Source organism: Lynx rufus, unplaced genomic scaffold, assembly GCF_022079265.1.
Source record: "Lynx rufus isolate CCGP_SWC_20201006 ecotype Redwood Valley unplaced genomic scaffold, mLynRuf1.p SCAF_54, whole genome shotgun sequence".
Lineage (NCBI taxonomy): Eukaryota > Metazoa > Chordata > Mammalia > Carnivora > Felidae > Lynx > Lynx rufus.
This window is the reverse complement of record NW_025814872.1, coordinates 516294-638213: the sequence shown is the minus strand read 5'-3', so window position 1 is coordinate 638213 and position 121920 is coordinate 516294. Positions and strand designations below refer to the sequence as shown.

Sequence of the window (121920 nt, the reverse complement as noted above, 5' to 3'; positions counted from 1 at the left end):
AACAAGTGACATCAAAATACGAAGATAGGGTGATATAGACAAATAGAATGAAGGGAATTTTGCAAGACGTGAGCATGGACATTTCCTCAGAGGAATAGGTCAACCGCTAACATGCAGACAAGGAGCTGCCACATGTGGGAATTTTGTGGGGGATAAATTCTAAGCAGAGTGAACAAGGAGTATGAAAGCTCAGGGCTGAGTGGAGCTCAGCAGGTTGGAGGCAAACAATACAGGTACACAATTGCTACAGCAGATGAGCACAGGATGAAACTCATAGCCTAGGGTCAGATCTCTGATCATGAAGGCAGTGGCATGGTAAATTGGGATTTTTATAATTTGATTCCAGGTACGGTCCAGCAGGGATGCCACACCATCTGTCCTATACTCAGAAGCACTTTGTCTTGTTGCATGGGTAGGATAGAGAGCCGTACCAAAGAGCTGGTAAGGGAAATGTATTCATGATGCTTGAAGATGGTAAGCAAGGCTTTACTGGAGAGAGGCAGCTACAGCCGGGGTTTGGAGGCAGAGGACAGAGATGGAGCTCAGCTCCAAACACAGCAAGGACAAGTGGGTGGATCCAAGGAGGTGGGGGTCGGTGGATGGACAGTCACCGAGAGGAAACATCAAGGCTACAGGCATTCTTGTTAGATCCATTCACCAAGATTCCTGCTGAGGGCAGACCAGGGTGAGCAGATGTCACCTGGTTGAGGAGGAATTTGATCAGATAGCAAGGGTGGGGGAATTTTTGCTAAGCTGACCCAGCAGGATTCTGGCTCAAGTTGGACTAAGTGGACCAAGGAGAGAGCCCAAGGACGAGGTCCAATGGAAAAGAGCACCTAGGATGCTGACTCCAGTTCAGTCAAGAAGACCATCTTTGTCAGTGCCTGGCTTAGGATTCTGAATTCATCCTGAGGGTGGAGGGGTCAGGTCACACGTTGGTAGTCCCTGCAAGGTGGCTGGCACTGCAATCCGCCCTTTAGACTTAGCTCATTTAATCCTTACGATATCACCAAGTGTTATATTCTCCCTATTTCAGGTATTGATACTGAGGCACCAGAGAGGTAAGATAGACCATTCAAGGTCACATGACCACATGGACTCTGAACTAGATATTATAAATAGCTCTGAAGCCCAGGTGTCAATCACCCTGATGGGATGGTTGTTTGACTTGGGTGTAGTTGTGGAGAACTGAATTACATCTTTTGAGAGAAATCAGTGGTTTCTGGGCAGTAAGGGAGGGAAATGAAGAGAAAATGAGGACCCAACAAACACCCAGGATAGGGCCACCCATCTCAACAGGGTTCCTTCCACTTCCAGCTGCTTGGATTTCCACATTCCCTTCCCAGTGAGGAAGGGGCTGGGTCTAGGGTTAGGGTCAAGAACAGCCCCTCCACTGTGTTCCTGAGGTGCACGCCCACTCTACCTGCTTCTTAATTTGTCACCAACTCCATTCATAAAACCACGTTTCGGCCAAGGGTGGTCATGGGACATTGCTGGCCCACGAAGTTAGCTTAAGCATTTTTGGTTGGGCTTCTGAGAATGTTATTTTTGTCTTGATATAAAGGTGGCACAAACAGCTGAGTATCCTTTGACCTTTGTCCCCCGACCCTGCCAGGCATGTGGAAAAGGTACATGTGGTCAGGAAGCCGCAGTCGACCTGAAAGAGGGAAGCTGGGCCCTCTAGGAGTTAGTCTGTGGCAGCTGTATTTGCTCCAGACTGTGGTGTGAGGGATAAGGTCATCTGAAGCATCCCCAAACCGCAAAGCCAGGAGACTCGTCCCAGCTTCCACATGCACCAAACCTGCTCCAACACACGCCTAGTAGTTCTGTTCATGTTGGGTTTCAAACAAATCCTGTTGACCAACATTTTTTTTCCTCATGTAAGCATGCATATATATATATTTCATTTTTCTTAAGGTAAAATTAATGTAACATAAAATTAACCATGAACCATTTTCAGGGAACAGTTCAGTGGCATCTGATACATTCAAGTGTGCAACCACCACCTCGGATTAGTTCCAGACATCTTCATCTCCCTAAAAGGAAACCCTACTCCCCAAACGCCCCTCCCTGCAGCCCTCTGGTGACCACCAGTCTGCTCCCTGTCCCCAAGGATTTGCCTGTTTGGAAGATTCCCACAAATAGTCACACATTATGTACAAAAACTAACTCAGAACAGACCAAAGACCTAAATGGAAGGGAAAAGCTACATAACATTTTAAGGTATTTATGAGTGCCTAAAGTTTTATGCCAGCTTAAGAAAAAGGACATTTTTTCTAGTGTTTCTTCTCATATTAATAGGCAGCTGTGATCCTGCCTCCCCATCTACCTTCCTCCCTCTGAAGGCAGAGAGCCACTGCTCACTCAAGATCTTCAACACCTTGATTCCCTCCCCCCTCCTCCCACCTTAGTTTGTAGAGTCCTTCTTGGCCCTACAATCTCCTCAAATTTGACTTCAGGTTATAGTTACCAGCAGATTTCACGTGTCTTTTTTTTTTTAAAGAGATGATGGCAATGTGCCCCACCAAGTGCCATTTATATGCTAGTCAGGTCAGGTGTTCAACATATAATTTAGTCCCTTTGAAAGAGTTGGACGGGGTCATTGTGTAAAATGATCCTTTAAAACGTGGAGAATGGAAATTTACAGAGGTTGGGTGATGGCCAGTTCTCACCCAGCTGTGAAGTGTTGAAACCAATATTCTACTCAAAGCAGTCTTATCCCAGAACTTGTGATCTCAATTCCTCTGCTAGTTGATTCAAGTTGATGCCACTCTAAAGTTACCAGTGATTACACAGAAAAAATGAGGACCAGCAGAAGAGTAAAGTCAACTGGTTAAATACAGAAGAAAGTATTCTCTTAAGCCAACAGATAGATTAAGCAAAGTGTGTCAACACCTGATGGGTTTTCAAGGCTGATGACTATTATACAATACTCACTGTATAATTACAGTGGAAAAGAGAAAAGTTAAACTTGCGATGTTGTTTACAATTACAGCAGTGAAGAGAATCTTATATGGAAATAGGATATATATACCTAAACACTCAGTGGTGGCATTTACATTGCAACGCAATGGGGGATTCCTGTTGAGCCTCTTGAACTCTCAGTCTCTAATTAGCATGCATTTTATTTGTAGGAGGACCTATTTAATAGAAAAATGATTCAGTGACATTTCAGGGACTTGTCAGAAAGGGACCAAAAAAAAAAATCCTTCGCGTTTAGCAGACAAGGTCTTAAGAAAATCAATTTCAGGAGAATAGTAAGATAAGCATCTAGAGTGTAATGAATAAAAACATGCATGATATTCTCAGGGATATGGTTGTAGAATGCTACTTGTAGAAACTCAACCCAGGAGAGAGAAACTTTTGCACAAAGAGGAGTTTCACTTGAAATCTCAATAACCCTTCAGAGGGGTGACATCCAAACATTCAAAGAAAGGGAGGAGGAATTTTTATTGTAGAGATGTAACAGTGGAATAAAGTAAGGAGGCAGGGGTGTTACTCACCTTTCCAACACCAGGAACTCCTCTCCCACGGTGAGTGCTGCAGGTACAGAAGGCCTCCTATTAAAAGAGTTTCTCCTTCTGCCCTGAGCTCTGTGATTGGACCTTGGGACCCAATCCCATTGCAGAGAACTTGCTGCATCCACCCCAGTTACTGAGAGGTGGCCATTTCCTCAGGGTGAGTGTCATTTTCTCCTAGACCAGAGTTCCTCGATCTCAACCGCATGCATAACCCACCTCCCTGGGCATCATTTCAAAGTATCAAGTTCCCAGAGATTCTGATTTATGAATCGGATCGGGGCTGCCCAAACTTCGGGCTTCTTGAAAGATCCCCAGATGATTGTAATTGCAGCCAATCTTGAGAAGATCTGCTTAGAGCCTTCAGCTGTGAATGGCCGCCCCTTTCTGTCACACCAGGTATTTTAAAACCTACCCACATTTCATGTTAAATACAAGTGGCACGTTAAATACAAGAGGTACATCAATAGCCAAGTTCAGCAGTTTTACACTGACAATGTTAATTTTTGTAGATATGTAATTATTTCAAAATTTTGGAGTTCAAAGTTTTTGTTTTCGAACAAATATGTATCTACATCTCACTTTCTCATCTATCTGCTCAAGCCTGAAGAGTCTCCAGACCAATATATGATATACTAAATAGAATACATTAAAATATTTTAATACAATAAATAATATAATACACATGCAACATAAGCCATGTGTATAATTTTAAATTTTCTAATAGACACATTAAAAAAGGAAAAAGAACCGGGGCACCTGGGTGGCTCAGTCAGTTAAGCGTCCGACTTCACCTCAGGTCATGATCTCAACGTTTGTGGGTTCGAGCCCCACATCAGGCTCTGTGTTGATAACTCAAAGCCTGGAGCCTGCTTTGATTCTGTTTCCATCTCTCCCTGCCCTTTGCCTGCTCACATTCTGTCTCTCTCTCTCTCTTAAATATAAATAAAACACGGGGCGCCTGGGTGGCGCAGTCGGTTAAGCGTCCGACTTCAGCCAGGTCACGATCTCGCGGTCCGGGAGTTCGAGCCCCGCGTCAGGCTCTGGGCTGATGGCTCAGAGCCTGGAGCCTGTTTCCGATTCTGTGTCTCCCTCTCTCTCTGCTCCTCTCCCGTTCATGCTCTGTCTCTCTCTGTCCCAAAAATAAATAAAAACATTGAAAAAAATTTTTTAAATATAAATAAAACATTAAAAAAGCTTTTTTAAATAAAACAAGGAAAAAAATGAGGTGAAATTAATTTTTACAATATTTACAATATTAATTTTCCAATATATCCAAAATATTATTTCAACATGTAGTCAATGTAATTGGCTACTGGGATATAATAATTGGGATATTTTACATTCAACATTTTGTTCTAAGGCTCTGAAATCTGGTCTGCACTTCACACTCGTAGCACATTTCAGTTTAGATCATGTACATTTCTGGTGTTCAATAGCCACAAGTGGCTAGTGGCCATCATATGGGTTAGGTCTAGACCCAAGGACAGGAAAGTGACCTCTGGTTTTAAAAAGGAGGAGGGTCAAGGGATCAAAAGGGTTGGTCTTCCAGCATTTGGTTACTTCTCTGAGCCTCTTGATATACATCTATCAAGAGTCCTTTAGTAAGAGGAGGTAAGCCATGAACCCTCAGATATAAGAATCAACCCAAGAGCTGACTTCCAGGTCACAGTACACAGAGGGCCATTCATCCCTTTGAACCCTTCTAGACTGCAAAGTCAGTTGAGTTACCTAATGTCTGTGTCTCAGTTTCCTTATTTGTAAGATGGTGATAACAATAGCACCTGCCTCATAGGACAAGAGTATTTTATTTATGTATTTATGTATTTATTTAAAGTTTATTTATTTACTTTGCAGGGGAGGAGCAGAGAGAAAGAGAGACAGAATCCCAAGCAGGCTCCATGCCATCAGCACAGAGCCTGATGCAGGGCTGGAACTCATGAACCGTGAGATCATGACCTAAGCTGAGATCAAGAGTCAGACACTTAACCGACTGTACCACCCAGGTGCCCCTTTTATTATTTACTTTTGAGAGAGAGCATGAGCCATGAGATAGAGGGACAGAGGATCCGAAGAGGGCTCTGCATTGACAGCAGTGAGCCCATGTAGGGCTCGAACTCACGAACCGAACCATGAAATCATGACCTGAACCGAAGTCAGATGCTCAACCAACTGAGCCGCCCAGGCGCCCCAGGAGAAGAGTATTTTAAGTGAGTTAGTACTTGTAATGGATTGAAACAGTATGTAGAAGAAAGGCACGCACGTTCCTGTTTAAAGATAAACATTTCCCCACATTCCTCAGATGAGATGAGATGTTGGCAAACATCCTCCTGACAGAAAACACAAGGGGGTAAATTTATTTTGCTTCACTCCTGTAGACTTCATTTGTACCCCGACCCTTCTCTCCCAGTCACCAAGATAGAGTAGGATGGGAAGAACCACAGACACGCGCCTACATCCCAGAGACCCCCTGGCCTCAGCAGTGCTGCTCTTATGAGGAACAGACTTTTCTCTGGCAAGTGACACAGACCCCAAGGAAGTTTGAGTGACCCCACTCCCAACAGGGAGAAAATACAATCCATATCCTATTTCTCTTCCCCCCTTGGTGGAGAGGAGACTTGCAGAATTGCCTGACATCACAAAGATGTTAATCATCTGAACTTCAAACTACACTCAGTCTAATCTGATTCCTATTTCCTATTCCCAAATCCCATATCAACATTTAAATATTTCTATATATTTCTATACAATTCAAGGGGTAAGAAAATCACAAGATAAAGAACAAGAAATAAATAATTTCTAGGCAAAGCCCTGCTTTGAGATCCCATGAACTCATGGCCCTTGCTTCTTAATTCTGCATTCCCTTCTTCATATACAAAGATATATATACAAAGATACAAAGGGGGAGCAATGAGTTCCTGAAGAGCTACAATCATGAGGTATGTAAATGGTCCCCAAAAGAACTTTCTAGATAGGCAGTAGCATAATCATTATTTCCCCTTCACACTCTGCTTCTGTCTCTTCCCAACACAATGTCAACACTGATCTATCCATGGGTGTTGATTTTGAACTTAAACAAGATACTTACATTAGGTTAAGTTACACCTTTGTTCTTGAGTGTTCTCGCTGACTGAACCTCCCTGACTAGCTAGGTCATCTTTTCTCCTAGACAAATATGTAGGGGTGATTTAGAATCTCCTCCATGAGGTGCCTGGGTGGCTCAGTTGGTTGGGCGTCCAACTTCAGCTCAGGTCATGATCTCATGACTCGTGGGTTCAAGCCCCATGTCGGGCTCTGTGCTGACAGCTCAGAGCCTAGAGCCTTCTCTGGATTCTGTGTCTCCCTCTCTCTCTGCCCCTCCTCCACTCATACTCTGTCTCTCTCTCTCTCAAAAGTGAATAAACATAAAAAAATTTTTTTAATCTTCTATTATACCTCCATGATGCTATCTTTGCAAAACACCTCAAATAATTTATAATCAACCTTTTAGGAGTTTTCATTTCATTCTAGACAGGTAGATTACATGAAGCAGGTCTGCATTTAGTCCTCACAAAAATGGTGGTAGCTTGGATTATTGCCCCCAATTTTGTAGTCATCCATGTGATCATACAGTAGATCTAAGCCTTTTCCAGTTAGGATTCCATCACAACACGAGGACTACCGAGAGAGATGTGGGACACAGGGCTTTATGGCAACAATTAGAACGTATGTAGTTGTGGTTGCAGATGCATCTGGTATCACTCTAATGCTACTGAAGGTCAGCCAGGATGGGTGTTGACAGGAAAAGCTGCATGTGGAGTGTGGCAGATCACGAGCACACTGGAACCCTCAAGAAAATCAGTGTCAATTTGTCTATCACCACCTCCCTCCTCAATGATATGCATGGTGCTCTTCACTATAGACCTTCAGTAGTGCTGGTGCAGGTGCCAGTGGGCGTGAAGGTGGGCTCACACCCATGGGTGAGCCAGCAGATCCCATAAAACATCTGTGAGCTGCACCGCGACAGACACTGCACTTCCCACACTCACCACCTGAGGCTCACTTCCACCTTCTATGTCTTGTGTCAATTTCTGTTGTCATCTCTGACCCAGAACCACAGAGGTAAGAAAATTCAAGGAAATTTCATTCGTGCTTAGCTAAATCGACCTAGTGCAGAGCCACCAGTCTGCTTCCCATCACGTTGGTTTCCAAATGCACACCTTTTAACCGTACCTCCTTTCCAAACACGACGATGACAAAATCATGGCTTCACTTGACATGATGCTAATACTCTTCAGACAACTAGACATGTACGATCTCTTCTCAGGTGGAGGGTACAAAGGTCTTTTATCCACCCATTGATGTCGAATCCTTTCATAGCTGAATAATCTCTTACTTTGGTAACCTGTCAGGGTAAATCGCTGAGATATGACATTAAATGCCTCATAAGCCTTGACTTCAGAGTCTACTGGAAATTTAGTCAAGTCTCTTTTTTAATAAAGAAGGGTAGTGGTCCGGGAGACAGAGACAAGGCAGGAGCAATGCAAAAGATACATGGAAGACACACACCCCTTCATGGTAATCTCCCACATCCCTGGTTTATTTATACTTACCAGCATCTAACACCAATTTCACATTCAGGCAAGTCCACTTTTGCATTCCTCCTGGGGTGTGGTGATGACTTTTTCCCCCATGGGAATGGAAAATGCTAGGTGGTCCTCCCCTAGCCTCCATCCCATGAAATTGACTGTTCTGGACATGAACAGATAAGCTGGCTTTGACATGGAGTACCCATGCCCCTTGTGGCTGCAGGGTGCTGATGCTGGCACTGCCGTGGGGAGTGATTGCAGTGAAACAAGGCTCCTGTTGTGGATATCACAGCAGCGAAAGCTGGAACACATTGTGGTCTGTCGTAGAAACAGCACTAACCCCATCTGACCTGGCCTGTGACGGGATTTAGGGAATAAGGCTTGAGCCTCATTCATCAGCCCTATGAATCTGAAACATCGCACTGTTATTGAATACTTGTTTTAAATGAATCAATAGTGATAGATTCCATGACACGAACAAATGGAAAGATATTCCATGCTCATGGGTTGGAAGAATTATTATTAAAATGTCCATACTACTCAAAGCAGTCTACAGATTCAATGAAATCCCTATCAAAATACCAACAGCAGTTTTCATAGAACTAGGATAAATAATCCAAAAATTTGTATGGAATGACAAAAAACCCCAAATAGTCAAAGCAATCTTGAAAAAGAACAACAAAACTGGAGGTATCATAAAAACAGTATGGTATTGGAACAGAAATAGGCACACAGATCATTGGAACAGGATAGAGAGCCCAGAGATAAACCCCTGCTTTCATGGTCAATTAATATATGACAGAGACAAGAATACCCAATGGGAAAAAGACAGTTTCTTAAACAAATGGCATTGGGAAAACTGGATAGCAACATGCAAAGGAATGAAATTGGACCATTTTCTTACACCACACACAAAAATAAATTCAAAATAGATGAAAGACCTAAATGTGAGACCTGAAACCATAAAAATTCTAGAAGGGGCGCCTGGGTGGCTCAGTCAGTTGAGCATCTGACTTCGGCTTAGGTCATGATCTTGCGGTCTGTGAGTTCGAGTCCCGCGTCGGGCTCTGTGCTGACAGCTTGGAGCCTGGAGCCTGCTTCGGATTCTGTGTCTCCCTCTCTCTGCCCCTCCCTCGCTCATGCTCTCTCGCTCTCTCTCTCTCTCGCTCTCTGTCAAAAATAAATAAACATTAAAAAAAATTCTAGAAGAAAACATAGGCAGTAATTTGTTTGACATTGGCTATAGCAACATCTTTCTAGATACGTCTCCAGAGGCAAGGGAAACAAAAACAAAATAAACTATTGGGACTTCATCAAGATAAAAAGCTTTCACACAGCAAAGAAAACAATCAATAAAACAAAAAGACAACCTACTGAATGGGAGAAGATATTTGCCAACAACATATATGATTAGGGGTTAGTATCCAACATCTTTAAAGAACTTAGTATATTCAACACTCAAAAACAAATAATCCAGTAAAAAAAATGGGCAGAAGACATGAACAGGCATTTTTCCAAAGAAGACATCCAGATGGTCGACAGACACATGAAATGATGCTCAACATCACTTATCATCAGGAAAATGCAAATCAAAAACACGATGAGATATCACCTCATATGTGTCATAATGGCTAAAATAAAAAACACAAGAAACAACAAGTGTTGGTGAGAATGCAGAGGAGAAGGAACACTCATGCATTGTTGGTGGGAATGTAAACTGCTATAGCCACTCTGGAAAACAGTGTGATGGTTCCACAAAAAATAAAAATAAAATTACCATGTGATACAGTAATTTCACTGCTGGGTATTTGCCCAAAGAAAACAAAAACACTAATTCAAAGAGATGTACTGAACTCTATGTTTATTGCAGCATTATTTACAATAGGCAAATTATGGAAACAGTCCAAGTGTCCACTGATAGACAAATGGATAAAGAAGATGTGGTATATATGTCCAACCGAAAATTACGCAGTCACAAAAAAGAATGAGATCTTGTCATTTGCAACAACATGGATGAAGCTAGACAGCATTATGGTGAGTGAAATGAGTTAGTCAGAGAAAGACAAATACTGTATGATCTCACTTATATGTGGAATAAAAAAAATGGGGGCACCTGGGTGGTGGCTCAGTCAGTTAAGCGTCCAATTTCGGTTCAGGTCATGATCTCATAGTTTGTGGGTTCGAACCCCACATCGGGCTCTGTGCTGACAGCTTGGAGCCTGGAGCCTGCTTTGGATTCTCTATCTCCCTCTCTGTCTCTCTCTGCCCCTCCCTTGCTCGTTCTTTCTCTCTCTCTCAGATATAAATAAACATTAAAAAAATGAACAACGTGGATGGAACTGGAGAGTGTGATGCTAAGTGAAATAAGCCATACAGAGAAAAACAGATACCATATGGTTTCACTCTTATGTGGATCCTGAGAAACTTAACAGGAACCCATGGGGGAGGGGAAGAAAAAAAAAAAAAAGACGTTAGAGTGGGAGAGAGCCAAAGCATAAGAGACTGTTAAAAACTGAGAACAAACTGAGGGTTGATGGGGGGTGGGAGGGAGGGGAGGGTGGGTGATGGGTATTGAGGAGGGCACCTTTTGGGATGAGCACTGGGTGTTGTATGGAAACCAATTTGTCAATAAATTTCATATATATATATATAAAAAAAAGAAAAAAAATGAACAAATAACGAAAAAATATTGAAAAAATAGATTCTTCAATACAGAGAACAATTTGGTGATTGCCGAGGGGAGGAGTGTAGTGGGATGTGTGAAATAGATAAAGGAGATTAAAAGCACACTTATCACGATGAGTACTGAGTAATGTATAGAATTGTTCAATAATTATATTGTACACCTGAAACTAATATAACACTGTAAATTAATTATACTTCAATAAACAAAAAAATAGTGATAGCTTTCGCTGATACCATCTAAAAACCACAGATTAAAAAATTTTTTTCTTAACGTTTATTTATTACTGATAGACAGAGAGACACAGAATATGAGCAGGGGAGGAGTAGAGAAAGGGGGAGACTCAGAATCTGAAGAAGGCTCCAGGCTCTGAGCTGTCAGCCCAGAGCCCCACACGGGGCTCGAACTCACAAACTGCGAGATCATGACCTGAGCAGAAGTTAGTCGCTTAACCAACTGAGCCACCCAGGCACCCCCACAGATTTTTTTTTAAGGTTTAATGTATTTGTTTTGAGAGAAAGATTGCATGTGCTGACATGAGTTGGGGAGGGGCAGAGAGAGAGAGAGAGACAAAGAGAGAGACAAAGAGGGAGAGGGAGTGAGGGAGAGGGAACCCCAAGCAGGCTCTTTGCTGTCAGCGCAGAGCCGGGCGCAGGACTCCATCTCATGAACCATGAGATCATGACCTGAGCTGAAATTAAGAGTCAGAGCTTAACCTCCTGAGCCACCCAGGCGCCCCTAAAAACAACACATTTTATGAATGGCTGGTTCTGGGGCTGATAAGACAGGGAGATAAGGATAGATGTCTCCCAGATTTTACTTGAGTTACTGAGTGGAGGCTGGTGTCATAAGCAAGGAGAGGCTGAGCTTGTGTGGGTGCGTACATGCATGCGTGTGTGCATGCGTGTCGTGTCAATGTGACTTTTCTATTCACTGTATTACCTCAAGGTTCTATGCCTTCAGAACAGAGGTGGGCCCTGGAGGGCCGGGGCTGCGATGTTTGATGTTATGGCACCAAACTCATGCTACCATTTATTTAGGGATCGCCTTTACCTATTTAAAATACCTCTGTGTTTATAATCAGCTGCATCACGCAGAGTCTTCTATTCCCTTTGACCTTGGCCATCTCTTGCTAAAGTCCCTAGGACGGATCCATACACCCCGTGTCAACAGCTCTTCATTTATTTGCTTCTGTGGCCTTTGTAGACAGCGGTAGAATCATACGCAGTTCTTCAATTTCAGAAACAGCTCTTACTTCCACTAGGATTTCCCTTTGGTTGTCATGTATCAGTAGCAGCATGCGGGCCTGGCCAATTAGGCCCAGACAATCAGTTTAAATCAATTAAAAAAAAATGGTGCATACATTGTAATTTTTGAGATGCCTGTGGCTGAAGAGGAGTTTCCCTAAGGACTGAGAAGATAATCGAATGTTCCAACCCAGAGGAGAAGGCAGACAGGTTTTGTTGGCAGTGTTTGTCTTTCTCTGCCTGACTTGCTTCTCTTAGCATGAGACCCTCAAGGCCCACCCATGTTGTGGCAAGTGGCAAGGTTTGGAGAGCCTACTTGGAATCAGGTGACTTACATGGTGGGTTCTATTTCTCCTTCTGAGGATCACAGTCCTGCCTTGTCCAGGAGATTCATCTGCCTGCCCGGTGGCAGGGACTTATGGCCTGGCTCGGACAGGTTCTAATGGCACTGGGCATTCTATTGAATTATTTTTTGATTGTGGCTTCTAATCAGTTCACCCACTGCTCTGGACACATAGTTCCTCTTTTATGTACTCAATCACCTTTGCAGTCTGTGTCTGCCCGTCCCAAAACTCACTTATTCCAACAGAAGTCTGCTTAGATCTATCTTTCTCCCCTGTTGCCCATCGACTTGGGGATGTTACTTATCAGTTCTGTCTCACTGTCTTCATTTATAATTGAGGATGTTAGAGTCCTAAGAATTATAGGGTGACTGAGTGAAAAAATGTAATGACCAACGCATGGTACCTATGATTCTAGGAATAGATACATATGAGATTATTTGCCTTTCTAGTTGTTTTTCTGAACTCAAAGGTGTGTGTGTGTGTGTGTGTGTATAAACAACTGTACACTTCATGCATTTGGTTAGTTAGCTAGCCAGCTGGTGTTCTTAGTTTTATAGTTCAAGGCACTGACAGTCATTATACACTATCTTTTGATTTGAATCCTGGATGAGCCAGTTATAATCCTGTAAGTAACATCAGTCAGACTGAAATGTTAATTGTACTTCCGTCAAAATTAATACACCTGAGATTGAATACAAAATAAATCAAATGAATTCACATTTAAATGTCAACACAAATCAATACCATCAACCATAGAACAAATGAGCTTGACTGTTATGATATATAAATTTTATTTAACATAGACTGTGGATGGATTTCAATATGCTAGGTATGACGGCAAGGGGTGGCTAATTGCAGCTACATCAGCGATTCTCAACCAGGGGTGACTGCACCCCTCAGGGGACATTTGGCAATGTTTGGAGACATTTCTGGTTGTCAAAATTGGAAGGCGCTATTGACATTGAGGGAGAGGAGGCCAAAACATCCTACAGCATACAGGACGGTTCCCTCGGTAAACAATTGTCCATCTCAAAGTGTTGACGGTGCGGAAGTCGAAAACCCCGATTCCAGATGGTCTAGAACAGAGACTGTGCATTAGAATTTCCTGGGGGAGATTTTGAAGGCTCCTGATTGCCTGAAGCCTACCCCAGACCAATTCAATTAGGATCCCTGAAATAGGGCCCAGGTAATTTCAGTGTGAGTCTCATTTTAAAGGTTGAGAACCAGCCTGGTAATCATAGTGGGAGTCATTCTACCCTGGGCAGGAAGACGTGCCCCCACCCAGGGTCCCGCCCGTTGGTCATGAAGCTTGAGTCAGCAGACTAATTCTTTTTGGAGATTTTGTTTGCAATGAATATCCACAGGCTGTAGGTAAGCCCTAGCCTAAGAGAAGTGAGTACCAGTTCCTTTGGTTTCGGTTTCTTCCCATTTACAGTATTGTGTTTCTTTTTTTGAGTGTAGTTGACACACGATGCTGCACTGTTTTCAGGGGTACACCACGGTGACTCCACAAGTCCGTACACTGTGCTGTGTTCGTCACAGTGTCATTGATATATTCCAATTCTCGTGCCTATTTAAGTCAACAGCAGTGCTTGGTTGAGTCTCTACCACAGAACTTTGCAAGCTTACATGGGCAGCCTGAGGCTTTTTGGAAGGGTTATTGAGGTCCTCGAGCTGAAATCTCTGTTAAGTACGAGAAAACAGATTGGGAGGAGACACCTGCCAGCGATTACATCTATAATGTTTTTCTTATGTTATTTTAAAGTGTTCTGCTGAGGTGAAAATTACCCTGTAAAACCCACATTTTAAGTGAGCAATTTTTGAGCAGACTTAGAGTTGTGCAACCATCCCCACAATCCATCGTCAGAGCATCTCCCTCCCCCCCAAATGTGCCGTCGTGCCCACATGCGGTGCCCTTGTGTTGTGGCAGGGCACCCCTGCCTGTGAGCCTCCGTATTCCATCTGTAATATGGGATGGTATCCTTGATCCCCAAAGATGGGTGTGGTGTCAGTCATGTAGACGGAAGGAGAGTCGTGTGCTCATGGAATTTACGGGCTTGTAATCCACCCCCCCCCAATACTTGTAATGACAGAGCATCAAGGAAAGGGCTACTGCTAATTATATGGGTTGCATCTAACAATTCTGTAGTTCTAGGCTGCAGGCTCTGCCTTGCTTGCTTGCCAAGGGCACCTTGCTTTTTACTTTGCAAGGACAGAGCCCCTCAGGCTATTCAGGCTCAGCTCCAAGTTTATCAATGCCTGGTCTTCCTCGGAAGTCATTGACCCCTGTTTAAAACAAATGCTTGCACTCCAGGCTGAGGATCCCTACCTGGAGACCTCTGGGATTCGGTTCCTCCACCAACCCTCTTGCTGTCCTTCTTCTAAGGCTGCCTCTCTCCGTCTGTGCACATACCCATTCCTTCTGGGTGGAAGCAACCATTGTCCACAGTGGCAACACCAGAAAGAAAGACGTAACCAAGGGTGCGTCTGCTGCCCTGATGAGAGGGCATATGACCCAGGAAAGGAGCCTCAGTGTTTCTGGCATCACAGGGCTCCACACAAAGCTGGAGCGTATCAATGGGAACTGGAATTAAATAACCTACTATCCACTGTTAGTTGAACAGGGGCAGTGTGGGAAGCAGAAGTCTTAAAATACTCCCCAGTCATGGGGTTCTTAAATGTGCATGTCTTAAATGTTCTTACGCATTCGTATGAAACCAGGAATTCCTCTCTTGCCTCCTTCTCTGACTTTGTCGCGGTTTGCATCCACTCTGTCCCTCGAGATGTTATGCACCATCGCCTGGGTGGTCCCTGGAGCTAACCTCGTCTGTGCACCATTCAGGCTTGGGTGTTCACCTTGCTTTCCACGCGGCTCTGATACAGTTTTGCTGTCCTGGGCTACCTTGTCTAGTGAGTGAGTAGTTCTCGGTGCTAACTGAAGAGCTAGCTGGTGGTCTTTCAGCTACGCGAGAGCTACGCTATTGATCTGTAAGCGGCACTCTGGATAGAACTGGATGCTGACTTCCTGCTTGTTTCATACTGTTTTTCTGTGTGTTTGGTCTTTAGGTACAAATCTTTTCCTCCCAACGCACTGTCTACATCTAAAATTCCATTGGACTTCATCTTCCCTCATGTTGGTATGCTTGTCAAGGAACCTCACCCCGCCCTTCACCTTGTGGGCACTTAGAGCTGGAACCGAGGGTCCCGTTCTCCCACTTGGGTCCCTATAAATACCCATACACATCCCCATGTCCTCTACACCTGTGTCTCTTGGGTCTGGCTTCTAATGTCCTAACCTCGCTACCTCCCTGAGGTGGCTTCCTTCAGATCTTGGCTGAAAAACGTAACCGATACAGCGTGTTCTCCTTTCCTGACTATGACCCAGTGACCCCCTTCTAAGACTTTTCCCTCAAAACCAAACACCTCCTGATGATGGGAGCAACACCTCACTGGGTGATGGATGGAAGTGTTGAATAACTATAGTGTATACCTGAAACTAATATTACATTGTATGTTAGCTGGAATGTATTTTTTAAAAATTTAAACTCAAGTTAGTTAAATAGAGTATAGTCTTGGCTTCAGGAGTAGAGCCCAGTGATTGGTCTCTCACATAGGACACCCAGTGCGCATCCCCAAAAGCGCTCTCCTTAATGCCCATCACCCATTTAACTGGAATTTAAATAAAAACTTAACAACCCTCCCCAACCCCAAAGGCATGATGATCAAAGACAGCATTGAAAAAAAGACCATAGGGGCACCTGGGTGGCGCAGTCGGTTAAGCGTCCGACTTCAGCCAGGTCACGATCTCGCGGTCCGGGAGTTCGAGCCCCGCATCGGGCTCTGGGCTGATGGCTCAGAGCCTGGAGCCTGTTTCCAATTCTGTGTCTCCCTCTCTCTCTGCCCCTCCCCCGTTCATGCTCTGTCTCTCTCTGTCCCAAAAATAAATAAACGTTGGAAAAAAAAAATTAAAAAAAAAAAAAGAAAAAAAGACCATAAAGATAAAATCATCTGTGACCTTGACATTCAAGCACAGTTGTTGGGGGCTTCTTTCCGACTTGGCATTTTAGTCTGAATATTTTTACATTAAATATTTCATACCAATCATGAGCCCTCATAATCCTTTGTGTTTTGGGACACAAAACACAACTTAGATTTGCCTAATCTAACGATTGGATGTGTTCTACCCTTTCTCCATGTACTTACTAAATGGCTTATCCCTAGTGTTGCCCATTTAATGCCTGAGGGTGTAGAGATGATTTGCTTTTTATTTAGTTAAGTGGTTCAGGCAGTGTATCAGTGACTGAGAACACCAGTTCTTGAGTTAAACTCCTTCTCATGATGATCTGGGTTTCACCTTCAGCAGGTGTGTTCTTGTGGACCTTGATCTGACTTCCCTTGGCTGGTGGTCCTGAAACTAGCATTTATCATAATCACCTGGACGCCCTTAAACTAGATTCCTGGGCCCATCTCCAGACTTCCTGATGGGTAGGTCTGGGATAGGGCCCCAGAATCTGCATTTTCCGTAAGTTCCCAGACAATGCTGCTGGTCTGAGCACCACACTTGGGGCACCACTGCCCTATGCCTCAGCTGCACCGTAAAAAGCACAGATAATAGAATTTACCTGATCAGATTGTTGCAAGGCTTAAATGTGATTTAAAAACGTTTAAGTTTATTTATTTTTGAGAGAGAGAGAGAGAGGGAGGAGAGGGAGTGAGGGAGAGAGAGAAGGAGAGAGAGAAAGAGAAAGAGAGAGAGAGAGAGAGAAAGAGAGAGAGAGAGAAAGAGAGAGAGAGAAAGAAAGAGAAAGAGAGAGAAAGAAAGAGAGAGAGAGAGAGAGAGAGAGAGAGAACCCCAAGTAGACCGTTGTCCAGGCGGAGCCCAATGCAGGGCTTGAACTCATAAACTGTGAGATCTTGACCTTGAGCTGAAATCAATAGTTGGATGCTTAACTGACTGAGCCACACAGGCACTCTTAAATGTGATTTTTTATTTTTTATTTATTTATTTTTTTTTTAATTTTTTTTTATTTATTTTTTTTGGGACAGAGAGAGACAGAGCATGAACGGGGGAGGGGCAGAGAGAGAGGGAGACACAGAATCGGAAACAGGCTCCAGGCTCTGAGCCATCAGCCCAGAGCCCGACGCGGGGCTCGAACTCACGGACCGCGAGATCGTGACCTGGCTGAAGTCGGACGCTTAACCAACTGCGCCACCCAGGCGCCCCTTAAATGTGATTTTTTAAATAGTCCCTAACAGATAGAAATACTAAGATGTTAATTATCATAATAACTCCTTCAAAAGACAGGGATCATAGAACCATGTAAAGGAAATTATCCAGATACAGGGTTTGCATTTATAGCGTGAACATTTAATGCAGTCCTAGTTTTCCCTTTGTTTCATTCTGTCACTTCTAAGGCAAAAAGCTATGCTAACTTCCTCTTAATGGTTATTTTTGAGACCGTGAGAGACTGTGGGTGGGGAGGGGGGCAGAGAGGGAGACACACACACAATCCGAAGCAGGCTCCAGGCTCTGAGCTGCCAACGCAGAGCCCCACATGGGTCTCAACCCAGGAACTGGGAGATCATGACCCGAGGCCAAGTCACACGCTCACCCAACTGAGCTACCCAGGCGCCCCAACGATTCTCTTTTTCTCAAACTAGAGCCGCCATACCATACATCACACCCTCAGGACTTCTGTCTGGAAGTTTGTACTTTTTGACCACTTTGACCCATTTTATCCACATCCTGCCTCTGGCAACCACCATTCTGTTCTATGAGTTCATGTTTGTTTCTTTTAGGTTCCATTTATAAGTGAGACCATTCAGTATTTGTCTTTCTGCCTTCCCAGGCTTACTTCACTTAGCGTAATGCTCCCGAGATCCATCCATGTTGTCACAAATGGCAAAATTTCCTTTTTTTTTTTGTGGCTGCGTAATATTCTGTCGCATGCACACACATTTTCTTTATCCATTCATCCATCAGTGGACACTTAGGTTGCTTCCCTATTTTGAGTATTGTAAATGATGGTGCCATGAACATGGGAGGGCAGATATCTTTTCCAGATAGTGATTTCATTCTCTCCGGCAAAATAGCCAGAAATAAGATTCCTGGATCATAGTGTAGTTCTGTTTTTAAGGTTTGGAGGAACCTCCAGACATTTTCCATGGTGGCTGTGCCAATTTACGTTCCCACCAACAGGGCGAGAGGATTCCCTTTTCTCCATATCCTCGCCAACACTTTTTTTTTCTTGTCTTTTGAGTCCAGCCATTCTGAGAGATGCGAGGTGCGTTTCCATGATGATGAGTGATGTTGAGCATCATTTCATGTGCCTGTTGGGCGTCTGAATGTCTTCTTTGGAAAAATGTCTTTTCAGATCCTCTACCCATTTTTTTTTAATAAATTTTTTTTAACGTTTTATTTACTTTTGAGATAGGGAGAGACAGAGCATGAACAGGGGAGGGTCAGAGAGGGAGACACAGAATCTGAAACAGGCTCCAGGCTCTGAGCTGTCAGCACAGAGCCCGACGTGGGGCTCGAACTCATGGAGCGGCAGATCATGACCTGAGCCGAAGTCGGCCGCTTAACCAACTGAGCCACCCAGGCGCCCCTCCTCTACCCATTTTTGTCTTTTGGGTTTTTTTTTTGACTTGTAGGTGTTCTTTACATGTTTTGGATATTAACCCCTTATCAGATGATAAGATTTGCCAATATTTCCTCCCATTCCATAGGCTGCCTTTTCATTTTGTTGGTGGTTTCCTTTGTGGTACAGCCTGCCAGTTCCTACTCTTCCCATAAATGCTTTTCTTTGTTTTTTCTTTTAAATATAATTTATTGTCAGATCGGCTTCCATACAACACCCAGTGCTCATTCCAACAGGTGCCTGCCTCAATGCCCATCACCCACTTTCCCCCCTCCCCCACTCCCATCAACCCTCAGTTTGTTCTCTGTATTTAAGTCTCTTACGGTTTGTCTCCCTCCCTCTCTGTTTGTAACTATTTTCCCCTTCCCTTCCCCCATGGTCTTACGTTTCTCAAGATCCACATGTGAGTGAAAACATATGCTGTCTGTATTTTTCTGACTTATTTCACTTAGCATAATGCCCTCCAGTTCCATCCACGTTGCTGCAAATGGCCAGATTTCATTCCTTCTCGTTGCCAGGTAGTATTCCGTTGTGTATATAAACCACATCTTCTGTATCCACTTGTCGGTTGACGGACAGTGTGGGCTCTTGCCATAATTTGGCTATTGTTGAAAGTGTTGCCGTATGTGCTTTTCAACAGACGCTCTTGTCCGTCCCTTCCTTCTAGGTCACAGTATGACCATCTCTCTCTCCAGCTCTGGGCGGATCTCTGCTTGGTGTTCAGTTCAAACAAGAGCCTGTGCTTCTCGGATGTGAGCCAAAGCTTCTTGAGTCCCTCCTCCGTGAGGATTCTTTGTGAGCGAATAACCCGTGTCACCTGTCATCTCCGGAAAGTGGTGTGAGTAGAAACTAATCCCCAGGCATTTTTAATGTGGCAGCAGTCTGGGTGCCTGACCAGGCTCTGACTAACCGGGTGCCCAGAATACAACGTATTGACATGGCTCCTAGTGAAAGAATTGTATGTTACCTTGAGTTATTTTCATGAAACTTGGCCAAGTGTTTGGAGGTTTCCATACATCTGCTATGGGCATGGTTGAAACTCTCCTATAGGAAATATAGGTACATGCATGTCAGAAGGAGACCCGGGTGGAAATTGGGGGAAACAGTTGTTTGGTTTTTTTTTAAATATGAAATTTATTGTCAAATTGGTTTCCATACAACACTCAGTGCTCATCCCAACAGGTACCCTCCTCAATACCTGTCACCTCCCCTCCCCTCCCTCCCACCCCCCATCAACCCTCAGTTTGTTCTCAGTTTTTAAGAGTCTCTTACGGTTTGGCTCCCTCCCTCTTGGGAGAAACAGTTTTAAATAATGTGAATAAGGAAGTGTTGATAGGGCAATGGTGAATTTATAACTGGTATGTGGGATGGGATTGAGAAAGGAGTCCAGGTAGTGAGGTAGGTTGGGGCACAAGTAAATCATGATGGGGCCGCCTGGGCAGGTGACTGTTAGGGTATCCTTTAAAACCAATACATGTGCAAGTGATAAACTTTAGAAGTTGTGTTCAAAATTACAGACCGCTACACTGCTGAAACTCCCTACCATCCCCTTCTCCAAACTAACATGCCTTAGAAAGTTTAATTAAGCCACCCGAAATGTGCTATATACTTGGAAGGAATAGCTCTGGCAAACATCAGTTGACCGTACCTGCCGATGTCAGGAGATCGGTAGCTTGCTTTTCTCAGAATGCCACGGGACTTGTGTGTTCAAAGTGATCTGACATAGGTTGGTGCCTGGAAAGATGTTAGTTTCTTCTGTATGGCCTTGAAAGTTTACATGGGTCTGGTTTTATAAGGCTTTACATGAGAAAAAAAGAATTAGATGGCACCCATAACCTGTTCCACTAAGAGTTTTGGACAATGTAAGCAGAGGTCCTGAACAGCCGGCATCCGCCTTACTCTGGCACTTGGTGCTGAAAATTTCATTTTGAAGTCTCTTTCGGATAAACCTATCGGAATGTTCGTTATCTAAACATGAAGGGTCATGCGTTATTAGACCAGTTGTGGGTTTAGGGAGTGTTTTACAACAGGGGGATGGAGTGCCAGGTTTGGAGGCACAAAAACGGGAGAAGAACCTCTAAAAATATAAGTGTAAATGAAGATCTGCAATTACAGGGTAGAAGAGGCAGTCGTGGCGGGTGTTGAGTCCATGTCAAATTAGGATTCATTAATCATGCCTCAGAAAGAGGTCCTGAAAGAAAAATTTCCCCCAGTTATTTCCTGCTGTGCACACAGGATAACTTAGGAGCTAGATTTCATGATGCATAACACCAGGTTGATTAATTCTTACTCTGAAGAAGGTGGCATAGAGTCCAGATGCCAGAAACAAAAAATCTTATTTTTTTTTTAGTGCTGAATTATTTCTTGAAGTCCACAGTTGGATTAGAGGAAATTCATGTTCTACTCCATTTAAGATTTCTTGTAATCCTATTTAACATTCCACAATCCATGATTTGGCTATTGTTGATAGCGCTGCTATAAACACGGGGGTGCAGGTGCCCCTTGGAATCAGCACGTTTGTATCCTTTGGATAAGTACCTAATAGTTCAATTGCTGGGTCGTAGGGTGGTTCTATTTTTAACTTCTTGAGGAACCTCCATACTGTTCTCCAGAGTGGCTGCATCGGTTTGCACTCCCACCAGCAGTGCACGAGGGTTCCCCTTTCTCGGCATCCTTGCCAATGTCTGCTGTCTCCCGACTTGTTAACTTTAGCCGATGTGGCAAGCATCGGGTGACTCTTCATGGCCCATACCCTCAGGGAGTCTGGTTTGTTTTCTAACTCATAAACCATAACGTGCTGTAGCCTTAGTGGAAACAGCTTTGCGGAAATGGAAACGGCTACCGGGAGTGGCAGTCAGAAATCCTTTATTCTTGCTAGGGAAGGTCAGTAGACATTGAGGGTGAGGGGAAGAAGGCTGTGAGCTGAAGGAGACACATGGCAGGACACAAAAACACAAGGAGAGCGCATTTCATCAGCATGAACTAAGACAACGGTGACTGACCCCTTCAGCCGTCCTTGCTTTTCTTCTTTCTAGCCATCACTCTATTGACTCGCTCTCCTCGTCCGTTTTCCTGACCATCTTCCCCCGTCCACCTTGACCCTGAGACTGCTCACCTCTCTGTGTCCACAGCACTCAAGATGGAACCCCTTTTTGTTTTTCCCTAGGATCAAAAAGGTCTCCCCTGCCGATGCTTATCGGAACTTGTGTCTAGCTGTCATTGGTAAGAAGACTCTGACCTACCTGGTCCTGGAAGGTGGTGGTCACAGTGACAAGCTGCTGCTGCTGTTGTGTGAGCCACTGAAACACTCCAGATGTAACCTGCAGTATCTGAGGTAGATCTCCCGGTCCTTGCTTTTCTCAGCAGTCATCTGATGCCGTGCGCTAGCTACCCCATGCCTCTGGGTGAACTGGAAAGGAGACAGACCTACTCGGATCGGATGCCACGTTAAACAGGGGACGTAGTCTCGGACAGAGGCAGAAACTCCATCCACATTCTTTTTTCTCCAGCTAGCTCATCTTGTGCGTTGAGTAACGAGCCCCGAGGGCAAAGAAACACCCAGAATTCTGCACTGTCCCCTGGCTCAGGGACATGGTATCTTAGACTCCAGGTTGTCTACATGGTAGGATTCAGAGCAACCATCAACCCTGACTGACCACTCAGCAATACCACAGAAGCATCAAGTATCCTGGCCGCTGGTATTTCACTGATTTGAGCAATTCCTCAGAGACCGCCCCCCCCCCCCATGAGCACTCCGATGATCATCACCCACCTAGGGAACCATTTTTCCTTCCTTTGGTTTAGTTGGGTGGCAGCCTGAGGTACAGGCTATCAGCACAGGTTTGTTTTGTTTTGTTTTGTTTTTGGATTTGAGCTCACTTCCAAATACCATTTTTTACCTCTAGGATTCTGAGCTGTTTCCTCATCCATAAAACTGAAGCAGGAATATGACCTGCTTTGCACAGGGGGCAGACACAAAGGGTAGCTCTTTCCCTATGGATGATTTTTGATGTTGTTCCTCATTTAATTAGAAAAAAAATGTTACTCTAAAGTTTTGATAAGTGATGTTTCTAAGTGGGTACACTAAACCTCGGCAAATGTCTGAATCAGAATCTCCCAGTTAGGCTCACAGGATTTGAGACCCTTCACATTCCACCCTGTCTGTATTCCAATGACTTAAGCAAATTTATAACCTCTTCGTTATAGGCTAATCTCTGAGGCCAGAAAGGTACTAATTTTAAGAACTCCCTATGGGGCGCCTGGGTGGCTCAGTTGGTTAAGCGTCTGACCTTGGCTCAGGTCATGATCTTGCGGTCTGTGAGTTGGAGCCCCGCCTCGGGCCCTGTGCTGACAGCTTGGAGCGTGGAGACTGCTTCCGATTCTGTGTCTCATCTCTCTCTGCCCATCCCCGCTCATGTTCTGTCTCTCAATAATAAATGTTAATTTTTTTTTTAAAGGCGGTTTCACCTTTTGGGATGAGCACTGGGTGTTGTATGGAAACCAATTTGACAATAAATTTCATATTTAAAAAAAAAAGGCAGAGTTTGAGCAGTAACAGGCCACGTTAGTGAAACTTCATGCCTAATTGTATTATAGATTTTTTTCTCTTACATGAGGTTGCATGTTGATCAAATGGCCATGGGGACATTTGAAGAAGCAAAGGAGATCAATTCTCAGTACTAATTCAGGTCAGGGTTGGGCACATATTGGAGAAGAATGAAATGGAAATCCAGTATATAGTCTTGAGGGAAGCATAGTAAGCTGATGTGGCCTCTCTGTCCTCCCAGAAGAATGGCTTTCCCCCATTTATCTCACAGGCTGGGATCCTGTTCTGACACCACTCAGCAGTGGGCTTATCTCTCCTCCTCCCTCGAGATCAACCAGTCCCTCACATGCCTGAACCTTACAGCAAATGAGCTCCTGGATGAGAGTGCCAGGTTGCTGTGCAAGACTCTGAGACACCCCAAGTGCTTCCTGCAGAGGCTGTCATAAGTGCCGCCTCTGTTCCCATGGAGCATCTCCACACTAGGTCTAGGGCCACATAGGGAACAGCACTGGTAACACCTGGATTTGCTGGGCGACCCATATGGGACTTCCCCCTGACATAGACCCCCTAGCTCCCAGTTTTGGTCCCAGGTGGATAATTCAAGCATCTTTCTTGCCCTTCTCCCATTCCTGGTCCTTCGGGCTTTGATCATGAGCACATGTTATAGGGGGTGCTGAATTAACAAGAAGGGATGTCAGCCAAGAAGGCTGGGCTTTGGAAATGTTCTCACGTTCTTGCTACTTGTGTGGTGCGCTTGCAGGTTAGAAAACTGTCATCTTACAGAAGCCTGTTGCGAGGAGCTCTCTTCTGCTTTGATCGTCAACCAGGCGCTGACACACCTGTGCTTGGCCGACAACCACCTTGGGGATGGTGGGGTGAAACTTTTATGTGGGGGTCTGAGTCACCCTGTCAACTACAGAACCTGGTTTAAGTCTGTGTGTGTGCGCACCTGCATTCAGGTAGGACAGATAGGAGAGCACTTGATGATTCTACGTGAATGAAATTGGCGAGACCCTGGTACACATTAGGGAAAGGACAGGCAGAAACAGATAGGAATATTCACATGCCTTTCAGAGCAGGGCTTACCTTCTGACCTCTTCCTATGTCGGAAATTTGGGATAGACAGTTGGTTCTCGGGTCTGATGTTCTGTGTATGTTTTCAAAGTCCACATGACCTACTTGTTCCTACAACTGTGAAGGGGTTGAGTTATGTGGTAGGGTTCAATACTTTCTTTCTTTCTTTCCTGCAAATGGCTAGATGGTAAAGATTTTAGACTTTATGGGCCATAGGGTCTCTCTTGCAAGTATTCAACTGTGCCATTGCCGAGTTGAACACGTAAGGAAATGAAGTGTGGTTGTGTTACACTAAAACCTTATTCACCAGAAACAGGTGGTGGGCTGGATTTGACCCATGGGCTGTAATTTGCTGACCCTTGTTATATGGGAATAATCCCAGCATGGGATACCTGTTCCCATTAGAAGCATAGTTAGGGTAACATTCAACAGACTGGGCAGAGTTAGAGGCTTATTTCTGTTCAGATTTTTTTTTCTTGGCTTTGATTTCCCTGAGCTGCTTATTCTCCTGGGGGCACTTCTGTCTGCCCATTAGCCTTATGGCTTCTAGCTGGATTAATCTAGGCTCTCCTTTAATCCAGATGTGCTCCAGTCATTTAAGACTAAAAAGAGAAAACAAGTTTTCGGCTTATAGTGGCTATAAAGAAAATGAAAAGATCTAATGAATACTGTTTAGGTAGGACATAGGAAGAACAGAAAATTCTACAAGGCTGTCTATGCAGTGACATCATGTCCTTATTTTTTTTAACTTTAAAAAAATTTGTTTAATCTTTATTTTTGAGAGACAGAGAGACAGAGCACAAGCAGGGGAGGGGCAGAGAGACAGGGAGACACAGAATCCGAAGCAGGCTCCAGGCACAGAGCCTGACGCGAGGCTCGAACTCACGGACTGTGAGATCATGACCTGAGCTGAAGTCGGACACTCAACCGACTGAGCCACCCAGGTGCCCCAGACATCATGTCTTTAGAGTTGGCTTAGGCATCTAAACAAAAATGTCCAGGGGCGCCTGGGTTGTTCAGTCAGTTAAGCATCCTACTTTGGCTCAGGTCATGATCTCGCAGTTCGTGAGTTTGAGCCCCATGTCGGGCTCTGTGCTGACAGCTCAGAGCCCGGAGCCTGCTTTGGATTCTGTGTGTGTGTGTGTGTGTCTCTTTCTCTGCCCCTCTCCTGCTTGTGCTCTGTCTCTCAAAAATAAATAAATGCCAAAGTTTAAATAAAAAATGTCCAGTGCTCGTTAAACACCCACTGTGTGCGAGGGACTTTACTAAATTTTACAAAGATTTTTAAAAAATTCTTACAACCCATGAGATAGTTACCTTTATTTCAGATTTACTAATTGTAATACCAACACTTAGCCACTTAGCTTGCCTGTGGTCACATCTATGTGGTAGGTAAAAAGCCCCCTCTAGAAACTGAAATGGCAAAGATCATTGCTTTAAATACGTAGAGTTGATGTTGGACCAAGCCTCCACTTAGCCTACAAAACTCAATCTTATATTTTGTTTGAGTTCCCCTGCCTAAACTTCTTGGGTTTACCAATGACTTTAGGATTTCACATACTACAAAGCATGGTGTCTTTTGGTCTAGTTATCATCCCTGAACTTCAGGGTCTGTGGCCGCGGTTGCAATTATGCCATGGTTGGGGCACAGGGCTGGGACAGTTGATTACAGACCCACCTGTATAAATGTACCATGTGGCCATCCTTCTGTGTGGTCTGGCCTCCTAGTCAGAGGGCTTTGTAGAAGCCTAAGCTTGTAGGAAAGTCTACAGAGTTTAAATGATAAACCCAGTCACTAGCTATCAGGAAACTCGAGCTTTTGGTACACCACAGTCCTGTTGGGATGATTTAAATACAAGCCATGAAATAAAATCTCTGTGTCTCTCTACAGCAAGAGTAGAATCCTGGTGGCCTAACCACACAGAAAATGAATGGGACCTCAGATTCAGTCTTGGGTCTCTCTGACCCTAGAGCCTAAGCTCTTGACCTATAGGACATGCTGCTGTTCTAGGAACATCTGTATCTTAAGCGTCTTCATAATAAAAGGTGGCAAAGGTCAGTTGAACCCTCTAACACTCAGGCAGGGTGGGCATGATGTAATGATTTCACGTGCACGTTTTCACGTACAGGTCTGCCTGAAAGTCTGTAGCTCACAGTGGAAGGTGTGTGCTGTTGGAAGGAACAACCACTCTGCAGGGCGTAAGTCAGAAGAATCCAACGGTCTTTGCAGGTTATCACGTTGCAACATAACCAGACGTGGCTGTAGACACCTCTCAAAGCTGCTCCAGGAAGACTCCAGCTTAACAAACTTGCGTCTGGGGTTCAGCCCCATAGCTACGGGATCGTGGTATCTCTGCGAGGCCTTGAAGAAGCCAAATTGTAACCTAAGATGTCTCGGGTAGGTACTTTGGCTCGTTTTTTAAGGTGCTGTGGAGATGCGTAATCTTCCCGAGGTGTTTGAGAGTGCAGACTGCAATAGTCTCTCTCCTCCAATTTAGGAGGCAAATCCCTGCAGAAATCCTAAGCACCCGGTTTACCTGTATTGACAGTCATTCAGAGGGCCTGGAGGAGTAGGCTAGAGGTGTGGACAGCCCCCACTAGAGTGGGCTTCAGGGGCACACAGCTTCTGTGTGAGCAGGACACAGTGGGCCTGCCTCAATTCAGTGATCAGGGGACCATGGATGGATACTGCCCCCAGGAAAGGCGGTGACTCCATCGACGGGACGGTAGGCTCCACACCACCTTCTCCCTCCCACGTCTTGGTCAATTGCATCTCACTGATGCAAAGTACTTTGCAACTAGAACACTATTGGAAAGAGAATCTGGGTCATGTAACAGCTTCTCTGCCCTTGCGGAGATGAGAAAGTACACTAGAACACAGGGTGATTCTGTTTAACATCTTGGCTGTACTGGAGAATTCTTAAAATTCCTGATGGTCAGGCTGCCTCCCAAAACTGATGAAATTTAGGGGAAGTGGAACCCGGCATCCAAGTCTTCAGAGGTATTCCAGACGATTCCAGTTTTCACGTAGTTTGAGCTCCCTTGAATTAGACGTTGGGGAAGACGCTGAACAAGCAAATCCAGTGTCCACAGGTTAGGGTTGATCTTTTTTTTTGATCATGGAACGAGGACCTGGCATCCTAGCCGAGGTATTGAACAGGGGCTCTGACCTCAAAATGGGGTTCAGATGCCATCTGATACTCATTGGCAGTGACATCCGATGTTCCAATTTCCCCTTTATGGAATGCATGATTCTATAGGATTCCTCCTCACGATTTCACACCTAACGCATTTATGGAGTTACTTTGTGGGCTCATCAACCTCGCGATAAAGTTTCACGCAGCAGGCGCGTGAATCCATATTTATTACAGAATCTCAGAGTGTTCCCTGTGACGAAGGCTCTTTCTGTCTACCTTCATCTCAGGCTTTTCTCCCCAGCTTGGGGCGCATCTTCAACTGACTTTTCAGTTTCCAGAACACACCCAGCTCCTTCCCACTGTGCAAAGTCTTTGTTCTTACTCTTTGGTTTCCTTTGTTCTGGGTCGAGCACTCAGACCCTTCAATTTGCAGAGATATCTGTTAACATTTCACTTCTTAGCTTGGCTATTATAGGGGGCAACAAACTAGTTTCGATCATTCCAGATCTCCTGATTATCCTACCATGGTACACTCTGTTCTCTATAAATTGTGGCATTTTCCTACCCAATCACTGGGTCTATAAGTCTTTTAAAAATGTGTATTTTTGATAGGCATGAAGTTTGTGCATATGTGTGAGCAGGGGAGGGGCAGAGAGAGAATCCCAAGCAGGCTTTGCGCTGTTAGCTCAGAGCCTGACATGGGGCTTGAACTCATGAACTGTGAGATCGTGGCCTGAGCCAAAATCAAGAATTGGATGCTTAACTGACTGAGCCACCCAGCTGCCCTTATAATTTGTTAAATTGAAAATTCACACAATATAAAATCCGCCATTTAAAAGTACATAACTTGGTGGCTTTTGCTATACTTATTATCTGTTTTATCACCCCAAATGGGGACTCCAGACCTCTTGGCCCCTGGTGACCACACATCTATTTTCTGTCTCCATTCTATACCTATCTTGCTATCCATATACAATTCGGCATATTCCGTATAAACAGAGTCCTACATACAGTAAGTAGCTTTTTGTGTTGGGCTTCTTTCAGTGAGTATGATATTTTCAAGCTTGATCTACACTGGAGCAGGTATAAATCCTTCATTCCTTTATATGGCGGAACAATATCCCATTGTAGGGATCTACCACAATTTGTTAATCCATTTATCCATTGTGAGTTTTATTTCCGAGGGGGATGGAATTCATTTCTTGTATCTGCAGTGCCTGTTACAGCAGCTGGGGTAGCAGAATGATGGTTAGTGATGTGGGGCATAGACGTGCAGAGGGTACAGAGCTCAAGGGTACACGGCTGAGGGGGCAGTCTGGCTTGAGTCAGCCCACTGGGCTCTTTATAAGCTAGCATGAACCGTATCAACCATAAAGGGTCCCACCCTCTGTTTCCCACTGGCAAACGTATCTTTTAGTCTAGGAAGAGCTCTAGAACAAGGAGGCGAGGAACGGAGGCGATGTTCACATACCATGCCTTACTGAGTATAACTGATTCACTGGAAAGTCTAGGAGAAAACAGTCCATCTCTTCACCAACTAGAAGGCTTCTGTCCTCTTCTTCCTGCTTTCCTTTCGCACCTCACGTTCATTTTGAGACCCCTCCTTCCAGACACCTAGCAGATGACCACTGACGCCTCCACTGCTTAACGTTCGCATTGAGGCCACCAACTCTCCCGTGAAGTGTGGCATGATCCCTGAGATGGTCCTTGATTTCCTGAAGTTTGTTCTCAACCCATCTCCCTGAAGTACCTGTCAAGCTTCAAGCCAGACCAGGGGCAGCTGTTTCAAAAGACCCAAAAGCTCCTTCCCTGTGCCACTGCAGGTCAAATCTGAAGGTTTTTCCAGGAGTCTACAAGACCCTCCCCCAGCTTGGCATTTCAGCTACAGTGAAATTGTATCAGTGGCTTAGGTCCCCCACTTACCATAATGGCCCCCTCTCCTCCTTTCACTTTATTTCTCCTATCATCTTCCCAATGAGGGATTCACCAACCACCATAAAGCTACCGAATGCTTCTCTGGCCTAGTTGACCCTAATTAGTTGACCCTAATTACTTGACCCTAATCCTGCTAACGTGGCTTCTCTACCACCATCCACTGTCTTCCACGTTCTGAGGGAAGTCTGATGTCACTAAAATAAGCTCCATGAGGACAATAATGTTTTTCTTTCCTATCTTCACTACTAGGTCCCCAGCCAGCAAAACGAGTGCAACGCGGTAGGTTCTAAGTGAGTACTGACTGGGTCTCTGTGCTTCTTCCCCACAGGCTCTGTGGCTGCTCCGTCACCCCCTCCTGTTGTCAGGGTCTTGCACTGGTGGTAGTCAGCGCCCAGAGGCTGGAAACTCCGGACCTGAGCTGGAATACCTTGGGGCAGAGCGGAATAATGATGCTCTTTGAGGCTTTAAAACAGAATAACGGCGCCTTAAAGATACTCAGGTTGGAGATGGATGAATCTAGCATGGAAGTCCAGAAGCTACTGAAGGATGTAAAAGACAGCAATCCAAATCTGACAATCGAAAGAAGTGATGCCGGAACCGCCAGATGTCCATGGTGTGACTTTGTCTTTAATACCCTGAGATCCTTCTTAATGACTACGTGTCTTAAAGGGGGTGATCTGAGAGCTCTAAGACCCACCATGAATGACCAGAGGGTCAAATGTTAATCACTGGGTCAAATAGGTACAATTTAGTGCTGGCTTTCCCTCTCTGGTTTCACAGTAAATTCTGCACAAGTCACATACCGACTTTATGTCACAATGTCTATCTCACAAGGACACAAGCATAATAAAAGGCAAAGAACTTTGAGGTTGTACTTGTATGCCCGAAACCTAACTTAGACTTAACTTTATACTTGGTATACTTTGTCTAGGAAGAAATATTACTAGTTCACCGATGGTTATGTTGGTTTCTTTCATTTTTCTGCCCTCGCTCAGGTATTTCTTGGCCAAATTAAAAATTTTTTAATGTTTATCTTGAGAGAGAGATAAAGCACAAGCAGGGGAGGGGCAGAGAGAGAGAGGGAGGGAGGGAGAGAGAGAATCCCAAGCAGGCTCTGTGCCAGCACACAGACTGATGCAGGGCTCGAACTCTTGAACCACGAGATCATGACCTGACCTGAAACCAAGAGTCAGACGCTTTTTTTTTTAATTGGAAGAATATTTTTATTAGAGTCAGATGCTTAACGAACTGAGCCACCCAGGCTCCTCTCTTGGCCAAATTTAATAGGTGCCTGATGGGTCTACATGATCAGTGTGGTGTGTACCCTCCTTAGTCAGTTTTAGGATATTCTAAGCCAGAACTTTTTCTGTAAAAAGCCAGATAGCTAAAATGTTAGGTCACTCTCACAACGATTCCACTTTGCTATTGTAGGGTGAAAACAGCCATAGACAATTCATAAATAAATGGGCATGGCTGTGTTCCAATAAAACTTTATTTATAAAAATAGGCAAGGGGCCAGATTTGGCCTATGGGCCATAGTTTGCCAACCCCTGTTCTAATCTATACTAATAGTTATGAAGTACAAATCTGACCGCATCATTGTTGTTTTTAACCTTTCAGTGATTGTGTGTGTCTGTGTGTAATCCATTGCATTAGAAACCACAGCTTTTCCTGTTACCACATCCCTATTGCTGATAACTCACAGAGAGGGTGCAAAGGCCACTTTCAAACTTTCTTGAAAAAAAAATGCAGAATCACCATTTAGCACTAATCCCCAGGCACTGACAAAAGTGGGTGATCTATATCCTCATTTGATTTTTCTACCAAACTTAAAGTAGTCCAATCACGTATCTCTGAGGAATGACAACACTGATATGGGGATGTTACAAAAACAGTGACCTACAGTTGGTGACTTAAGCGGAGAGCTTAAATAACACAGAACTGCTTCCTTTGGATTTAGGATAACATTTTGGTGAAGTTTTCTTCCCTGACATTTTCACGTGATGGATCTATTAAAAAATCCCAAATTTTTAGGGGAGACAAAAAGGTCTTTCTAAAGCCTCATTCTTGAAGAATGATTGCCTGCCATATAATTGAAAGCTAACAGGTGTTGTCCCTCAGCATTTTGGAGGTACCATTCAATGCTTTGTCCTTTATTGTGGGTGTTGGGATTTCTGCTAATTGCCGGTACTTTGTAGGTGATTATTCCTTTCATCCTGGCTGTTGTCGAGATGATCTCCTGTCTGCACACTGATTTCTTTTTAAAAAATATTTATTTATTCTTGAGACAAAGCACAAGCAGGAAGAGGAAGAAAGAGAGGGAGGGAGGGAGGGAGGGAGGGAGAGAGAGAGAGAGAGAGAGAGAGAGAGAAAATACCAAGCAGGCTCCATGATGACAGCACAGAGTCCGATGCAGGGTTCGCACCCACAAGCTGTGAGATCATGACCCGGGCTGAAGTCAGACGCTTCACCGATGGAGTCTCCCAGGCGCCCCATGCACACTGATGTTTTTGATAGGGATTTCATTTCCTACTTTTTATTTGTTTTATGCTGTAGGGATTCAGAATTTGGGGGGGGGGAAAACCTCAGCTCAGCCCCTTTATCTCTTTGTGTATTGTCCCCCTTCCAAGTTCTAGATCGTCTCCTCATTTCATCTTTTAATCTCTCTTGTGCATTTTTCTCTGGGCTGTGTTGTGGGTTAAGCATCACAGCAGTTCGTTGAAAGAGAACTAGTCAGCCAGAAGTTAAAGTCCACAAATTAACACAGGATTCTTCTTACTATCTCAAGGGTGGAAACAGTGTGGCTTAATTTAGCAACTCAGTGGTACCAGGAAGGACCTGTTTTTTTTTTTTTTTTGTTTCTGTTTTTGTTGTTTTAACTATTTGGCATGACCATCTTATCAAGATAAATCTGCTCCAGTGCTCAAGGTTGCTCTAGTATTGGGTTTTCCACCCAGCAGATACCAGTTTACTAGGCTTCTGCATAACTGTGTTTACTGGGGTGTGGACAGACAAGGATTTCAGGGAAAGAGGCCGTGGAGGATTAGCATCGGGCTCAGAAGTGATCAAGTTATTGGAGGCAGTGCTGAGTCAGAATCCAAGTTTCCACTTGGATACGGGGCCTTAAAAAAAAAAAAAAGATACAAACATTGTGGCGGCTGGTCCCGACTGAACACGTCTGGCTCAGACCCTGTGTTGGATATTGGGTATTTAAACTATGTTTTTGCTGAGACGTTGCTGCAGCCCTCCAAACGCCCCCCAAAAGGTCCTATTATCTTACCTATTTGTAAATAAATGTGGATTCAACGGTCCACTATGACATAGCATCTAAGAAGCAGACAGACTTGAAACCAATGTTCGCTACATCGTAAAGTTTAGCTTCCTTTGTGCAGAAATTTAAAAGTCTTAAGGATTTGGGGGTCAAACAGCATAAAATTTTAGTGGTTCTCAGGAGTGACTTTGCCACCCATGGGTCATTGGGCAACGTTTGCAGATATTTTTATTGTCACAACTAGAGGGTGCTCCTGGCATCTAGTGGGCAGAGCCCAGGCATGCTGCTGGACATTTACAAGGCACGGGACAGCCCCTGCAACAAAGAATGAGCCGGCTCAAAATTTCAGTTGTGCTAAAATTGAGACCTTCTACAGGCTCTGCATTCATTACTACAGACTAAGGGTCCTCAACCAGGAGATACTTCGCAATGTCTGTAGACTTTTGGTGATAAAATACACATATCAAATTTACCACTGTCATCGCTTAAAAGTGTGCAATTTAGGGGCACCTGGGTGGCTCAGCTTATGCGTCCAACTTCGGCTCAGGTCATGGTCTCAGAGTTCATGGGATCGAGCCCCACATCGGGCTCTGTGCAGCTCAGAGCCTGGAGTCTGCTTTGGATTCTGTGCTTCCTTCTCCTTCTCTCTCTCTCCTCTGCTTGTGCTCTCTCTCAAAAATAAACATTAAAAAACAAAAAAACCAAAAGTGTACAATTTAGCAGCAGAGTATTGCTAACCATCCTACGACACACACAAGAGCCCCATAAAACAAAACCAAAAAAACAAAAAACCAGAAACACCCATAAACACAGAGAATAAACGGGTGGTTGCCAGAGGAGAGATGGGGGAGGGGGGATGATCAGCACAGGTGAAGGGGTTTAAGAGGTACAAACTTAGAGTCACAAAATAAGTCACAGGGATGAAAAGTCCAGCAGAGGGAATATGATCAACAATATTGCAGTAACAGAAATTGACAGATGGTAGCTACACTCGCAGTGGGCATCGAAGCGCATAGAATTGAAGCCCAGTGTTGCACACCTGAAGCTAATCAAACGTCGTCAATGATTCTTCAATAATAACGATAGAAAAACTCACTCCATCTTTCTGAGGTTGAAACCCCCGCAGCAGCGGACAGCCCGCCAGGCCTCCTGGCTGATCTGAGGTCCTCAGGGCACTGCACCACGCTGGGTAAAAACACCAAGGAGGACTCTACTCTTCCTTCTCTATCTTCCAGACAGCAGGTGTGGGGGGGGGGGCACTGCCCACACCTGTGCCTCCAGCAGACCCCCGCCCCCAGCCTCAGCCCCTCACTAGCTCAGCTCTGCAGGCGCCAGCGGGCCTCTGGGCTGAGCCTTGCACCTCCTACCCTCCAAGCCTGCAGAGCCTGGGGAATCCAGACAGAAAGTGCAGGACCATCCTGTGCCCGGGAAAGGACAGACACCCTGCAGGTGTGGGGTGATCTCACCTGGGCTTCTCTTCCAGCGCTGAGTCCCAGTGGAGGATCCCGGCGTCGGAGGGTCAGTCCCGTCCCCAACCGCACGCTTTGTTGACCCTCTTCTTGCTTAGCACGGAGTAGCTGGGAAAGACAGATGGGGGTTAGAAGCTCACTTCTCCTATAAAAAGACTCAGTGCAGAATTTGGCGTGGAAAGCTGAATCCTCAGGAAGATTCAGGGTTTGATCCTCCTTCCCAGACACTTGCTAGACCTTCTCTTTCAGCTCATCCTAATTTCATGATTGCAAACAGGTTGTCTGAGAATGCCACGTGTCTGGGTCAATCCATGATAGACCCTGGGAGGGGGGCAGAGGTGGAACATTCCATCATGCATCAAGGGGGGGGCAGAAGTGGAACATTCCATCACAGACCCAGCCAGGGGACAGCAAGAGGTGGAACATTCCATCACAGACCCAGGGGACAGCAAGAGGTGGAACATTCAACCATACACCCACGGGCAGCTAGAGCTGGAACATTCCATCATAGACCCAGGGGAGCAAGAAGTGGAACATTCCTTCATGAGCTAAGGGGGGGGGGAGCCAGAAGTGGAACATTCCATAATGGGCCAAGGGGAGGAGCTAAAAGTGGGACAATCCATCACAGACTGGGGGGGGAGGGTAGCCAGAAGTGGAACATTCCATCATGAGCTAAGGGGGGAGAAATCCAGAAGTGGAACAATCCATCATAGACACAAGGGGTAGGGGAGAACCCGAAGTGGAATATTCCATCACAAACCCAGGAGGGAGCCAGAGGTGGAACATTCCACCATGGGCAAAGGGGGTGAGCCAGAAGTGGATCATTCCATCATAGACCCAGCGGGGAGCCAGAGGTGGAACATTTCATCACAGACCCAGGGGGGAGCCAGAGGTGGCACATTCCATCATAGACCCAAGGGGGAGCCAGAAGTGGCACATTCCATCACAGACCCAGGGGGGAGCCAGAAATGGAACATTCCACCATAGACAGGGTGGGGAGAGACATTCAGAAGTGGAACAGTCTATCTTTGGACAAGGGAAGAGCCAGTGGAACATTCCATTATGGGCCAAGGGGAGGAGCTAAAAGTGGGACATTCCATCACAGACCTGGGGAGGGGTTGTCAGAAGTGGAACATTCCATCACAGACCTGGGGGGGTAGCCAGAAGTGGAATATTCCATCACATACCCATGGGGGAGCTAGAAATGGAACATTCCACCATAGACAGGGTGGGGAGGGAGAGCCAGAAGTGGAACAGTCTATCTTAGGACAGCCAGTGGAACATTCCATGATAGATGGGGAGGGGGTGCTGGTGGAGCCAGAAGTGGAATGTTACACAACAGACAAGGGGGATAACCAGAAGTAGAATGTTCTATGACAGACCAGGGTGGAGCCAAAAGTGGAACAACCCATCATAGACCTGGGCAGGGGGAGACAGAAGTGGAACAATCCATCATAGACCGGGGGGGGGGGAGAGAGAGAGAGAGAGAGAGAGAGAGAGAGAGAGAGAGAGAGACCCAAAGTGGAACATTCCATCACTAGCTAAGGGGGGGAGCCAGAAGTGGACTATTTCATCATGGGCCAAGGGGAGGAGCTAAAAGTGGAACATTCCATCACAGACCTAGGCGGCAGCTAGAGGTGGAACATTCCATCATAGACCAAGGGGGGGCCAGAAGTGGAACATTCCACCATAGGTTAAGTGGGGAGCTAGAAGTGGAACATTCCATCATGGACAGAGGAAGGAGGCAGAAATGGAACCTTCCACCATAGACAGAATGGGGAAGGAGAGCCAGAAGTGGAACAGTCTATCTTAGGACAAGGGGGGAAGCCAGAAATGGAATGTTCCACGACATACAGGGGGGGAGCCAGAAGTGGAACATTCCACAACAGACCGGGCGGGGGGGGGGAGAGAGCCAGTAGTGGAATGTTCCACAATGGACAAGGGGGGAAGCCAGAAGTGGAATGTTCCACGACAGACAAGGCAGGGGGAGCCAGAAGTGGAATGTTCCACAACAGACCAGGGCGGGGAGCCAGAAGTAGAACGTTCGAATAAGGCGGGGAGCCAGAAGTGGATCATCCCATCATAGATGAAGGCGGGAACCAAAAGTGGAACGTTCCATCACAGACCCAGGAGGGAGCCAGAGGTGGAACATTCCACCATGGGCCAAGGGTGTGAGCCAGAAGTAGATCATTCCATCATAGACCCAAGGGGGAGCCAGAGTTGGAGCATTCCATCACAGACCCGGGGAGGAGCCAGAGGTGGAACATTGCAAATTAAACGAAAGTTGTAGCCCTCACACTTGGGTAGGGAGAAACCCGCAGTATGCAGAGCACAGGTACAATGCACCCCTTCAGGATGGATGCAGACAGACTAGGGAAATGCCCTTCTTCCTGAAGAGGCAGAGGCCCCTGTACATAGCTCAGGACCCCAGGAGCAGACAGCTATGGTGATGGGTGAGTGGAACTCACTGGGACAGAGCTGGGCTGGGCTCTCTCCATCAGATCCACTGCCCAATATCCCTTCCTACATCTCTGCCCACTGGGGTTCTCACTCAGACTCTCTCAGAGCTTGCCAAAGTCCTGCTCTGACGCCCAGGCTAACCTCCCGGATCTCTCTCTAGCCCCCGTGGTTCTCACCTTGGGGTGATTCTTCTCCCACCCCATCAATGTCCAGAGACACTTTCTGGCTGTCACCCTTGGGGAAGAGGGTTCTACTGGTGTCTGGCGAGTAGAGGCTAAGATGCTGTTAAACATTCTGTCGTGCACAGGGTCAGTACTCCCTACCCCTATAACAAAGAATGATCTGGCCCCAAATATCAGTAGTGTTGAGGTTGAGAAACACTGGCTTAGATGATTCTCTGCCAGAAAGTAAGAACCACCTTGGACCATTCAATCTGGAACAGATGCAGGGTTGCACTCCAAGGCAATTCTCCAGACTCAGCTGAGTCAGACATCTCTGTATTGTAGAGGACTAGCCATAGGTCTCATATCAATGAGAAGAGATAAATCAAAGCTGGAAACGATGCATAGACTGAGATATTTTACAAAGAAGGAAGTTTAAAAGTCCTCTATCTGGCCCTGCTGACTTCATCACCCCCTTTCCCGAGCTCACTTCCTGCAGCCATGCTGGGCGCCCACTATTTTCCCAAGCATGCTTTCTTCATTCCGCATGCACTGTTTCCTCTGCCTGGAGGTGGGGGGCGGTCACCAGCTGTCCCCTGGCCGGAGCTCATGCAGCTCCCCCCCCCAGCTCCTCCCACCACCCTGTTTATATCCTTCTGGGCCTGAGTTTCTTAACTAGGGGTAGTTTTGTCCCCAAAGGGACATTGGCATTATCCAGAGTCGCGGGTAGGGGGGTGCCCCTGGCATCTAGTGGATAGAGGCCATGGATCCAGCTAAACCTAATGCTCAGGACAGTCACTGCTATGGACTGAACTGTGCCCCCTCTCCCCCAGAGGTATAAGTTGAAGCCCTAATCCCCATGGGACTGCACTTGGGGCTAGGGTTTTTAGGAGATCATGAAGGTGAAATGAGACCATAATGATGGGCTTCTAACCTGACAGGAGTGCCGGTCTTATCAGAACGGGAAGGGAGAGATCTCTGTCTCCCTGTGCCCACACCAAGAAAAGGCCATCTCCCCAGCAGGAAGAGGCCCTTATGTTGGCCAGCACCTCAATCTGGGACTTCCTAGTCTCAGGACTACAAGGAAATAAGTTTCTGTTCTTAAATCACCCAATCTGTGGTATTTTGTTATGGCAGCTGAGCTGATTTAGGGAATCCCCCCGCAGTACAGGATCATCTGGCCCCGGATTAAAGGGGTGCAGAGGTTGAGAGGTGCCCCTAACATACAGCATTTGGGGGTCTCAGACGTGCATGTGCAAGCCGAGATGTCCTGGTGGGTGTCTGACTTGCAGGCAGGTGACCGTCCTGGTGTTTCACACTATCCACAATGTTAGGTAGCAATTTATATAACAGTTACATTGTTACCTTAAACAACTACCACCGTGTGAACATATGATTTAGATGCAGGTATGGTATGTGCATATGTAGGGAAATAGCTAATCTAAACATAAAGGTGCTTGACAGAAATATTGAGGACATTGTGTGTTGGAGTTTCCAAGGGCTTTAAATGGGTTATAGGAATATAGAGGTCAAAAGCATTTAGCAAAAAACCCAAAAAACAAAACACAAAAAGGCATTTACCGACTATGACTCATAAATCAAAGTGCGAGTTGCAGTATAACATATATCAGAAAAACACCGTGACTTGAATACAACTAAAGAAATTATACATATAACATATATAATATGGGCATGGAATACTCTTAAAATCTATAAGGCAATCTTTTAAAAATATTTATGTGTAAGAGCTCTTTACCTGATCAGAATTCCAAAAGGCAAACTGACTGTCAGAAAGGACAGTTGTTAGGAGAAATAATAAAAGTCTATTATATCTCCACCAATAAACTCATGAATCATAAATGTATCATTACCTGCTGATTTGTGTAGCACTTCTTTCGGCAGCAAGCAGGGCACAAGCATAGGTATAGAAAAGAGACTGTGAACTGGGGCACCTGGGTGGCTCAGTCGGTTGACCGTCTGACTTCAGCTCAGGTCAGGAGCTCGCGGTCCGCGGGTTTGAGCCCCGCCTCGGGCTCTGTGCTGACAGCTCAGAGCCTCCAGCCTGCTTCTGATTCTGTGTCTCCCTCTCTCTCTGCTGCTCCCCCGCTCATGCTCTCTTTATCAAAATAAATAAAAATTTTTTAAAAAAAGAAAGAAAAGCGACTGTGAACAGAGCTGGGATTTTTCCAAATTAGAACAACTTTGGTGGTAGGAAAATGATGAGTCCAGGTTGGTTAGAAAATGCCGATAGGGGCGCCTGGGTGGCACAGTCGGTTAAGCGTCCGACTTCAGCCAGGTCACGATCTCACGGTCCATGAGTTCGAGCCCCGCGTCGGGCTCTGGGCTGATGGCTCAGAGCCTGGAGCCTGTTTCCGATTCTGTGTCTTCCTCTCTCTCTGCCCCTCCCCTGTTCATGCTCTGTCTCTCTCTGTCCCAAAAATAAATAAACGTTGAAAAAAAAAATTAAAAAAAATAAAAAAAAAAGAAAATGCCGATAAAATAACCCAAAGTTTCCCCCCCCCCCCGCCAAAAAAAAATGGGGTTCAGAGAGACGGATTCGATTTGGGCATCTGTCTTAGAGAAACTAAAATCGTGGCATTAAGTGACATCCACCCATACTTGTGTCCAGAGAAAGGCGGGTCTACCGTGGAACCCACAAGCCCTGGGGGTGGAGATCCTGTAAACACGATGGTGTCGGACGGTCAGAAAAATGAGCAGAAGAGGTCAGTGAAGTGACTGTTTCAAGGAGGAAGTGGTCATACAACTGGCAGAGGAGCAAAGGTGAGCTGAGAGGCATCCACCGCAAGTTCCAGAAGGCCCAAGAGCGTTTTTGGTTTTTTCTTCACAACAACAGCTTCAGCGGAAGTGTGGGGGTGAAGAAACCAGATCTCAGAGGGTTGACACCTGAGTGCGAGAGGCTAAGCAGAGCGCCGGTCTTTAGAGCCACGGGCCAGTAAGAGTAGAGGGGGTGGACGCTTCCCCACGTAACCGTCTGTGTTCTGAAGCTTGAGCTCTCGTTCCTAACTCAGGGTTGGAATAGTTGGGCCCTGGGGGGACTGACGTATCCCTGGGGTGGCACCACGTCCTGATGACATTGCTAACAAGGAGATACTGTTTTTCCTTTTGGCAAATGGAAGGTGGAAACAGGACATAGCTTGGCTTAGGAACACAGGCTTTATTAATTTATTTTTTTTCATCATTCCCCATCTTTTAAAATATAATTTATTGTCATATTGGTTTCCATACAACACCCAGTGCTCATGCCAACAGGTGACCTCCTCAATGCCCATCACCCACTTTTCCCTCTCCCCCACCCCCCATCAACCCTCATCTCGTTCTCAGTATTTAAGGGTCTCTTATGGTTTGCCTCCTTCCCTCTCTGTAACTGTTTCTTCCCTCCTTCCCCTCCCCCATGGTCTTCTGTTAAAGTTTCTCAGGATCCACAAAAGAGAGAAAACATATGGTATCTGTATTTCTCTGTATGACTTATTTCACTTAGCATAACACTCTCCAGTTCCATCCACGTTGCTGCAAATGGCCAGATTTCATTCTTCTCATTGCCAAGTAGTATCCCATTGTATATATAAACCACATCTTTATTCATTTGTCAGTGGATGGACATTTAGGCTCTTTCCATAATTTGGCTATTGTTCAAAGTGCTGCTGTAAACATTGGGGTACAAGTGCCCCTACGCATCAGCACTCATGTATCCCTTGGGTAAATTCCTAGCAGTGCTATTGCTATTTATTTATTTATTTAAGCTTTTAACACATTTACTCATCATATCATCCTTTAAATATGTTTTCTTCCAGATATTAAAGATAGCAACACTAAAACATTCTATAGTAAAATATGATACATATGAAAGACAAGAAAAAGGAAGAAACACCTGTGTTTTCATGAAATATTATAGTACCAGCAGCAATGTTGGCAAGATTAAAAGATTATTTAAAGAATTACACCGCTTACAAAATAAAAGTCACGTAACTAGGGGATCTGGAGGTGATATAGCCAAGGACATAATCTGATGGATATCTAACAAAAGATGTGCACATTCTGTACCTAGAGGACTACACGATATTATTCAGAGATATCAGGGAACCTGTAAGTACAGGGAAAAATATAACACATTTAGGGTTCGGGCTTGCACGGATTGGAAGACTGAAGAGATGATAATTCTCCCTAAATTGATCGGTAGCTTTAGTACAATCTCACGCACACCCCTGGGCTGGTCTTTTGTGAAAGCTGGCATCCTAAAGTTAATATTGGAACCTAAAGGGCCCAGAATGACCTAGGCCATCCCAAGAAATACCAAAAGTGCCGAATATTAACCATCTTAGGACCAGTACCCATCACCCATCGCTGGGCCTCCCTCTGGGTTACCAGGATTTGTTTTAGTCATCTTCCTGGTTGTCAAGCCCAGAAAGAGGTGATATTCTCAACCTTTCTGTTGTCTGTTTCTCCGTGGTTTTGTTTTCTCCTGCATAATCCTTTCCTCATCTATACACCTTGTTCTTTTTTTTTTAATTTTTTTTCAGCGTTTTTAATTTATTTTTGGGACAGAGAGAGACAGAGCATGAACGGGGGAGGGGCAGAGAGAGAGGGAGACACAGAATCGGAAACAGGCTCCAGGCTCCGAGCCATCAGCCCAGAGCCCGACGCGGGGCTCGAACTCACGGACCGCGAGATCACGACCTGGCTGAAGTCGGACGCTTAACCGACTGCGCCACCCAGGCGCCCCTATACACCTTGTTCAATGTCTCTATGTCATTGAATTTATTTACTTATTGATTGATGGATTGATTGATTGAAAGTGCGACTGGCTGAGGGCCAGAAACAAAGGGAGAGAGAGAGAGAGAGAGAGAGAGAGAGAGAGAGAATCCCAAGCAGGCTCTACACTGCCAGCATGGAGCCTGATACGGGGCTTGAATCCATGAACCGTGAGATCATGACCTGAGCTGAAGTCAGATGCTTAACCATCTGAGTCACCCAGAGACCCCTCTAGGTCTTGGAATTCTGCACAGAAAGAGGCGCCATTGGCATCCCGTATTTCTTCATATCCCCTTTCACTGCATTTACTCACTTTCTTTAAGATCTAGCACGTGTGGACAATCAATTCTCTTCTCACAGGGATGTTTGCTTTGATGTGTGGTCCCTTCATCGGTGCCCGGCACACAGTAGGGTCTTGTAACAGAGACTGTAGGTGCCTGTCACAGCTCTGTCACATGCCTCCTCACTCCACAGAAATACCAGCATTCATCTTGTCACAGAGACACCTGGAATAAAGGTTATCTTTCCCAACCTCCCTTGCACCCAAGTGGATGCAAGCTATTAGGCTCTAACCATTGAGAAATAAATGGAAATGTTTTTGAGTGTTTCCAATAAACCTCATAACACAATTCACCAGTACTACATCCCCTTTCCCTCTGTCCCTTCCTCCTTGTGCTTCATTTTTCTGTCTGGAGCACAAACCAGGTTTAACATTTCAAAAAGAGTAATGCTCTACTTAGCCATTTGGCTTTGTGCTGTTCACCAGTTTTGGAAGATTTCGCCTTGGAGCAGTGGGGAGAACAGCCTTGTGTGGAAGAGAGCCCTCCATTCCTCTAAGGAGGCTCTCAAGCCCCTGCATTTATATCTGGAGACCCAAAATTCTTCCACCTGACACATGACACCCCCCCCCTTGAAATTGTAGGTTTCCTGCCATCAGAATATGAAATATTCGGACTATCACAAACATATTCCACTCAAATCCATCACGTCTTGGGATGAAGTCTATGATTCAGCATCAACAGAAATTCTTGGACCTTCACACCCAGCAGATGAGGAACAACAACAAAAATAAAGAACGTTCAATATTTGTCCACTGGTAGTGAGATAGCAGTTGGTGCTATTTTCAACTCCTGTAGTTGGGAATGATAAGGGTTACCACATGTTGAGTTAACTTACATGTTTCAGAGCCTATGCTGGGTTTCTTGATATTCTTTATCTCATTAAATATGCATGTTACCCTTTTGAGGTTGGAAATAAAGTTCTCTGATATATAACAGAAAACTCAAGATTTAGAGAATGGATTTGACCCATGTGAGGTGTCAGAATCTTGAGGGGGGACAGGGACCCATAAAATGTTTATATTAATGGGTTGGTCAAGTAGAAATTCTCAAGGAACAAAGGGTCTGGACAGCATTTCAAGGACCGTAATCAGGAATCTCAAGTTCTGAGCTTGTGCCATAGCCTCACTTATATATCCATTGATCTGATGCGTATTTCCTGAGAACTCTCTTTGTGCGGGAGCTGTGAGCACAGCTATCATACCTGACACGGACTTAATTCACGCAAGTTGAGTGTAGAGACAGGAAAATGGATACGTATGCAGTGTGACAGTCTCAGTGCTGTTCTAGATAAAAATAGGTGCTTTGGGGGCATGGGAGAGATATCTTAAGTCAAACTGGAGGGTTTGGGGGACTTTTCTGGAGGAGCCCTGAGGAACAAGGCAAAGTATGGATAAAGAAGTGAAGAAGACAGAACCTTGTGGTGGCGTAGGGGCAGAGGAGTTGGGGCAAGGCTGACACCCAGCCAGGATACACACTCAGATGGCTGGACCATTTGTTCACAGCCCACATCTCTGTCGGCCAGCAGTTGCCTCTCTGCCTCCTGGCCCAGCTCATAAATGCTTATTCTGTACTGGTTGTTAAATGTCTTCAACGACATGTTGCAGCAAAGGAAGGAAGAAATATGGATAAAGACCAAAGTAGGAAAGAAACACTCCGTGGCCATGCTGTTAATGAAGGAGATATTTTTGGGGAAGGCCAGCGAGGTTAAAACTTGGCTTTGCATTACGCAGGCACAAAAATGCTTACAGCCCAGAAGAGACAGTGCAATCTGTCGGCGGGAGAAATTTGACATCTGCCTCCCGCCTCCCCCAGGAAGTTTCTCCGAACCCAACGCAGCTGTCTTGCGGTGAACCCCCCTCCGCGGGCACAACACAGAGCTCACACAGCCCGGGGTCAAGGTCAGCTTTCAGCTCTACCTGTGGCCAGCCCATCCCTTGGTCATTTGCCCAGGAGTCACTGTGTTCTGAACCTTCTCCTGTGTTCCTGACTTGACGCCCTGTTCCTTGAAGTTCCTGTTGTATTCTCTTCCTGCAAAGCCAGCCTTCAGTCAGGAGGTACCCAAGAACCACCAGGACCAGGAAAGCCAGACCCATCCGAAGGAGATTCTGGGCAGTGTGATTCCAGAGGGCAGGGTCTGGGGGCAGAAAAACAGAGTGGACACTGTCAAACACCGCCTCACCTCATCTCTGTCCCTCATGTCCTTCCAGATCACACTCTCTCACAGCCTGAAGCCCCCCTCTGCTTGCCTACCTTGCTGGACTGCTGGGTTCGTGGTTAGCAGGTGGGGGTCCCAAGAGTCTGCGGATGACAAGAAGGGTGAAGAAGGGGGGCAAGAGAGAGATGGTACTGACCCCTTCAGTCCCAGCCTCTCCTGCCCTCAGACGGACCCCATGGCCCTCTACAGCCTTTCTAGGTCCCCGCCCCATGCTTCTGGTCCTCGTGGATTCATCTGGCAGGTAGAGAGGAAGAGCCAAGGGGCAGGTGAACCCTGAGGGGGGAATTCAGCCCCAGGACTTTGAGCGAGGCATGTCTTATGTCTGAGCCTCAGTTCCCTCATTAAGTCGATCAACATGGCTTCTCGTTCCTCATCCCACTGGCCATCTCACTGTCTTGGGGCAAACACAGTGGCTGATCCCTCTCTCTGGAATGTTCTTTCTCTCATAGCCACAGCACCAATGCCCTCAGCTCTCTCAGATATTTGCTCTGTGAGTCTGATTCAGACAACTCTATTCAATATTGCCATCTGCCCACGCCCCCCCAAGTCACTATAACCCCATTTGTTCTTTGTCTGTCGTCCACACCACTGTTTGCTCCTCATGTGCTATGTGATTGGCTTCTTTATCTGACTTTGACTTATGGTCTGTCTCCCACTGGGATGAAAGCAAGGATGCTTGTCTGCTCGACCGCTGGTGCTGCAGGTCACGGCAAGTGCTATGCAGTCAATGGATATTTTGGGTGAACACCATGTTTGTGCTGTCACTGGGAGGCTTTGATCCCTCCTCCAAGTTTACATTTTTTTTAATGTTCGTTCATTTTTTGAGAGACAGAGAGAGACAAAGCATGAATGGGAGAGGGGCAGAGAGAGGGAGACACAGAATCTGAAGCAGGCTCCAGACTCCGAGCTGTCAGCACAGAGCCTGACTCGGGGCTCCAACTCACGGACCGTGAGATCATGACCTGAGCTGAAGTCAGACGCTCAACCGACTGAGCCACTCAGGCGCCCCCCTCCTCCAAGTTTACAAGTACTTGTTACTTACCAGAAAAAGAGGTGTGTTCTGTGGGTGCAAGGCTGGTGTCCCCAGCATCTTCTGGTAACGGAAATGAAGAAAGCAAGTAAGGGTTGGGGGTTTCCTCTGGCCTTCCCACCTGGTCTCTGTACCCTCCCCCCATCCCTCTGGCCTTCTTCCTCAGGAACAGTCAACAGAGCCTCCGGAAAATGCATGTGGATGAGGGCATTGGTGGGAGGACACTCTAAATCTTCCCACCTGTCCCTTAGCTGCCTTCCTCGTCTCTGGTTGGGGTTCACTCGGGGTTCCAAAGAGCACGTGGGGGAAATTTGAGAGCTTCCTCACCTGTGACCAGGAGCTTCACAGGCTCACTGGGGAAAGACCAGGCGTGGTTGTTATAAGAGCCAAAGCATCTGTATGTCCCTCTGTGGGCTGTGCTCACAGGGCCCACGGGGAACCCCACCTGGGTGTTCCCGTATCTGGGCTGTGGGCGGCTGGATCTTCCCTCCTTGAGCAGAAAGAACGTGTTTGTTGCAGTCTCTAGACGGCAATAGAAGGTCACATTGTCTCCTGAGCTCACCTCAGGCCTGGGATGAACAGAGAGGGTGGGTGTGTCATACATTTCTGTGGGAGAAGGAGACAGGTAGGTTAAAAGTCATTATCCCGCTTCCCATAGCTCCCATCCCCCCTTCGCCTTAAGACTGGGACGTCACTCGCCGCAATCTCTCTCTCTTCTGTTTTGGTCATGGACACACCCTCCCCGATGTCTCCCTTCAAGACTGAGACACTCCCTCCTCCAGCTTTCAGGAGCATTAATATGAACCTCTCTCTGGGAATTGCCCCACGTCAGTGGTTCTGAGTTAGAGATCCTTGGGTCCAGTGACATCAGCATCGCCTGGAAGCTTTTTTTTTTTTTTTTTTTTAGAAATGCAGATCACCAGGCTGCACCCCAGACCCGCTGCATCAGAAACTCAGGGGTAGGGCAGCCATCTTTGTTTTTAAAAACTATTATTGTTTTCAATTGTTATAAAATACACATAACATAGCATTTACCACCTTAACCATTAAAAAAATTTTTTTTGATATTTATTTTTGAGACAGAGAGAGACAGAGCACAAACAGGGGAGGGTCAGAGAGAGAGGGAGACACAGAATCCGAAACAGGCTCCAGGCTCTGAGCTGTCAGCACAGAGCTCCGTGCAGGGCTTAGAACCCACGAACCATGAGATCATGACCTGAGTCGAAGTCGGACGCTTAACCGATTGAGCCACCTAGGCGCCCCTCCCCACATCTTAACCATTTTTAAGGGTACAGTTCAGTGGCACTAAGCACATTCACATTGCTTTGTGTAGGCATCCTCACCATCGGTCTTCAGAAATCTTTTCATCTGGCAAATCTGAAACTCTGTCCCCGTTATTAAACACCATCTCCCCATCCCCGTCCCCCAGCCTCTGACAGCCACCATTCTGCTTTCTGTCTCTATGTATTTGACCATCCTGGGTCCTATACGGAAGTGGAACCAGACAGTATTTGTCCATGTGTGACTGTCTTATCTCACCGAGCGTAATATCCTCAAGGTTCATCCATATTGTAGCAGGTGTCAGAATTTCCTTCCTTTTTAAGGCCAAACAATATTCCGTTGTGTGTATAGACCACATTTTGTTTATCTGTTCCTTGGTCAATAGACACTGGGGTTGTTGCTACCTTTTGGCCACTGTGAATAGGGCTTTGGTGCACATGGGTGCACTAAAGCCATCTGTGTTATCACGGACCCTCCAAGTGATTCTGATACCTGCTTAAGTGGGAGAATGGCATCCCTCACCTTCCTTAACTGAGACAGCCTTCCCTCCCAACTCTGTTCTATCTGGTCTTTTTCCATACCGTTATTTCCTCCTCATGTGCTTATAATTGATAGATTTACCCTAAACTTGACTCATGGTCTGTCTTCTCCCGCTAGAAATCAAGTGCCACAAAAGCAGATGTTTGCATGGAACCCCCATAGGAGGGGTTCTCATCCACTCCCTGGTTGACTCTGGTGGGTACAGAGCCCCTAGCCTCAGTTCGAGACTGCTAGGAAGGGCCATCCCGGGTCCGGAGTTCCACATTGGTTTGGCTGAGATGTCGGGTGAAACCACCCCAGGGTCCACCTTCGCCTCCTGTCCAGCCTGTTTCCCTCACTTTTCATCACAGGGGTCACTTTTGAGGATACTCCCCAGATACATGCAAACATCCATCTCAGAACATCTCACCTGGAGAGACTGACCTATGACAAATCCGCTCCTAGACCACAGATAACCAAGGAGTGAGGTTTGGATGACACTAAAGGAGATTAATAAATGATGACCCTCCCCGGGATTCAGGCTTGGGGGATGACCACAGATAGAGGATGGGACATTTACCTGTTACCACCAGGTCCAGAGGGTCACTAGGATTTGACCAGAGCTCCCCGCTTCGGTAAATGCACCTGTATTGCCCTGCAGTGAGCAGGGTCATGGCTGAGATGGGGAATGAGACTATGTTCCTTATTCCAGGCTGTCTTGGGCTCTGCCGGGCAGAGAGGCGTCCCTCGAAATACAGCTGGTACTCAGTGGCCTCAGGAATCCCCTGGCATAAGATCTTTACTGGCCTTCCCTTTGGAATCATGAAATTGGGCTTGGCCCAGATGATGGGTTTTGAGAGAATCTCTGTAAGGGAATCAGAGGCAGGAGTTCTACATAAAGCCCCTTCCCACCCACATTTCCACCCGGTTGCTGGCCTCAAGCCTTCCTAGCAAACCAGAGCCCCTGTCCCCTCCTCCGGTTGCTTGTAGGTGGATACTTAGCCTGAGCCCAGAAAAGAGACCCTGGGGCTCTGACAGAGGGACTCACGTGTCTGGGCGCCGATGGTCTGGCTCAGATACAGCCCTGGAAGACAGGAACAGTGAGCCATGCCACCCCACCCATGTCCAGACCCAGGATTGTGTCTCCCTCTCAGGAGAGAACTCACCAAGGCAGAGCAGGGCAGTGAATGTGGAGGTCATAGCCTAGATTCTTCCAGACGAATGTGGAGATGGAGGCCAGCAGGCCAGCAGGCCAGGAAGATGCCACAGGATGTGGTGGGTAAAGCCTAGCACTAATTGCCATGGGGCTTTCACCTGACTTTTTTTTTTTTTAAACAAGAGAAGGTTCACGGTTTTCCCTCTACCTCTGACCATGAGGTATAAAGACACATCTGATCATATCTGTGGTCTAACCAGATCCTCTGACAGTTGTGTGCCCCACCTGAAACTCATTCGTTTCAGGGCCCACTTCTAAAATCTGAAATGTGGACATTACACCCAGGGAAGGCAGAAGACGATGTACAGAGAAGAAACCTTAGAATCATTTAAAAAATATGTGTTTAGGGGCACCTGGGTGGCTCAGTCGGTTGAGTGTCCAACTTTGGCTGAGGTCATGATGTCACAGTCCGTGGGTTCTAGCCCCGCGTCGGGCTCTGTGCTGACAGCTCAGAGCCTGGAGCCTACTTCAGATTCTGTGTCTCCCTCTCTCTCTGCTCTGCCCCCGCTCATGCTCTGTCTGTCTGTCTGTCTCTCTCTCAAAAATAAATCAACATTAAAAGAAAGTTTTTTTAAATATGTGCTTAGCCTTGGCTCCCCTCTGTTTGTTGTGCTTGGGAAAGTTCATTGGTGTCATCAGAATGGAATGATAACACTATCTTCTCCAAAGTTTCATTACGATGTTTCAATAAAATGCTGTTTTTTAAATGAAAATGTCCTGTTTTTTACATGAGTATATTCCTTTAGTCTGTTATAAAGCAGAAATTAAATATTAAAATATTTAACATTTTCACATATTTTGAAATTCAAAATGTGTTCATATTTTTCCCTCCAAAGGTCTAAACGATGTTTGAAAATGAAATGTTATGCCAATTTATGGCGTGCCTTATGTTCTATGAGGAGATCTCTCTCAATCTGGGATCTTTTGTTCTTATTTCTTGATTTTGTGGTTGAACATATTCCATTCACTTTCTTATTTATATATAGTAAAATCCACTCTTTTCCTGTTCAGTTCTGTATGAGTTGTGATAAACGTATATGGTCGTGTAACCGACACCTAAGTCAAAATGTAGGACAGTTTCGCCCTCATATAAGTGGTGTCAGTAGTGTTTGTCCTTGTGTGTCTGACTTATCTCACTTAGCATGGTGTCCTCTGGGTTCATTCCTGTGGTTGCAAATGACAGGATTTCTATTCCATTCTTTTCTGTGGCCTCCAGTCCTCAGCTCCAAATTCCAGGACCCCTCTTCTCTAGCCAGCCAACGTTCACCCATGCTCCCCTGTCTAGATGGTCTCCACCAAAATATCCTTATGACGTTTGGAGGAAAGGCACTGTCCTCATGTGCCTATAACATCTTTCTCTTGGGTAAAGAAAAGATCAAGCGAGATGATCACTGTTGATTGAGATGGTAGCTCCCACATCCATTCTTGGGCAGATTCTGACCTACAATCGGTAGCTCTCCTCTCCCTGTGAAAAGGTCATGTACTGGATTGCCACTGTCTTGTCTTCCCATAGAGGATTCGCCAAGGACACAGTTGGGGGCTTCTTCCAGCTGACTTCCTGTGTTGCATCATTTAGGGAACTTAGCCTCGATAGACTTACAGGAAGAATGAGTGCAGAAGAAGCAGTGGGTGGGGACCAAGGGCCACCTACCGGAATGTTTACATTGGCCACATTTCTAGAGAGAGGACACAGCCTATGCATGTGAGAAACCTGGCTATGTGCTATGGGTTTTTTGTTTTTAAGTCACTCTTGGCTTGTGGAAACGTTTAGATACCAAAGCATGGGAGAGGGAGGGCAGTGGTTGCTAGCCCACAGGAGACAATGAGGCAGGCTCATCTGTAGATGACAAAGATGTCTCTAGGCCAAGAGGGCATCTTGTCTCACCTCTCTTCCACGATACATCTTAATTTGCTCATCATTGTCAGCCTAAAGTCCATCCATAGCATGAAGGTAAGGCTCCTGATGAATGGGTCCCTGCGTCAGGAAAGAGGTGGTCATCCTTTGGGGACAAAGTGACCAGGGGTAGACAAGTAGTTCTTTTGGAATTGTGAAAGTTCTGCTACCCCTTGCTTCAGAGATTTCTAGATTCTCTTCAAGAGGCTGGTTGCCTGATAACATGTTCCTTTGAAATTATTTTCAAAGTTGGCGGGAACTCCCTGGGATTGAAGTCAACCTGCTGGCACCAGAGAGGATCAGGCTAACATCTCCATGGCATGGCCCTAGTTGGGGTGGGATCTGGACTTTAGAGAATGGGTCTAGCCTCAGTTTCCCGATGGGTTTCCTCTCTACTTACTATTTTAGTAATTTACACATGCATAATGACAGTTCTATATCTCAAGTGTTTTGGCGTGCTAGTTCTCCCCTTATATGTTGAGGGTTCTTTGTTTCTTCACGAAGTTTGCAATATTTTATTGCTGGTCATTTATGGGTCAACTTTTTGCAAATTGTGGTAAAATATACATAACCAAATTTTTTTTTTCAACGTTTATTTATTTTTGGGACAGAGAGAGACAGAGCATGAACGGGGGAGGGGCAGAGAGAGAGGGAGACACAGAATCGGAAACAGGCTCCAGGCTCTGAGCCATCAGCCCAGAGCCCGACGCGGGGCTTGAACTCACGGACCGCGAGATCGTGACCTGGCTGAAGTCGGACGCTTAACCGACTGCGCCACCCAGGCGCCCCTACATAACCAAATTTTACCATTTTAACTACTTTTTTATTGTAGCAAAAAAATACATAACATGAAATTCACCATCTTAACCAAGTCTAAGTATACAGTTCAGTAGTGTGCAGTACGTTTCATTTTTAAGTAATCTCTACACCCAATATGGGGCTCAAACTCACAACCCTGAGATCGAGTGTTGCACACTCCACTGCTGAGCCGGCCAGGCGCCCTTCAAATCATATCATTTCTAAGCCTCTGTTTGTTCATGTGACACATGGATTGATTAAAATAAAATTCACAGGGCTGTAGTAAGCTTTTGTAAATGAAATGACTAACATAAAGCCCAACATAGAGGTGAAGGTCATGAAATGTAAGTCCTCATACTCTTTTCCCCAAGCCATGCCTTCCATTTAACCTAAATCAGCCCAATATATGAACTATCAAAGGTAAATGCACTCACCATTCAGTGCCTGGAATAAAAAAGGCAAAGCAGAATTTATTTTTACCCTGTTAAGGGAGTTACGCTGGCTAGACATGATGCCTCTGAGTCTCTGAGCAGAGCCTACAGGGTTTTTGGGAAATATGGATTCTCAGGGCCTCTTGTGGATTGGCATCATCTGCAAAAGATGTTTATTGAAGGGGGACTTTATTTTATTTTATTTTTTATTTTTTAAAATTTACATCCAAATTAGTTAGCATGTAGTGAAACAATGATTTCAGGAGTAGATTCCTTAATGCCCCTTACTTATTTAGCCCATCCCTGCTCCCACAATCCCTCCAGTAACTCTTCGTTCTCTGTATTTAAGAGTCTCTTATGTTTTGTCCCCCTCCCTGTTTTTATATTATTTTTGTTTCCCTTCTGAAGGGTTGGCTGTCACTCACAGGTGCAGTTACTGAAGTAAATCCGTTTCTGATTGGCTGACATTTAGAAGCAAGGAGCTGATTGGTTGAATCACCAGGGCGTTTTTCATTGAAGGGAGTGGTCATTGCTGATGGGTGAAAAACTGGTTCTGGCGGCTTTTTGTCATCATGGCTACCAGACAACGTAGTCTTTTTCTAGGAGGGGAGGGTCTTTTTATTCCCAGGTTTACAGTATGCTTTTCCACACAAGGCCCTGGTGTGGACACAACCAAGTGTGTGAGGTTGATCCTATCTCTCTGTGGAATCAAATCTCATTGCTTCTCTCAGGTCCAAATCCTGGCTCTGATGTAAAGTCTCTGATTAGCCTTCCTCTGAAACTGTGGCACTTCCTCGTGGTTTTATCTGGCCCAATATCTAACATGTCCTTCATCAACTTATTTGTTCATAATCTGAATAAATATTTCCAGTATTTTATGTTTTGCATACCTCACGATAGATACTACAAAGAGATGATTCGATAGACTAAGCAGCTCAAAGGACTGAGATAACCCAGAGGAGATGCTTGTTGGGGCTGTTTTCACAAGTCTATCAACTTTGCATTGGAGGCATGAGACATCTTGAAATGTTAATTTCATAAGAACAGGAAAGTCTTTTTAACAACAGGGAAAGCATGTGTTAATATGCAAATGTCATCGTAGGGAAAACTAGAAGCACTCATGTCATGGGAAATATGGTATGTTGAATGGATAGTATTAATAATTAATTGGTGGTATTAATAATTAATGGCATTCTGAATGTTAAGGTCTTACCTAGGAGGATGTAAGGGTACCTGGTTTGGCTGATAAATTCAAGACAGATTAAAGTCTTGAGCCAGACCTTCTGTAGAGGCTGGAAAAAAAGTCAGGATTGAGAACTAGGAATACTTTGAATAATTTTTATCACAGACAAGACTGTACCGAGGATTTTATCACCAAATCTAGAAAAGTGGTGTACAACTGTATTAGATACATATAAGAAAATACGATTGGATTGGTTTGAAAATGGATCCAAAATTGTCAGTGCCTCTTTCTCCCTTATGTTCTCCCAGTAGTTCTGTAGGGCTCCACAAGTGCTGACTCATTTCTCTTTCAGTGACAGGTGGCTACCTGGTGTCTCTTAAGGCTTTGTCCAAAGGTCCAGTCTGACATTTGTGTTTACTCCGGCTCAGTTCAGGAAAATCTGGCCAGTCTTCCTTGTTTGGAACCTTATGGCTGTGCCAATTTCCAATGACTATGGCCAAGAGAGCCACAAGGACTAGTCCTGCCACGCCCATTTGGATCAAATTCTCCATTGTGTAATCTTGGTTCATTATATCTGTGGACATAATTCAAAGGAGATGAGCAATCATTGGTCATGTTCCGTTTCATCCCAACACAGAGCCCTGAAAAGGAGCTCATTTCCCTGTTTGTGCTTCCACTAAACCCCCACCCTCAATAAGCTCATGCATTCACGAGTGCCATACTTAGTCTGTGAGCCTGGATCCAAGGGGCATCTTGTGAACAGGAAAGGAGGTGATTATGGGGATGTTGTGTTGGCTCTTGAATCCCTCTTCATGTAGTAATTTCCCTCAAAGTCTAGTCAAAGCCTTGCAGTCAAATGTTCTGCTCCTGAGCTATATCCCCTACATGCACCCCAATGTTTATAGAAGCACAATCAATAATAGCCAAAGTATGGAAAGAGCCCAAATGCCCATTGACTGGTGAATGGATACAAAGATGTGGTATATATATATATATATATATATATATATATATATATATACAATAGAATATTACTCAGTGATAAAAAAGAATGAAATCTTGCCATTTGCAACAACATAGATCCAACCAAAGTGTATTATGCTAAGTGAAATGAGTCCATCAGAGAAAGACAAATATCATATGATTTCATTCATATATGGAATTTAAGAAACACAAAAGATGAACATATAGGAAGGAAAGGAAAAATAAGATAAAAACAGAGAGGAGGCAAACTATAAGAGACTCTTAGATACAGAGAACAACCTGAGTGTTGCTGGAGAGGAGGTTGTGGGGCGGGGTGGTGAGCCAAATGGGTGATAGACATTAAGGAGAACGCTTGTTGGGATGAGTATTGGGTATCATATGTAAGTGATGAATCATTGGGTTCTACTCCTGAAGCCAAGACTACAATGTATGTTAACTACCTTGAATTTAAATAAATAAATTAAATTTAAAAACCCACAGCCTTGCAACACATTCATGTATTCAGAATAGTACATTTTCTCTACACTTTCCTCACCCCACATAACAATTTGTGTTCCTCTTCCATGCGTGACAAAGGATATGGTATGGTTGGTATCTGGGAAGTAGCTAGGAGAAAGTCTTCAGATAATCTTTGGTAAAATTTATCTCCACTCTTGTGTGACTGTTCACTAGACATTGCTGTTCTCTGAAACTTTAAAAAAATTTTCTTCATTTGTTATATGGGCTTCATAGGCCTATGTGCCAGGAATTAATAAAGTACTGTGAGATTACAATGCTCATAAATTGTAGTAACTCTCTCTGGTTAAAATACAGAAATTAGGGGCACCTGGGTGGCTCAGTCGGTTAAGTCCGACTTTAGCTCAGGTCATGATTTCATGGTTCGTGAGTTCAAGCCCCGCTGTCAGAGCAGGGTCTGCTTCAAATCCTCTGTCCCCTTCTCTCTCTGCCCCTCCCCCTCTCATGCTCTCCCTCTCCCTCTCTCAAAAATAAATAGACATTAATAAATACAGAAATTAATTTCAAACGGATTTGGATTTTCAGATTAGAAGATAATACAAGATAGTATCATCCCGACACTGGGACAGATGATTTTTAAAACAAGACAAGGTGACTATCTACTCTAAAGAAAAAGACTAATAGATTCGCTCCTCCCCCATCGATGCCCAACTATCCATGCACTGTTAAATGAAAAGAGCACTCTAGCCTGTATGATCTTACAGAGCCATGACTACTGTATCTGCTCAGCTTGTGGAGTGATCGGTCAAAGTGGCCACAGGAGATGAATGCGGTTGCCCCACTCAGCGGTCAGCAGTTCCTTTCTTTTGCTCGAACTTGTCTTCTCTCGCTGAGCTGAGTGATGCAAACAGTATAATAATTGGGCTTATGCTAGAGTTTCTAGCCAATCACTCAGAGTGGAGTCTAGTACTGAAGGTCAGTTTAAGGGTTCCCAGATGCAGCTAAGCATATGAAAAAAGAGAAGTGGGTCAGTCTAAGGTGGTGTCTGGGATCTATGTCTCAACCACACCCCCTAACATGATTCTAAACGTTGGACTCTCCATTCTCAACAGACCACATGTTTTTTTTTTAATTGTTCTTTAATGTTTATTTATTTTTGAGAGAGAGAGAGAGAGAGAGAGAGAGAGAGAGAGCATGAGCGGGAGAGGGGCAGAAAGAGAGAGAGGGAGACACAGAATCCTTAGCAGGCTCCAGGCTCTGAGATGTCAGCACAGAGCCAGACTCGGAGCTCAAACTCATGAACTGTGAGATCATGACCTGAGCCGAAGTCAGACGCTCAACTGACTGAGCCACCCAAGTGCCCCCAGACCACGTTTTTAAAGGGCACTGTTTACAGAACTCTCAGAGAGGATGTGAATGTTGAATGGGGTGTGGATGAAAGTCTTTTTTGTCTTCACAGTCCTCTGCTTAATGGCCCTCTACTACCCCACTGTTTTTTCTGTGTACCTTCCATATTCCTGCCTAATGCCAAGGCCCCAAGAGGAGGATTCAGGGCTGGACTGGGGTGCACCTACCTGTGACCACAAGCCCCAGGGCATCACTGGGGGCTGACCACACATAAGGGCTGCCACTGTACCAACCATAGCACCTGTAGTTCCCTGAGAAGTTGTGGTTCACAGGGCCTAGAATAAAGTTGCCTTGGTGTACCCCATTTTGGTGCTGTGACAGGGTGGCTCCTCCTTCTTTGGTCAGTGAAAATCTATCAAATGGGATGTCTGTTGAGCTGCACTGCAGGGAAATATTCTCTCCCAGCATCACCACCATGCTCTGCACTGCTGAGAGGGAGGGTTTGTCATACAAGCCTTAAAGAAAAGAGAATGAGCTATTAGCAAGATTTTTCATCCTTTTCCCTTTATCCTCAACACTCATGTTGGGTCCATCCTAAGGGAAGGCAAGATGCTGATATTCCTTGATTCAAAGGAATGGGAGCTGGGAACTTCTCATTTTCCTACCCCAGGACATATACTCTGTCCCAAATTATTGCAGACGGGGCTGAGCAAACAAGCAGCCTGTGAGACTTGGGTGAGATACCATTTTCAAGAGATAGAGATCTTGTTTCTAAAGCCACAAGACCCACGTGATTCTGTTCCCAATTACAACCTGTGGGGCTTTCCCCCACACCACCAGGAAATTCTGAGACACCCGCTGGGCATCCCATAATTCAACTTAATTCTGACATTATCTCCCTGGAGATAACGTCAGATCCCATAGGTTAGGAGCTCAGTCCTATGAGACCACCCCCACTTCAGATGCCAATCACAAGCCCTTGCTGTCACCTGTGCTTCTGATGGAATGGTTATAAATCAGAAGTTCCCAGAACTCCTTCCTTGGGTTCGCTTAATCTGCTAGAATGGCTTATAGGACTCAGGAAATCAGTTTACCCACTAGATCACTGGTTTATTCTAAAGGATGAAATCAGGGACAGCCAAATGGTAGAGATAAATAAGGCCCAGGTGCCATATCCTTGTGCCCTGCTCTACCAGTACCTCCTTGTGCTTACCAACCTGGATTCTCTCCTTTTGGGTTCTTATGGAGGCTTCATTACATAGGCATGATTGATTGAACCTTTGGCCATTGGTGATTGATTCAATCTCCAGCCCCTCTCCTCTCCTTGGAGGTAGTCCAAAAGTTATCTCTTTGACATAACCTCAGGAGTGGTCAAAAGGGGGTTGTTAGGAATAGCAAAACATCTTTGCCATTCATATAACTCAGGAAATTCCAAGGGATTTAGGAGCTCTGTGCCAGGAACAGGAATGAAGACCTGTTCATATATATAGTTCTTACTATAAATCACAATATCACAAGCCACATGTTAAGGAAAAGGGCGGATAGTATCCAAAGAGTTTGAGGAGCTATGTCAGGGACAGAGAGAGTCGACATTATGTAAAAAGAATGTCAGCAGGTAGAAATTCAGGGTGGACTCTTCTAGAAAAAATATGCTTCTAGAAGCACAGGGTCAAGCCACCTTGAAGAGAGAGAGGGCTTAAAACCAAGGGCTGGATTCATGCAGGGAGCATAGGGAGCATAACTATCTCACCTGCCTCAGGTACAGGCTGCATATAGTGATTTCCTTCCATATGGAAAGGGTTGGGAGAGAAACCTGCCTATGCCACCTCAGCCAGGTGCTCAATCTCAGCATCAACAGCCATATTCATTTGCATGGTATGTACCCTCAGTGTGATGTGGTGAAAATGTCACTGTGTTTCTGTGGTCTCCCTCACAGTGATCCAATGACCCCAGCAACTTCCAGACAACTTCCAATATTGGGACATTCTACAAAATACCTGACCGGCACTTCTTAAAACTTCCACATCCAAGGGGAACCTAAGCAGACATGATAACTCTATGCAGCGTGGGATAGGATCCTGGGACAGATGGACTCTGGATAAAAGCTAAGGAAATCTAAATAAACTGTGGACTTCAGTGCATGATAAGTTATCCATATTGGTTCATTAATAGGAAGAAAAGTCCGTACTAATGGAAGATGTTAACAGCAGGGGAGAGTGGGTGACAGGTCTATGGGAATGCCTTTGTCTTATCTTCTCAACTTTTCTGTAAACCCAAACTGTTCTAAAAGTAAAGCCTTTGAAAGAATAAGAAAGAAACAACACCCAAGGGCTGGAGACACTGGATGTGTCCTCACCTGTCACCACCAGCTCCAGGGTTTTGCTGTGCTCCGATAATTTGTACTCTTTCCTATATTGGCACTGATAACGCCCTGCAGTGTTGGTATTCATGTGGCTAATGAGGAATTCAGCCTTCTCCTGAAATCCCAATTTCTTCTCTACCACCTCAAATGTGGGGTTTCTCAGGATTTCCAGTTGGTACAAGTAAGACTCAGGAGTCCCCCAACACAGGATCTTCACAGACTCATTCCAGGGAATCACAGAACCAGGTGTGGCAGATATAATAGGAATGGGAAAATACCCTGGAAGAAAATAGAGCCCAGATTTAGGTGCCGGCCATGGAGAAACTATAGTGCTTTTCTTCTCTGTGGGGGAAATGCAAATAAGTTAAGGTCTGAAAGACCCAGGATTCCTTCCTTTTTAAAATCTTTTCTTTTCTTTTTTTTTTGGTATATTTCAATTGTAGTAAAATATATATAACATAAAATTCACCATTTCAATAATTAATTTTTTTTTATTTTAGAGAAAGTGAGAGCACGAGTGGGGCAGAGGGGCAGAAGGAGAGAGAAAGAGAATCCCAAGGAGGCTTCATGCTCATCATGGAGCCCAACCCGGGGCTCAATCCCATGACCCTGGGATCATGACCTGAGCTGAAATCGAGTCAGCTGCTCAATGCACGGGGCCACCCAGGTGCCCCTCGACCATTTTTTAAGTGTACAGTTCAATGGAATTAATTACATTCATCATATTGCGCAACCATGACCTCTATTTTCAGAATTTTTTCATGACTCCAAACAGAAACTCTGTAACTATTAGGCAATAACTCCCCATTCCTCTTTCCACATCTGATCTACTTCCTGTCTATGCATTTGCCCATTTAAGGTACCCCGTATCAAATACAGTATTTGCTTTTCCATGTCTGGTGTATTGCACTTATCATAATATCTTCGAGGTTCATGCATGTGTACCACGTGTCAGAATACCCTTCTTTTTGATGGCTAAGTCATATTCCCTTGTATGTGTAGACCACATTTTGATTATCCACTCATGCCAATGAATATTTGGATTGTTTCTATCTTTTGCTATTGTGAATAATGCTGCTGTGACCATTGGTGTACAAATCTCTGTTCAAGTTCCTGTTTTCAATTCCTTTGGTTGTATATGTAGGAGTGGAATTGCTAGATCACATGATAATTCTGTTTAGCCTTTTGAGGAACTGAACCCTTTCCTTTTCACATGTTCATTTTCTTTTTGAGGTGAAGTTCACATAACATACAATTAACCATTTTTAAAGTGTATGATTCTGTGGCATTTGGCGCATTCACAATGTTGTCCAATCATCACCTCTATCTTCTTGCATTTTTATCACCCCAAAGGAGACCCTGTATACACCAAGAGGTCACTCCCCACTCTACCTTCCCACAGCCCTTAGCAACCACTAGTCTGCCACAAAGTCTGTTTGGTGTTCCGTTGCCATGGCAACCCTCATGAACAACTCAAACCCTGCTGGTTCCTTTATCAAGATGTATCATCTCTTTTAGACCTGATAGTGGTGTGCTCAACTGCAGCTCTGTGAGGAGGGGTGGGGTTGGGGGGGTAGAAAGGGAATTTGCCATTCTCATGAGGATTGCTGTGAAGGAAGACCAACTTGCTACAGGTGGCTGTGGAAGGTGTTGACTGTATTTACCAAAAATTGCAGGACTTCCTTTTATTTAATAGTATTCACTCACCAATACCTCCATGCTTTTGTTCTTCCAAAACAGATGAAGAGATCATGGATATCTCCATTAATGCAGATACAATGTTTATTTAATATAATGACCTAAACCAGTGGTTCTCAACAGGAGGCAATTTTGCCTCCCAGGGGACAATTCGGTAATGCCTAGGGACATTTTTGGTTGTCACATGGGGGCAGAAGGCACTGGTGGCATCTTCTGGGTAAAGGCCAGGGATCTTACAATGCACAGGACTTCCCTCCAAACAACACCTGCTCCCAACTGTCCAATAGGACTGAGGTTGGGAAACCCTGACCTAAACAACCTGGTTAAGACCTTTAGGGGAATGATAATATGGGAAGTGTCAGGTACTACTTTTAAAAATAGACAAGTGTAGGGGCACCTGGGTGGTTCAGTTGGTTGAGCGTCCGACTTCAGCTCAGGTCACAATCTCGCAGTCTGTGAGTTCAAGCCCTGCGTCGGGCTCTGTGCTGACAGCCCAGAGCCTGGAGGCTTCGGATTCTGTGTCTCCCTGTCTCTCTGCTCCTCTCCCATTGTGCTCTGTTTCTCTCTCAAAAATAAACATTAAAAAAATAGGCAAGTATATAATCACAGGTCATGACACACAGTCTGCAGTACAGAGACACAGATCTTGGAAATCTGATAACAGATGTGAGGGTTCAGCTGATACATGAGGATGAGTAGCCTAGGTGATGTGGACAGACAGGTTAGGAGCATTGTGGATCACAGGAACAACAGGAGAAGGTCCTGGATAATAAAGTACAAATAAGTATGGGACACATGAAAACAAGGTCAGAGTGACTGAGGAGCAGAGACTCGGTGGGAGAATGGAAAATGGGCTTGGGGGAACAGAAGCAGCCCAGCACAGCTAGGGAGCCACGGCCATGGCCATGTCAGTAGGTTTATCTGAAGTTAGACCCCTGATGGGTTCTATGAAGGTGATAAACATACTTGTGTTTTAAACACACAAGTAATTCAGACTACAGTCTTTAGAAGGAACTGGAAGAGAAAAGACATGGATAGACATGGGATTCCATCCAAGGCAGTAACAGAGGTGACTGAATATACAGTTGTAATTGAGAGCTACTTCATACTAGTACACAGACTGCATAGGAGGGAAGGACTAAGGCAACATCTTGCTGAGTGAAGCAAAGTGGAGAGAGTGGAGAGAATCAGGTTGTGAAAACAAGTAGGTCTGACATAGGGACAGATACTGGGCAATCACTGATGGCTCCCAACTTCCTCACCCTTGCAGTTGTGAACATTCAGTGAAATACATGTCTTAGATATGGAACAGACAGCCTCATGGAAGCAATCACTAAACCCAGGGCTGAGTATGATGCTTTTGAGGGGTCTGGAGAGGGGGGCACAGCAGAGATGGCTTAAATGGGGAATAAAATTGGAATTCATTTGGGCTTTTGACTGTCTTTTCAACCCTTCTGTTCCAAAGTAGAAGGTGTCTGGGAAAGATTTAGGGGAACACTTACCTTCCTGTGCACAAAGCTTCTGGCTCAGACAGAGCACTGGAAGAGAGAGATTCACAAAAGATCAGTTTTCCAGTTTCAACAGTAGTCCTTGTTCCAATTCATGCTGACTAATGACATGCAGGGTATCAATTTTTTTCCCCCAGAGAAAGGATAGTTTTCAGGTTCATCTTTTAGTTTTACCTCCTAGATTCCAGGCCACAAGGCTCTCATCTATAGGAACTCTGGACCCACCATGGATCTCTAGACAGCATGATGTGGGTTGAACAGGCCCCACAAGCCACTTGGACTTGAGCAGACACAGTTACAGACATCTGAACAAGGCCCAACTCTCTACTAAGGAGGCCAGAATCTCCTTGGCAGCCACTAAAGTCACTGAGTCCTCATAGTAAGAGGACATGGACAATTTTGGGACATCTTCCCCCCCTGACCCAGTTGCATTACAGGACTCACCGAGACAGAGATGGATGGTGTCTCTGGGGGCCATGATTCTGTCAGAACCTCAGCCCAGTTAGTCTCTTGTTGGGGCACATTAGAAGAATGACAGATCCTCATAAAACAGTAAGATAAATCAGCAGGAAGTATGAGGTAAGAGTTCCTTGTCAGACAATTTCTACATCTATTGCCTCACAAGTAATGGCTCCTTCCTAAAGAACTTAGCTCTGGATAGCTCTTGGGTGGGGTCTGAAGGAGACCAAACATCCTGTTTAAGTTTCCCATGAGAAGTGAGTGTTTTCCTTGACCAATGTCTAATGGGCTCAAATCCTTATTCAAACCAGATCCCACAACCAAGTGGAAGGCTCTGGGGCAGAATGTAAGATGGTGCCATAGAGACAGAGGTTCTTCTCCATTGGACCATTAGTGAACAGCCATGTGGCCTTGCCTGTTATGGACCCATGTACCTTCTCTGGAATTCAGGGACTGAGTATATCCACTTGGGCTTGACTAGCAAGAGAGTATACTCTTGCACTGGTATTTTCTCAATGCCAGCATGTAGAGGAATCTTTTCAGGAGCTATTCATCATCTGTAAAGAAAGAAACTCCTATGCCTATACTTATCTGTATATCCATATCTCCATCTATCTATATATCTAGATACAGATCATGGGGTATATAGATAGTTAGATGTAGACTAGCTGTAGTTAGCTGTAGACTCCTGGCATCACTAATTCTTCAAGGATGGGAAGCCAAATATTCCAAATCAAATTCTCTACCATGTACACTTCATTTTAACTGTAATACATCACTCTTGCCTTTCAATACACCAAGTGTCCTGGGCCTCTCCCATCTTTTGGAAGACACCACTGACAGATTTTAAAAATAGTGAAAATGAGTCTTTAAGAGAAGTGACTTTGCCAAAGACACTGCACTTAAGAAAGCACAAAGCAAAATCTAAATGCTAAACCTCCAAAAAATATCCATCTCTGAAGCATATTTTGGACCCTTCAGGGGAGATGCTAGGGTTACTTGGTCACTTCATCCTGGGACAAAATGAACATGACAAACACGTTATATTCCAGTGATAGGCAGATGGTGAATTTGCTTATTTGTCTGTAGTAACATAGCGACAGAAGTCAGAACTTACTCTTTTTTAAAAAATTATTTTATTTTTTAATATGAAATTTATTGTCAAATTGGTTTCCATACAACACCCAGCGTTCATCCCAACAGGTGCCCTCCGCAATAGAACTTACTCTTGAGGGAAATGCGGAACTGAAAAGAGATGAGGGATATGTTTTGAGAAATGGCAAAACCTACTTTTCTTAGTATATTCTGATATGTGAAATATTTGATATTGTATATCAGAGGGTACATGGAAATGTTAGTATACACACACACACACACACACACACACAGTCACTGTCTAATAAAACATGGCTTTGTTGCTGTAAAAAATGAGTTTATCTCAGGGTATAACACATTTTCCAGAGGCTCATGGCACATTTTTCAGCTAGTTTTTGGAAATGGTGGCCAGCATTGCATCCTAGACAAGATTTTTTTTTTCAACTTTAACATTATTGACAGGGTTAGATAGTGATTCTCTGCTGTGTGGGGGTGGGGGGCAGGGAGCACCATCCTGGGCATTGCAGGATGTTGACAAGCATCCCTGGCTTCTGTCCACTAGATGCCAGTAGAACCCCCTCCACAGTCGTGACAACTAAAAATGTCTCCAGACACTATTATAACGGTCCATGTGTGGACACAGCCACGTTGCCCCAGCTGAGAACCAGTGTCCTGTGTTGTCTGCTGGCATGTATGGGCTGAGGAACCAGAACTTGCTTTGGGACATTACTGAACTTCATGCATTCCACAGCATCCTTTCCTTGAGGAATTCAGGTTCTACAGAATGTAGACCCCACTTAGGGTCACAGAACCTAGATCATTCCAGTGGGAAGGCCTCTAGAACATCTTTCTAGGCACAAATCCCCAAAACCTTTCTTTAATCTTCTCTTCCCTGGGATCTCAACAGCCAACTTGTTCTCAGAATCAAACTTATCCCTAAACACTTTTTTTTTTTTTTTTTTGCCTCCCAGGTGCCCTGGAAGGAGCTTCTTACTTCTCTACTGAGAAAGAGGACATTGTGGTCTGGGAGAAGGATTTGCCTTCTCATATTCATTCATAACACTGTAAGAGAAGTCACATGGAGACTTAAACTCTTTTCCAAATTCTTGCCTTAACCCTAGCATCCAAGCTGAAACCTTGTGTTCAAACTGAGGTTGTGGAAAACCTCAGTTGTCCATGTGATTGCTATGGGTCCATGCCCCAGTCTCTGGGGAGTTCCAGGTAACTCCCCCATGCCTCCCCTTGTAGATCTCAGTAGGACCTAATACACTTACTTTCCTTCCTTGGCTATTGTACACCTCTGTTGTGCAGAAACCAGGAGCCCCACAGAACTGACCCATGCACGGGTGCTGTCTGTTTGTTAGGTCCTCTCATCCTTGTTCAGGTCCCTCTACAAACTGTTGATGATAGAGAAAGCTGAACAACTTCCTTTCTCAATAATAGCTTTGGTTTCCCTGCAACATGTGCTGAACAAAAATATCTGACTTCCTGGAAATATTTTTGAGCCAAGCCCAAGGTCTCCCCTGGTTCCAAAACCCAAGTGTGTCTTAAAGTCCATACCTGGACCAATCCCCTAAATCTAAGGTATGATATATGTTTACAGGAGGTGGTTTCACCAGACAGTGGTTGGGTTCAGAGGTCTTCTTTTTGGGGCCCCATCATGGTCAACAAACATGCCATGTTGTGTGACCTTTGACAAGGTACTTAATCTCTTTGAATTTCCCTACTTAGGAAAGTGCAGATAACATGGAGCCCTGATAAATTTTACAGAAAGATTCATTGAAGAAATATATGTGAAACAGATTTTGTTGAAGAGGTGCTCAAAAATGTGAATTCCTGTCATTGCTGCACAGAAACCTGTCATTTTCACTGTTGTTCTCTAACAAGGTTAACTTTGATGCTAGTTCTGCATCCAAAATATTGCTGAGTCTCCCAAACTCTGATGTCTTAATTTCTTGCACTGTTTTGTTTTTTCCAGAATTATCCTGATAGATCCACATCCTGCTACTGGATTTCCTTGATTGAGCCTTGGGGGCAATCGTCTATACTAAATTGAGACATGGGGTGCGTGGGGACTCCCTAATGTGCCCTGAAGGAGTTAGCTGCAAAGGTGATGGGTGAGAGCCAGACTCCATGCTGGGGACACCAGCCAGGTGCTCTCTGGCCACCAGAGCTTCCAGTATCTCTCACTTGAGGATGCCTGGGCCTGCCCCAGCATGGCTTCCCAGATTCCAGTAAGATTGGGTAGATCTATCTGGATGGTTCTAGAAGGACATAAGAGTGTGAGAAATTAAGGCATCAGAGTTTGGGACACTCACCACAACTAGATACATAATTGTGACATAGTCACACAATGGATTCTTACACAGGATGGAAAATAATTTTTCACATGCAAAGATGTGATGAAATATCAAACATATAATGTTGAACGAAAGGTGCCAGTCACAAAAATACATAGTATATGGTTCCATGTAGGTGAAATTCAGTAATAGCCAGGAAGAAAGATGATTAATAGTAGATAGGTGGTAGCTTTGTTTATTTGTTTATAGTAGCATAGTAACGGAAGTCAGAACTTACCCACAAAAAGAGCCAAGAAAGTTTTCTGGGGTGTTAAGAATATTCTACATTTTGGCACAGGTGGTGGTTGCAAAGGTGCAAATGTGTAAAATTCTGTCGAACCACACACATGAGTACTTTAAGCCAAAATTAAAGCAACAAGTGTTTAAAATGATTATCTGATGATAAATTTATTGGTGATTTTTTCTTTTTTCTGTATCTATTTTCCAACTTTTATACAAAGAGTGAATGTCTTTTCTGTAATGAGAAAAGACCATCAACATTAAAAAAAACAACAACACATCTCTGACCCCCTAGTGTGTTTCACATTTTAGCCTGTGAGAGCAATACAGTTGTTTACCCTGTAAACAATGAAGAACAAAATTATTTACAGTCTTAGCCTGGGGACACATTACTTCACACTATACATCGTGTCTTAATTCATGGGTAAGATATTTGGTCCTGTCACAGGCAAATGGTCTTGGAGAATTCTTAATATCATAATTCTTGATTTTGGCAGTATGTAGATAATTCACTTTAAGGTGGAGTTATATAAATGGTAGCAGTTAAAGATAGCACTAAGTAAGAAATTGACTCGGCATAATTACAGGGAGGTCTCTATTGACAGGGTCCAATGGAGCCAGACAGCAAGGAAGCCAAAGTCAAAATCAATAGGGATCAGCTCCTACCCTTTACCATAGCACAACCATAGCACAGAGCAGGGCAGAGAACTTAGGGAATAGATGGCAGAGATGAGAATAACAAGGACAACAATCCTACGAATGTTTTCTAGGGGGTCCTGAGGTTTTTATCTCATCTTAGGGTGAGATGAATCTGAAGACATAATTTGTTGTTAGGACGGAGTTGTCAAGCGAGGTTTCAGAAAGAGCTATGGCGTCCATGGGTCTAAAGCCTCCTCAGGGTCTTTCTGGGTGTGCTCAGGCATAGCATTCAAGCCTTGATTGGCCTTACAAATTCCATGTATACACTGGCATCACTCGAGTGTTCCTTGGGCCCCTGGGAAGTGGGGGTGGTTTTTTGCTGTGTGAAAATGCAATGACCCAACTCTGTGTATGTCACCTCCTGTGCGTCTTCTGCTGGAGGATCCTGCATAATGGGAAATGGGAAGGATGGTGTGCACACATTTGTGGGCAGTAGGAGGAAATGAGACTGCACTGAAGAGGGTGAGCTGAGGAGGACCTACCTCCCTACTCACCATTCTGTCCACCTCAGGCTCTCTGTTCATTATAGCAGCATCTGTAGGGAATAGAAGTCATCAAAAACACGTGGAAGGGCATTTCTGGGTCCTCATTTAATAGATACAGATACCCATGCACAGAGGTGCAGTATTTTTTTTAATATAATTTATTGTCAAATTGGCTTACAAAAAATACCCAGTGTTCATCCCAACAAGTGCTGTCCTCAATGCCCATCACCCATTTTCTCCTCTCCTCCACTCCCCCATCCACCCTCAGTTTGTTCTCTGTATTTAAGAGTCTCTTGTGGTTTGCCTCCCTCTCTCTCTGTTTGTAACTATTTTTTCCCCTTCCCTTCCCCCATGGACTTCTGTTAAGTTTCTCAAGATCCACATATGAGTGAAAACATATGATATCTGTCCTTCTCTGACTGACTTATTTCACTCAGCATACACAATGGAATACTACCTGGCAATGAGAAAGAATGAAATCATGCCATTTGCAGCAACATGGATGGAACCAGAGAGGTGCAGTATTGCCTGGAATTACTACCAAAAAGTAGAGTCAGAAATTCTACCTCTCTAGGGGCGCCTGGGTGGCTCAGTCAGTTGAGCGTCCAACTTCAGCTCAGGTCATGGTCTCACATTTCGTGACTTTGAACCCAGCATCGGGCTCTGTGCTGACAGCTCAGAGCCTGGAGCCTGCTTCAGATTCTATGTCTCCCTCTGTCTCTGCCCCTCCCCCGCTCATGCTCGCTCTCTCTCTCTCTCTCTCTCTCTGTCTCTCAAAGATCAATAAACATTAAAAAAAAATTCTACCTCTTGAAAGGTTCACAGACCCATCCCATTAATATCTCCCTATTTCCATTCCATTGATAAGGATGGAGGGCACTGGTGTTCTCTCTAGAAAACCTGGCCTCTGTGGCTCCTGCCTTGAACCAGACATCAGCCTGCAAACAGAGAACTCACACCTGAGCACTCTCATCCTAGCTCCCTGCTCTGCTTAGATGGAAACTGGCCTCTTCTTCCCAAGACTCACTCTTTGTGGCATGGCACCAGCGATGAGTGAGGAAAAAAAGAAGGATGGTGAGGAAGACGATGGCCACTAAAGGGCCCAGCCAGAACATGCAAGTGTCTGGGGTTACCTGCAGGAAGATGTGAATCTAAGGAGAAAATCACAGTAGCTCTCCTTTATTGATTGCCTCCCATTTATTGATTGTTGGATAAATACCTACAGTATCTCTACCTCAACCCTGAATCGAACAACGTTCTTTAACAAAAGAAAGACTAAATTCTTTAACAAAAGAAAAAGTTGAAACCAAAGTCAAAGTAAGTAATTTTATGTTGTACAGGCAGGAAATGATAACAAAATGGGTGAGCAAGGGCTGCACAGTGCGATGTGTTTGCGTGGTCTCATGAGTCATATATTAGGTTACTGCTCATCTGATCCTCTCTACCAGCTATTACTGAACATATTTTGTTGTTGTCCATTCACTGTCCCAACAAAACCAGTCCTTTTGGGAATTAAGAGGAAAGTTGACTCTTAATTAAGCACTCTTAATTAAATAGTGCTTGTTCCTGTCTCTAAGATTTGAACTGACTCAAAAGGGTATTGGTATTCACCTCCAGGGGATCTATCATATGTTCACAGATGACTGGACGCAGGGGTGAGGTAGAGGTTTGAGGTGAGCGGAATGGAGTGGGGCAATTTACATCATGTATACAGCACTTTCTCTGTTGCAGAAGCATGTGAAATGCTTTCACATTTTTGTCCTGACCTCATCCACACAGAGAACCTAAAACGGGGAGATTTAACCTCATTTTATTGTGGATAAGATAGAAGATAAATGAGCTTATCATACAGAAGTGGAAAAATGACTATTTGAAGCCAAGTGCCTTTGTCTTTCTGGTATACTATACTGTTACACTAAGCATCCTCATTTGTACACACTTCCCTCCGCATGATTCCTCTCTCCTGACAAGTATAGGTTTAGTTGCAGTGAAAATTAATTGCACAAAGGAATGAATGAGTCCAAAAGCAAGCAACTAGGAAAAACCAGATCCAACAGAACCTCCTCCAAATGGTTCTACCTCAAGAACATGTCTTGTATTTATCTACTTCATTCATTTGGTGTCTAACTTGGCACCACATTTCACCAGGAGGGTGGCAATTGCATTTTCTGTGGTCTCTTGGCTCCCAGTTATACGCCTTACAACCCATTTTCATATAAGTTACTATTAATCATATATGGATTCCCAGTAGATGCTTAGACGATTTGCAATGGGACTGAACATGTAGCACACATTCCTTGTTCTTACTCAGCTCCTTTATACAATCTGGTTCCTCTCTGTCTCCTTCCATTGATCTTGTCATTCTCTCCACCTCCCCTGCAGCATTTAGACTCTTCCTTGAGCATAAGATTATTCTCACCTTAGTGTCTTCTTGGGTGATAGCTCTGGGATATCTTTCCAACAATCTTCAAAGAATTAAACACTTCTTGTCATTAAGGTCATGACCTAATACTGCCCAAAATTGAGAGAGTCTCTGCCACTCACTCTAAACCATCCACAAAGCACTATCTATCACTTTATTTAAATTTTCATGTATAGTTTCCTCACAACTGATCATTCATCCATTCATGCTCTCATTTTCTGCCCTTCCACTTAAGCTGCAATACCAGCTTCCCAAGATGCATTCCCAAGGTATCCTGTTTACTATTGGTAGTAGGCAGAAGAATGCATCCCTCAAAAGTTCCATGTGCTAATTCCCATAACTTGCAATTATGTCATGTTACATGACAAGGAGGAACTATGGTTGCAGATGTAATTAAGGTTGCTAATCCACTGGCTTTAAAATTGAGAGGTTATCCCAGATTATCTGGATGGCCCCAATGTAGTCACAAGAGTCCTTAATAGAGAAGGAGATGTGATGAAGGAAGGGGGGGGTCTAAGTGGTTCAATGTGAGTTAGACTTGACCAATCATTGTTGGCTTTGAAGATGGAGGAAAGGAACCATGAGCAGAGGAACATGGGCAGGCTCTAAAAGCTGGAAAGGCAAGGAAATGGATTGTCCCCCAGAGCCTCCAGAAGGCACACAGCCTGCTGCCATCTTGGTTTCAGCCTCATGAGACCCATTTCAGAACTATGAACTATAGAACTATGAGATCATTTTATCAACTGTGTTGTTTTGGGGCGCCTGGGTGGCTCAGTTGGTTAAGCGACCAACTCTTGATTTGGGCTCAGGTCATGATCTCACGGTTTGTGAGTTCAAGCCCCACATTGGTCTCTCTGCTTTCAGTGCAGAGCCCACTTTGGTCCCTCTGTGTCCCTCTCTCTGCCCCTCCCCTGTTTGTGCTCACTCACTCTCTCTCTCTCCCTCTCTCTCTCTCTCTCTTTCTAAAAAAAAAAAAAACAACTGTGTTGTTTTAATGTACTGAGCTTGTGGAAATTTGTTATAGCACCAATAGGAAATGACTACCTATGGCATATCCAGCACATGGACATACATGTGCACTGGAACAGTGCATGAACAAATAAATGAAGGAATCACATGTATGGGTGAGAGACTGGGTTCTAAGTTCTCCCTCACTCTACTAAGCATATCCGTGTTGCATCCTGACAGGAGCTCATTTCTTGGCAAATGGAACTTCTCTAAGCACTACCTACCCCCACCAGCTGTTCTCTTCCTTTCTCTCCTCCAAGATCCCATGATTCTTGTGGGGGGCCGGGCCCCAGTGCCAGGCTGAGACCGGGTCGAGCAAAGGCTCCCTGTCGACTCAGCCAACCTGGTGGTTCCCCCTGCCATTCATGTGGGAGGCCAGGCCCCAGTGCCAGGCTGAGACCGGATCGAGCAACGGTTCCCTGTTGACTCAGCCAACCCGGTGGTTCCCCCTCCCATTCCCCCACTTTCAAGGGCATACGAAAGCCTTGTCAAGGCTGAGAAAGTTAATTCCTGAAGCCTGTGGTCTGCAGGTGTTGGCAGTAATGCTACCTCCCTTTTTCTACCCCGAGTCAGATAGAAACAAACATGGGAATTGTGTTTTGCTAGCAATCTTATCAACAAGGTCTTGTTGTGACCCGTCTAGAAAATTCACAAGAAACACAGAACTAAATGTTTTGGTTGGCAGCGATTACGTGAAACCTGATTATTCTTAGAGTGACCTGATCCATAAGAGTCTTATATTATAAAAGATTATGTATAGCAGCAATAAAGCCGTCACTTGGGCCATCAGCCCAGGGGACCCTCCTGTTCCCAAACTTTCTCTTCTCTCTTTTTTTCTTACATTCCTCTACCCTCAGGACCCTGATCTTGGTGTTTGTTGCGCCGGTCGCAAAAGATTCTCATCTCTACTTAGGAATGGGGAAAGAGCAGGTATGGCGTTATTCCTGGCAAGCGGATCAGGTTTATTTTCACTCTCTTCTTTTGGAGGAGGTCTCTGCTGCAGAAAATTAGAGTTTAAGAGTCCTCACTGGCTTCATGCTGACCCCAACCCCTTCTGCCATTGTAGAGTCTGGGGATCAGAAAGGCATGGTAATGAGCCCAAGATCACAGAGCTGGAAGGTGGCTGAGCCAACACTCAAACCCAAGGCTTCTCTTTGTCTACAAACAAGGATAAAAGAGATCCTTCACTTACCAGTTTTGGAGTTTGGTTCTCTGTATGGAAGGCAACTACTTGACAGGTTTCCTAGAAGACAAGTCAGGAGAGAGGTGGGGATGTGGAGTTGCCCATATTCTACCCACTGAAGCTCATTGTCATCTAACGCTGAGTTCCTGGGAGCTCCTGGGACCCCTCCCCATAATCCCTGGGGACTGAATCCCTGAGACTTCAAGATGCAGAGAGAAAACAGGAGAGGTTGGGGATGAAAGGGGCCCCTACTTAAGAGGAGGTTTCTTGATCTTTCCCCAAAGGCACCTGTACCACCTTGGAGATCTCTCTGTGGGTGGGAGGTCAGGAGGGGCTCCTGGGAAATGAGTAGTGGTGAGGGGCCAATGCAAGCTATGATATCCCCAAACTGAGCCCCTTTTCTTCCCCTCCTGGGCCTGCCTTGACCCCTTTCCATCTTCCTCTGTACACAGACCCCCCAGTGTGGGTCTCTGTGCAAGATGCACAGGAGGAGGCTGGAGGTGAGTCCTCAGTCTCTCCTTCCCTGTTTCTTTATCTATGTTTCTCTCTCTCCAGAACTCGTAAGCATCCTCCCATTATCAGTAGGACACCCTTCACATATAGCCTTCAGATATATCCTGAATCACTGGGCACAGAGCAGGTTGTGTGCTTCCTCACCTGTGACAGAAAGGTACAGTGGGTCACTTGGGCCTGACCATTCACAGGGAGAGGAGTTGAAAGAGCCATGGCATTTGTAGGTCCCACCCAGGGCTGGTTTTGCGGGACCCAGAAGGAAGTGGGCCCAGGATGCACCATCGTGCCTCTGCCCCTCAGCCAGCTGGTGCCCACGGAGCTGCCCGTCCCTGGGTAGATGGTACACGTCAAAGTTGCTCTCTGAGCAGCAGGACAGGGTCATGTTCTCTCCTGAACTCAGCACAGCACCCAGCTGGGCCCAGAGAGAAAGTTTCTTATGTAGACGTGGAGGAAACGGAGGCAGTTCAGTTGGAGAGGCTTTTCCTTGCTCACAGTGTACTTCACACCTGGACTGTGAATTCTCTTTCCCTGTTCCCAGAGCCTAATGTCCACTTTGTCCCCTCGTGTCCACCTCTCTATTTCCTGTTCTTGCCTTCCTCCATCTTTCCCCTTTTTGTGTTGGTTTACTCTCTCTGTCTCTGTGGGATCTGTCGGTTTGATCTGTCTTTTTCTTTCATGAGTCTCTTATTTCATCTTGTCTCTTTCTGCATTATCTATCTATCTATCTATCTATCTTCTATCTACCATCTGTTTATTATCTATTATCTATCTATCTATCTATCTATCTATCTATCATCTATCTACCTGTCTCTATTACCACCATCTTGGTGACTTTCTCTGCTTCTATATCCCTAGTTCTCTTTTGGGATCTCTGTTATCTACCCCACATTATCGTCTTTCTCTATCTTTGTGCTCCCGCTCAGGTCTCTGTCTTTTAGGGCTTTTATCTGTCCCCTCCATCTTTATGTATACTTCTCTATCCCTTTTTCTTTCTTCTGTTTTATGTGTCACTGAACCAGTGTCTGTCTATCAATCTGTCTGTCTGTCTCTCTCTGTCTCCCCTCCATTCTGTGTGTGTGTGTGTGTGCACATGTACACATTGCATTTCTGTGTCTCTTTACATGAAAGACTTTATATGGCCATTGATGTACATTGACTCTGCTTTCTCTCTGATTGCATCTTTCTGTGGGCTTTGACCTCAGTAATCCTGTAGCATCTCGAGCAACCTTGAACATTGGCCCAAGAAACAGCTTTGGGAACCCATAAACCATACCACATATAGGAGCTAGTGACTGTCTCCTCCACCTGGGACCATAGTATCCAGGGTCACATTGTGGTTCAACTACATGGGATGAAGTCATGTAGGAGGGAATACCACACCTGTGGGTGCCACATGAGGAGAGGACCCAGGGCCCATGGGGAATCAGCCTGAGAAAGGCCAACCTGGCCTCAAAACTTGGTCATATACGTGGTGTGTCTTTAGGTTCTCCTGGTAGAGAAGAGGGTGTGGAGATTAACTGGAAACCACGTTCTAAACTGTCCCAGGTTTCTGAACAAAGTCAGAGTGGAAGGGCACCTGTCTCTGATGTGAATGTACCCATCTGTGTTGCTTCCTTCACTCTTTGTCTCCACTACTGACTCCCTATTTCTGCCCCTTATCTGTCCTTTATGTTATAACTAATGGTTTGTACTGTCACCCTTCTGTCATTGTCTCTCTAGGTGTAGCTCTTGCCAAGGCCATCTCTCTGCATAAAAACCCACGTGCATGTCCCTCATCACCACCCGGGGCTTCCAAGTCTTAGAACACCCTGTCTGTATCCCAAAGAGGATGGGAGCAGGACATTCTCACCTGTGATCATGATGTCCAGGAGGTCGCTGGGGGTAGACCACTCATAGAAGGAGTGATTCAGAAAACCGAAGCACCTGTAGGTCCCTGCATGGGCAGCTGTCACAGGACCCATGATGAAGTTAGCATGGGAACCCTCACGATGGGGCTGCCCAGGAAGGTGCCAAGGGGCCTTGGATAGCTCCTCACTGTGAAGAACGAAGCTTTCAAACTGGATCTCTGAGCGACAATGCAAGGTCATGTTCCCTTCTGATTTCACCAGGGGACCTGGCTGAGCTGAGAGGGAAGGTTTTCTGTAGACTCCTAAGAACATGGACATTGTAAGTTTACAAAGAGCGACCCTGCCTCACCCCATTCCCTGGGACCCTAAATGAGTGAGGGTGCCCCTGTGTCTGTCTTTCGCCTCCTTCTTTGTGTCTCTGTGTCTTTTTCTGTCTGCATGTCCCCCTCTGTCTCTGCCCCTCCTTTGCTCTGTTTCCCCATCAGAAGAAACAGCACCAGATTCCATTACCACTGTTCTCATCCTTGACACATTAACTGTTGCCCCTGTTTCCCACAGACCCCTTTTCTGCTTTGTATGGTGGGGGTGGGAGAATGACACTGCAGGCCGCATTTCCAGGCTCTTTTATCAGACAAGTTCCTGCTCTGTTTGACGAGTTGGAATCCCTGGTAGGAGACAGGAATTAAGCAGTGAAGCAGGTACCACAGTAACTCCCAGTGCCTACCAAGCCTGTGCCTAGTGGGGATGGGCACATCTTCTGCCATGTCTGTGACTTCTCCAAGACCCCAGCTTCCACAGGGCACCCCTGAGTCTGGCTTTGGGAACACTCCCCCCATTATGTCACTGCAGTCTAGTGGTGGCATCAACATCCTGCCCTTACCTATCGCTGGGAGTAGCTTCACTTTCCCTGTTTGGCTTCCTAATTTGTTCCTCACCTAGGTATCTTTATTGGTTACCTGTTGTTGCTGTAATAAATTGCTACAAACATAATGGCTCAAAAGAGCACCAATCTGTTGTCTTATAGTTCTGGATGTCAGAAGTCCAACATGGGTCTTATGGGCTGGGATCAAGGACAGCGTGGACAGGACTGTTTCCTTCTGAAGGCTCAAGGGGAGAATCTGCTCCTGTGTCTTTTCCAGCTCCTAGGAGCTGCCTGTATTCCTTGTCTTATGACCCCTTCCTCCAACGTCAGAGCTAGCAATGGCTGGTGGGGTCTTTTTCATGCTGCATGACTCTGAAGCTCATTCTCCTGCTTCCTTCTACCCTTATAATTACAGTAAGTCTGCCTGGATAATCCAGGATAATCTCTCCATCTCCAGGTCATCTGCTTAATGACCTTCATTCCATATTCAACCTTAATTGGCCTTGGACTATTCATAGATTTGGAATATTATGGTGTAGACATCATTGGGGGCCATTATTCTGCCCACATACATTAAATGCCCTTGGAGCAGCTCCTATTGTTATAATTGGACCTGACTGACACTCCCACCAGGAAACTCTGAGATTAGGAAGATCAGGTCAGGAAATAGTTCCTCTAGAGAAGCACTCTCTGACCTGTGACCACAATCAACAGGGGGTCACTGAGTGGTGACCCACAGAGGAGGAGCCAAGGTAGGATCCACAACATCTGTAAGTTCCTGCATGTGCTGGGGTTACAGGGCCAGCGAGGAAGCTGTCCTGCAACATTATGCTGTGGAGTTCAGCAATGAGGGCACCAGTGACCTTGTACAGTCTGAACATGCCAAACCTGCAATGAGAGTGACACTGAAGAGTCACACATTGTCCTTGAGGAACCACTGGGCTTGGCCAGGCAGACAGGGAGGAGCACAGCACAGGAGGACCACCTGGGGGAGAAGGAAGCACAACATTGGTCTCCTCTCCCTAAGCTCAGAGGCTCCCCCTCCTTCCATGTCTCTAAGGCTCCTTTCCAATCCAAGGGTGCCCATGCCACACAAAGACCCCACACCACAGAGACACGGCATCTCTTACAAGTAACCTGTTGACCGAGAATTCTGAGTGAGCACTGAATAGTGGGCTCTTAGTAGGTGTTGATAGTGTGAAGTTTGTTACATAAAAGAAGACAAAGTAGACACTGAAGAGGAGAGTAATGACCTATGTGAATGCCACGTCAGCGAACACATGAGGCATGTTACACGACAGAGCCATGTCAGAACATGCTGGAATTCCAGGGGTTCTGGCATGTGGATTTTGAAATTTTTTTTTTCAACGTTTATTTATTTTTGGGACAGAGAGAGACAGAGCATGAACGGGGGAGGGGCAAAGAGAGAGGGAGACACAGAATCGGAAGCAGGCTCCAGGCTCTGGGCCATCATCAGCCCAGAGCCCGACGCGGGGCTCGAACTCACGGACCGCGAGATCGTGACCTGGCTGAAGTCGGACGCTTAACCGACTGCGCCACCCAGGCGCCCCTCTGGCATGTGGATTTTGTACCTCTGCCATGGAACAATGTCAGCAGCAGCATGGGGCTCCTACTCTCACGGGCATGCTGAGGAGCTTTAGTGGCTGTCTTGTCCTCAGACATTCTGTTGTTCCTGTCACCTTTTGCATCCCCTGCTCTACAGATGGCTTCTCCCAGACATCTCAGCTCTGAGCAGCAGTGTCTTCCAGATGGCTTTAGAGCATGGCTCAGCCAAGGAGAAGAGAGTCTAGGAAGGGTCTCTGGACCAGAACTAAGACTAAGGTTTCCCTGGGCCCCCACTTTCTATTTCACAAGAGATTCTCCCATAAGGCCTCCTGCAGTCAACCCATCACCCAGCCTCCTGTGCCATCTGCCCTCCTGTTATAGGGATACTCTTATCCTGAGTATCCCTTGCCTGAGTGCAAGTATCACTTGCCTGAGTGCACGGCAACCCAAGTTTTGGAGGAAAAGACTCACCCACTTGTGCCCAGATCCTTTGGATGAAGAACTCTGGAAAGAAAGACTCATGATAGGTGGTCCATCTCCATAGAAGACTTGGCCTCCCACTCTTTCCCCTGCCTGGCCCGAGCCTTACCGTCAAGGTCCACCTTGCCTCCAAGGGAGCAGTCTGCTGTGGGGATGCCCAGCCTCCGAGGCCAATATTTCCACCATAGCATCCCCCCCTTCCTCCCCTTCCAGGACTCACCAAGACATGCCAGGCTGATGACTATGGGTGGTATGGCGCTGCTTCTGCTGAGCGGTGACCCAGAAAAGTTGAGAAGTACACAGGATGCCATGAAATGGGGCCCAGCTCATGTTTATAAGTTGACTGCAATAAGGAAAGGTGATGCATACAGGCTCTTTTTGCTTTGCCTATGGGTGGTGCAGGGCGGGGGGGGGGGTGGGATGGGGTGGGGTGGTTCAGCTTAGGGTAAAGCCAGGCTTCCTGGAAATTGTTCAGAGCTGTTGTGTCGCATCATTTACTGTGGTCAGACTTGAAACACAGACACAATCCCTCATACTCAGAATGACGAAATGATAGTTTTTTTTAAAAAAGTCTAAGCTGCAAAACCTTCATATGTAATGTGCAACATTTGTAGTAGATACTATCATAAAAAGAATTAGGGCCCCTGGGTGGCTCAGTTGGTTAAGTGTCCGACTTTGGCTCAGGTCATGATCTCACGGTTCGTGAGTTCTAGCTCCGCGTTGGGCTCTGTGCTGACAGCTCAGAGCCTGGAACCTGCTTCAGATTCTGTGTCTCCCTCTGTCTGTCCCTCCCCTGCTTGCACTCTGCCTCTCACTCTGTCTCAAAAATAAATAAACATTAAAATAAAAAAAATTAAAAAAAGAATTACACTGTATAAATCAAAATGATGTTCTAAGCTGATATTTTTAGTATTGAGCTAATACTTGTCAAAAATTATTTAATTTCCCTGTAGAAGGAATATGCAGTTATTTATTTATTTATTTAAAAAAATTTTATTTTTATTTTTTTTATTTTTTTAATATATGAAATTTATTGTCAAATTGCTTTCCATACAACACCCAGTGCTCATCCCAAAAGGTGCCCTCCTCAATACCCATCACCCACCCTCCCCTCCCTCCCACCCCCCATCAACCCTCAGTTTGTTCTCAGTTTTTAACAGTCTCTTATGCTTTGGCTCTCTCCCACTCTAACCTCTTTTTTTTTTTTCTTCCCCTCCCCCATGGGTTTCTGTTAAGTTTCTCAGGATCCACATAAGAGTGAAACCAAATGGTATCTGTCTTTCTCTGTATGGCTTATATCACTTAGCATCACACTCTCCAGTTCCATCCACGTTGCTACAAAAGGCCATATTTCATTTTTTTCTAACGTTTATTTATTTTTGAGACAGAGAGAGACAGAGCATGAATGGGGGAGGGTCAGAGAGAGAGGGAGACACAGAATCCAAAACAGGCTCCAGGCTCTGAGCCATCAGCACAGAGCCCGACGCAGGGCTTGAACTCATGGACCGTGAGATCATGACCTGAGCCGAAGTCGGACGCTTAACCGACTGAGCCACCCAGGCGCCCCTGCAGTTATTTAGAGTCATAGAGTTTCACTTTATTAGCAAAGAATAATGCATGTAAATTCTGGATCTTATGGTTTTATCTGAAATTCATCTTATGACCCAGAAATCCAAACTCAGAGATTCATCTATCTGTATCTCTCTGTAAATTTTATATAAATATATAAATATCCATTAACATGATGCTATAGGAAATTCACTTTCTAATAGCCAATTAAGAATGTCAAAAAACTCACCCTAAAACATTTTATGATCAAAAACCCAAAACAGCAACACTCTCCAACTTAAAACAAGAAGGTTGCAATGACCACATAACCTAATCCATCTACATATTTTCCCTTATCCCCTATCCTCCTTTAACTTCATATCTTGATATTTGTTGGAAATACAGTTTTAAGGCACTTACCTCTCCTTGTAAAATATGTAATTTTGAATATGGTTTTAAGGCACTTATCTCTCTTTGTAAAATATGTAATTGTAATAAATGTAAACATATATATTTTCACACACATACATACATATATGCACCCAAATACATAATTCTTTCAAATTTTTTAAATTACCAGCTTCGCATCTATCTTTTTTGTACTTCAGTTTATATTGCTATGATACACACATAATGATTTTTTTTAGCTCTATTTCATTGGATTGCAATATAAGATTTCTTGCATAAATATATCAACATGTATTTATCCATTCTCATTATTATAGACATCTGGCTAACATGGACATCTGGGTAATATGGGTGATATATAGGTATCTGAACAATAATATTCTTCCAGTCCATGAACATGGGATATCTTTCCATGTGTTTTCATCTTCATTTTTTTCCATCAAAGTCTCACAGTTTCCAGAGTGCAGCTCTTTCACCTTTTGGGTTAAATTTATTCCCAACTATTTTATTATTTTTATGTCATTGTAAATGAAATTATTTTCTTTTTTTCCTCTCATCAGTACAGCTTTTATTGAATCTTTAAAATATCACAAAAAAAGTCTGAAAAATAATCTGGTATCTTGCTGTTTCTGTAGCTGGACAACTTAGATATTGTTCATCAGCCTGCTGAACTCTTCCTTTTTCAGAAACATAGATATCATCCCAAAATTTTCTGATAATCCTTGTTTCCAACTATTGTGGCTCACTGAATCAAAGCAACTAAATTTGATGACGATATTGTCCTTCCTTTCTTATAAGACTATTCTCAGTCTTTCTGTCCTGCTGTGTCACTAAAACTTCCTAAGTGGACTCTACAGTCTCCCAGAGCTGTTTTGTTCACGGCATTTACAATGCCCACAGTTATTGATTGGGGTCTACTGTCTTGTTCTGGGACCTCAGAGAACCTGGTTATTCATGGAGCTCAGAGCATCCCTCTTTCCATAGGTGTGGAGAGTCACATGATCACTGCCATAGAAAGGGACCAGCACATCTGGGACCCTGCTGCAAGGAAAGCCCAGGAAGGAATGGGAGCCTCTCTTCAAGGGGCCCTAATTTTTTTCTCTTCTCCACAAGGAAGGTCAATAAAGGAAGGACTACTGTCTGTGGAGCACAAATTATTTCAAAAGCCTGTCATCGGAGATTTCCTTGTGTCAGAAACTCTCCACCACCAAAATATCATTTCCACTTTTCATGACAACACTAAGGCTGAGGGAATCTGCCTCTGTTTTCAAGGTCAAGCCTCCAGTAAGTTTCTGCTGGGAATGGAGTGCAGAGACCCTGTCCCCATACGCCAGCATCCCTGAACACAGCTGCCTGCCCTAAAATTACTGAGACTGAGGGAAAGACAGTCCACAAATGAGCTGGGAGTGATGGTTCAGCTGAGCCAGCTGCTCAGGAAAGTGCTTGGATAGGTCAGAGGGGGAGGTAGTGAGGTGGAACAGGCAGACTCTTAAGGACAGACCTATATGAAGCTCAGGCATTTATATGGTTACCACCATAATGGATTGCATAGGAAGCTTTTCCTTCCATTCTTTATAGGGCTGAAGTTAGTCATGCCTGCTTAAATAATAACTGTGGTCTCTTCTTGACATTAAGTATGTGATGGAATAATGCTACATACAGGCTTCTTGATGTTTTCTTTCATTTATTTAATGTGGTGTTTGAAACTGTTGATTTGTTTGTATGGTTTTATCTACACTAAATGACACCCTTGTCAATATTCTCATGCATATATCAGCATGCATATGCACACGGTTTCCTCTAGGGCATAGAGTTGTGGGACAGAGCTGTGTCTCTTCCTTTGACCAGGTGAATCTGATCTACTCCCCAAATTGAATGGAACAATTTATACTCCTACCAGTAATGTATTGGAATTCTAAGTACACGGTATTTTCTCCAACAATCGATTTTGCAATTGTGTTCTCTTGCCTCTCATGTGAATGTACTAGGAATGGAGATTACAATTCACTGAAACTGTGGCATTACACTGAGGTAGTAAATCCAAGGATCTTACAAATAGAAGGAAGCATACGTACATGCTGGGGTTACCAGTGAGGCGTCCCACACTCACCTGTGAAAGATGACTGTGTCCATGCTGGGCACACAGTGCATTCACATGACATCTTGATGTTGGCCATGAAGGGCGTGTTTACACCGAAGAAATGGGCAAACGCCATGGGAAGCAGCTTTCTAAAAAATGATTATTTCGTGAACCAGTGTAGCGGCACAACACCAGGCTGTCACTTCAGACAACCCTGTGCTCAGTCCAACTACGGGTATTTCTGGAAAATACCCCAGGAATCATTGGATGAGGAGCAAAGAGCTTTATGAGTCCAGAGGGAGTTAAGGCATTGGTTTTGGTTTTCTCTGTCACAAAGTGGATCTGATTTTCACCCACTTACTCACTTATTAAAACAAATGTTTTGTTTGGTGCTGAAGGAATGGAAGTAGACAGCACACATTAGGGAATGTGAAAATTGAAAATAAAGGAAAATGTATCCCAGTAAAGTGGACCAGAACATGACACTGTAGGAAGGTATGAACCTAAACCAGTGTGAGATGTACCCTCCTGTCACAGGGATGAAAAAAGACAGGGTGGCAGTGAAGGGAATCCATCAATGGCAGGAGGGAAAGTACCACAGTTCATGGACGAAGAGTCCTGGCCAGGCAACAGCCCAGGCAGTTTCTCAGCAGACAGTTCTGCCGGCAAAGCTGCAGATTTTCTTCCAGAACCCCCTGGACCATTAGGTTCATTCCCAGAGCTCTGCCACACAGAATGGTGGGTTGCCTCCATTTTCTCATTGTGTTTGTCTCCTGGTTGCATCTGGGGTTCTTCTGTGGCTGTGTCGAGGCTGAAATAGCAGAATCCCGAGGACCACCAGGACCAAGCCTGCCACACCCATGCGGATGAGATTCTCCAGCGTGTAATCTTTGGGGTTGGAGGCTAGGAATGAGGACCAAAAGGTTACAGAGGTCAGGGGAGAGCCAAATCACCCCAGATTCTGGATGCCCACCAAAGTCACCCACCTCCCCTTGATAGGACTTTACCCTCCATGCCAGTCCCAAAACTGAGATTTTCTTCTACTCACCAATGTGGGGGTCTGACTTGTTTTGGGGTGGGCTGATGGTGTCAGCTGCTACTGTGGGGAAAATAGAAGCAGATTCTCAGGAGCCTGAGACCACTGTCCAGCCTGTCTTCTGACTCTGTGTTCTATATCCCTCATTTCCTCATTACATAGTTTTTATACAGTTCCTGAACAACCCCTTCTCTGCAGTAATGGGGTTTCCTTTGGCATACTCATTGGATTTCTTCCATCTCCATGTCTTCTTTGAATTCAGACTTTGCTTATGAGTCACTCTGGAGTAGATGCTACCTGTGCCCTAGGAGCTCAGGGTTGGGGAGAAAAATATCCTCCCAACACAGAAATAATTGTGTCCTTATATGTCCCCTGTTCAGTCTGGGATACAAAACCCCATGTGCTCATGTCCCCACAGCTGAGAGTTCCCATTTATTCAACAGCCAAGGATCCAGCATCCATGGATGAGGGGTTGGTATCAGGGGCTCCTGAAGGTTAGGAGCACAGAGGGACCGGATATTCCGGGGCAGGGTCTCCTTCCCTCCATCTCAGCCAGCTCCCATCTTTCTGGGACTGCATTTTAATCTGTACCTGGAACTTTACATCCTCGTGTGCTTCCATTAATTCATTTTTCATATAATTAGAAATGCCCACACTGGTTGATAGATATACACATAGATAGGTGCACACATCTATACAAAACACATTAGTATGTATTTCCTAAAGGTGATGTTCATTTACTGGGTCACATAAACACCATTATTCCTTGCTTGTGTGTGGGTCTAGGCAGGGAGATCCTATTGTGAAAAGCTATTGAATGAAGAGCATGGCCATGAAGATGAATATCTGTATGTGTGTATGTATGTATATATATATATATATATATATATATATATGTGTGTGTGTGTGTGTTATATTCATAGATCATTTGTATATACATATATAACCATATATATTTATATTAACAGAAATATTATAGATAAATGAATACATAATCACGTGTATTTGTATGGATATGTAGATCTTCCTGTCTAGAGAAAGGGAGAGACAGACAGGTGTGGTCTGTCTGTTCCTCAACAGAACTTCAGTCATGACTGTGGCCTGGGGGCAGGAAGACGACAGGAACACCTGGTCTCAGGCTTGGTGAATGGAGACAATTCAGGGAGGCATGCCCATAATGGGAGGCTCCATCATCATCTTGGTGTTTTGGGACAAACTCTAGAAATCTGGTGATGTTTCCAGTAAGGATAGCTAATCATTTTATTTACATTGTCAAAGACAAACTTTGCTCCCACTATCTCACAGGGTCAAACTGAGGAAGTCCCTATGTATGGTTTTCAACTTCAAGGAACAGAGAAGTTCAGTGGAATTATAATATCGAGTGAACACAAAGACAAGGAATCATGAAAAGCTATTACCTCATTTTAATATGAAAATCAAAATAGAAAAAAAAAAAGAGAGAGACAAAAATTACAGACCGCAAAGACTGAAAGTAATGTTGAAAAAGAAACCAAAGCAGGAGGCATCACAATTCTGGACTTCTAGCTGTACTACAAAGCTATAATCAACAAGACAGTATGGTACCGGCACAGAAACAGACACATAGATCAGTTGAACCCAGTAATGGACTGACACATTTATGGCCAACTAATCTTCAACAATATAGGAAAGAGTATCCAATGCAAAAGAGATGCTCTTTTCAGCAAATGGTGCTGGGAAAACTGGACAGCTACATGCAGAAGAATGAAACTGGACCACTTTCTTACACCATACAGATAAATAAATTCAAAATGAATAAAAGACCTAAAGATAAGACAGGAAACCATCAAAATCCCAGAGGAAAACACAGGAAGTAGCCTCTTTGACCTTCGCCGCAGCAACTTCTTACTAGACATGTCTGGAGGCAAGGGAAATGAAAACAAAAATGAGCTGTAAGGACCTCATCAAGATGAAAAGCTTCTGTACAATGAAGGAAACAGTCAACAAAACTAAAAGGCAACCAATGGACTGGGAGAAGTATTTTCAAATGATATATCAGATAAAGAATAATATCTAAAATCTATAAAGAACGCATCGCACTCAATCCCACGAAACCAAATAATCCAGTGAAGAAATAGGCAGAAACCATGAATAGGCAATTTTCCAAAGAAGACATCCAGATGGCTAACAGACACATGAAAAGATCCTCAACATCTCTCATTTCAGAGAAATATAAATCAAAACCAGAATGATAACCACCTCACACCTGTCAGAATTGCTAATGTTAACACCTCAGGAAACAACCGATGTTGGCCAGGATGGGGAGAAGGGGGAACCCTTTACACTGCTGGTGGGAATGCAAACTGTTGTACCCACTCTGGAAAACAGTATGGAGGGTCCTCAAAAAACTAAAAATAGAAGTATGTTAGACCCAGAAATTGTAATTGTAGGTGTTATCCAAAGAATAGAAAAATGTTGATTCAAAGGGGCACATGCACTCCAAGGTTTATAGCAGCACTATCAACAATAGCCAAATTATGCAAAAAGCCCAATGTCCATTTTCTGATGAATGGATAAAGAAGATGTGGTGTGTATGTGTGTGTGTAGGATACATACACACACACACACACACACACACACACACACACGGAATACTACTCTGTGATGGAAAAGAATAAAATGTTGCCATTTGCAACAATGTGGATGGAGCTAGAGTTATTATGCTAAGGCTAAATAAGTCAGTCAGAGAAAAACAAATATCATATAATTTCACTCACATGTGAAACTTAAGACAGACAACAGATGAACATAGGGGAAGGGAAGGAAAATAAGATAAAAACAGAGAATGATTTTAAGTGATACATCACTGGGTTCTGCTACTGAAGCCAATACTACATAGTGTGTTAACTAACTTGAATTAAAAAATATTTTTAATGTTTATTTATTTTTGAGAGAGAAGGAGAGACAGAGTGCAAGCAGGGGAGGGGCAGAGAGAGGGGGAGAGACAGAATCCAGAGCACGTTCCAGGCTCTGAGCCATCAGCACAGAGCCCAATGTGGGGCTCGAACTCACGGACCGCGAGATCATGACCTGTGCTGAATTTGGACACTCAACTGAATGAGCCACCCAGGTGCCCCAATAAATAAATTAATTAGGAAAAAAAAAAAACAGCAATGGGAAGTCAGAGAGTGCATAGTGAGTTAACGGCACATAAAAATATGCCCAAACCAATAGCTCCCTTAGGCATACTTAACTATTATTCAGACAACTTACTTTGTGGTATTAAAGTAGTTAACCAATTCTTAAAACAAGCTATGAATTGACACCTTTTTACGAATAAGGTTGAAAAGCTTTGAACCTGGTATCAGGTGTGCACCCAGTGGCAGTGAGGCCCCCAGGTAAGCATAGCGGGCAGCAGAGCAGAGCCCACAGGTATAGAGACTTCCCTCTAGGGGAGAGTCCATGGGGCCTGACACCACAGTTCAGATTCTGATATGGAGGCATCAGGAAGAGAGTAGGAGGCCTCTGTCTACTCACGATCCTTCACCCACCCCTCACCCACACCCTACCTCTCATCTCTGCTGAGACTGAAGGATGGGGGAGCCTGGGTGGAGATCCCTGCTCTTTCCAACCTCTCCTGGGCTGGACCCTACTCTACGGAGTCCCCTGAACCCTTTATTTGTCACTGTCAGGTTTTCCTGAGGGTTGGGCCCTGAGCTGATGGAGTCAGTAAGGACAGGGTTGGGGACCCCTCACCTGAGACCTGGAGCTCCAGGGTCACTGGGTGTGACAACAGGTAGGGGGAGGTGCTGTATGAGCCATAGCACCTGTAGGTCCCCCCCCCCCGGGCTGAAGTCACAGGATTCATGGAGAATTTGGCCTGGTAATGCCCATCTCGGTACTTTGATCTAAGACGCAGGGGGGGATCGGGTGCCTCCTCCTTGGACAGAAGGAAAGTGTCCACAGAGCTCCAGGACTGACACAGCAGGGTCACATTCTCCCCTGAGGCCACCATGGGTCCTGGCTGCACTGAGAGGGAGGGTGTGGAGGGGAGCTGTCCTGGAGAGAGGAAGGCAGGTGAGGGGCTGTCCATCCTTGCTCTGAACTGAGTCTGTCTGTCTGTCCTCTGAGTCTCTCCCCTTCCCCATCCCCTGTCTGTCTGTCTCTCTCCCTCCCTGGGGACCCCACACCCCTGACCCCAGCCACCACCACCTGGGACACCCCCAGCAGGGCCTGTGCAGAGTCGGGGGCCCTGACTGAACCCGTGTCCCCTCACCTGTGACCAGGATGTCCAGGGGGTCACTGGGGGCCGACCACTCGGAGGAGAGGTTGTGTCCACCATAGCACGTGTACCGGCCCCCGTGGGAGCTGCTCACTGGGCCCAGGGCGAAGTCGGCCCCCGAGAGCCCAGCCTGGGGCTGCAGGCTAAGGTGCTGGGGAAGGTCACGTGCCGCCTCCTTGTACAGAGCGAATCTGTCATAGCTGACGTCAGAGCGACACTGGAGGGTCAGCCTCTGTCCAGGGGTCAAGAAAGGGCTCTGGTGGGTCAGGAGGGAGGGCTTCCTGGACACACTTGGGAGACAACCAGTTGTGGATTGAGGAGCAGATTCTCCCCAAACGTCTCTTCTCCTATCCTGGCCCCCAGGTCTCAGTGTCTCTCACATTCTGTCTCTCTGACCTGTGAGATCCCCGTGTCTCCTCCCCCCACCCTCTGATCTGGGGCTCCCCTGGGAGCAGAGCCTCCATAACCTGTCTGGTGGTCAAAACACGGATGCAACAAAAATCAGACTCCCTCACCTGAGACCAGGAGCTCCAGGGTGTCACTGGGGTGTGACAACAGGTAGGGGAAGTTGCTATATGAGCCATAGCACCTGTAGGTCCCCCCCTGGGCTGAGGTCACAGGATTCATGGAGAATTTGGCCTGGTAATGTCCAGCTCGGTACTTTGATCTAAGACGCAGGGGAGGGTCGGCTGCCCCCTCCTTGGACAGAAAGAAAGTGTTCACAGAGCTCCAGGACTGACACAGCAGGGTCACGTTCTCTCCTGAGGCCACCATGGGTCCTGGCTGCACTGAGAGGGAGGGTGTGTAGGAGAGCTGTCCTGGAGAGAGGAAGGCAGGTGAGGGGCTGTCCATCCTTGCTCTGAACTGAGTCTGTCTGTCTATCCTCTGAGTCTCTCCCCTTCCCCATCCCCTGTCTGTCTGTCTCTCTCCCTCCCTGGGGACCCCACACCCCTGACCCCAGCCACCACCACCTGGGACACCCCCAGCAGGGCCTGTGCAGAGTCGGGGGCCCTGACTGAACCCGTGTCCCCTCACCTGTGACCAGGATGTCCAGGGGGTCACTGGGGGCCGACCACTCGGAGGAGAGGTTGTGTCCACCATAGCATGTGTACCGGCCCCCGTGGGAGCCGCTCACTGGGCCCAGGAGGAAGTCGGCCCCCGAGAGCCCAGCCTGGGGCTGCAGGCTAAGGTGCTGGGGAAGGTCACGTGCTCCCTCCTTGTACAGAGCGAATCTGTCATAGCCGACATCAGAGCGACACTGGAGGGTCAGCCTCTGTCCAGGGGTCACGACGGGGCTCTGCTGGGTCAGGAGGGAGGGCTTCCTGGACATACCTGGGAGACAACCAGTCGTGGATTGAGGAGCAGATTCTCCCCAAACCTCTCTTCTCCTGTCCTGACCCCCAGGTCTCAGTGTCTCTCACATTCTGTGTCTCTGACCTGTGAGATCCCTGTGATCCCCTCACCCCACCCTCTGATCTGGGGCTCCCCTGGGAGCAGAGCCTCCATAACCTGTCTGGTGGTCAAAACACGGATGCAACAAAAATCAGACTCCCTCACCTGAGACCAGCAGTTCTAGGGGGTCACTGGGCTGTGACCATAACTGGGGAGTGCTGTTGAAATAGCCATGGCATCTGAACGTCCACCTGGCACTGGGGGTCACAGGGCCCACAGGAAACAGGGCCTGGAACTGTCCACTGGTGGGTTGCTGGGAGTCCAGGGTCCAGGCGGGTCTGGGTTCTCCTTCCTTCATCAGGACGAACCTATGGAATCCCATCCATGAGGTGCACTGGAGGGTCACCTTCCCTCCTGAGGTCACGATGGGGCTGGGCAGGGCTGAGAGACGGGGTTTGCCATGGAATCCTAGGAGAGGAGGAGGGGGCGTGTTAAATGGGGCTCAGATTCCACCCCCCACAACACCCCCAGGGCTGGACTGTGAGGGGAGACACGCTGGGAGGAGACCCCCTCCCTGAGGGCAGAGCCTGGGGCGGGGACCCTGAGGGGGCTCACACCTGTCACCACCAGCTCCAGGGGGTCACTGCGCTCTGACAAGCCAGCGGGGCTTCGATAGGAACAGTGATACCGTCCTGCATGTCTATCTGTCATGTGTGTGATGGAGAACTTGGCCGTGTTCCCAGGCTTCTTTGGGAAATGAACATCCCGAAGCCCTAATCTTCCCTCTTCATCCAGAAGGAACACTTGGGACTCCTGAGTCCCCTGACAGCAGATGGTCACAGGTGTCCCCCAGGGGACCACAAGGCCTGGCTCAGCCCAGATGGTGGGTTTGGGGAGGGTCCCTGGAAGGAAACAGGGCAAAATCACAAGACCTTCCCCACCCCCAGTTCTCAGCTCAGACCCAATCCCCCAGACGTCCCCTCTCCATCCACCCAGAACTGCTGTTCTCCATTTGCAGCTGCCTGGTGGGTGACCCCTGTCTCCAGTGAGGAGGGGACACGCTCCTAGGGACCCCTAGGGACACACTTACCTGCCTGCCCTCGGGTTCTGGGGCCCACACTCAGCCCTGGAAGAGAGTTCCTGTGAGAGGATGGCCCCGAATCCTGAGCAGAACCCCTCCTCCCCATGAGCCTCCTGTGCCTGGGGTCTCTGAAACCCCAAGGCCTGGCTGTGACTGCGGGTCCCTCCCAGACTAGGGCGTCCCCTCCCCTCCTGAGATCTCACCGAGGAGAAGCAGGGCTGTGAGGGTGGGGGTCATGGTGTCTCCTGCCTCTGTCCCTGGTTGTGCAGATGGAGGGATCTCAGTGCCCGCAGGACAGACAGAAGCACAGGGTGTGGCCACTTGGGGGCTGGTCCGCCTGGTCATGGGGTTGTCACGTCAGCAGCCCCACAGGAAGGAGAACAGCCTGTCCCCAGGAGGTGGCTCTGGTGTCCATGAAGGTGCAGTAAGTGGACCCCGAGTTTTCCTGAGATGCCCTGTCTAGGTGAGGAGACCAGGGCACGTCCTTCCCTCCCAGAGACTCCCCTATGGGTTCTCCATCATTCTCACCACATCCTAGGGGTGCCACCACACATGGGGTTCCCAGGCTCTGGAGATGCTGTAGGTGACGAGGGTTCTAGATCTTCTGTGGCCTCATGTCAGTGCAGACATACCTGTGGCATTTCTGCATGATTCAGGTCAAGGTCACCATGGCAATGAACACAGAGGAGAAATACAGGGAAATAGGGAAGGAAACACAGCCCTCTCCTGGCCTTAGAGTGTGGGCTTTCTTTCTGTCACAGCCTTCATGGACTTCTCTATTTTTCTGTGTCATCATCCACCTCCACTTCCTGGGAACATGCCCATGAGTCCCTCCTGTCTCTCAGTGCCCCTTGTGTCTGGGGCAGAGTCCTCCTTCCCATTCTGGGGCCCTGCATGCAAGATGTAGGGGACAATGCATGGGTGAGTGCCCTGATCTGGGGGACAAAGCTAATTCTAATGTAAATATTACTCCATCATCTGCTGCCCATGTGACCTTAGCAGAGGGACCTGGTCTGTAGCACTTTGTCCTGAACCCCACTCCTCATAATGGGTGTGGGGTCAGGGGTACCCGGAACATGGCAGAATCAATCATTGTTAGTTTCCCAACCTGAATAAGAGGGGTGTGGTTGGGACAGGAGAGGACCAGGTGTTGGGCCCCACAGTCAGGCTGGACCAGGGATACACCCTCTCTAGAGAACCCATCTGCTTCTAACGTGGAGAAATGCTATTTATGATGTTTCTGACGTAGCTGGCATCCGTCAACTGCAAGAAAGGGGAAACAAACGTTTCTAGAATTGACAGGACCACAAGAGAAAAAGAGGCCAAAGCCAAGTGACCACCAGTCCCTGGGATCCAGCTGGGGGTCATCCAATTTGATTTCTGCCTCTGTGTGGCCAGGAGGGGCAGCCAGGTGTTCACAGGCAGGAAGGGCATGTGCTTTCTGGGTGACTGTGGAAGCTTCATGACCTTCCACCATGTGTGGAGTGGGACCTGACATGTCTCTGCCCACTGATCCAGCCCAAGGTCAGCACTGAGCCATGTTCCCTCTGTCTGTGTGTAAAGTGCTTCCTTCCGTTGGAGCCCCACATGGGTGTCAGTGCATGTGTGAATGTGTGGCTCCCATGGGAGCCATCACTGCCCAAATTTCCCTCATCAGATGCTATGTTGGGAGAGTGGAGGCCACAGGACAAGGTTTCCATGACTATCCACCCCTTACAGCTTCAAGACAGCCCTGGGAGCAACTGTCTCTGGAAATAGGTGTGTGGAGGTGAGTGTACAATATGAATGGACGTCAGACTCTCTATAAGTCATTTATCATAGCTGAGATTATAGAACAGTAAGAATATAGGAAACTCATTATGTTATCCATGTTACACATCTGAAAGAGTAGAGAAGAAAACTGAAGTTTTGAAGCCATAACAGAGATTATATTATAGAAGATACATAAATTTAGAAATGCATTAGTGAATACGTTGGAGGTAAAAACCTATAGATCAGCTCTAGCTGTTTTTGGTGGAGAGTTTCAGGTTTTCCATGAAGACTATCATGTCATCTGCAAAGTGCAGGATATAAAATCAATCTACAGAAATCAGCTGCATTTCTTTACACCAATAATGAAGCAGCAAAAAGAGATATCAAGGAATTGATCCCATTTAGAAATTGCACCAAAACCCTTAAGATATCTAGAAATGAACCTAAGCAAAGAGATAAAAAGATCTGTTTGCTTAACTATAGAAAGCTTATGAAAAAATTGAAGAGGAAACAAAGAAATAGAAAATTATTCCATGTTCATGGATTGGAAGAACAAATATTGTTAAAATGGTCATACTGCCCAAAGCAATCTACTCATTTAATGCAACCCTATCAAAATAATACCAGCATTCTTCACAGAGCTAGAATAAAGAGTTCTAAAATTTGTGTGGAAACAGAAAAAACTCTGAATGGCCAAAGGAATGTTGAAAAAGAAAACCAAACCTGGAGGCATCACAATTCTGGACTTCAAGATGTATTACAAAGCTGTAATCATCAAGACAGTATGGTACTGGCACAAAAAAACAGACACATAGATCAATGGAATGTAATGGAGAGCTCAGAAATGGACCCACAAGTATATGGCCAACTAATTTTGACAAAGCAGGAAAGAATATCCAATGGAAAAAGACAGTTTCTTCAGCAAATGGTGTTAGGACAACTGGACAGCGACGTACAGAAGAATGAACCTGGACCCTTTCTTACCCCATACACAAAAATAGATTGAAAATGGATGAAAGACCTAAATGTGAGACAGGAAACCATCAAAATTCTACAGGAGAAAATAGACAGCAACTTATTTGACCTAGGATGCAGCCACTTCTTATTGAACATTTCTCCAGAGGCAAGGGAAATAAAAGCAAAAATGAACTATTGGGACCTCATCAAGATAAAAAGCTTCTGCACAGCAAAGCAAACAATCAACAAAACTAAAAGGCAACCGACAGAATGGAAGAAGAAATTCTCAAATGACATATTGGATAAATGGCTCATATCCAAAATCTGTAAAGAACTTCTCAAACTCAACACCCAAAAAACAAATACTCCAGTGAAGAAATGGGCAGAAGACATGAATAGACACTTCTCCAAAGAAGACATCCAGATGGCCAACAGACACATGAAAAGATGCTCAACATCACTCATCATCAAGAAAATACAAATCAAAACTACAATGAAATACCATCTCACACCTGTCTGAATGCCTAAAATTAACAACTCAGGAAATAACAAATGTTGTAGAGGATGTGGAGAAAAGGGAACCCTGGTGCACTGCTGGTGGGAATGCAAACCAGTGTGGCCACTCTGGAGAACAGTGTAGAGGTTCCTCAAAAAATTAAAAATAGAACTACCCTACAACCCAGCAATTGCATTAATAGGTATTTAATCAAAGGATACAAAAATGCTGATTCAAAGGGGCACATGTACCCCAATGTTTCTAGCAGTACTATCAACAATAGCCAAAGTATGGAAAGAGTCCAAATATCCACTGACAGAAGAATGGATAAAGATGTACTCAATGGAATACTACTCAGGGAACAAAAAAAATTAAATCTTGCCATTTGCCACAATGTGGATGGAACTAGAGAGCATTACGCGAAGTGAATTATGTCAGTCCGAGAAAGACAGATATCAAATAATTTCACTCATGTGTGAAATTTTAAAAAGACAACAGATGAACATGGCAAAAGGGAAGGAAAAACAAGATAAAAACAGAGGGAGGCAAACCATGAGACTGTTAAAAACCAAGAACAAACTGAAGGTTGCTGGAGGGGAGGTGGGTGGGGTAATGGGCTGAGTGGGTGATGGGTATTAAGAAGGGCACTTTTCGGATGAGCACTGGGTGTCATATGTAAGAGATGAACCACTGGGTTCCTCTCCTGAAACCAAAACGGCACTGTATGTTAATTAACTTGAATTTAACTTAAAAAAAAAAAAGACTAGATGGAACAGTCTCAAACTATTTTTACCATCATTGAGAAGACACAGATGAAGAGCAGAATATAAAATTGGAAAACAATGTTGAGGACACTTTGTCAGATGCAATGCACAGACTGAAGTACTTGGGGAAGAGGGAGTCTGGTGGATATGGTGAGTTCTGGAAGGAGAGCAGTGGGGAGGATATTGGGCAGCCATCCAAGGGGACACTGGCTGGGAATTTTGCAGAGATGGAGACAGGAGACTGCTGGTGTGCACAGTATATCCATGACATCTGTGTCTTGATATTTCGTGGTGGAGTTCATAGTGGGAAATTTCTCAGTTTTTCCTCATTGAGGATGATATTAGTTGCGTGTCTTTTGCATATGGCCTTTATGATCTGGAGGTATGTTCCTTCTACCCCTACTTTCTTTTTTATATATTAAATATAATTTATTGTCAAATTGGTTTCCATACAACACCCAGTGCTCATCCCAACAGGTGCCCTCCTCAATGCCCATCACCCATTTTCCCCTCTCCCCCACCCTCCATCAACTCTCGCTTTGTTCTCAGTATTTAAGAGTCTCTTACGGTTTGCCTCCTTCCCTCTCTGTAACATTTTCCCCCCCTCCCCCTCCCTCCATGGTCTTCTGTTAAGTTTCTCAGGATCCACATATGAGTGAAAACATACGTTATCTATCTTTCTCTGCCTGACTTATTTCACTTAGCGTAATACCCCCCAGTTCCATCCACATTGCCGCAAATGGCCGGATTTCATTCTTTCTCATTGCCAAGTAGTATTCCATTGTATACATAAACCACATCTTCTTTATCCATTTGTCAGTTGATGGGCATTTGGGCTCTTCCCATAATTTGGCTATTGTTGAAAGTGCTGCTATAAACATTGGGGTACAAGTGCCCCTATGCATCAGCACTCCTGTATCCCTTGGGTAAATTCCTAGCAGTGCTATTGCTGGGTCATAGGGTAGATCTATTTTTAATTTTTTGAGGAACCTCCACACTGTTTTCCAGAGCAGCTGCACCAGTTTGCATTCCCACCAACTGTGGAAGAGGGTTCCTGTTTCTCCACATCCTCACCAACATCTATGGTCTCCTGATTTGTTCATTTTAGCCACTCTGACCAGCGTAAGGTGTTATCTCAGTGTGGTTTTGATTTGTATTTCCCTGATGAGGAGTGACATTGAGCTTCTTTTCATGTGTCTGTTGGCCATCTGGATGTCTTCTTTAGAAAAGTGTCTATTCATGCCTTCTGTCCATTTCTTCACTGGATTTTTTGTTTTTAAGGTGTGGAGTTTGGTGAGTTCCTTATAGATTTTGGATACTAACCCTTTATCCGATATGCCATTTGCAAATATCTTTTCCCATTCTGTTGGTTGCCTTCTGGTTTTGTTGATTATTTCCTCTGCAGTACAGAAGCTTTTTATCTTGATGAGGTCCCAATAGTTCATTTTTGCTTTTAATTCCCTTGCCTTTGGAGATGTGTCGAGTAAGAAACTGCTGCGGCTGAGGTCAAAGAGGTTTTTTCCTGCTTTCTCATCTACGGTTTTAATGGTTTCCTGTTTCACATTCAGGTCTTTCATCCATTTTGAGTTTATTTTTGTGAATGGTGTAAGAAAGTGGTCTAGTTTCATTCTTCTGCATGTTGCTGTCCAGTTCTCCCAGCACCATTTGTTAGAGAGACTGTCTTTTTTCCATTGGATACTCTTTCCTGCTTTGTCAAAGATTAGTTGGCCATATATTTGTGGGTCCAATTCTGGGGTCTCTATTCTATTCCATTGGTCTATGTGTCTGTTTTTGTGCCAACACCATACTGTCTTGATGATTACAGCTTTGTAGTAGAGGCTAAAGTCTGGGATTGTGATTTCTCCCACTTTGGTTTTCTTCTTCAATATTACTTTGGTGGGGCACCTATGTGGCTCAGTTGGTTGAGGATCTGACTTCGGCTCAGGTCATGATCTCGCTGTCTGTGAGTTCGAGCATCAGGCTCTGTGCTGACAGCTCAGAGCCTGGGGCCTGTTTCAGATTCTGTGTCTCCCTCTCTCTCTGTCCCTCCCCCACTCACGCTCTGTCTGTCTCTCTCTCTGCAAAAATAAATAAACATTAAAAACTTTTTAAATTTAATAATACTTTAGCTATTCGGGGTCTTTTGTAATTCCATACAAATTTTAGGATCGCTTGTTCTAGCTTTGAGAAGAATGCTGGTGCAGTTTTGATTGCTATTGCATTGAATGCCACACACTTCCAAAACTCAAAGGGAAGAAATAGAAAATTTGAACAGATGCATAACCAGTGAAGAAATGGAATCAGTTATCAAAAATCTCCCAACAAATAAGTCCTGGACCAGATGGCTTCCCTGGGGAATTCTACAAAGCAGAGATAATACCTATCCTTCTCAGGCTGTTCCAAAAAATAGGAAGGGAAGGAAAGCTTCCAGACTCATACTATGAGGCCAGCATTACTTTGATCCCCAAACCAGACAGAGATCCAGCAAAGAAAGAGAACTACAGGCCAATATCCCTGATGAATACGGATGCAAAAATTCTCAACAAGATACTAGCAAATCGAATTCAACACCATATAAAAGGAATTATTCACCATGATCAAGCGGGATTCATTTCTGGGCTGCAGGGTTGCTTCAATATTCTCACATCAATCAATGTGATACATCACATTAATAAAAGAAAAGATAAGAACCATATGATCCTGTCAATCGATGCAGAAAAAGCATTTGACAAAATACAGCATCCTTTCTTAATAAAAACCCTCGAGAAAGTCGAGATAGAAGGAACATAGAAGGAACATCATAAAAGCCATTTATGAAAAGCTCACAGCTAATATCATCCTCAATGGGGAAAAACTGAGAGCTTTCCCCCTGAGATCAGGAACACGACAGGGATGTCCACTGTCACTGCTGTTGCTTAACATACTGTTGGAAGTGCTAGCATCAGCAAACAGAGAAGAAAAGGAAATCAAAGGCATCAAAATTGGCAAAGATGAAGTCAAACTTTCACTTTTTGCAGACGACATGATACTGCACATGGGAAACCTGACAGACTCCATCAAAAGTCTGCTAGAACTGATACATGAATTCAGCAAAGTCGCAGGGTAGAAAATTAATGTAAAGAAATCAGTTGCATTTTTATACACCAATAATAAAGCAACGGAAAGAGAAATAAAGAAACCGATCCCATTCACAATTGCATTAAGAACCATAAAATACCTAGGAATAAACCTAAACAAAGATGTAAAAGATCTGTATGCTGAAAACTATAGAAAGCTTATGAAGGAAATTGAAGAAAATACAAAGAAATGGAAAAACACTCCATGATCATGGATTAGAAGAATAAATATTGTTAAAATGTCAATAAAATATTTTTAAAGGCAGAAGAGGAAAAATAGAAGAACAAACAAAAGAGGGGACAAACAAAAATAAAATGGGAAATCTAATAACAATCTTATCAGGAATTACACTATAAGTAAATGATCTAAATACAACACTTAAAAGACAAAGATTTTAAGATGGGCTTAAGAAAAACAACTATATTAGTTTTGCTTCCCAATATAAACACTGGGAGAGGGACAAAACATAAGAGACTCTTAGATATGGAGAACAAAAGGAGGGTTACTGGAGGGGTTGTGGGATGGGGGGATGGGCTAAATGAGTAAGAGGCATTAAGGAATCTACTCCTGAAATCATTGTTGCACTATATGCTAACTAACTTGGATGTAAATTTAAAAAAAATTAATTAAAGATGAAAAAAAGAAAAACAACTATAAGCAAAACTCTATTTGCAGTCTATAAGAAATTCACTTCAAATATAATGGTGTAAATGGGTGAAAAGCAAAAGAATGAACAATGTGGATGAATCTTGAAAACATTGTGCTAAGTAAAAAATCCAGACACAAAAAGTCGCATATTGTATGATTCCACTTTGATGTACTAAGTAGACAAAGTCACAGACATAGGAATTGGAACAGAGATTGACAAGGGCTGGTGGCAAAGGGACATGGGAGTAATTATTTAATGTGTAGGGAGTTTCCATTTGGTATAATAACAGTTTTCTGGAAATGGATAGTGGTGATGATTGTCTAAGATGGTAAATATACTTCATGCCACTGAATTATATGCTTTAGTGATGGTTAAAATGGTGAATTTTATGTAATGTAACCACATGAAAAGGTAGAAGAGGGGTGCCTGGGTGGCTCAATTAGTTGAGCATCTAACTTCAGCTCAGGTCATGATTTCACAGTTTGTGAGTTCAAGTCCCACATCGTGGTCTGTGCTGACAGTGCAGAGCCTGGAGCCTGCTTCAGATTCTGTGTTTCCTTCTCTCTCTCTGTCCCTCCCCCACTCACATTCTATTTCTCTCTCTCAAAAAATAAATAAAAACATAAAAAAGTAGAAGAATGAAAAATGTACTATGCAAACATTAATCAAAAGAAAATTTAAGTGGTTGTATTAGTTTCTAATTGCTGTTGTCATAAATGACCACAAACTTGGTATCTTAAGATAACATAAATTTATTATAATTCTGGAGGTCAGAAGTAAATAATCAGTCTCACCGGTATAAAGAAATAGGGGGGCATCCACCTACTCTATCTTCATCCAGAACTGGAACTCTGAATGCAACTGATTTCTAAATATTGACCATGTATCCAGTAAATCTGGAATTAAAAAAAATTTTTTTAGTTAACATACAGTGCAATCTTGTTTTCAGGAGTAGAATTTAGTGATTCATCACCTACGTACAACACCCAGTGGTCATCCCAACAAGTGTCCTCCTTAATACCCATCACCCATCTAGCCCATCCCCCACCCACCTCCATCAACCCTGTTTGTTCTCTAGAGTCTTTATGGTTTGTTTCCCTCTCTTCTTTCTCCCCCCTCTATTTCTATATGTTCATCTGTTTTCTTTCTTAAATTTCACATATGAGGGAAATCATATGATATTTGTCTTCTCTGATTGCCTTATTTCACTTAGCATAATGCATTCTAACTCCATCCACGTCACTGCAAATGGCAAGGAAACTTTTTAATTTGGATAATACATCTTTATATTATTTTTAATCTTCTGTGCACACACCTGTGTAATCTTGAAGCAATACAATTATTATTCTTATCCATTTCAGTGCTTATCACTTTGTTTTGCTTCATTTAATTGGTTAGTACCTCCAATTAAATAAATGCAATGCCATGCTGAATACAAATGGTCATAGGAAACATACTTGCATCATTTCCAATCAGAGAGAGGACTTCAAGTTCTCACCTTTAAAAATGATTGGCTAAGTGGTGATTGCTAAATATGCCTCTGTAAGTTCTAAGAAACAACCTTTTATATCTGATGAGTTTTTATTTTCATGATGAATTGTTGGTGTATTTTATCAAAAGCTTTGTCTGCACCTGTTGAGATTTCTTCATTTTTTTAATTTTTAACTAAAGTACAATCATCTACATTGACATATTAGGTTCAGGTGAACAGTATAGTGATTCAACAATTACATGCATTATGAAATGCTCACTATATGAAGTGTAGTTATTTAGTGTCAGAAACAAAATTATTACAATATTATTGACTATATTCCCTATGCTGTATTTTTCATCCCTGTGGTTCGTTTATTTTCTAGCTCAAAGTTTATGCCTTTTAAGCTCTTTCATTTGCTTCACCCATCCCCACCCTCTTCCCCTCTGGCAACCACTAGTTTGTGAGATGGTCATTTTTTTTTAACTTATTCTGTTAATGTATTGGATTATATTGATTGATTTTTAATACTTTAAGCTACTCTGTTCTTCCTCTCCCCTGCAAAATCCAGTATGGTCATGATGTATTGTCCTTTTTATATACTGCTGAATCTTATTTGTGAATGTTTCGTTTAGAGATTTACATCTAAGTTTATGTGAGACATCGTTCCGTACCTTTCCCATTCTATAAATTCCTTTGCAGGCTTTGGTGTCAATATTTTCCTAGCCTGATAAAATATTACTTCCTTTTTTTTTTTTTTTCTCAAGAAAGGCTTGTGTAATTCTGGTGTGTGTGTGTTTTGTAAGTGTTTGGAGGAAATTGCCAATGAAGCCTCCTCAACGGACACATGTATATATTACAAGATGATTATCACTATGGCATTAGCTAACACTTCCATCCCATGACATAGCTGCCTTTTTTATATGATGAGAACATCTTAGATCTACTCTCTTTGCCACATTCAAGATGATACAGTATAGCTATGGTCACCATGCTGTACATTAGATCCCCAGAATGTATAATCTTAGAACTAACTATATATCTCTTAATCTTATACCTATAATCTTGACCAACACTTCACCATTTCTGCACCCCCAGACCTGACAGCCACCATTCTGCTCTCCATTTCTGTCAGTTTCCTCACACTTCAGTTGGGGGGTGATTTTTGATCTCAGAGTCAATGCATTTAATGTATACATAAGGTGATACATATTTTCTACTTATCCTTCATCATTTTGGAAACTTGTATTTTTGGGGATTGTGTTCATTTCATCTACATTTTCTAATATATTGGCATACAATCGATCATCATGTTCTATTACTGATTTAAAGTCTGTAGGATGTGATGCCCTCCTGAAAATGATAATGGGTGCAGCCCACTCTTGGCCATTTTGACTAGGATTTATAAATGTGATTAATGTTTTAAAAAATGAACATTTTGGGCTTTATTGATTCTTCTTTATTTTTTGTTCGTCCTCATTAGTAGCTACTCTTATCACTGTAATTTCCTTCCTTCTACCTTCATTTGGAATAATTTGCTTCTTTCCTCCTCTAAATTCTTGGTATGATAACTTGGATCATTGACTTTTTAGGCTTTTTTCTTTTCCTTTCTTCTTCTTCTTAAAAAATTACATCCAAGTTAGTTAACATATCGTGTAAAAATGATTTCAGGAATAGAATTTAGTGATTCATCACTTACATATAACACCCAGTGCTCATCCCAACAAGTGTCCTTCTTAATGTCCCTTGCCCATTTAGCCCCCCACCTCCTCCCCTCCAGCAACCCTCAGTATTTAAGAGTCACTTATGGTTTGTCTCCCTCCCTGTTTATTATTATTTTTGCTTCCCTTCCTTTATGTTCATCTGTTTTGTATCTTAAAATTCCACATCAGTGAAATAATATATTTGTCTTTCTCTGACTGACTTAGGTTGCTTAGCATAATACCCTCCAGTTCCATCCACATAGTTGCAAATGGCAAGATTTCATTCTTTTTTGATTTCCGAGTAATACTCCATTTTATACACACACACACACACACACACCCCACATCTTCTTTATCCATTCATCTATCAATGGACGTTTGGGCTCTTTACATACTTTGGCTATTGTTGATAGTGCTGCTGTAAACATTGGGGTGCATGTGTCCCTTTGAAACAGCATACCTCTGTCCCTTGGCTAAATACCTAACTAGTACAATTGCTGGGTCGTAGGTTAGTTCTATTTTTAGTTTTTTAAGGAACCTCCATACTGTTTTCCAGAGTGGCTGCACCAGTTTGCATTCCCACCAGCAGTGCAAAAGAGATCCACTTTCTCTGCATCCTCGCCAACATCTCTTGTTGCCTGAGTTGTTAATTTTAGGCTTTTTCTTTTCTAATACGTTCGTTCCTGGTTGCTAATTTTCCTGCGCCATAGGTCTGATGTGTAACATTTGCATTATCATTCAGCGTAAGCATTCTCCCATTTCCATTTTGGGTTTCTCATTTCGCTCACGGATTATTGAGAAGTCTGTCGCTTTATTTCCAAAATGTAGGGGCTCTAGCTATCTTTGATGGCAGAATCCGGTCACTCCCAGAGGGTCCCAGGAGTTCTTACTGGTCTAGGTTAGGAGTCCAAGCTGGCTGGGGCCATTGGGCGGCCTCTGTGGGCAGCTCCTGCGCCTCCTGGGGTCCCCGCGGTCCCCTCCCCGGAGTGTGGGCTGTGGGGCCTTCCTGGGCTAGCGGATGGCCAGAGCAGCATACACGCTGGGCTCTGCTGGAGGCTCCCGGGCTTGGGAGGAATGGGGTGCACTCGTCTCCCGTCTGAGCGTCAGGCGGTTCAGCTGGGCGTAGGTCACATCTGGGGGGGCGTCAGATGCGGCAGCCTGCAGTGGGCGGAGGGAGAGGGGAGGTGTGTGGTTGGGGTGGGGCGAGCCTGGGAGCCTGGAGAAGAGAGGACCCACCTGACTGTCCATCTGCCTGTCTTCCTCTGCTTGTTTGTCTTCTGTGTCCGGCAATCCCCCCCACAGCGGGGAAGGAGAAGTGGCCGGTCCCCGACTGAGTCTTGATCTTGAGTGGCTCACCTGGGCATACGTCGTTCCTTGGGGGTCTCCATCCTCCGCGTCCTGCTGGGGACAGACAGTGAGGGGGAGATTCGTCTCCTTGATTCCACTCGACAGCCTCGGTGAGTTTTCCACACTGGTGCCAGAGTGATGCTTTCGAACTTTTAGGCAGCTTAGGTCAATCTCCTGGTGGACTCCTCAGGGACTTCCTGAGCCTTGGGGCATCTGGGTGCTTCCTACGGCTCTGAATCTGTTCCTGACACCGTTTCCTGCTCATTTGGCTCCAACCACATGGCCGTCACCCCCACCTTCCTGAAAACGCATGTTGCTGCCCAAGGACCTTTGCGCCTGCTACCCCCACCTCCTGCCTTATTTTCCCCAGCCACACTTTGCACTCCAGGACGCTGCCCACTTCCTCGCATACGGTCTGTCGCCCACGAGGTGAGCTCGCCGAGCGTGGGTCAGGTTTGCTCACTGTCGTGCCTGCAGCACTAGGTGGGGCCTGGTAAACGGTGGGCTCTCCGTGCACATTTGCCGGGCAAATGAACGAATGGGGCCTAGAGACCTGCGGGTGATTCCTTTCTTCACGCACCCTCTTGAGACCTGGGTGAGCACCCCAACAACCGGAAGTCCGACGGCGGGTGAGGACCAGTCGAGGGGGGCATGTGGGAGGTCCCGCGAGGTCACGGCAAGAGGCCCCGGGGTGCCCAAGGAGGGAGAGGGCACCCGTGGGACACCGCCACGACCGGGTGGTGTGAGGACACAGGAGTGTCCGTTGGTTTACGTTTGGCACCAGGAGGGCCCTCGGGTTCTGCACGGGAGCAGGGGTCTCACCCGCTGGTCCAGCTCCACCCCCTCCTCGGGCTGTGCGTCTTGCACGGCGGCATCTGCTGGGGCAGAAAGGGGTGCGTATCTCTTGGCAAGGTCCCCTGGGCTCACACCCCACCCCGCGGTCCAGGGGCTCCAGTGGCGGGTGAGGGGCCGAGGCCACACGTGCAGGAACGCCGTCCGCACTCCCAGCCACCAGCCCCTCCCAGCCCCCACCCCCCGGGGCGGCCCCACTCCTCTCACAGAGGGACTCCTCCTGGGTGGCGGCAGCTGGCCCGGAGCTGGGGAGGAGATGGGGTGTTAGGGGGCATAGACGGGCAGGCGGGTGGGGGCCCGGGGGTCTGCGGGCACGAGTTACCTGTCCTGCAGGCCTCTGTCCTGGGGCTCTGGGTCTGCGGCCCCTGCAGGAAGTTGGGAATCAGCCTCCCCCTGGGCTGGGAGGTTACGACCCCCGCCACGTGATCCCAGAGGAAAGGAACCCTTCACACATATTGCCCGTGTTTCAACATCTCCCGAGACGGAAGAGAAGAAAACACCTTCAATTGGCACATGGGCGCCGACCTTAGGTGTTTTCTTTCTAGCCTCTCCGACGTGAGACTCTGCAGAAGTGTCTTTCCACGCTGGCCTTTCCCGCGTCTGGTTTCCCTCTGGCTGGCGCCCTGAGCCACTCTCCATCCACCCGCGGGAGAGCCACCACCCCCTGGGGCTGGTCACCCCCGTCCCTTCTCACCCGGCTTCCTGCCTTTGCCCTGACGCCGGCGACGGACGAGGAGGACGACGAGGAGGCAGAGCAGCAGGACGAAGGCCCCCGCGGCCCCGATGAGGACGTACAGGTACCGGTTGGGACCTTGGGCAGAGCCACACCGTGAAGGAGCCAGTGATGCCATTTAACTGGGCGCCGGCTGTGTGCCAGGCACGTGCTGGGCTCTGGGCATTCACCTCTGACCCTGTCAAGGGTCACGCAGCAGGGGACTGCCGCCCCGCCCCCCCCCCCCCCCCCCACTCCACAGACAGGAAAGTGAGGCACAGGGAGGCTGATCACGTGTCCCAGGTGGCCCAGCGTGGAGGCGGCAGGGCTCGGACTGGAACCCGGGCTGTGGGTTCCCTGCGCTCTCCGCATGCTGCCCCCCCAGGCCGACACCAACTTGGGGCTCTGGGCTCCTCATCTGCAGGCGGGTCTGTCCCAGCGTCTTCGTCTGGGGCCGAGGGTCCTTCCAGATTCCCCTCACTACCTGAAGGCCCCCAGCCATTGTCCTCCCGCCCCTCCCCCTCCAGGGTCATCCCACCGCTGCAGGGGGTCAGGTCCCCATAGAATCCCGACCCGGAGGAGCTTCCCCGTGAGCCCTCCTCTCCCCCCGGAGGGGGCCAGAGCCACGGCCAGAACTGAGGGGAAATCTAATCTGGGCCACGACTCTCTCCTTTACACCTGGGGAAACTGAGGCCCAGGCAGGGGAGGGGCGTGTCCAAGCCAGTGTCTCCAGAGGTGCCTGAACTGATGGTGTAACCACCCCCTGCTCCCATGGACCCACCCGCCTCCTCCTGACAGAGACCTTCACTTGCCCGCAGAGGCTCCTGGGGTCGGGGAGGGTGGGGGGTGGGCAGAGGGGGCTGCCTCTTCCCCAGCTGGGCCCCCACCCTCTCCCTCTGCCATGACCACCCCAGCCCTCCTCCCCCGGCCTCAGAGCCCCTGGAGCCTGGTGGCCGCCCTGGCATCTCTGAAACATGGGAAGGAAAGCCCTGGACAGAAGCCACCGTGACTCACCAGCTGTTGAGCTGGGATCTGTGGCTGGGGGGCCGGGCTCTCCAGAGGATCCTGGGGGGAAAGGCGGTAGTAGAGGAGGGGGCTGGAGTTTCCCTTCAAGACCCTGTCTCTGCTTACAGTCTTCTCCCTCATGTGCCCTGTGGCCCCCAGGGCCCTCCTCCTCCACCTGGAGCATTGTGGTGACGGGGACAAGGAAAGGGGCAGGGAGGGAGGGGCGTGTTTCCCTCCTGTGCTCTGAGGGGCGGACCCCTCGGGTGACACTTCCCCTGAGCCCCTTCCATTATGTCTCAGCCCAGGGCTCTCTTGGGCACAGGGCCCTGAAGACAACATTGGGACACAGAGGGGGCAGGGCTGGGGCCCCTCACCTGAGACCTGGAGCTCCAGGGGGTCACTGGGGTGTGACAACAGGTGGGGGGAGGTGCTATATGAGCCGTAGCACCTGTAGGTCCCCCCCTGGGCTGAGGTCACAGGATTCATGGAGAATTTGGCCTGGTAATGTCCAGCTCGGTACTTTGATCTAAGACGCAGGGGAGGGTCGGCTGCCCCCTCCTTGGACAGAAGGAAAGTGTCCACAAAGCTCCAGGACTGACACAGCAGGGTCACGTTCTCTCCTGAGGCCACCATGGGTCCTGGCTGCACTGAGAGGGAGGGTGTGTAGGAGAGCTGTCCTGGAGAGAGGAAGGCAGGTGAGGGGCTGTCCATCCTTGCTCTGAACTGAGTCTGTCTGTCTATCCTCTGAGTCTCTCCCCTTCCCCATCCCCTGTCTGTCTGTCTCTCTCCCTCCCTGGGGACCCCACACCCCTGACCCCAGCCACCACCACCTGGGACACCCCCAGCAGGGCCTGTGCAGAGTCGGGGGCCCTGACTGAACCCGTGTCCCCTCACCTGTGACCAGGATGTCCAGGGGGTCACTGGGGGCCGACCACTCGGAGGAGAGGTTGTGTCCACCATAGCATGTGTACCGGCCCCCGTGGGAGCCGCTCACTGGGCCCAGGGGGAAGTCGGCCCCCGAGAGCCCAGCCTGGGGCTGCAGGCTAAGGTGCTGGGGAAGGTCACGTGCTCCCTCCTTGTACAGAGCGAATCTGTCATAGCCGACGTCAGAGCGACACTGGAGGGTCAGCCTCTGTCCAGGGGTCACGACAGGGCTCTGATGGGTCAGGAGGGAGGGCTTCCTGGACATACCTGGGAGACAACCAGTCGTGGATTGAGGAGCAGATTCTCCCCAAACCTCTCTTCTCCTGTCCTGACCCCCAGGTCTCAGTGTCTCTCACATTCTGAGATCCCGTGTCCCCCTCACCCCACCCTCTGATCTGGGGCTCCCCTGGGAGCAGAGCCTCCATAACCTGTCTGGTGGTCAAAACACGGATGCAACAAAAATCAGACTCCCTCACCTGAGACCAGCAGTTCTAGGGGGTCACTGGGCTGTGACCACAACTGGGGAGTGTTGTTGAAACAGCCATGGCATCTGAACGTCCACCTGGCGCTGGGGGTCACAGGGCCCACAAGAAACAGGGCCTGGAACTGTCCACTGGTGGGTTTCTGAGAGTCCAGGGTCCAGACGGGTCTGGGTTCTCCTTCCTTCATCAGGACGAACCTATGGAATGCCGTCCATGAGGTGCACTGGAGGGTCACCTTCCCTCCTGAGGTCACCATGGGGTTGGGCAGGGCTGAGAGAGTGGTTTCGGCCTGGAAACCTAGGAGAGGAGGAAGGGACACATTAAATAGGACCCAGATCCCCCCACAGTATCCCCAGGGCTGGACTGTGAGAGGGAGATGCTCTGGGAGCAGACCCCCTCCCCGAGGGCAGAGCCTGGGGCGGGGACCCTGAGGGGGCTCGCACCTGTCACCACCAGCTCCAGGGGGTCACTGCGCTCTGACAAGCCAGCGGGGCTTCGATAGGAACAGTGATACCGTCCTGCATGTCTATCTGTCATGTGTGTGATGGAGAACTTGGCCTTGTTCCCAGGCTCTAGTGGCTTCTGTCTGTCCCAGGGCACTGGGTGTCCGTCTTTATCCAGATGGAACTCGTGGGCCTCCAGGATTCCCTGACACCAGATGGTCACAGTGCTACCCCAAGGGACCACAGAGCCTGGCTCAGCCCAGAGGGAGGGTGCGGGGAGGGTCCCTGGAAGGAAACAGAGGCTGGGTCACAAGACCTTCCCCATCCCCAGTTCCCAGCTCAGCCCCAAACCCCCAGACGTCCCCTCTCCATCCGCCCAGAACTGCTGTTCTCCATTCCCTGCTGCCTGGTGGGTGACCCCTGTCCCCAGTGAGGAGGTGGGATGGAACACCTGGGGACACACTCACCTGCCTGCGCTCGGGTCCTGGGTCCCACACTCAGCCCTGGAAAAGAGTTCCTGTGAGAGGGTTGCCCCAAATCCTGAGCAGAACCCCTCCTTCCCACGAGCTTCCTGTGCTTGGGGTCTCTAACAGCCCAGGGCCTGGCTGTGACGCAGGTTCCTCCCAGACTAGGGCGTCCTCTCCCCTCCTGAGATCTCACCGAGGAGAAGCAGGGTCGTGAGGGTGGGAGTCATGATGTCTCCTGCCTCTGTCCCTGTTGTGCAGATGGAGGGACCTTGGTGCTTGGAGGACAGACAGAAGCACAGGGTGTGGCCACTCGGAGGCTGGACTGCCTGGTCATGGGGTTGTCACATCAGCAGCCAGGCAGGAAGGGGAACAGCCTGGCTGTCATTTCCCCAGGGCTGAGGCTGGAGACGGCAGCCGGCTTTGCAGATATTTTGACCACATCCGAGGCCTCACCTGATCCATAAACTGTTGTCTTCCTGGCCTGCTACCCCCTTGTGACCCAAGCTTCAACACGTATTTATTAAGTATTTGCAATGTATCTGGCCCAGAAATACATCCCTGGACAGGACTGATTCAAACTAGTTTGCAGAGCTCAGACTACCAAAACAAAACCCCCAGACTAAAAAAGAAACATAATTTAAAACGGAGTATCTGGTGTATTATTTTCCTGTTGTATGTGTTACCATAACCAGTCACCACAAGCTAGTGGGTAAACTGTGAAGATTTACAATGGTACAGTTTTGGAGGGTTGAAGTCCAAAATGGACACACCTGAGCTAAAATCTGGGGGTCCTCAGGCTGTGCTCCTAATTTTTTTAATGTATATTTTTGAGAGAGAGAGAGAGAGAGAGAGCAGAGGAGGGGCAGAGAAAGAGACACAGAATTGGAAGCAGGCTCCAGGCTCTGAGCTGTCAGCACAGAACCCGACGCTGGGCTCGAACCCACGGACTGCAAGATCATGACCTGACGCCCAACCGACTGTGTTCCTTCTAGAGGCCCCAGGAGTGAATCCATTCACATCTTCCCTGCCATCTTCAGGACATCACATCACTCCACCTGCTCTGGGGTCGCTTCTTTGGCTCTGACCCCCTGCCTCCTTCTTTCACTCATTAGGACCTTTATGACGACCCATGTCCAGACATTCTGTGTCTACTGGAGTCCAGGAGCACCCCAGAAGGTCTTTCACAAAGGAGACTAGTTCTCTACAGAAATGGCATAGTGTGGTTCCAAAATCTCTAATATCTATGCCCTCCTTCATCCATATAGTTCTCTGCTGAAGGATGTTGACCTCATCTGCCACAGGTGCTCCAAACCCCACTGCATGTCTTGAGTCATGCAACTCAGGCCAGGGCCCACTGCAAGGGTTTCTCTTGTTTCTCACCACTCAAAGCCAACAGCCTCTCAAGACACTCAGTAAGTGGGTGGAGGTCGCAAGCCCAGGGAGCTGTATGTTGTCTCCACGTTCCCAAGTTGGCCCACTAGGGAGTGAATTTTTGTCTCCTTAGCAGGAGGGTGAGACAGAGCAATGAGTCTTCACCTTGGGTGGGGTATCTCAACATGCCTCAGGCAGCTGTGCTCCTAGAGATTTCACCGAGGCAGCAGGAACCTGAGATTTGGGGAGATTTCTTTCCCACACTCTTACAAAGCACCTAGAAGAGTTGCTACTCCCTGTTTCACAGATCCAATCAGCATGGCGCGTTCCTGTGTGATGTCTTGTGTAATGGAGGGGCAGTCACGGTCCCCACAGCCTTGATAACACAGGGCTGGAGACATAACGTGGCCCCGAATGTGGACAGTGACAGCGTATAACTGGCCCTGACAGCTAACCACATACTGAACCTGATGGCTTTTACAGAAAGAGCCAAGAAAATAAACCCACCAATCAGGAGCTGCACAGCAGGTGCCAAGGGGATTGGTGGGTTTTTTCTATGGGTCTTCAAATGGAGTAGAAGTGGAAACTGGAATGACCTGACACACAAGAGCCTGCTTCTCCAAGGCCCGTCTATGCCTTCCGTGAAAACCAAGTAGGCAAGTTGAGTGGGGATGTCTGAGACACCTACCTCTGTATCTTTTTGAGTCCTCAACAGTGGTGCAAATCTGTGCAATCTCTTCAAGAGTGCAGAATTACTGGGGTCCCTGCGTGGCTCAGGTGGTTGAGCGTCTGATTTCAGCTCAGGTCACGATCTCGCAGTTCATGAGTTCGAGCCCCACGTTGGGCTCACTGCTGTCAGCCTGTCAGCACAGAGCCCGCTTCAGATCCTCTGCCCCTCCCCCGCTTGTGCTCTCCCCCCCCAAAATAAATAAATATTTTTTGTAAAAGAGTGCAGAATTACCTTCGTTCCACTATTTCGGTAGGGAGACGTGTTTCCAGAGCCTTCCACATGGCCTTTCCTTTGCCAAATCTCTTACTCCACGTGTCAGAAAACCACTGCCCGTTGTTGAGGATATCTGTGCCGCCTAAAGATTCCAGAACTAGAAAACTAACTACAAGGGTGGGTTCAGGGACCCACTAATCACACCTCCTCTTTATGCCTTTACTCTCACTGGCCCACTCAGACATCAGTAGTTTGGGGGTCTCCAGAAGTAATTGAATATTTATAACCAAATGGTAAGGTCAACAATGCATTTTTAGGAAAAAAAAAAATCCGCAGGAGACTAGAGGTTACTATTTTACTAGTAAAGAAGGCAATGGCATTGTTCTTAAGTGAGGGGAGACAAAATGCTCAGAAACTGAAAAGCCTGCACACAGGGCATGGCGATACCGTCCGCTCTCAACTTCCAACACGTGTTCCAAAATGTGAATGTGCATGAGGCGTGGGTCCTAACTTCCTCCTCTCTGGAGAAACAGATTCTCCTGGAAAGAGCTCTTCATCCCCATTTCTCCTACGCAGAAATTCTTACTCTGTTACTTCCCATTTCAGGGTAGATACCAGATCTGAATCTGCCTCTCTTGGTGAGTCTCCACTCTTATCTCGGCCTAACCGTCTCCTGAATCCCTCCCCGCTAGGCTCCCCTTCACCTACAGATCCAATATAATCTCACCTGGTGTCTAGGACTTTCATGGACGTGACTAATTTTGCACTTCAAACCGGTTTTATGCTATTCACACATAGATTGTCTCTCCCTGCCTCGTAAATAATTGTCCCTGACAGGGTAGGGGGTGCATTTCAGAATTTGTTATAATGACTCTGTAGACAAACAAAAGGAATTCAGCAACAAATTGCCCCATGGAAATCTTGGTTTTTAAATTTTTAGTAATCTTTATTTATTTTTGAGAGAGAGAGACAGAGCACGAGTAGAGGAGAGTCAAAGAGAGGGAGTCACAGAATCCGAAGCAGGGTCCAGGCTCCGAGCTGTCAGCACAGAGCCTGATGCAAGGCTCAAACCCACAGACTGTGGACTGTGAGATCGTGACCTGAGCCGAAGCGGATGCTTAACCGACTGAGCCACGAAGGCGCCCAACCCCACCCCCGCCACGGAATTCTAAGCCACATCTTCTCAGTGCTGAATCATCAGCAGACCTCACACTGTGCTCCAGCACGTGAAAGATAATAAGTGAACATTTATATAGCAAACAAACACATTATTAATGCTTGGATAATATTTGCTTAGTTGATCGCCAGTGCTTAGTTTAAGACTATTTGTGAATGAATAGTAAATTGATAACACACCACCAAGAAGATAAATTTGAGGGGAATTTTAAAGTAGAATTCAAGGGGGCGCCTGGGTGGCTCAGTCAGTTAAGCGTCTGACTTCGGCTCAGGTCATGATCTCACGGTTTGTGGGTTTGAGCCCCACGTCAGGCTCTGTGCTGACAGCTCGGAGCCTGGACCCTGCTTTGGATTCTATGTCTCCCTCTCTGTCTGCACTCCCCCTGTTCATGCTCTGTCTCTCTGGGCCTCTTAAAAATAAATAAAAATGTTAAAAATAAATAAACAAAGTGGAATTCAAGGCTCATTCTAAAAGTACAAAGTGATATCATAAATATGACTCACTTCCCTTCCCCACAGAGTACAGCAGTGAGTTTCACAACCTCAGTGACTTTCCTGCCGGCCCCGGGCTGTGTGGAGGGGCCAGGGGACAGAGCCTGGAAGGCCACGCTGAGCAAGAGGGTGCATGAGCAGGCATCATTACCCTCCGCCCCTGTCCACATTTTGACACTGAAATTTTACAGGAAGGAGAACAGCTATTTCCCCATTTGTCAGTCCATATAGTGGTCCCAAATGTGATGTGGACTTCTCCTTTCTCAGGTAACCATTTCTACCTGTCATAAGCACACAGTTGTGCATTGCAGGCGCTGTCCAAATGTGCCATCAAGTGAAGAGTGCCCAGAGCCAGGTTCGGAGCTGGACAGTCAGAAGGTTTGTGGTTCCTGCCCAGGTGACCGGCTCCCCCTGCACTTTGGTGGTAGATGTTGAGTACCTTTCCTTGCAGCTGCTGGTCATGGCTGGGGTGGTGAGTGGAGAAGACAGAGGGCTGATGAGAAGGGGTAGGCTCTGCAGAGGAAGAAACCATGGTGCGTACAAAAGAAGTCTGTCCGACGGCACCTCACATTTAGATTCGGGCTGTACATTTTGGGGTGGAGTACCACTCCAGCGACATTGTCCTCATTTTTTCTTAGTGGGGATTTTTGCTTTCGGAACTTGCTTAACTTTGGCACCCCCCAGGTTTGTCCACAGTGAAGTTGCCATTAGCCCTTTGTAATCAGCCACTGATTTGTGGGGAGCTAGTTTGAGACTAGGTACATATCACGTTCCCCCATGAAATTTCCACCAGCTGATTCTGTCAGCCACTGACCATCATGCTGAAGCAAATGCCTTCTCTTCTCCCAGAGGTATTCATTTTTATATAAATAATATTGTGGATTTCACTGTTTTTAAATGCCTATGAAACATAGCTGGAGCTCCTGGTATTTCTTTCTTTTTAAAAATGGGTATTGGGGCGCCTGGGTGGCGCAGTCGGTTAAGCGTCCGACTTCAGCCAGGTCATGATCTCGTGGTCCGTGAGTTCGAGCCCCACGTCGGGCTCTGGGCTGATGGCTCAGAGCCTGGAGCCTGTTTCCAATTCTGTGTCTCCCTCTCTCTCTGCCCCTCCCCCGTTCATGCTCTGTCTCTCTCTGTCCCAAAAATAAATAAACGTTGAAAAAAATATATTTAAAAAAAAATGGGTATTTATTTATTTTTGAGAGAGAGCCCAAGCAGGGTAGGGGCAGTGAGAGAGAGAGAGAGAGAGGGAGAGAGAGGAACCCAAGCAGGCTCCACACTGTCAGCACACAGCCTGATGTGGGGCTTGAACTCATGAACCATGCATGAGATCATGACCTGAGTCAAAATCAAGAGTCGGCCACTTAATGGACTGAGCCACCCAGGGGCCCCTCCTAATATTCCACAATAAGCAGCGGCATCTGGGCTTTCTGATTCCCCCATATCTTCATATTGATATCTGATGTTCTTATAGCACCATTTTTTCTTCTCTTTACTAGTATGTTCTTTTCATTTAACAGTTCACCCTAAAATCCACTTTACGTAAAGATAACTTTCTTGCAAAAGGGTGAAATTGGACCACTTTCTTAACACCATGCACAAAAATACACTAAAAATGGATTAAAGACCTCATTGTGAGACCTGAAACCATAAAAATCCTATAAGAGAACGCAAGCAGTCATTTCTCTAAAATTGGCGATAACAATATTTTTCTAGCTATGTCTCCTCAGGCAAGAGGAAAATTAAATCGTTGGGACCACATCACAGTAACAAGCTCTCATAGCAAAAGAAACCATCAACAAAATAAAAAGGCAACCTACTGAATGGGAAAAGATATTTGCAAATAATGTATCTGATAAAGGGTTAATATCCAAGATATATAAACAAACTGAGGGCTGATGGGGGGTGGGAGGGAGGAGAGGGTGGGTGATGGGTATTGAGGAGGGCACCTTTTGGGATGAGCACTGGGTGTTGTAGGGAAACCAATGTGACAATAAATTTCATATATTGGGGGGAAAAAAGAATTTACACAATTCAACACCAAAAACACAAATAATCTGATTAAAATGGGCAGAAGACATGGGTAGACACTTTTCCAAAGACGACATCCAGATGGCCAACCGACACATGAAAAAATGCTCCACGTCACTCATCATCAGGGAAACACAGATCCAAACCACAATGAGATACCACCTCACTCCTGTCAGAATGGCTAAAATCAACAACACAAGAAACAACAAATGTTGGCGACGATGCAGAGAAAAAGGAATCCTCACGCACTGTTGGTGGGAAGGCAAACTCGTGCAGTCACGTGAAAAACAGTATGGAGGTTCCTCAAAAAGTTAAAATAGAATTACCATATGATCCAGTGATTCCGCTCCTGGGTATCTGCCCAAAGAAAATAAAAACACTAATTTGAAAAGACATATTCATCCCTATGTTTACTGCAGCATTATCTACAAAGGCCAAGATATGGAAGCAACCCAATCATGGATAAGGAAGCTGTGATGTGTACATAGACAGATACACACAATGGGATGTTACTCAGCCATGAAAAGGATGAAATCTTACCATTTTGCCACAACATGGTTGGACCTAGAGTGTATTGTGCAAAGTAAAATAAGTCAGAGAAAGCCAAATGCCATATGCTTTCACGTATATGCAGAATCAAAAAAAAAAAAACCAACCCAAAAGAAATGAATAAGCAAACAGACAAAAAGCAGAATCAGATCTATAAATACAGAAAACAAACTGGTGGTTGCCAGAGGGGAAGGGAATGGGGGTGGGGGGTGGGCAAAAGGGGTGAAGGGGAGAGGGAGGCACAGGCTTCCAGCTGTGGAACGAGTAAGTCATAGAATAAAAGGTACAACGTAGGGAATCTGGTCAATGATGTTGTGATGGCATCATGTGGTGACAGAGGGCAGCTACACTTGTGATGAACACAGCCTATCACACAGAGGAGTTGAATCACTCTCTTGTGCACCTGACACTAATGTAACGTTCTGGGTCAACTATACTCTAAAAAAAAAAAAGAAGATAATTTTCTGTTGTCTTTTACCTTTTCAGTTTATCTAGCTCGATTTCCCACTAGTTCACCAGTACAAATAATGCTTCAATTAGTAACCTTGGGATATATCTTCTCATATTTTGGAGGGCATTTCCTGGGCAAAAGCGTAATTTGCATATGGTGTTTTGGTAAATAATGACAATTTCCCCTAAATGTGAACTGTCCAATTTCTTTTTCCACAAAAAAGCAATCCCTTTATTTTAAGGAAATTGGTATTTCCCAAAGATATAGAACTTTGAGGGTCTGGGTTCAATTTTGCATTCCTACCAACAATATGAAAGCATTTCTGTTCCTTCTCAGATTTGTAAAACCAAGTTGGCAAGTTTCTATTTTTTGCCAAATAGAAAAAAATAACATTTCGGCTTAGTTTAAATTTGCATTTTTTATAGAAGTAAATCTGAATAGACTTTTGTGTTAAAGTGCCATTTTCTTTTTTTTTTAATTTTTGTGCTGTAAAAGAGTGTTCATTTTCATGGAAAATATTAAAATTAATTTGGAAAAGAATAGAGCACAGGCATTGGATTATTCCTTTTGTTGTTGTGAAATATTCTGAATATTTATTTTTATTATTTATTATTTTTAAGTTATTTTTATTTTTATTCTGGTATTTTTAAAAATTCCATAATAGTTAACATACAGTGTTATACTAGTCTCAGGTATACAATATAGTGATTCAACACTACTATACATTACCCAGTGCTCATCATAGTAAGTGCCATTTTAATCTTTTTTATTAATTTCCTATTCACATAGTTTGCCATGTGTCTATTTTTCTTCAATAATTGACATCTATATATATAATGTTCATATACATGTGTATGCATATACATATAAATATATGCAGCATCTTTGATATGTTAGAGATATTTGATTTTCCACCTATGTTTTGACTTTTTCTTATTTTTTGTGTCATGAAAAGAAGTTTATTTTAATTAAAAAGTTTTTTTAATGTTTATTTATTTTTGAGAGAGACAGAGACGGAGCACAACAGGGGAGGGGAAGAGAGAGAGGGAGACACAGAATCTGAAGCAGGCTCCAGCCTCTGAGCTGTCAGCACAGAGCCCGATGCGGGGCTTGAACCCACAAGCCGTGAGATCATGACCTGAGCCAAAGTCAGACACTTAACCTACTGAGCCACCCAGGTGCCCTAAGATATGTTTATTTTATGTAGTTCTATTTCCATTATTTTCTTGGCACTACATATGCATTTTGAGTTATATATTTTTTTTAATATTTCTTTTTTATTTTTCTCAGCTTTATTGAGAATTGGCATATAACTGAATTACATCTTGAAAGTCATGTTTACTTCACATGCCTTTGTGGGTCATTTGTTCACCTATTTTATGTTTAGATTTTTTTTTTATGTTTTTTATTTATTTGGAAAGAGAGAGAGAGAGAGAGTGAGAGAAAGTACATGAGCAAGGGAGAGGCAGAGGGAGAGAGAGAATTCCAAGCAGGCTCTGTGCTGTCAGCGTGCAGCCCACACGACCCTGGAATCATGACTGGAACAGAAATCAAGAGTCTGATGCTTCATCCACTGAGACACCCAGGTGCCGCCTAGTTTGCATTTAGATCTCTGTTTTATCTGGAGTTTAATCTGTGTACCGTGCGACCTATGGGTCTAATTTCATTCCTTTCTGCCCAATCCCATCTTTGCCCCAGTGAGTTGATATATCATCTCGTTAGTATCTATCACATACTAAATTTCCTTATGCCCTGGAGTCTACATCTGAACTTTATATCACATTGCTTTTTTCTGTCTATTACTGTGTCGACAGCAACTTGTTTTAATCACGTGGTCACTTTGGTTGAGCCAGCCCACTCCTACGTCCATACCTGCACTTTGCTTTTTTCCTAGCTCTTCTTCCGTTTTCGTTTATCTGTGTGAACTTTCGTATCAACTTGCTTAGTTTGAGGAGAGCTCCTGGGTATATTTTGGGGACTCAGTCACATTTATAAATTCGCTTACAGAGAACTCACACCCTTACCATGCCCAGTCATTCCATCCAGTGATAAAGGCACGTCTCTCTTTTTGTGCAAGTCAATTTTTGGTACCATTCAGAAATGTCTGAAAGGTATATATTTGTGTGTGTTTCAAGTTATGCACATGGCGTAAAACATCCATTCCTTAGAATTTTCTTATCTTGCTGTCATTGGTCTTTAGGGTAAAGTTGGGATTTATTTGTGTGTATGAAAGCTGTTGGTTCCTACAAATTAATTTCATAACAGCTAACACATTTGATATTTTTTACTGCTGGGTGACTTTCACCATCGGGTCTCTAGGGCTTTCCAGGTCACTTCACTTCTAGCTGTGCACTCTTGCTCAATATCTTGCCCTCCTCACCCACATCCTTGCTGTCCAATTCCCTAAGAATTACGCACTCAAATTCTCCCTGCTCCTCAAATTCTTCAATTTGAAGAACTGGCTCATCCCACCTTTCCAACTCTGTTTTCCACTTGATATCCCCACCAGAGTAGAACCACCATAATTCACGTGAGGGCAAGGTCTTGCAATGCAAAAAATTTCAGTAAAAAAAAAAAAAAAAAAAAAAAAAAAAAAAAAAACAAGAAAAAATGGCTAGAGTCCATTCTAAGTGTTTTAATACCCACCCCCTTGGTTTTTGTTGGCAACCAGCCTGGTTTCCGGGCTCACAGAATGCAATGAAAAATTTGTGGAAATGCAAGAATCATAAATATATGTCTAATCTGGACAGTGATGTTGCAAAATAGGAATCCAAAAGTACAAAATAGTAAGAAATTATAGGAATACGTGCTTTCTTTCTCTCTCTTTCTTTTTTTTAAGTAATCTCTACACCCAACGTGGGGCTCAAACTCATGACCTCAAGATTGAGAGTCACATGCTCCTCCACCTGAGCCAGCCAGGTGCCCTGTGAAAGTTTCTTTAAGAGCCGATAGAACCCAATAACATGCTGAGGCAGGATGCCCTTTGGGTATGACCCTTTCTTTACCCTGGCCTTCCAGAAAATTCTTAGCCAGATGAACGTGGGTTCCAACGGGGATGGCCTCAAATGATGTGGTGTTGTGGTCTGTTCCAGGCTACTGTTCAGCTCTATTCTCCCTAAAGGATGATGGGAATTTCCCATTTCAGAACCGAAACAGAAGTTGGAGGGGAAAGAGGAAGCAGAGCTCAAAACAAAAATGAAATAAATTCTATCTTTGGGTTCAGAAGGCTGTGGAAATCGAGGGTTTAGCTTTCTAGGATTATGGGAGCAAATTCCAACGTCTTTGGTGAAATGACTGGGTCTCTGAAGACATTCAAAGTAAAGGGAACAATTGACCAGTGAGCTCAGTGCAGCCTGAGGTGACTGTTTATGAACCCCGAAAAGTGGAAATGCCCTCAATACTCATCTTTCAGTGAAGATATGGTCAAACCAGCTCTGGTTAGAGACAACCTCCAGCCAGTTAAAACCAGAATTAAGGACATTTAAGCATCTGGGAAGAAACACACCATACTGAGCAAAGAAGTGAGGGAACAGAGAGGGATGTGTATTTATGGGTCATCTCAATTTTGCATTACTCCCATGGAGAGAAAAGACTAGCAACAAATACCAGGATTAACACAGGTTGGTTTGAATTGTAGGATTATCGGTTTTTATTTCTTCTTCCTACTTTTCTGTGATTCCTGAGTGTTCTGTGATGAACGAACTGTTTATATAATAATAAGATACAAATGTCTGAATAAAAAAAGGAAATTTGTAGAAGGTCCAGGAGTCCAATGAGCAGACACTGCATGAAATCCCCTGAATTTACATGTTAAAGCAGCCCTATTTCATTTCCCTCTGGTTGACTGCTGACTTCATATTATATCTGCAGGTTTTAGAAGCATGTCCATGGGTACCCCATCCCAAGGATACTCATGAATCTTCACATTTGGTGTGGGGACTTCCTCTGAAGCAATGTCAACCCCAATCCCTAGCTGGGGAGAACCTTAAAGCAATAGGGGCTGGGAGCCCATAAATATATTCCCAAGTGTCTCATCATTTGGAAGGAAAACTCTGGATGGTATTCTGTTCTCTCTTGGAGATGCTGATAAAGTCTGGTCCACATGACCTACTGTAGCAACCTTAGGAAAGAATCCCTAATTCAGGAACCCCTCTCCCCATCTCTTTTCTTTCTTTCTTTCTTTCTTTCTTTCTTTCTTTCTTTCTTATTTACTTATTTTTATTATTTTTAAATGTTTGTTTATTTTTTTGAGAGAGAGAAAGAGAGTGTGTGTGAGAGGGAGACACAGAACCTGAAGCAGGTTCCAGGCTCTGAGCTATCAGCACAGGGCCTGACATGGGGCTCGAACCCACAAACCACGAGATCATGACCTGAGCTGAAGTTGTATGTTTAACTGACTAAGCCATTCAGGTGCCCCATCATCCTTGATGCCAAAGAAACTACCTGCACTAACATATTTGCCTTAGGCACTGCTTTTAGAATCACTAACACTAATTCAAGAACTAGAAAATTCCATGAGGTTTCTCCCCCCAGTGACATGACTGCTTCTCTAATTGCTCAAGATTCCTCACCATAACTAGCCCAAGACGTCTTCTTACTGATTTATTCACCCATTCACCACTCAGTAAGTCTTACTCCTGTTCATTTCAGAAATAGCGAAACATCGGGGCGCCTGGGTGGCGCAGTCGGTTAAGCGTCCGACTTCAGCCAGGTCACGATCTCGCGGTCCGTGAGTTCGAGCCCCGCATCGGGCTCTGGGCTGATGGCTCAGAGCCTGGAGCCTGTTTCCGATTCTGTGTCTCCCTCTCTCTCTGCCCCTCCCCCGTTCATGCACTGTCTCTCTCTGTCCCAAAAATAAATAAAAACGTTGAAAAAAAATTAAAAAAAAAAAAAAGAAATAGCGAAACATGTCAACCCACAGCCACCAAATGAAGGGATAATGTTGAGCAAAGTGGACATATTCTCTGTCCTCATGGAAGATCTGGTGTCACTGAGAAAGCCCAATTAATAAAACAATTACACAAATAAGTCTAATGTAGGAACCAGGATTAGTCCCATGGTGGAAAGTTTTAAAGCAACAGGACAACATAAGGTAAAGAGATAACCTGTTTTATGGATTCCAGATTGAAGGTGATGAGGGAAAATTATTTAAGTTACAGCTAAATGCCAAGCATGAATTGATATTATAGGAATTAAGTGACGTTAAGAGGAAGAAGAAAGCTCATCACAAGTGCCCTCCTCAGTACCCATTACCCACCTAGCCCATCCCCCACCCACTTCCCTCCATCAACTCTGTTTGTTCTCTATCCTGAAGTGTCTCTTGTGAAGTTGGGGGCGGGGAGGATGGCAAGATGGCGGAACAGCATGGAAGGTTTTTGTGCAGCCCTGAAATACAGCCAGATCAACATTGAACCATCCTGCACACCTAGCAAACTGATCTGAGGATTAACACAACAATCTGCACAGCCTGAATCACAGAATTCAGCAGGTACATGGCGCGGAGAGCTGAACTGGGGGAGAAAGTCACCGAGGGCAGGGAGCTGTTTGTGCTTGCGGAGAGAGGACGGAGTCGGGGGAAGACTACAGGAAGCATCCCCCCACCCCCAATGCCCGAAGGCGGCTGGAGAGAAAAGAAAGTGTGCGCAAGGGACTGAACAAAAAAGGGAGAAAGAAGGAGAGGGTTTAAATTCCATTAAACTCTGTAAACAGGGGGAGCGCAGAGTCCAAAGCTCCGCAGCTGTATACCTGGTGGAGCTCTGATGGGAGGGGCGAATCCCCGGGAGCAGAGAGCGAGGTCCTCGGGCCACACGGGAGGCGGTTCCCCTTCTGGGAGGAATCCCCAGGGGCAAAGGTCCCAGCGGATCCTGCAGAACAACCACATTCGCTGGTGCTGGAACAGGGCCGTTGGGGGGGTGAAGCCTGGCGCCAGATGTGAGTTGTGGTTTTCCAGAATCACTGAAACGCTGCTGCTACACGCCCGTGTGAACTTTTTCTGGGGCGGGCTGGCACCCGGCTGCGGTCTATGGGCGTTGGCAGCAGCACAGTCTCCAGAACGTTCCCGGGGCGGCCGGCAGGTGAGACCCTCCCGCAGAAGGTCTGAGCGGGGACAAAGCCGCAGTCCCTCAGAAGTGACCGGCGGGAAACAGCCGCGTCTGAGATAAAATTCAGGAGGGAGGAGCTGCCTGGCAACCTGACAGCTTGCTAACGGACAGTGTGGAAGCGGGGAGTGGACGGAAGCCAGACACAGAGGATGAGTGCGCCATTGCTGGCCGGAGAGAACAGAGTTCTGATACAAGAGACCCGCTACCTGGGTGACGCCATTTTTTGCCCCTCCGCGCATGCGCACACACGCCCCAGCAAGCTAAGCATCGCCATCTAGTGGAGAACCGAGCTGTTACACGAAGCCCCGCCCAACTGCCAACAGCGCTCTTCAGGAACAACACGAGTCTCTCCACCTGCTTAGTTTAAGGACTACAAAGTGCTTCACAGTTCAACGTCTAGGGGAAACCGATGTAATTTCAATCGTACTTCAGTCTGTTTGCTGGTCCATCTATTCAATTTTGTTTTCTTTTCTTATTCCTCAATACAGAAAGAGAAAAAATTTATTTTTATTTTCCATTTCTATTAAAAATAGTTTTTCTTTAACTTTTTTCTACTATATTTTTACTTTTTTGTAAATTTTTCAAATTCTATTTTTTTACTTCCGTCATTTCATTTTATTCTCTTTCATTGTATTCATTTTTTAAAATTTTCAAACATTTTCCTTTTTTCTTTTCTTTTTTTAATATTAAATATAATTTATTGTCAAATTGGTTTCCATACAACACCCAGTGCTCATCCCAATAGGTGCCCTCCTCAGTGCCCATCACCCACTTTCCCCTCTCCCTCACCCCCCATCAACCCTCAGTTTGTCCTCAGTACTTAAGAGTCTCTTATGCCTCCCTCCCTCCCTGTAACTTTTTTTACCTCTTCCCCTCCACCATGGTCTTCCGTTAAGTTTCTCAGGATCCACATATGAGTGAAAACATATGGTATCTGCCTTCCTCTGCCTGACTTATTTCACTTAGCATAATACCCCCCAGTTCCATCCACGTTGCTGCAAATGGCCAGATTTCATTCTTTCTTGTTGCCAAGAAAAAATTTGTTTTGAAGAACCTCCACTGTACCCCAATGTTTATAGCAGCACTTTCAACAATAGCCAAATTATGGAAAGAACCTAAATGCCCATCAACTGACAAATGGATAAAGAAGATGTGGTTTATATATACAATGGAATACTACTTCGCAATGAGAAAGAATGAAATCTGGCCATTTGCAGCAACGTGGATGGAACTGGGGGGTATTATGCTAAGTGAAATAAGTCAGGCAGAGAAAGACAGCTACCATATGTCTTCACTCATATGTGGATCCTGAGAAACTTAACAGAAGACCATGGGGAAGGGGAAAGGGTAAGGGAAAAAAGTTACAGAGAGGGAGGGACGCAAACCATAAGAGACTCTTAAATACTGGGAACAGGGGCACCTGGGTGGCTCAGTCGGTTAAGCATCCAACTTAAGCTCAGGTCATGATCTCGCGGTCTGTGAGTTTGAGCCCCACATAGGGCTCTGTGCTAACAGCTCAGAGCCTGGAGCCTGCTTCAGATTCTGTGTCTCCCTCTCTCTCTGTTCCTCCCCTGCTCATGGTCTCTCTCTCTCTCTCTCTCTCTCAAAAATAAACATTAAAAAAATACTGAGAACAAACTGAGGGTTGATGCGGGGTGAGGGAGAGGGGAAAGTGGGTGATGGGCATTGAGGAGAGCACCTGTTGGGTAAGCACTGGAAACCAATTTGACAAAAAATTATATTTTTTGATATTATAATTCAGGGGTCTGTCCACCAAGAAGATCTATCAATTTTAAACATTTATGCTCCAAATGTGACAGCACCCAAATATATAAATCAATTGATCACAAACATAAAGAAACTCATTGATAATAATACCATAATGGTAGGGGGCTTCAACATCCCACTTACAGAAATGGACAGATCATCTAAACAGAAAATCAACAAGGAAACAATGGCTTTGAAAGACACACTGGACTGGATGGACTTAACAGATATATTCAGAACATTTCATCCTAAAGCAACAGAATACACATTCTTCTCCAGTGCATATGGAACAGTCTCCAAATTGATCACATACAAATAAGCCCTCAACAAGTACAAAAAGATTGAGATTATACCATGCATATTTTCAGACCACAACGCTATGAAACTCGAAATCAACCACAAGAAAAAATGTGGAAAGATAACAAATACTTGGAGACTAATGACCATCTTACTAAAGAATGAATGGGATAACCAAGAAGTTAAAGAGGAAATTAAAAAGCACATAGAAGCCAATGAAAATGATAACACTACAGCCCAAAACCTCTGAGATGCAGCAAAGGCAGTCATGAGTGAAATATATAGCAATCCAGGCCTTCCTAAAGAAGGAAGAAAGGGGGCGCCTGGGTGGCTCAGTCGGTTAAGCGTCCGACTTCGGCTCAGGTCATGATCTCACGGTCCGTGAGTTCGAGCCCCGCGTCGGGCTCTGGGCTGATGGCTCAGAGCCTGGAGCCTGCTTCTGATTCTGTGTCTCCCTCTCTCTCTGACCCTCCCCCGTTCATGCTCTGTCTCTCTCTGTCTCAAAAATAAATAAACTTAAGAAAAAAAATTAAAAAAAAAATAAAACAAAACAAAAGAAAACAAAACAAAATTAAAAAAAAAAAAGAAGGAAGAAAGGTCTCAGATACACAACCTAACCTTACACCTTAAAGAGCTGGAGAAAGAACAGAAAATAAAGCCCAACACAGGCAGAAGACAGGAAATAATAAAGATCAGAGCAGAAATCAATGCTATTAAAAAAACCAAAAACAACAGTAGAACAGATCAATGAAACCAGAAGCTAGTTCTTTGAAAGAATTAATAAAATTGATAAATCCCTAGCTAGTTTGATCAAAAAGAAAAAAGGAAGGACCCAAATAAATAAAATCAAGAATGAAAGAGGAGAGATCACAACCAACACAGCAGAAATAAAAACAGTAATGAGAGAATATTATGAGCAATTATACGCCAATAAAATGGGCAATCTGGAAAAAATGGACAAATTCCTAGAAACATATAAACTACCAAAACTGAAACAGGAAGAAACAGAAAATTTGAACAGACCCATAACCAGGAAAGAAATCAAATTAGTATCAAAAATCTCCCAAAAAACAAGAGTCCAGAGCCAGATGGCTTTCCAGGGTAATTCTACCAAACATTTAAGGAAGAGTTAACACCTATTCTCTAGAAGCTGTTCAAAAAAAATAGAAATGGAAGGAAAACTTCCAAAGTCTTTCTATGAAGCCAGAATTACCTTGATTCCAAAACCAGACAGAGACCCCACTAAAAAGGAGAACTATAGACCAGTTTCCCTGATAAACGTGGATGCAAAAATCCTCAACAAGATATTAGCCAACTGGGTCCAACAATACATTAAAAAAATTATTCACCACAACCAAGTGGGATTTATACGTCAGATGCAGGACTGGTTCAATATCCACAAAACAATCAGTGTGATTCATCACATCAATAAAAGAAAGGACAAGAACCATATGATCCTCTCAATAGATGCAGAGAAAGCATTTGACAAAATACAGCATCCTTTCTTGAT

At 45.5% G+C, this 121920-nt stretch overlaps 4 protein-coding genes and 1 long non-coding RNA gene across 10 annotated transcripts; all 5 read right to left on the bottom strand.

The window, feature by feature from the left end:
• Positions 1-13139: 13139 nt before the first annotated feature.
• On the bottom strand, positions 13140-39043 carry LOC124527763 (uncharacterized). 2 transcript variants are annotated; one of them, XR_006965972.1, is made up of 6 exons: positions 38926-39043; positions 34431-34541; positions 22244-22410; positions 20650-20735; positions 19969-20045; positions 13140-13436 (listed from the first exon to the last, which is right to left on the bottom strand). It is a non-coding gene; the product is annotated as an uncharacterized LOC124527763 (long non-coding RNA). The 2 variants fall into 2 exon arrangements; XR_006965971.1 differs by lacking the exon at positions 38926-39043 and having other exon boundaries at positions 34431-35292.
• Positions 39044-42136: 3093 nt separating this feature from the next.
• NCR1 (natural cytotoxicity triggering receptor 1) lies at positions 42137-48822 on the bottom strand. The gene is made up of 7 exons (XM_047100881.1): positions 48377-48822; positions 48259-48294; positions 47791-48075; positions 45738-46016; positions 45423-45473; positions 44416-44463; positions 42137-44299 (listed from the first exon to the last, which is right to left on the bottom strand). Exons 1-7 carry the CDS (start codon positions 48408-48410, stop codon positions 43908-43910), a joined length of 1125 nt encoding a protein of 374 aa, XP_046956837.1. The 5' UTR covers positions 48411-48822; the 3' UTR covers positions 42137-43907.
• Positions 48823-51877: 3055 nt separating this feature from the next.
• FCAR (Fc alpha receptor) lies at positions 51878-61923 on the bottom strand. Of its 5 annotated transcripts, XR_006965947.1 has the most exons (7): positions 61532-61923; positions 61082-61117; positions 57876-58160; positions 55747-56034; positions 54935-55066; positions 54252-54407; positions 53240-53306 (listed from the first exon to the last, which is right to left on the bottom strand). XR_006965947.1 is itself a non-coding variant. In XM_047100885.1 (6 exons), exons 1-6 carry the CDS (start codon positions 61563-61565, stop codon positions 52149-52151), a joined length of 909 nt encoding a protein of 302 aa, XP_046956841.1. In that variant the 5' UTR covers positions 61566-61873; the 3' UTR covers positions 51878-52148. The 5 variants fall into 5 exon arrangements, 4 of the variants coding, with proteins under 4 accessions (XP_046956841.1, XP_046956838.1, XP_046956840.1 ...); XM_047100885.1 differs by lacking the exons at positions 54252-54407; positions 54935-55066 and adding an exon at positions 51878-52206 and having other exon boundaries at positions 53099-53306; positions 61532-61873; XM_047100884.1 differs by lacking the exon at positions 54252-54407 and having other exon boundaries at positions 53217-53306; positions 61532-61919.
• A 1681-nt stretch (positions 61924-63604) lies between these two features.
• KIR3DL3 (killer cell immunoglobulin like receptor, three Ig domains and long cytoplasmic tail 3) lies at positions 63605-76995 on the bottom strand. Its single transcript, XM_047100886.1, is given in 11 exon segments — positions 63605-66304; positions 66402-66454; positions 67432-67507; positions 67509-67537; positions 71027-71077; positions 71675-71974; positions 73380-73679; positions 74935-74973; positions 74976-75224; positions 76277-76309; positions 76506-76995. Coding segments are annotated over 11 exon segments (1377 nt in total). The 5' UTR covers positions 76597-76995; the 3' UTR covers positions 63605-66148.
• Positions 76996-80650: 3655 nt separating this feature from the next.
• Positions 80651-105500, bottom strand: LOC124527736 (leukocyte immunoglobulin-like receptor subfamily B member 3). Its single transcript, XM_047100916.1, has 21 exons — positions 105426-105500; positions 105233-105268; positions 104766-105050; positions 104317-104619; positions 103811-104107; positions 103291-103593; positions 102926-102976; positions 101894-102010; positions 101522-101564; positions 101407-101444; positions 101170-101225; positions 100066-100401; positions 88620-88702; positions 88295-88428; positions 88101-88136; positions 87628-87912; positions 87176-87478; positions 86654-86950; positions 86134-86436; positions 81370-81420; positions 80651-81224 (listed from the first exon to the last, which is right to left on the bottom strand). The coding sequence occupies exons 1-21, from the start codon at positions 105457-105459 to the stop codon at positions 81079-81081; spliced, it is 3537 nt and encodes a 1178-aa protein (XP_046956872.1). The 5' UTR covers positions 105460-105500; the 3' UTR covers positions 80651-81078.
• Positions 105501-121920: the final 16420 nt, after the last annotated feature.

Excerpts from the sequence above, each read along its gene's own strand:
- LOC124527736 (XM_047100916.1), bottom strand. The coding sequence starts at position 105,459 with ATGACTCCCACCCTCACGACCCTGCTTCTCCTCG. Across the intron at positions 88,137-88,294 it reads CACAGCCCTGCTTCTCCTCG|GGCTGAGTGTGGGCCCCAGA; the intron begins GTGAGATCTCAG and ends ACTCTCTTCCAG. Across the intron at positions 86,951-87,175 it reads CCTAGAACTGCTGGTCTCAG|GTATGTCCAGGAAGCCCTCC; the intron begins GTGAGGGAGTCT and ends GTTGTCTCCCAG.
- FCAR (XM_047100885.1), bottom strand. The coding sequence starts at position 61,565 with ATGGCCCCCAGAGACACCATCCATCTCTGTCTCG. Across the intron at positions 56,035-57,875 it reads CCTGGAGCTGGTGGTGACAG|GCTTGTATGACAAACCCTCC; the intron begins GTGAGGACACAT and ends CTTTTCTTTAAG. Across the intron at positions 53,307-55,746 it reads CCTGGGGCTTGTGGTCACAG|ATATAATGAACCAAGATTAC; the intron begins GTAGGTGCACCC and ends TTATGTCCACAG.
- NCR1 (XM_047100881.1), bottom strand. The coding sequence starts at position 48,410 with ATGACCTCCACATTCACTGCCCTGCTCTGCCTTG. Across the intron at positions 48,295-48,376 it reads CACTGCCCTGCTCTGCCTTG|GGCTGTATCTGAGCCAGACC; the intron begins GTGAGTTCTCTC and ends CCTGTCTTCCAG. Across the intron at positions 46,017-47,790 it reads TCTGGACCTGGTGGTAACAG|AAATGTATGACACACCCACC; the intron begins GTAAATGTCCCA and ends CTTCTCCCACAG.